At 44.2% G+C, this 144,179-nt stretch overlaps 2 protein-coding genes across 2 annotated transcripts in view; one reads left to right on the top strand and one right to left on the bottom strand.

Annotated features, from left to right (window-relative positions):
* Nucleotides 1-54,591, bottom strand: part of LOC135881502 (netrin-4-like) — a 71,323-nt gene extending 16,732 nt beyond the window's left edge. Inside the window, exons 1-8 of the mRNA XM_065408169.1 lie at nucleotides 54,525-54,591; nucleotides 43,921-44,462; nucleotides 28,887-29,150; nucleotides 15,233-15,359; nucleotides 12,866-13,054; nucleotides 3,467-3,680; nucleotides 1,865-1,998; nucleotides 162-230 (exon numbers count right to left, since the gene is read on the bottom strand). Coding sequence (XP_065264241.1) covers nucleotides 162-230; nucleotides 1,865-1,998; nucleotides 3,467-3,680; nucleotides 12,866-13,054; nucleotides 15,233-15,359; nucleotides 28,887-29,150; nucleotides 43,921-44,462; nucleotides 54,525-54,591 — 1,606 coding nt within the window. The remainder of the gene's footprint in view (nucleotides 1-161; nucleotides 231-1,864; nucleotides 1,999-3,466; nucleotides 3,681-12,865; nucleotides 13,055-15,232; nucleotides 15,360-28,886; nucleotides 29,151-43,920; nucleotides 44,463-54,524) is intronic.
* A 4,466-nt stretch (nucleotides 54,592-59,057) lies between these two features.
* UROC1 (urocanate hydratase 1) lies at nucleotides 59,058-129,923 on the top strand. Its single transcript, XM_065408136.1, has 20 exons — nucleotides 59,058-59,183; nucleotides 68,641-68,771; nucleotides 75,221-75,314; nucleotides 77,105-77,164; nucleotides 80,095-80,223; nucleotides 82,707-82,768; nucleotides 84,398-84,464; nucleotides 85,807-85,950; nucleotides 94,538-94,626; nucleotides 95,348-95,410; nucleotides 96,004-96,183; nucleotides 99,185-99,282; nucleotides 101,961-102,033; nucleotides 104,242-104,363; nucleotides 112,071-112,141; nucleotides 113,121-113,219; nucleotides 116,408-116,507; nucleotides 119,834-119,915; nucleotides 127,263-127,362; nucleotides 129,783-129,923. The coding sequence occupies exons 1-20, from the start codon at nucleotides 59,058-59,060 to the stop codon at nucleotides 129,921-129,923; spliced, it is 2,031 nt and encodes a 676-aa protein (XP_065264208.1).
* Nucleotides 129,924-144,179: the final 14,256 nt, after the last annotated feature.

The following is a 144,179-nucleotide window of genomic DNA, read 5'->3' as shown; positions in this document are numbered from 1 at the left end:
TTGGTAAGCTGGTGCCTGGAGCCGGCCCTGTGTCCTCTGATCAACTCTTCCCAGGACTGGGAGGTATCACTAGACAAAAAAGGAGGAAATCAATGATTTCACAGGTACCAGCTATGAAAATACTGGAATGATCATACCATGAAGGCACATCAGCCACTTACCATATGCATATTTCATCTGGCAGAAATCAGTGACACTTCCGAGCACTTTCTCTTTGCACACACACTTTTCTAGTACAGGAACCGGAGACCACAAGGGGTTGGAGAAGGGCCAGAACATGAAAGAGAAAAGAAAATCAAATGATGTTCATTCATATATACTCATACACATCTATGTCTAAAAGTTGCTCCAATTATCTGAATAAACATAGATGGTTAAAGAAGATTTCAGAGTGAGCTCAGTTATTTGCAAAGCTGGTTCTTGTTAAACAATACAAAAATGGTTCTGAAATCTGGTCTGCATTGTGAAGTAAAAAGCGGTCTGCATCGGGTCCATTACACAGTTAATAAACCGATGCTAACAAAAGATAAATCAGAATCAGATCCAGGTGTGAATAATATAATATAAATAATGCTCTTGTTAGATGTCAAAAGATAAGCAATATTAAGCTTTATCAGTACTTAGATGGAAGTCCTCTAAGGAAAATCCCTGGTGCTTCAGGACATGTTGGGGATTCAACAGGAGGCACATTTTCCTCTGAGTCAGTATAGAAACAGCGATGAACTAACTGGTGCTGTCTGTCATATGCTATGTAAAACTGAGGTCTTGACCACTTTTAGGCATTAAAGGTTCCACTATATTCTGTTGGACTAATTTCTCTCTTACTTTAGCTGAATACAATATACTTCTTTACTGCCTGTCCTGAATTGTTCCATAGTGAGACCATGTGCTGTTCTTAAAAGCACCTACATTCCATTCCAGAGGTGACTGCACTTCAGTAATGGGTCAAATGATCCTTCTACATACAGCATTTGTAGTTCTACAAAGCGATTGAAAGCTTTCAAAGGGTGCTATGTAAATCAATGAATGATACAAATGGGAAGCGCATTTTTCATAGAGATTTTAATTATGACTTTTTCATTTCTTGACCACAAAGCCAAAGTTGGATAGTTCAACCTGCACTGGAAAATACAGTGCAAAAACAACAATACCCAGCACAGTTCAGATCTCTCCTTGAACTCATCCTGGTGTGTCTTGACAAATAATCAGAACGGTGTGCAGAGAAGTCTCAGACCTATTCATGGGATGCTCACATTTGCCTCCACATTTGAATAACTTATGATGACACCATCATACTTTTACATCTGCAAATATGCAGGAGCAGTTTGGGTAGGATACAAGGGGAAATGGTGCAGGGAATAGTTCTACAAAGATGCAAAGGATCAGACTGGACAGCTACATGTGGGTCAGCTATATTGTGGCTGAAAGTTTCTGAAGTGTGCAGTAAGGCTGCACAGCCGTGGGACTCTGGAAAGCACAGGCTGATGCAACAGCCTCATTCTTCCCTTCCTTCACCCTCTCCTGAGCTGCTGTCCTGTGTATTGTCTTGTGTTAGGTTCTCCGTCCCAGAGAGTTTGCAGTCTATCTTAGCGATCTTTTTACTCTCTTCACTCAAGTGGTTAAAGAGGAGGGAAGACTTATATTTTATAGGCAGTCCTTTGTTTATGTTGTGATTTTTAATTTATGAGCGAGACACCCAGAACACTAGATGGACACCTACATTTTAGAAATGTGAAGAAACAAATCATAAATAAAATAAACATACGTATTTGGTCAAAAGCCATGCATATTTCTGGCATTCTATAAGAATTATTTATTTATTTAATAAACACCGAGTGATGGATTTTATAATGCTAAACCATACCTGGATGTCTCAAAGCAGAAAATCCCTGCTCATGATCATTCCATTTCCACTCATCGCTTTCATTGGCTGGCGTTTGTAGGAGGTCAGGGATTCGCCCACCCATGGGGATGTTGAAAAATGGCTCATTGTCATAACTAGGGAGGAGATAGACAGAGAAGAAAAATCTCATGTTAGGATTTCTGATGTTTAGCAGGGAGGAAGCTACTACCACATGCCAGCAGCATTCAGTGCCAGAAAGGAACATGGCCTCAAAAGTCATGATGAGCAAACTTAATCACACATCTAGTCTTGAATGCAAATAAGAGCAAAACCCTAGCTCACTGCTCTATAGATAGACCGCAGTATCTGGGCTTATACTTCAACATCACTGATTCACACTTCCTTCCTTTTTTTTTTTTGTATTTTTTTTTTTATTTTTTTTTTTACAGTTGCTGTGTATAATTTCTTTAAAATTACTGGGCCAAACCCTGCCCGTTGCTGAGCACCCAATGATGTTGTTAGGAATTGAGGGCACTCAGAGGATTTGGGCCCAGTGAAATAAATGGGAGCTGTAGGTACTGAGCACTTCACAGGATTTGGAACACCGTATTTGTGCTGGTGAAAGGTACCAGACTGACGGTCCTTGGGACTGAGTTCCTGCAGTTATCTGTAGAAAATGACCTGCACTGGTAGCATCTGTGTAGGCTTCCTCACACCACCAGTGATCTATGGATGGAAGAGTAGTTCAGACTCTGTGGGCCACTCAGGCTTGGCCTTTGCTCAGACTGTCACTAATTAGTCACGTGTGTGTGTGTGTTTTATGTGATGAGAACATTTGCACACTAGGAATTGGAGTGAGACTCTCCAACTTGTTTCACCTAGGCCACAGAGCACAGCAGCTCTTCAGATGCTTCCATTTACTTTTTCTAAAGCAAACAGTAGTTTCACAGACACCAGCAGGGTCATGGAGTTACCTATCATAACTAGAAAAGACCTTTGCTTCAGAACTGTCTTTAAAGAGTATTATGGATGTACTTGCATGCAGGCAGTCAAATGGCATCTGAATGACCCAGTGCTGCAATCCATTCAAATTCAGGTGGATGTAGACAACTGTCTTGTTCAGGGCCGGCTCCAGGCACCAGCATTCCAAGCAGGTGCTTGGGGCGGCAATCTGCAAGGGGCGGCAGTCCGTGTGTTTTTGCTGCCCCAAGCAGCGCGCCCAATTGCCACCGTGGACGGCGGGGGCAGTCTGTGTGCCATTAGGGCGGCACGCGCGTTTCCGCGGTGGCGGCAATTCGGCGGCAGCTTCTATGTTCAGCTGCCCGCGGCGGCAATTCGGCGGCTTCTGTCTTCCGGCTGAAGACAGAAGCTGCCGCCGAGGAAACTCGCGTGCCGCCCTAACGGCACAGGGACTGCCCCCGCCGTCCGCGGCGGCAATTCGGCGCGCTGCTTGGGGCGGCAAAAACAGTAGAGCCGGCCCTGGTCTTGTTTCCCCTAATACCTCCCCCCACTTCCTTGAATTTATGCCATCTGTGAAGGATTCCAAGTGTTAATCTGAGTTTCATATTAAAGGCCAAAAAGTGACTCAAAGGATTATCTCCCCATAAAAGGGGCCTTGTTTACCCATTGAAACAGTTTCCAGTGTGCGGGTCGCAGTCTCTGGCACAGTCACAAGGACGACAGCCATTTTCTCCAAGGCCCCAGTATCCCATAAGGCATCTGTCACAGTTCGGGCCTGCCACGCCTGGCTTGCAGTAACAGAACCCCGTCTTTGGGTGGCACCGCCAGCTTCTGCTGAAGGTTGCATTGGCCGATCCCATAGGCTGACAGGAGCAAGCTAACAAGACATAAGAAGTGATTGAGATGATACGCGAAGGGTCAGCAGTTTAGGTGATGTTTCTGCAAGGCTGATAACCTCCATGGGTCCCACTCATTCCCAACAGCCAGTCATTTTACATCAGCACTGAGAAGCATTGTATTCTCAGGCAGCCGGGGTTCAAAATGGAAATGTCATTTTTAAGTATTGGGGGGTGTTGTCTCATTGAGCATAGCAATGGATTCAAAATAAAACCCGAACTGCTAAATGCTCACCTGAGACCGATGCATGTGCTAGCACCATTTCCTGTGGGCCAAATCCTTGCCCCTACACCGATCTCAAATAAAGAGCGTTATGCAGCTGTGCAGTAGCTGGTGTTACTAGTGTGGATTCACTCTGCAAGGAGGAGGGAGGGGCTGGCACGTGAATTTGTAAAACACCCGACTGGGCTACCATGGACAGGGCCCCAAGGTGCATACGTCGCCAGAGTGGGCTTCCCATTATGCCCATCTGTGAGCTTGCCTTTTGGATGGTACGTGGCTGTAGGCTGTGGGTGGGAAGGATTTGCCCATTGTGTGTCTATATAATAAAATTATATAAATCAGTCACAGTCTTCCTGTGTAGGCACAAAGACCTCTCAGGTGCCTGCTGTGCTGCACACTTGCATCATAAGGGTCAGAAGCCAGGCTGTTTAGTGCTAAGGGCACTTTATTGCAGTGTGAGGGATATGTTTACAACCCTGGGCAGTGTAATAGTGCCCAAACATTTAGAGAGTGAGAGGGAGCATTTGCAAAGAGAGAGGGGATTTGCTAGTGTGATACACGAGGGGATGCTCAAAGCAATGAGATGAAAACAACAAGGAAATAATTTAGGCTGAAGATCAGGATAAACAGGCTCCCCAGGGTAGTGTTGGAATTCCTACTGCCAGGTATATTTAAAACTAAATTGGACAAAATGCTAGTAAAAGTACAACATGAACAAAAACGCTAGTAAAAGTACAACATGGGGGGCGGGGGGACGGATAGCTCAGTGGTTTGCGCATTGGCCTGCTAAATCCAGGGTTGTGAGTTCAATCCTTGAGGGGGTCACTTAGGGATCTGTCTGGGGATTGGTCCTGCTTTGAGCAGGGGGTTGGACTAGATGATCTTCTGAGGTCCCTTCCAACCCTGATATTCTCTGATTCTATGAAAAGTAAGTCCAGACAATCGGATAAGCCTTTTCCAGCTCTAGATTTGAGGAGTCCATGATTCTACTTTAGTGTGAGATGTAGGGCCAAAGGTTCTCTTCCCAATGTGAACTTGTAGTTTGCATGCACACATCAGTGGATATATTACAAGAGGGAGGGGGAGAGAGAGATCTCCAAACCCACTGGGTATATTTCAGCTATGACCATTATCTGCTGAGTGCAGCGAGAGAGGGGACAGAAGGGCCAGGTGCAGCTCCCTGATTCTGGTGCCATTTCAACACCAGCCCTGCCATACATCAGAGTAGTCTGGAGGCTGCTGTAAAGTAGAGCAGCTGCTCTATGGCCTCCAGGGGCTACTACGCCAGCTAAGACAATTTGGAGCTCAGTGATGTTCTGGCCATGCCGCTAACAAAGTCTCTATGCCAGAGGCATGGGGAGTGGGTAAGGCCAGAGCTGACTGTGCTGGCTCTACATTCGCTGGGACACCTCTCCATCAGGGGAATTCTCAACTGGGGAGATCCTGCAGACTGCCAGCCCCTTTGTGCTGTCAGGGCAGCTCTACCAGGCTGGATCACAAGAGAGGATCTGGCCCGCTGATGTCAGATGCTTGAATAGGTTTGGACAAATGAGCTGAATCTTCGCCCCAAACTCAGGTCCAGCTCATATTTTAGCTCCTTCTCATTTCTGAACATTGTGGCACCTCTTGATTTCTGCTGGCACCAAAGCCTGAAGTGCCAAGATGTCACAATTTCATCCTCCTGCAAGAAGGAAGAAACAAAAATCTTGGGGATAAGGCCTGTCCTAACAGGGATTTCCAGTCAGATGTTGGACACCCAAGATGTTTGGCTCAGGGGCCAGCTTTTGAAGTTTGCCCATCACTACTGCTGATCAAACAACTTTTCTTCCTGAGCTCACAGATAAGAGACCAAATGAACACACTGATTCCACACATCCCTGTCCAAGAAGGGAGCTCTATGAAGAAGGATAATAGCAGTGATGATGGATTTACTTTCATGTGCATCATCATGTTTGTTCTTTAGAAAGGAAAATCTCTTTTGGGAATACTAATACGTGAAAAAGCAGTGCCCAGCAGTTTGTGTAATGGGCATTTTCCTTGTGATCTTCCATTAGATATTATATTTTCACCCTGTCCTAGCTGTGTACTTCATGCCAACATTTTTAATAATATTGTTATACTGTGTTGCAGAAGGATCCTATTCAGTTGTTTTCAAGGGAACATTAGCACAATAGCCTAAAGACAGAAAATAAGCATACTATAATGAGCAATGTATTCCACACAATGAGCTTGTTGGCTGGTGGCACAATAGCATCAGGATCTGCTGCGGCTGCCACACAGGAGTCTTGAGCCTGGGAGCAATCTGAGGGTTGTTGTTCACCAGGATTTGAAAATCAGGTGTAACATCACAGTGCACATTTGCACCAACGTTTCAAAAGTCTCGTTTGATTTTTGGTGCTCAGCTTGAGAAACTGTGGCCCAGATTTTCAGAAGTGCCAAACGCCACTCCAAAAATGGAGGTATCTAATATTAGTTGACATTTTTGAAAATGTTGTCCTTGGTCTTTGGACATGGGAAATGGGTGCTTTCCTCATTAGAGATAGGTCTGAGACAAAAAGATCCAAACTTTGCCACAGTCCGGGTTTGTCTGAATCCTTGTTCTTGATTTCCCCTACTATATCATTAGGGTCCAGCCTTCCCAAAGTTCACTGGTGTTTGGATCAGGAGTTTTAGTTTGGATTTATCTCTATTCTTTACAGATTGTTCGGTCTCATCTCTTGTCTTTCCAGGTTTCCGTATCTGGAGCCAGGTCCTCAGCTGGTGTAAATCAGTGTAGCCCCAATGAAGCTATGCTAGCTTACTCTAGCTGAGGACAGGATGTCAGATATGTGAAGAATATGAATTTCACCATCCCAGCCAAAGGGAGTAGTGATTGATAGCAGAGGCCAAGGAGGGAGGTAGAGAAAAAAGTGCATGTATTTAGTTCAGGGACATAAGTAAGGAAAGTTGATGGTCCAAAAATGAAAAGCAGGCATTGCCTCCAGTTAGAAGCTTTGGCAGCTCTTGACGGGTCATAAAGCAAAACTGAACAAATAAATGCATGACACTTTCAGATGAGTTACACAAGTAGCTCACGAACACTTCCCTCAGTTTGCGTTTATTTAGAGTATCAAGTCAGGTGTGTGCATTGTCTGGCTTCCAGAGTATTATAACCAAACTCCCAATTCTGTAGCTAAGGTAACTCCCAAAATATGAATCTGTGTGTTGCATGCTGAAGGGCAGCTGTTGATGACCAGATTTTATCTGTCAAATAACAATAGATTTGATGATAAACCTCAGGATTAAAGAGTCATAAGTAAGTTCTTACAAGCTGAGTTTTTTGTATTTCCCAGTGTTTGTAAATAAAATGTCTTTCTCTGCTGATTTTTGCTCTTTTCCTTTTTGGTAAACCCTAGTTTTCTCTCCATCCACCTCTTTCTAATGAAACACAAACCAATGTGACAATGGATGCGTTACCTTCTTTTTGTCAAGGGATGTTAGGGACAGTGGATAGACAATTCTGGTACAGAGCTAGATAGTTTATTTGTAGGGCCCTACCAAATTCACAGCCATGAAAAACACATCACAGACCATGTAATCTGGTCTTTTCTGTGCTTTTACCCTATGCTATACAGATTTCACAAGGGAAACCGTTTCTCAAATTGGGGATCCTGACCCAAAAGGGAGTTGCAGGGGGGTTTCCAGGTTATTTTAGATGGGTCACGGTATTACCACCCTTATTTCTGCGCTGCCTTCACAGCTGGGTGGCTGGAGAGCGGCAGCTATTGGCCGGGTGCCCAGCTTTAAAGGCAGCGCCGTGCCAGCAGCAGTGCAGAAGTAAAGGGTGGCAATACCATACCAGGCCACCCTTACTTCTGCGCTGCTGTTGGCAGTGGCTCTGCCTCCAGAGCTGGGCTCCCGGCCAGCAGCCACCACTCTCCAGCTGCCCAGTTCTGAAGGCAGCGCCGCCGCTAGAAGCAGCGCAGAAGTAAGGGTAGCAGTACCACAACCCCCCTCCTCCTACAATAACCTTGTGACCCCCCACAAGGGTCAAAATCTCCCTACAATTACAACATTGTGAAATTTGAGATTTAAATAGCTGAAATCATGAACTTTCTGATTTTTAAAATCCTATGAAACTGACCAAAATGGACTGTGAACTTGGTAGGGCCCTATTTATTTGGGTTCTCCCCTTTACAGCAGCAAAATATTTACACTACAAAATATTACATGGTTGTGTCTTAGAGGTGGCTGTTGTTGGTCACTGAAGTATCACAAATGTCCACTTGGATTTTTATTGGCAGCTGCTGTTATAAGATTTTTGCCAGGATGCTGCTGACAACCAAGGAATGAAAACAGTCATAAAGCAGATAAATCTTTGTCTGCTCTCAGCACAGCTGTCTCCAGCTGTATCTTAATTAGATACAGATGTAAACTATAATATTAGTTGCAACAATGTGGTTCCAACCAACATGAATATAGCAGGCATGTAGTACTCCAATTAACCCACATGTAAGAGACTCTCATGGTATGTCGACAGTGCTATTAAAACCCCACGGTTGGCCCATGCCAGTGGACTTGGGGTCGCGGGGCTTGGGCTATAAGGGGATGCTTAATTGCAGCGTTAGATGCTTGGGCTAGAACCTGGGCTCTAGGACTCTGCAAGGTGGGAGGGTCCCAGGGCTTGAGCTGTAGCCTGAGCCGGAACATCTACACCACAGTTAAACAGCCCCTTAGCCTGAGCCCTGTGAGCCCGAGTCAGCTGGCACGGGCCAGCTGCGGGTTTCTGGTTGCCCCTTAGACATACCGACAGAGATAATTAACCTTTCGTTTCTGTCAAAACTACGGTGCAAAACACAGTTAACAGCAGAGTCAATCTTTTCCAAATTTAAAAACAAACCAAAGCTTTTGGAATCTGGAATATAATCCCCACCAAATTCGAACTATTTTTAAAGCAGGTCAAATTTGGGGCCAAAACCACTCAACAATGTCCCGTAAATCAAGGAAATTGGATACACTACAGTCTGTGTGGGTGCGGTCACCATCTGTGTGGCCGATTGAAATAGTGACTCTGACAAAGATGCGATTAATCCCAAATATTACAACTGGGAGGTTCACAGATCTGTCTAGAGGGGAAAGAAGGGAAGGGAAGGGGCAGCTTTGTTGATGGGTGTGTGTGCACATTTTCATTTTCAAGCTGATTGCTAGAGTAAAAATCCCATTTCCCTGAAGACTTTGGCCTGATGGTCCTACATACTTGCTTTTTTTTTTTTTTTTGGATAAGCAAAGGCTGAGTACAAAAGATGGTGTCAGTTCAGAAGTATCCTTTAAGCCTCCAAATAAGCCACAGGAAAGAGCCAAGGATACAGCAGCTTTTCTGACCACTGGTTGGGAAACGATTAGGCTTCACAAGGCTTCTGACTCAAAGCTCCCATACAAGCCTATATCCAAACCGTTTAATCCTGTGTTGTCACCCGCAGTAACAAGCAGGTGTGTGCTGTGCTCTGTGGTTCTTTTCATGTCCTTTTCTTTTTTTTTTAATCTAAGCGGTGTCAAAACAAGGCTCTGTGCATGACCTGGCTCCCATTCATCCCCAGCTGCTAGGAACGGCAGAAGCGAAGGGGTCAGAGACGGGCGATCTCTCCAGATGAAAAGAAACGGCAGAATCATATTTACGTGTTAAATCTCAGCTGGGTTTTTTTTTTTAAAGCAATTGTCTTTTCAGTCTCGTAAATGGAGAAGTCAGGGAAGGGGGATCTGGATAGCACCAGTGCAGCCAGTTGTTAAACAACCCCGTTTTCCCCCTAGCAGTGATTAAGAGAGAATGCTGCTGATTATTATGACTAATGCCTAAAGATTCCTTCTGGGCCTTAGCAGAGTCCTGCTAACTTTTTGGGAGCTGGAGGGGGCTGTCATAGCTTAACTTAGACTTTGCTCTGGATGGAAGAGCACTCTCTTAAAGCATGATTACTCAAAGGGCTTAACACAGCATTTCATTCAGCTTTTTCATCATCTTTTAGTTCCCAGCTCAGTGTCTACTGTTAATACATGGTGAGTTTTAATTCCCTGTATTTCTTCCCCCTTCCTCATCAATGTGAAGCCAAGAACCACGTTGCTCACACCAAAAGCATCTGTGCAGTCTGCCACGACCAATTTATTATGGCTCTCTTCAACATTTTCCAAAGAACATTTAGTTATTTAATGTTAAGTATCTGAGGGGTAGCCGTGTTAGTCTGGATCTGTAAAAGGCAACAAAGAGTCCTGTGGCACCTTATAGACTAACAGACGTATTGGAGCATCAGCTTTCGTGGGTGAATACCCACTTCGTCAGACGCGTGTCAACATTATTTAATGTTGTGACTCTGGTACTATTTGCAAGGTTTTCTCAGCCAAAATGAGTGGATGTGTAGGAGGTGGCATGCCCAATCCTTCACAAAGCTATTCACCCAGACCTGGTAGTTCTTCAGGTCGTGATTGGCACGCTGAGGTGTGACTAGGGTGACCAGATAGCAAGTGTGAAAAATCGGGATGGGGTGGGGGGTAATAGGTGCCTATGTAAGAAAAAGCTCCAAAAATTGGGACTGTCCTATAAAATCAGGACATCTGGTCGCCCTAGGTGTGACAGAAATGCACCTCCATGCGTTAAAGTTCACTATGGGATAAATCTTTAACCCTGTGCCAAGCTTCAGTAAATGCTCTTGCATCAGGGGGGATCCTGTGGGATGAATCTTTCCCCCGCACCAAACCTACTTTTGCTCCACCCGGCACAATGCTTCTCCTCCCCACAACTGCTGCATCGGTGGAGTATGGGGGCTCTATCTAGTGCTTTTACAGGTGCTGTCACTGGTAGAGCTAAACAGTGATAGCAGAACAGTGGGAGATTTCCTGCAAATTACCTGTGTAGATGCAGCATTTTATACATGCACCCACTGACCCACACCCCTCTCGGGGAAATTTCTGGGGCTCAGCTCTCAGCTTCAAAAAGCTGCCCATTTAGATAACCAACTGAATGTCTTTGCAGGAATTCTCCCCTTCATCTTTAAATAAGATAGAAAAGGGCATAGACTAATGCCCAGTGAAAATATGTCTCTCTGAACAGGCTCTGAAGACTGAATGTTTCTCCCTGCTCCACACAAATGCAACCGCAGTTCACAAATCAGCCATGAAAGCTAGGGGGGTTCTCTAGAGAGGAAAGTGCCTATCTGTTCCTTAGGTCAGGATCCAGCAAACAGTTAAGCACTGTGTGTGACTTTAAGTGCGTGAGTGGTCCCATTGACTTCAGTCCCAAGTGCCTAAAGTCATGCATATGTGCATAAGTGCTATACAGAATTGGAGTCTTAATGCAGAAGTTATACATGATGGGAACAGTTGCAGGGAGCCTTCTATTGGCATTAACCATCTTGCTGGGAAAAATGCTATTACTTATAATGCTGCCACCACAGGAGTAGTTCTGTTTGAACAGGGTATATTTCCGCTTGTTCGACTGCATCCTTCTGAAATGTTTTCCTGTTCGTTTTGCAGAGTATTGGCAAGATGTGCCGAGAAGGCGGTAGCCAGACCAGACAAAAGACGTGTAGGTAGGCTCAGGGTCCGATTTCACCCGGGCAGCCTGTTCTAGGGTTTCCTCACAGATCGGTTGTATTTTTAAATAATGTTTTCTCTTCTCTGCTACTCTTTAATGTTCCTGACTTCAATGATTATCTTATTACACACACTGCTGGTTACTGCACTGTTACCTTGCTGTCAAATACAAGAGCCTGTACATTGATTCCTTCAGGTGCCATAAGACTTGAAATCTAATCTACTGGAACAAGAATTTATTCTCATTACAAATCTTTGCATACGGCAAGTCCTCTCAGAGCAGAAACAAACTAGCAGAAAAATCCCTGGAAAGCTGGGCACCATCAAACACAATTGGGAACACCGCCAAGGAAGCCCTGCCTCCTCCCCTGATCAATGAGCTTTGTCGCAAGGTTCAAAAAATCAAAAAGAAAGAATTGGGAGGAGACAGAGCTGGCTCTAAGAGCCAATGAAAGGTGAATACAAAGGATCAGAAACATAGGGCATGTTGTGCACTGAAAGTTCAAGCGCTATCGCAAGCCAGCTGGTCCCAGCAAGAAGCGCACGTGTAACCCGAGTGTCTAGAGGAACCTTGATCAGGCCGGTCAAAGGGTCAGGAGAACTTCAGAAGCAATGGCTGACAATGGGAATGAACACAGGTGACAAAGGAGGCAGTTCTTCTGTGTTGATGACTGCGTGGACGGGGGTGGGGGAGGAATCATGATTGCATAGGGGAGAGAACAAGCTTCATCCAGAGGCAGAGAAAGGGAAGTATCCGGGCGGGGGGGGAGAGAGGAGGAGATGAACGAAATGATGGATTGTTACAAACAGAAACCTTCCTGGGGAATACTAGGTGGGATCAAAGGTGTGAGATGTGGGAGGGAGCTCAGCGGCTCAAACTCCCTACCCATCCCCCTGCAGCCAATATTATTCATATTTGTCTGTGGAGAGAATGCAAAATCAACCTGTGGCTCATTGGAGCCTCACAGCAGTTAGAACATACACACACGGACGCTGTTGGCCCCTTTTGGGTGAGATACAGATAAATCCAACTAAATAAAATGTGTGCCTCACTAGGATAGGAGCATTTTAAATGCAAACGCAACCAGAATAAACTTTCCCTAAAAATAAAATTGCTTCAGAGAATTTTTTTTTTTTAAATCTGACCATTCCACAATCCCACATAGAAATCAGACTTTGGTGGCAGGGTCAGGAGGAAAATGTCCTTGATCAGGAAACCAGAGCTTGGAAACAAGGGTCGGAGGAAAGGATAATGTATTTATGATGTATTTCCACAAGATACCTGTAGATACTTTTAATGGGCTGGATGGCTCAGCTCACTCTGTAATGTGTAGCCCTAAACAGCTTTCACCATTCATTTGTACTGTATTATATTGGACTTACGTTTGCAGACCTCTGGGGAAGACATAGGTTTTCCCCTATCTCTGTAAAATCCTGGTTTGCACCTTTGACATCGATGTCCCTCCGTGTTGTGTTTGCAGTTGTCACATACTCCACCGCTGTGTTTCCCAGATGCCAGCCAAACACTCAGGTTGAAGTGGCAGCTATCAGCATGGTTGTGACAGCGGCACTCTATTAGGGAGCAGGGAAATGCATTTCTCACTCACGTTTATAAAGCACGGAGCCTACAGTATCACTCATGTGACAGTTTCATTGCAATGAACTTAGGACCAAATTAATTTATGCCAAACATTTTTCTTTTGCCTGCCTTCCTGGGTTTGTATGGGGAGACTTTGGCAAACCAGTAAAGTGGGTTGAAAGAACCCTGGGTAACAGGTTTACATTAAAAACAGAAATGTCAAAGCAGAATGAGACTCCTAGTAAATCCTAAGAAAGACTGACAGTCAGGTGAAAAAGCCAGTTGTCACGAACTGTATACCTTATCTAAGTATCTAAATTAAATTACAGGTGGGCCTGGACCAAAACCCCAGATCTGAACACTGCCTAACTTTGGGAAAGCTAAGATCCAAATCTAGATCTAAACTATGTGGCTTGGACCATCTCTACTTTTAGTGTTGTCCTGTTTATTTCCACCTATAGAACTGAGCCCTTTGGCCATAACAGATTTATCACTACTACGGCTAGTTGAAAATTTCCTGTCAAAACTGGCTTGGGACAGAAAATTGTGTTTTCAACTACATTTTTTTTAAAGTGTCTGTTTTTGTCAAAAAACCAAATGCCTGAAAACAGAAATATTTTGGCCCAAACCCCAGAATTTAGATTCATATATGCTGCCGCAGTGCCTTATGAAACTTGTAGTTCAGTTGACTCATATCCCCATTCTCTATGGCTGGGTTCCTCAGCTGGACTTCATCTTCCATGATGCACCATAGCCATACGACTCCCAGGATACACCACTTCTCAACAAGAGGGAAAACCATGAGGCACCATGGAGAGGCAGTCCAACCAGGGAACCATCCTGTAGAAAAGAAAGGGAACATGAGACAACTGAACTACAACTCATACGAGGCACCGTGACAGCATTTTGGAATAAAAATATTTCAATATTTGGTTGAAACATTTTGTTTTTTGGCCAAAATATTTTAGTTTTTGGCTGAAAGATTTCAGATTTTGATTTTTTGCCATATTGTCAAAATTTTCTGCAGAACCTCCCCTGTGTTCTAACCAGCTCTAGCCACTCATAATTTTGCTTTAGCAATGCAAATATAATAACAAAAAGATAAAGACTTTTCAGGATTGTTTCAACATCCTGCAGTTCTAGCTTGAAGCATGCAATCTGATCCTACTAAAATTAGTATATGTTATAACAAACCTGTAGCCATCATTAGTAAACTTGAAAGTCCACTTTATTTTCCTAGATTGATCAACTACGACTCTGTCTGTTCTGCTCCAATTAGAATCTCCCACTTGGAAACCCTGTTGGCTTTTTTCCCATCCAGTTTAGACTGTAAACTGTTTGGAGCAGCAATGCTATACTTCGTGTTTTGTAAAGCACCGTGCACACCTTTAGTGCTGGATGAGAAAAAAAATAGAGATGGACAGATCTGATCCAGAGTTGGACTTCACTCCAAGGTTCTGGGGTGTTTGGATCCAGGGCTTTGGATGAGTCCACCATATAGAAATCAAACCTCCCTAAGTCTCGGAGTGCTCAGAACTGGGGTGTTGTTTCAGGACACTATATAAACAGGCGTCGCCTGTGAAATTTAGATCCAGATCCAAGTTTGGATTCTGATTCTCATCACACAAATGCCCAAGTTTGTTTGGATTGGGGAAGGGGGAGGGGGGGCTGGAGGTTGGTTGAAATAAATTTCTAGTTATTAATAAGTACATAATATAATTATATCTCATAATAAATATAGACTTGGAATCAACTCAAATCAAAACATTCCTGAAACCTTGTTCCCATGCACATGCCAAGGACAGAGATCACTGAACCTTACTTTTCCCCCCATTAAACTTATCTCCTTAAGCTTTCTTAGCCTACTACAGCTCTGTAGAGACTCATGCTTGGGAATGGTGAAATGAATGAGGGAATGTTTCTCTTTGAAGAGCAGAATTCTGCCTTGTATGTTCTATATTGCAATAGATCACATAGACCAGCTACATTAAAAAATACTTTGATTGAAAGGATTTCCTAGCAGTTACCTAGCAATTCATTCCCCATCTGCTGCAAGAGCACCATAAATCCAAACTGGGTGAATTGTCTATTATAGAGCCTTGCCTACTTGGACGGTGATTTATTGCCCTGACACCCTGAATCATTAAGCTCCCCCCCTGCCCCCCACTTACTTCTGCATTCATTTGGTGCCCCAGTTTTTCCATCTCCTGGCTTCCAAGGCTGGTCATTGTATAATGGTTCACACCTTTCACAGTGGTTCCCTGCTGTGTTGTGTCTGCACACACACTTCCCATGGACCTGTCAGGGGAAGGAGAATATGTTCAAGCAGCTGAAAAAATTAACAGGACAGAGCACAGCACAGCCTCTGAGTGAGGAGGATTTCTCCTGCACAGTTCCTTCTCACAGCTCCCCAGCACTCTCACAAAGCCTACAGCCGTCTAGAATTCCTACACATGCAGCTTTATTGCCTCATGAAGTCTCTAATAATGTGGGTTCATTCTCTGCCCTCCTGTAATTTTGGGGTCAGATTCTGAATGGGTGATGAGGTGTGCCAGGCATTTGATGCCCCCTGCTGGAATAATAATACCTGGCTCTTATATAGAGCTTTTCACCATAGATCTCAAAGTGCTTTACAAAGGTGGTCAGTCAGTATCCTTATCTTCATTTTACCCATGGGGAAACTAAGGCACATAGCAGGTTGGTGATTTGTCCAAGACCACCAGCAGAACCAAGAAAAGAACCCAGGTCCCCTTGATCCTAGTGTAGTGCTCTAGCTACTAGGTCATGCTGCTTGGGGTGTAGAAGGTAAGGTAAAAAAGAGTGGGATGCTTCCTCCAGGAGGGCAGTCCTGAGTGAAGCAGGGACGGGGAGGAAGGATCTCCCCTGTCTTAATCCAAAAGCATAGCCTGGTCAGAGGCCTAACTGACTGCTTATTTTGATTGAACCAGTGAATAGAGTCATAGAATATCAGGGTTGGAAGGGACCTCAGGAGGTCATCTAGTCCAACCCTCTGCTCAAAGCAGGACCAGTCCCCAGACAGATTTTTGCCCCAGATCCCTAAATGGCCCCCTCAAAGATTGAACTCACAATGCTGGGTTTAGTAGGCCAATGCTCAAACCACTGAGCTATTCCTCCCCCCATTGAAGCCCTGCTGCCTTGGCACACCCTGCCCACTTTTTGGGTGAAAAGAGCAGTGAGTTTAGTCCTCCAAGAGCTCCTAGAGAGGCCACCCAGGATCAGCTGCTAGTGGAGCCAACAATAATTGGTCCAGCAGCAGCTAGAAGGGCTGGAAGCAGGCAGAAGCCAATCAGAGCCCAGCGGGCAAGGTAAAAAGGGCTAGCTGCTTCCTCTAGGGGAGGCAATTCTGGGTGAAGCTGAGGTAGGTGTCGTCGTCGTCCACTGTCTTAATCCAAATGCCCAGCTTGGTCAGGGGCCTAACTTTGACTGCATCTTTTAGTGGAGCCAGGAAAATATTGTTTTGTTTTACAGGGTTGAATTTAAAGCCCTGAGTTGGATATCAGTTGAGTGCTGTAAAATTAAAGGGAGCTTGCTTTGCAAGTTGCTCTGTTAGTTCAAGTGAACCTGTGACAGATGGCAACAAAGCTCTCATTCCGGGTACCCAGTTGGCAAAGTCATTACTAGGCTAATGTGAATAGCAAAACTGTATATTCACTTTGGGAGGTGTGAGCGGAAGAGAAGAGCTTCCCTCAGAATAAGAGATGCTAGTGTAAGTGTTCCAAGTAACCTCACAGTACAGTATCAGATTGTGGCAAATGCATGGAGGAAAGGTTTTGCCCTCCACTATTTAACAGGACAGTAGTACAGTGGAATACCAGATAAGCAGGCAAAGAAGACAAGAAGCCCCTTGGCCCCCATTGCTGGTTGTTGTTTAATGCACAATGGCTGAGTGCATCCAAGAACTGTTAATACCTGAGCACACAGGACTCTACAAATCTAGTTTCTTGAGAACTTTTGTGACAGAAGAGGGCCTTTTTAAACAGGAGATCCAAGTTCTCTGCTTGCATGGTCTTGCAAAGGAAGGAAGATTATTACTTTTGGAAGAATGAATCTCCTTCAGGAAGTGCCTGATATTTGGCCTAGGAGGCAGGAGATGGAAAAGGTAAGTTCACATTCTGCTTTTCCACCTGTCAGGCTAGTGGCTATCCGTCACTGAGATGTACATCACGGGAAATGCTCTTAACAGCAGGGCAGGCACACTGGTGACTAAGCCCTATAGCCACATGGTCACAACCCTGGCCCAGTGCACGTGACACACAAAGTGAAGACTGAGATTTCATTTTTGACTGAAGCGTGAATCTAATTTTATCCTTTAATCTCACTGCTAATGTGAGTTATGATTTTCCATAGCCTTTCCCGAAAGTCAGATTTTATATTTGAACTCCTCCATCCCCCAACCTCATCGTTGTAGGTAATTTGAGATTATGAGAAAAATGTTAAAAATAACTGTTACCTTAGCATTCTCTCCTATCCCAACCCCAACTCCAGCTCCCTGCAGCAATTTGCTCCCTACTCCTCCAGTTTCTAATCCTCTCAGACCAGATATTTCATGCAGCTAGCAGAAGGGACAGGCTGCAGCTGATGCCACTGCTCCTGTACAGCCAGCTGGCAGATTGACCGCCTCACAGAGCGGTTGGCTGCCTCCTCACGGAAGACTGAACACAGACTTCAGGGTATGCATTTCTCTCTCAGAACTCAACACCAGTAATCCTCAGGGAGATGTGATATCGAGCACATTATGTGGTGTCTCTCCAGAACAGGATGCAAGACGGTCAACCATGTCAAACCCCTAAATCTGATTACAGAAGGGTCTATTATGATCATTTAGTTTGACCTCCTGCATGACAAAGGCCACAAAATTACATCCCGTGATTCCTGAACTGAGCCCAGTAACTTAGTTGAATCATAGCATATCTATTAGAAAGACACAGAGCTTGACTGAAAGCCCCCAAGTGACCACTAGAGACTCTTTCATACTTTACCTGCCCAATATCAAGTATCACCCTCACATATCATTGTCATGGGCAGTTGAGAAAGAGAGAGATTTACCCAATAGGTCTTTTCCCTCTTTAATTTCTCTGATTCTTTAATTCCTGAACCCTAACCATACATATCTGATGTTAACAGACATAAAATGATTAATAAAGAGCATGCAAACCACACTTGACGAGAGAATTCTAAGTGGCTGGAACCATTATGTAAAGCAGAATATGCATAGTATTTCCATTCAGTTCTACATCATACCTCACTCTTTTGATTTTTTCCCTCTCTCTGGTTGAGCTCTTTTATCTTTTTAGTAATTGTTGCTGTTTTTGCTGCTGCTGTTCCTTGGCTGCTGTCAGTGTATTTCATTATTTTGCTACTGAATGAAGGTTAAGTTTGGAAGCCGTCCAGAACTGAGCAACTGTTGCTGATTCGGAGAAAATGTTTGTCTTTGGGCTGTGTATTCACTTTGTAGTGTCGCCAGAACAGTTTTGGACATAGCAGTTTGCAACCATGTCAGCAGCAAGTCACTTACAGGCTTTTAGGAAGGGGACCATTTATGGGTAGTTGTCGTTGGTCTCATGAGAAACAGTGAAACACTCCTCTGCCCGTGTCTGCCTCAAACTAATCCCTGTTGTCCTTATGACCTCCCCAAATTGAGAGGTGCTTGCATGCTCTCTGGTTCCCCAAAGGGATTTTTGGCTATATCAGATGTCTGTGATTTCTGATATTAATATTTGATCCTTAGAGGGAAATTCATGAACCTGTTCAATCATTTTGTGTGGTCAAATGAAAAGACTATTTCAACTTTTTCAAGCATGCAAAGCCCTAGGGGACCGAATGGCAGAAGGGATTACTGATGGGTTGCAGTACTTTCCACATTTAGGTCACCAGTTCAAATCCTGACAAGGTTAGGAGTGACTGAGGGCTATTACCCATTCATGTCATGTGGTGTTGGTCTATGTGATCTGAGTAGGTGGGTCTAAGTTCATGTGTCTGTATTACCCCTCTCATCATGACTGTTACCCTTGTAGGCATTGTCTGAGGAGAATGAATGTCCATCTCATTCAAAGGAGCTTCTGTAAAACAGGATTGAGAGATCCTGGCAGGAGAAGGTGGGTTAGGCAGTGTGGCACCTGCTCTGTGGATAAACAGAGGGCTTCAGTCTCCTGGACGGCTAATGAATCAGCTTTCCCCAAGTTCACTAGAGAACAACAATGAAGAAAGTCAGTAATGTGGCAGTAATGAGTTAGGTGAATCCACAGGCTGGCCAGACCAAGTCACTTTCTGAACAGTGACAAAGGCATAATGTAGGGAATGCTGCTCATGATCTCACAAAGAGACAAAATTCATACATTACAACAAAGGGATGTCATAAAGTGAGCTGGGCCTTTGAGGGTTTCAAGTCCCCAATCTGGCCTTTGTCTGGTACTCAATCTCCTGTGACTGCAAGTCAGGCCTAGTGGGGGATATTTGAGAGCTGTCTGTCGCTCTGTTGCCCAATGCATCAAGCATCAACTTCTTGTCTGCACCTTCAATCTCATGCATGACTCCACCCAGCCAACATCTCAATCTGGTTTCATATTTTCTGTCTCAGTGCAGGCTTGACTTTTCTGTGTCTTTGGGCAGGGCTGCCCTCTTCTGTCTTGTATAGTGGTGAGCATATTGTCAGTGCCTACCAAATAGCATGCAAATAATAGCTGCTGTGCTGACATAAAGCCTGAGGAACATAGGACATTACAATTACAGTACTTCTGAGATGCAGTAGGTCACCTGGTTCCAATGATTACCCCATTGAATGGAGACTAGCTATTTCAAGTGAGGAAGAGGAAGGAGGCTCAGTATATTACTGGGTCAATGCATTAACCTGAACTTTTACCACAGTTCAAATCTACTCAGATCAAATGGTGAAAATGAGTTTGGTGGTCACATCCTAGATTCTTTTGGTCCACATCACAAAAGCACCAAACACTTTGGCATGAGTGGCCAGCTCTGCTGGGGAGAAACCCAGAACTGGCTTTCAGGAGAGAGGAGAAGTGGTGTCTGTAAGTCAGACCTAAAGTACATTAACAGAGAGCTTTGGATTCCCAGCATAGACATAACAGGTTAGCACCAGGGAGCCCTGCCATGGCTGTGTAATGGAGAAGCTTCAACACCATCTGTTCACACCAGTGGGCCAAATTCTCCTGTCACTTATACTAGTGTGTAAATCTGATGTAACTCCACCGACTAATGGAATTGGGATTTACAGTGGTCAATCCAATGTTTGTGGCTATAAATTCCTTCCTTTATCTCACTTTACAGTACTCAGTTAATATTAACGTCTGATAATGATAAACAGTAAAGTACATTCTGGGTGATATTGTTATTTTTAGTTGGCGTATGAGGCTCATGTAGCAGAGTGCAGGGAGCTCAGCAGCTGGTATACTTACATCGTTACTGTGGATATTCACCTGTACAAAAAAACTGCCATGACCCTGGGATTTGCTAGAGTATCAGTGGCTTGAATCGAGTCTAATTTTGGACAGCTTGTAACGAATGGAAACCAAATAAACACCCTCTGAGATTTGCTGTACTTGAATCTTTGGGAGAGATGTTGGCCTCAAATGGTCTTTGATAGTTTTAAACAGATCTGATTATTTATTCCCCCCCTCCCTAATCTTTAAAAAAGAAAAACAACCCCCTGAAGGCAATATAAGGAACATTAAACCATTTTACCAGCCCTAAGTGTATTTCCAAGTGCTTCCAATCAAAGGTTTCTACTGGCAGGATGAGTGTGGTTCTTCAGCAATTAAGTGATTAAAATAACAAAACAAAACAAAAAAAACCCACCAACCTACCAGTAATTAACCAGTTAAGCAATAAAATGAGACTACTTTTGAATGGTTTACATTTCATTCTTAACCATTACATTTAATAAAAGGCTGTGATTAAAAGTTAATAGAGTCTCAGATAGGGAGTTAGTTTGTAACCCCATCACACAAAATAGTTTAAAGTCAAAGAAGTGGAGTAGAAATGTTGCTTCCTACAAAAATTGTGTGTGTAACATAGAATGCTCTTTCAGGCCTTGATTCGGGAAAGCACTTAAACAGCCTTCCTGAATAGGTAAGTTTCCTGATTCAGAGCCTTCATCATTAGTAAAAGAGATTTTCAAGACAGTAATAAGATTAATTCCACACTACATGTGGCAGAGGGATGCGGGAAATATATTTTACTCGAATTTACAATCCTAGACTACATGCTCACTGTATGATAACATGGTCACCAAGGGCTTTATCATATTTGCTGCTATGCTGTACACCACAGCCACTCAAAACTTCACACTGACAGCATGGACAGAACTCAGATCCTCCTGCTTCAAAAGCACAATCCCTATTTCAGCTAATGGAGAATCTCCATTAGATGTTAGCAATACAGGATCAATGACCCCCAGGTTGAGTAGTTCTGATTCTAACTAGCAGAGGGCAGCTGATACATAAAGATGCAGTACATTACAGTATATTTTCAGGGTATAGTGAATAATAATAGTACGGGCACAGCAAGTTAGCCTCCTTTGTAAGAAGGAATGGGGCTAACAACCTAATTTCATTCAGAGCTCAACAGTAGAATGGGTGCGTTCCAAAAATTAGGGCTGTGTGAATCAATCTGGATAAAGAACTGACCTGAACCCTCACCCAAAATGCAAACCCAAACATTGGTGATTCTAAAATGTTTGGTTAACTACTTTATTCATTAAATTTTCATTTTTAAGTGCCCCCGCAATTGTAGCTGGACATTAAAGTGTCAAAATACCACTGGGCTGGCTTTTCTCATGGTATTCTCGCCCATCTGGGATTAGGAAGTAGCAGAAATCCTCTCAGGGTACCTGCTCTTTGAGACTTTGAGCTCAATTTTGGAGACCCAAGAAACTCAGACTTCAGAAATATTTTGCAGAAGAACTCAAACAATTGGGTCCTTATTTGAACTGAAATGAACCTCTGAAATCTGAGATTTGCTTACCATGACCCTTTTAGTGCTGCTGGATGTACTAGCAGGGAATAGTCCACAAGAAATTCATACCAGGACAAATGCACTTTCCAGACTGGGATGGTGTCCGTCCCAAAGTTGGAGAGTATTTGAATCTGGGGTTTAGGCTTTGCCCATAATAAAGACAAGACTGTTTAGAACATTCAGGCCTGAATCTCAAACAACTCCAAAGTTTAGTGATGCTGAGTTTTGGTTTGGGCCCTGTTTCTAGTGCCAGGCAACAACAGAGATTTAGCTTAACGTAGGAATGTTCCTCACCGTCTACATGAGCTAACAACAACAACAAAAACTTGAGCCAAGTCCAGAAGCCCTTACTCAGATTTTACTCAGTCATTACTTAGGCAATATACCCATTGATTTTAGTGGAAGTTTTGCCTAAGAAAGAAAGAAAAATTCTGGATTTGGCCTTTTAGATGGGTTTGAACATTCATCTCTAGCCTTAGTTTAGATAATTTTGGGGAACTTGACTGTCACTCAGGGTATGTCTACACTGCAATTAAACATCCACAGCTGGCTTGTGTCAGCTGACTTGGGCTCACGGGGCTATTTAACTGTGGTGTAGACACTTGGATTTGGGCCCTGCGAGCCCGAGTCAGCTGACACAGGCCAGCCATGGGTGTTTAACTGCAGTGTAAACATACCCTCAAAGCCAGAGTTTTGAAGTCGGTTCTCATCTGTGGCACATTGGGCACCATACTGCATGGAGCCCTCTGCTCCACCACAGCTGCTCCTGAGCAAATCCAAGTGAACCTATCTGTGATGCTAGCTATGGCAGCTTCTCTCTCAGACAATATCTGAAACTTAGCCATCTTTCTTCATCCAACGCTCCAGCAGGGAGTTCTGGAAAAACCTTGTATCTAACAGGGCTAGCAAAGATGCCAGGGATAGAATGTTCTTTACTTGTGGTCCATGAAACTTAAACAAACTACTTATTGTTACATAGACGGTGTTATCTCTTCCTGTTCTTTCGAATGGGGAGCGCCAGACCCTGGAGTCCTAACTCAGTCCTTATTCAGGCAAAACAGTAGAGCGACCCTAGAACTCATTCTGAGGTGGCCTACAATACATTAACATTCCTGATGATAGTCACCTAACTGAGGCTAATTTCCCCCCACAGCAAAAACTGCTTTTTGAATTGCCATCTTCAACAGAGAGCAGCTCCTGGCAGCACTGAGTCTTGGAGGTCACATAGTCTGGCACAACTTGGATCCATCAGAGACTGTGGAAACTTAGTTAGAGGATTATCAGTGGAACAGCACAAGGTATTTTGTTAGGAGATAATATTTGCAAAAGGGGGGTGACAGCCAAGTCACCAAGCAAAGTGCTGTAGAAAAACAAGTTTTACCTTATGTGACCCTTGTTTCAACTCCACCTTACCCCAAACAAGAAACTGCAGATAGGGCCAGATCCTTTTCCCATTTAAATCAATGGGAAAATTCCCTTTGGCTGCAATTGTGTAGGATCAGGCCCAGAAAAAAGTACAATTCTTCTCTGTAAACAAGGTAATAAAGAAGAGGAACTGATGTCTGAGGCAATTCATGTGAATTTCCTGGCAATGAGGGCACCAAAAACAAACAAAACGCCCCCAACACTTGTCGACAGCCAGTGGTTCTGCACTGAGTTTTATAAATCACTTTTTGGATACACAATGACCTTCCTTTGTCCCATATTTATTATTGTTTCATTTGCACTAAAAAAAGAATTGGGAAATATTTGGCAAATGGACTGGAAGCTTGTCTAGAAGCCATTCACTGTCTGTGCTCTCTGTCTGCGCTCTAAGCTCCTTTGTATGTTCTAGATGTACGCTAGGAAAAAGGTTGGGCTTAGCTACCAAATGTTAGCTAACTGCAACCTAAACTTGACCGCTGTTCCTTGTGCCCTACAGAGTCCTACAGCAAGGCCCTCAGTACATCACAACAGATATCCTTGCACCTCCCACAGAAACGGGGGGGGGAAGGGAGGAGGGAGGGGCTATTTTCCACTATGTCCAACAATTAAAAAAAACACAGAGAACATAAGAATGGCCGTACTGGGTCGGACCAAAGGTCCATCTAGCCCAGTATCCTGTCTTCTGGCAGTGGCCAATGCCAGGTGCCACAGAGGGAATGAACAGAACAGGTAACCATCAAGTGATCCATCCTCTGTCGCCCATTCCCAGCTTCTGGCAAATAGAAGCTAGGGACACCATCCCTGTCCATCTTGGCTAATAGCCATTGATGGACCTATCCTCCAAGAACTTATCTAGTTCTTTTTTGAACCCTGTTATAGTCTTGGCCTTCACAACATCCTCTGGCAAGGAGGAACACAGATGTGCCTAGTCAGGGCATTCATTCCTTTCCAAACTGATGCCCATGTCCTACACTTACAACAAAATGCTCCTCTGTAATTTTCATGGCATCGCCCAGCTTCAATAAGTATTTCTCCTTCACTGACATCCATGAAAGATCTATTCACATAGGGTAGGGTGACCAGATGTCCCGATTTTATAGGGACAGTCCCTATATTTAGGGCTTTGTCTTGTATAGGCGCATATTACTCCCCACCCTCTGTCCTGATTTTTCTCTCACACTGTCATGTCACCATAATGTAGGGAGAACCAAATGTTGTAGCCCATGCAGAACTGAGAGGAGAATTCTGCCCTTTGAGTGTAAACCTAAGGATACTAAAGATGATGCATAAATCATGTTTCATATCTTTGCAGCATCTCCCAAATGACTTGGGGGTAAGAGAGGACAAAGGGAAAACAAGAAAAAGGGTAATTGCTGCTGCAAGAAAACCCCAAATTTGAGATGTTTGCCCATAGATTTCTTGGCCATCACTTTTTCTCCTTTTTACTTTCTGCATTGAAATGGAAGAATGCCCAAAAGAGCTGGATCTAGGCTTTTCACCTAGTCTTGTGTCCCACCTATTTGACTAAGGAGGGAATTTACAGGAACTTTGTACAGAGAAATATGAGCGTAGTTATAGAGATGCTAAATTTAACCTAGGAAATATCAGCTGCTGCCAGACAAAAATACCAATGAAATAATCCATAAAAAGCAAAACCCAGCATTGAGAGGAAGAGTTTATTTAAAATGCTCGTATGCTTTGCATTTCCTAGAAGTACCATTTTATTAAATAATCAAAAGGTTTAAAAGGGCATAACAATCTTAAATCTCAAGATGCCCATTGATTTGTTTCTTAATATGTTCTATAAAACATCTTCTGCCACATGAAGGGCACTGCGCCTTCAGGGGAATTGATACAGGGATCCTGAAGCCCATCCTTAGTTCTTACTGAGTCCTTACCCAGGCAAAACACTCACCCTTGTCTCAGTGTAAGTACTAGGATACATACTCCTTGTTGTCTCCTGGGGTATGAATCACTCATGAAATCTATTTCATCAAAACTATTTCACCTTCTGCCCCGTGAAGTCATTTGATGGCACAAAACCCCTGTTCCATTGAGACTAATGGAAAAAAATAAGAGACATCCAGTCATAGTTTACAATGACTGTGCCAACAGCATGGACAATATTGTGTTTTCCCTTTTGATAGGCAGTGTTTATTCTTCTACCAGCTGTATTCATTTAATGTGTGTGTTACTCATCTATTCTATTTCACCACTTGTATATTTAAGTTTGCAATAGAGAATGTGTTCTTTAAACTGTTTTTTCTACAGTTATGTCTTAAATGGGTCCACATTTACAGGGGTGGATAACATCACCCAATGCTAGCATACATGAGTTGCTAGATTTATACCACGGCTGGTAGTGATTCAGAAAAAATCTTTTAAATATTGTGAAATTCATATGGTCTTTATTAATTGTACAATATCTAACTCTAAAAGTAGAAATCTTAAAAGACACCTAAGAATATCCATTCCAGAAAAAAAAAAAAAATAACACAGGCACCATATACCTATCTGGACATGACATTAGTTGTGGAACGGGTTTCTTTAGTCTAGAATGTCAGAGTGTATCACAAATAAAGCATTTATGGCTGCTTTTGTTTTCAGATCCCATTATAGAGACAAAAGCCTTATGAAAAACCACAGACCTGTTGACTTGTGTTGCTGCTCCTGGTTAAATGGCTTGAATTCTTGGCCTGGGATAGATCTTTTTTGATGTCCTTAGATAACACACTATATTTGGTTAACATAATTCTCCCATGACTGTTATTATGGTTACTCCATACAATATGTACAGCTGAATCAGTATTTAGACAGTAATGGAGGCATCATTGGTAGTGAAGTCTGAATAGCAGCATTCGAACACCCTGCCCAGGTTTAAGGCCTCGATTCAGGAACACATCCTGATTCAGGAACGCACTAAAGCACATACCGCAGTGTAAGTATGGGCTTTCCTAAGTCAAGGCCTAGAATTTTATTCCAAAGTGACTGCTGAAGATTACATTAATTATTAATCTCTTCACTGTTCAGCCAATTAACATTCTACTGAAAATGATGACACATGGTATCGTAACTGCTCTAGTTGGACTGGAGGTGCATCCACCTACCTGTACCTGGCATGTATAATAGCAGTGAAAAGGTTAGGAGTTTGAATCTGGCCTCCTCATAAAATGTAAAGGGCTACTGTGAACTAGTATAGTGTCAGTTAAAGGGCATGTGGAACCTTTGAAGGGAATTCAGGCTTAGCACCATTCATAGAATGTCAGGGTTGGAAGGGACTTCAGGAGGTCATCTAGTCCAACCCCCTACTCAAAGCAGGACCAATCTCCAGACAGATTTTTGCCCCAGATTCCCTAAATGGCCCCCTCAAGGATTGAGCTGACAACCCTGGGTTTAGTAGCTTAATGCTCAAACCACTGAGCTATCCCTCCCCCCTCAAGAGTGAACTTGTGGTATGTATGACAGATCCATTTTTATCCTAACTTGTTTTAAGCTGAGTGGAGGGGGAAAGAGAATTACCTTTACATTCTGAACCTTGCTCTACAAGAAGGTAAAGTAACAAGAAAAATCTTACCAGAAACTTGGTAAAATTGCACTCATTCTGTCTTTTTTTTTTCTCTCCAAGTTTAGTTATAAATCTTATCACAAGCTGATCCAAATGTGTTGCAAAGGAATAATTTCTAAGCTCTTTGCAAACCTGGCTTTTCTCTAGAGGTAGAGACAAGGCGGGGCTGGAGACCACCTGCATTTCTGTTTAGACTTCCACTTCCTCTCTAGTCCATTGTCCAGAAAACAGAAGGGCTGTCATGCCTGATTTTTCAGTCACTGAACACCCACAGATCCCATTGACTTCAGTGGGAGATTTAAATGCTCAGCACCTCTGATAATCAAGCCCAATAGTTTACACACGTGGGTGTGCAGAAGGAGAAGAAATCCCTCCAGATTGAAACTTGGGACACAGTGTCAGCACTAGAGCAAATTGTTGGTGCAAGTGCCTAAAAACAGCCAGGTAGATATTAAAATTAAAAAGTGATCTGAGTTTATTACAATCAAATATGTTCTAGGGCCACATTTTGAACCACCAGCCCCACAACTGTGCCTAGAAAACATACGTGCACATAAATAACTGCACTGGCAAAACCTTCGTTTTCTTTTTCTTTTCTTCTTTTTACCCTTTTTCTGTTCCCTTTTATAGAGAATATTCTCTATTAGAGTCACAAATGAGTAACAAACTATTTGTACATAAGACCATTATATATCAAGACAAAGATTAGATTGCATGGGTCAAGCTAAAACCTTTCAAAAACCCAATAGAACATTGACTAATCTGCTGCGATTCAAGAGAAGGAACAACAAGACCGATCATGCCTCTTTCTTCGAGCCCTGGTATCTAGAGTCAAACTCTGCCGTGCCTAATCAAGCAAAATTTTCATTGAAAATAATTGAAGTTTTCCACAATTATGAATTTGGTTGTAGGGCTCTATAATTAAACCACTCACAGAATCTTCTTCTCCCACCAATAATGCTTTGCATCTGACTGAACCAGCAAAACCCAGGAAGTTCAGAGTCAAAAGCTGAAATCATAACCATAACACAACTGCTTGGGCCTACCAAATTCAAGAGTCTCCAGTGATGGGGATCTCAGCTATAATTTGCACTCTAATACAGTGCAAAGGAAAAATGGAATTTCAAGCAATACTTTTAATGTCCTAGCTTGTGGTAAATGAGATTCTTTGCATTGTTTAAAGAGATTTCCTTATGTCATTTAAGATAGATAACTAGAACAGATTTTAAGTATCAGAGGGGTAGCCGTGTTAGTCTGGATCTGTTCTGAGCAACAGAGTCCTGTGGCACCTTTAAGACTAACAGATGTATTGGAGCATAAGCTTTCGTGGGTGAATACCCACTTCGTCAGATGCATGACGAAGTGGGTTTTCACCCACGAAAGCTTATGCTCCAATACATCTGTTAGTCTTAAAGGTGCCACAGGACTCTGTTGCTTAGAACAGATCTTGAAATCCCAAAATTTCACGGGCAATGTTTAGGTCCAAAGTTTTAGTTTATCTCCCTGCTGAGATACAAGAAGATGTATAATATCAGCCACTATATTTGGATCTGGATCCCAGTTCAGATTTTAAACATCTCCACGAAGTGTGGGTATGTTCAGATCCAAGATTTTGGTTCAGGCCTATCTCTAACACAGATCATTTTTGGAACAGCTGTTAGTGTTATATAGCCCCTTCCATACTAAGAAGCAGGTTTAGGTTTCATTGATGTGGATTATCAGTGGTACCCTATTTTAAACTGTTTTGGTGAAGGTGGACAGGGTCTTATGGAGAAGTCTCTGTTTGACTCAGGAAGCACAAACAAGTACAAATTGAAGTAAACTAGTGAATTTCAAGAACTCACCACGTTCTCTGTGTTCCCTGTTCCATTGGCAAGCTGGCATTCTTCTGCATGACCATTACAGAAGCAACTTCCCCGGACAATCAGATCATAGATAGCATAGTGGGCAAACCTCTGGGGTTTCTCCAGCAATCCCAAGCCTTGGCAGGGACACTCCTGCCTTTTTAATAAAAGGAGGCGCAGGTTGGTGAGTTTCAGGAGGTCTTGGGCCTCAGGACCATATGGGTCTTCGATCTTGTTGGTTGGAGTTAAGGCACGATAGATCACCTAGGAGGCAAACAGAAAACACATCCCTGAGGAGATGCAGCACCCCTGTATATGTGCAATCCAGACAAACGGGATGCTCAGGAAAGAATAATATTTGCCATTTGGGAGGCTCCTCACAGACTTAGTCATGGTTGACAGGTATGAGGCACCAGGTGGTGGCGGACTGTGACAACTCAGAGGAATACGGATGTTGTAAATACAATACTGTCCACTTTTCTACACCACTTTCCACCTGAGCATCTCAAAGCATTAAAAAAAAATACCTTCAGCCTCCCAATACCTCTGTGAGGTAGATAGTCTCACCATTCTAGAGTAGTATAAACTGAGGCACAGGGAGGTTAGGTGATCTGCTCAAAGCCACACAACTGGTCTGTGATAAAGCTGAAAATAGAAGCCAGGAATCATGAGTCAGTCCCCGAACTAACGACCAGAAAACACAGCCTGTCACACCACTGTTAAACACTAGGATAAGCAGATCGTTTTAAAGGCTGAGCCAAATTATTAATTAGGAGGGGTGAGAGAGAGAGAATCTGCAGTGTTCCAACAGTTCAGAACCAGGAATAAAGGCATCCTATAGCTGCTGGACATAAGAGGCAAGGTTATTGTTTGTTTGGAGTGTCCATGTTGCTGAGAGAGGCTATTCATGTTACAGATTACAGAATCCCAAAGGAGTAATAGTTTTTTTTTCTTGGTATCAATGCTCTGGTTTTGTGTTTAACAAAGGCTGCAGGAATATGTCCTATTTTAGCTTGGATTCCACTTTGACTCTTCCTCTCTTCAGGATCTTTTCTTTTTATTGTGAGGGTGGGTGGTGGAGATAGAGGGGTGACAGTGAACTAGAGAGCTGGTTGCATTAGTTCCCAGGCTTAGATTCCCTTTATAGATGTGCTGTCTCTGATTTGAGAGCTATTTTCTCCTCTGGCTGAGTTTCACCATCATAGCAGAGGTACTTGCCCTCGGGGTTCTTTGGCCCTGCTTTATGAGCAGTGACAGTCTCTGTCTGACTAACTCTATCCCTGGAGTGAAAGCCTTGTTTCCATAGGGATTCCCTCTCCCTCTTTCTCTCTCTCTGGATTTTCTTTTTTAGTGGACAGACAAGTTTAAATACTTGCTGTGTGTAAAATATTTCTTCCGTTCCTTTTTGTTTGCAGGGGCCAGAAAAGAGCTGGTGGTTTGTGCCTAATAGATAACTCTGTTGTGTGTCGATGGCACATGGGAGATAAACCCCCTTAAAATAACAGTCAGCTTCCTGTCTCAGTAGCAGACCTACACCTGACAGAGTTATGCCACAGTGCCAGCAGCACATTTCATGCCTTTCCACAGCGTTTTCTATTTTATAATTTTCCCTTTTTTTTTATTCTCTTCTTTTATTCTGCAGAGCCAGCCACAAAGTTGGAAATGACCCTGTCTGCTCAGACCAGAGATGTCCACATTCCCTTGTTCAATGGAGCTATGGGCAGATTGCCCAGCCTGTGCAACCCAGGTGCCTACATTCCCCTGATCAATGGAGCCATGATAAAATAGCCTAGTCCTTTCTGCCCAGATGTCCACATTCCCCTGATCAATGGAACCATAAGCAAATGACCCATTCAGTTTAGTCCATGGGCCCAACATTCCCCTGATCGATGGAGCCATAGGTCAATGACCAAATCTCTTTAGAACTGGATCCTACATTTGCTTATCAATGGAGTCATAGGCAAATGACCCAGTCTGATCGATCCAAAGATCAACATTTTTAGACTGATAGAGCCATGTGGGAATATATTGGTGTATTCACTCCTAGTTCTTAATTATACCATGTGCAGACATAATACTTGACACTTCTATAGAGCCTTCCAACATGAAGGGTCTCAAAGCAAGTTATAAATAACATATGAAGTCCTGAAACAACCCTCTGAGGGTCTCTCACACTGGCACAAGGGAGCCGAGGCCCAAAAAAGTTGATCAGTCTGTTTAATCTGTATTCTCGTCATCCCTGTACAAGCTCCATTCTTCATGCTTACCATCAAGCCACCAGGACACCCGAGAGACCACAAGTTTGAGGAAAAAAATATTTTAGTGGCATCTTGCACTGTGACATGTCAGCTGAGGAATACTGACTGGTGTGGGTTTAAGAGCTGGAAGATCTGGATTCTAGTCCCAGCTCTGCCACTGACCTCCTGTACAACCATGGGCAAATCATTTAATCTCTCTGTACCTCAGATTCCCTATCTGTAAAATAGGGAATCATAATACTGATCTACATCACAGGGTAGGTTGTGAAGTTTAATTCATTAATGTTTGTGCAAAGATTTGGGATTTTCAATAGAAAAGTGCTATAGAAGGATCAAAGCAGTATTTTTACTATTATTACATACACCTCTACCCAGATATAACGCGACCCGATATAACACGAATTCGGATATAATTCGGTAAAGCAGTGTTCTGGGGGAGCGGGGCTGCGCACGCCAGTGGATCAAAGCAAGTTCAATATAACTCAGTTTCACCTATAACGTGGTAAGATTTTTTTGGCTCCCGAGGACAGCGTTATATCGAGGTAGAGGTGTATCTTGAATCATATTTAAATCTGAGGGAAATAGAAGTGCATTGGCATATGCTAGCAATAAATTTGGCCCTGTGTAGTGTAATATTAGCAATCTTTTTATATATTAGTGTAAGCCACATTTTTCAGGTAGTGATTTGGGTATCCAGTTAATTGCCCATCCTCTCCAGATATTAATAGGTATCCTATGTAGCAGTGAGTTCTTTAGGCTGAAAGAACGGCTACAGGGTGCTAAGCTCTCACTACTGTTCTGCCTGCTGTCATGAAGGTGTTTTGCATTTCCTTTCTTAACCTGCCAGCTTGAAAAATACTTGAACTCCTTGTGGATTTATTGTTTTGCAAATATTTTCATTTCAGGCCTTGCATCTCTTCAGGGGAGTTGTTTTGACATTTCCAAATCCTTTTAGAGCTCCGAGTACCTACCCATCAGCAGAGATGTTAATAGCCTTGGAAGTCCCATGGCCTCCATTTATGGAACAGCAATATTCCGTTCCATTTGAGACATAAGAATTTGCTTACATGATTAATTCATGATGTACGTCTGCTTTTTAGGATAAGCTCAATGGTGAGATTGTTTATCCCAGTCTCTCCCAAAGAAAGATTTTTACAACATTAAAACCTAATTCCAGTGACATAACACAAGTGAACTCATGTATATGTTCTTCCCGGGCTCAGCAATCACTGGCTCCTTGCTAGCCTTCACTATTACAAGAATCACAGAAACTGAAGGCCCCTTCCACACTAGGAAAATTTGCACCGGAGTGCTAACGTAGACATGTTGCACTAATGCAAAGTGGAGTTTGAACTGGTGTGACTTACTCTGCAGTAAGTCAAAGAAGAGCAAGTCTTGCTTGATACTGGTGCAGTGTGTCATTAAGGGTTTGCACAGGTGTCTGGAGTGAGTCACCTGAATGCATGCCCCATTTTGCACTGGTGGAGCACACCTACATTAGTGTTTGATTCTGTTTAGCTACACCAGTGCAAATTTCTCTAGTGTACATAGAGCCTGAGTTTCAGATTCTTCAATCCATCACACTGCCCGGAGGAGAACCATGGTCCTTGAAACCCTGAAGATAAAATCTGCTAGAAACGAATGATTGTGTAGTGTAATTACTGTTTCTTTGTTGCCTATTATTATTATTTTTTTCCTGACCCTGCTTACATTTTATTATTGTTTTATCATTAGTTGATCAATTGTTTTTTATATACGTTATGATGAAGGCCAGTAGGCATAATATAAAATACTGGTATTTATCAGGTGGGATCTGACATCCCATCTGATATATGCTTCCAGGAATAATTTATTAATAAATACAACAGTCTACTAAAAATGTTTTTGCTAAAAAAAGAGATGATAAAATTGTATTTGTTTGTTTTCATTCCATCGGAAGGAACGCTGCCCTAGTTAGAAGTCAAATATATCCAATGATTGTATATATCGCTTGTGTGCTGTATATAGATTTTTTTGTGACTTAGGAAGACACAAGTCATTTCAATTAGTTACTCATTTCATAGGTATGAGGAACTACAAAAAAAGAGGCAAGGTGTTCTTGTGGCTAAAGAAAAGTCTGAGGAGATCTGGGTTTTATTCAAAGCCCTGACGTAGACATCCTGCATGGCCTTAGGCAAGTCACTTAGAGACTGCTCCTGTTTAAATCCATGGGAACTTTCCCAGTGACATCAATGACCTCAATCACTGCATGCCTCAGTTTATCCGCTGGTAAAATGGGGATAGGAACCCTTAGCTCCTTTACAGGAGGGTGAGGGGATTAATTCATTAATGTATGTAAAGTGATTTGAGATTCCCAGATGGAAGATTAAGTGAAAAATATTAATTTTAACTATTATCATTATTTTTTAAAAGGTGGCCATCTAAATAATGTCTGTGCTGGTGGTTTGAAAGATCACTAGATTAGAAGTGGATCTAAGGCTTAATAAACTTATTATGCCCTGGGCCATGGAAAGAGACAGTCTACACTGAAAGCTCTCAATCAATTTCTGATGCTCTGAGATCTGACCTTATCATTAGTTTACAGGGCTGGGTTGTGCATTCTGAATTGTACGAGGCAGATTCTTGTCATACAAAGAGACATTTGACTTTTACATTTTGTTTACCTTACGGAAAACTTGATTTGCTTATTAGCTTTCCCTGGGTCAGTTGCAAGTTTGGCATCCCGACAACATTCCTGGAAAAAGGTCAGGAGAATGTAATAAACAAGTAATGGTGTTGTTCCTATTATTCTGATGCCAACTCTTGATCGGGATGATTCAAAGATGGCTTCCCGTATATGACATTCATCAGAAGGATATTCTATTCTATTTAAATCCACCAACGTGGTATCTGAGCCTTTCTGCTACCACACTTTCTGCCCTACATTTTTGAGTACCTTTCCCCAACATTAGTGTGTAGGTTTAGTGAGAGTTGTCTGTGCATCTCTAAAGGACAGAGTCTTCTTCTCAATGGTCATTATAGATCCTACCCTGATAAATGCTGAGCTACTCCCATTTTCCATTGAATTTGATGGGAGTTGAGGGCTCTCAGCATCTCCTTAGAGGCTCTCAACATCTTATGGAAATAGATTGTAAGTCCTGAGTTACCCTTATGACCAGAAACTGAAATTGTAGCTGAAAGCTTAGTAAGGATTTTCGTGCTTAAGAGCAGATCTGCTATGGAGTGCCCATTCGTCACCTTAGTTCCCCCTCCCGCTCACACTTCTAATTTTCATCAGTCATTCAGCCATGATTCATAAAGATGGACATTATCCTTAGGGTGACCAGATGCCCTGATTTTATAGGGACAGGCCCGATATTTGGGGCTTTGTCTTATATAGGTGCTTATTACCCCCCCCCCACCCCATCCCGATTTTTTACACTTGCTGTCTGGTCACCCTAATTATCCTGGTCTGCCCTGACCATCCTAATAGCCAGGAAGTTAGCAGAATCCAGTTCAAAACTAATCAAGACAGCCATCTTTAGGGGATGTATTTTTCTGTTCACCAGCTGGCACAGCATCATAGTGGATGATATTTTATCTCCAGTCAAGAGGGTCATCTTCATTCCAGAGACAATGTCTCAGATTTTTGATTTCTTGCCATTCACTGAATCCATGTTTTGCTTCTCCACTCTTGAGGCAGATAATTTTGTTTTTTTAACATGATCTCCTAGCCTGCAGTAGTCAGAAAAGATGTGGACACAACAAAAGCTCCCCTCATAGCCTCAGGTCAAGGAATATGAGTCACGCGTGCAGGGCAGTTCCTATGCATGCTCTCCTACAAAAGAAGATCCTTGTGCAGAACAAAAAATGGATATTGCAAATCATCGCTAAGATATGCTGATCACGTTGCATGCAATTGGCTTAATGAGGACAATAATGTCCCTGCACTCAAAGCATGCCCGTCAGAAAGAAGCCATAATAAAAACTTCCATCAATCCAAAATGTTCTTCAGTAGTAGGTTGCTTGCAAGTTGATTTAGTTCTGAAGGGTGTAATAAGCATTTTCACCTCTCAAATTTTCCTAGCCTTTAACAGATGTTATATGATCAATCTAATGGAACTACAGTGCTAAATGCATTATGCCAGCCTGCAATGCAAGAGTGTTCTTTGTCCTGTTTCAGAACATCATTAGAAAAACACATCATTAGAAACACACAGAAATTCCAGTTTTCTTTTTAGCTATTTGAGCATCTCATTGATTTGCGGAACAGGTTTGCTCCAAATCCACTGCATTTCCATCCTTTCACTATGGACAGTAAAACTATGGAGCAATTAAAAAACAAAATATGGCAGTTTATTAAATAAAATCTATGCATTTAATTTTTGTTTTGCACCTATGATCCCGTTAAACCCAGCTACAAAGTGACATCTTGGGTTAGTTCTATGCTTTCCAGCGCAGTGAGGGGGGCTGATACCTCTTCAACTTACATTTGCTTTGGGCTATCTCAGTGATCAAATCTTCCATTCAACATCCAGCCTTATCATCAGTATGGCGGCTCCGTTTTGGATTCAGAATATCCAAAACATTTCTCCTAAATTCATCTCATACCTATGCAGGGCAATCCAAACAGTATGTCAGAGCAGCCGTCTGCTGCTGGTGGTTGCTGTTGCTGGTTGGTGGTAGAGTAATGCACAATCTTAGAGGAATTATTCATTGCTTAGAGGTCAGAAGGCAATGGGAAAGGACCCTGTGTGATGAAGGAAAAACTATTTCACTAGGAGGGTGGTGAAGAACTGGAATGGGTTACCTAGGGAGGTGGTGGAATCTCCATCCTTAGAGGTTTTTAAGCCCAGTTTGACAAAGTCCTGGCTGGGATGATTTAGTTGGGGTTGGTCCTGCTTTGAGCAGGGGGTTGGACTAGATGACCTCCTGAGGTCTCTTCCAGCCCTAATCTTCTATGATTCTATAAAAGTTAGAGACAGACAATACTGAAAGGTCAATCAACTCCCTTCCTTCTACCCCCGCCCAAACTTTTGTGGTTTAGATATAATAATATAATTTCATTATATAAAGCAATGTTGTGCCATCATCTAGAATACTATGTTCAGTTCCAGTCCCCCTTCTCAAAAAGAATGTAGTAGAAATAGACGAGGTCTAAAGTAGGGTTACCATATTTCAACAATCAAAAAAGAGGACACAGGGTGCCGCCCTAGCCCTGCCCCCTCCCACTTCCCGCCCCCCTCAGAATCCCCCTACCCCCTACCTGTCCCCCCCCACCCTAACTGCCCCCAGGACCCCACCCCCTATCTAAGTCTCCCTGCTCCCTGTCCCCTGACTGCTCCAACCGCTCTCTACACCCCCTTCTCCCGACAGCCCCCCCAGAACCCCCGACCAATCTAACCCCCCCATTCCCTGTCCCTTGCCTGCCCCAACCGCTCTCTACACCCCCTTCTCCCGACAGCCCCCCCCGAACCCCCGACCAATCTAACCCCCCCATTCCCTGTCCCTTGCCTGCCCCAACCGCTCTCTACACCCCCTTCTCCCGACAGCCCCCCCCAGAACCCCCGACCAATCTAACCCCCCCGTTCCCTGCCTGCCCCAACCGCTCTCTACACCCCCTTCTCCTGACAGCCCCCCCCAGAACCCCTGACCAATCTAACCCCCTGTTCACTGTCCCCTGCCTGCCCCAACCGCTCTCTACACCCCCTTCTCCTGACAGCCCCCCCCAGAACCCCCAATCGAACCCCGTTCCCTGTCCCTTGCCTGCCCCAACCGCTCTCTACACCCCCTTCTCCCAACAGCCCCCCCCAGAACCCCTGACCAATCTAACCCCCCCGTTCCCTGCCTGCCCCAACCGCTCTCTACACCCCCTTCTCCTGACAGCCCCCCCTAGAACCCCCGACCAATCTAACCCCCTGTTCACTGTCCCCTGCCTGCCCCAACCTCTCTCTACACCCCTTCTCCTGACAGCCCCCCCCAGAACCCCCAATCGAACCCCGTTCCCTGTCCCCTGCCTGCCCCAACCGCTCTCTACACCCCCTTCTCCCGACAGCCCCCCCCCGAACCCCCGACCAATCTAACCCCCCATTCCCTGTCCCTTGCCTGCCCCCCCCCCCACCGAGGGAGAGCTGTGGGCTCCACGTGCAGCCAAACAAATAAGGCGCTGCTCTGCGGGGGAGAAGGGAGCGGGGGAGGGGGAGGGACTCTGGCTGCTAGAGGCCCCAGTGGCTGCGAGTGGCTTTCAATCAGGCACAGCCGTCCAATCAGCCACATCGCACTCTGCATGAGGGGAAGGGGGAAATCCCGGACATTTCTACCTTATTAGAAATCCCCCCCGGACGGCCATTTAAAGCTAAAAAAGCTGGACATGTCCGGGGAAACCCGGACGGATGGTAACCCTATCTAAAGATAGGCAGTGAGAATGAATAGGGGTGATGTTTAGTCTCTGTGATCCATTTTGTCTTTGGCTCTTCTGCTGAGACTACCAGCAAGGTGTCAAGTGGTGTTGAATTAGCACTTGTCCCATGTTTTGCAGGATCATCCCAGTTTCTTCAAATCAGTCCCGCATCCTGCAGGGAAGGAATGCAGGATAATTGAAATGTCCCAAAACTTGCCCCAGGCCTATACAACATCATGATCTTGCAACACTTCATCAGGACCTGAGGCCATTTCCATAAGGCCATCACACTGCAACGCAACATGATGTTTCCTCTTGAGGCAACGAGTGTTTTCTGAAACCCAAACTGCAAACACCAGTGTGATGGTTTCTGTGATGTGGACGCCTGTCTGCTAGGAACTGGACTGAGAACAATGAAACTCATTTCACACTGGCTGCCAAACAGCAATCAAAAAGTAACAACGTCCAGTCGTGGTTAGATTGGATTTGATGACCTAGGCTGGATTCTGATGGGAAAGGCACCATTGTCCATCACCAACACTGCTTCTTCTCTACCTTTCCTATGCAAAACTTCTTGAAAGATTTCCGAAGAACCAATCTGCAGAACAGAGATCTAATGGAAATCTAAGCTGCCACTGTCTTGGGGATCATAGTAATACATAGAAAACCACAGAGCAGTTAATAAATTATCTTCTGCATGGAGTTAAAAACAAAAACCATGTAAATTATCCACCCGGCTAATAACTTCTCATATAAAGAGATTTTTTTTTCTCAATCGAGACTTAAAAAAAGAAGTGGCAGCTTCTCCAAGCTTTTCTATAACAGCGAGAGGATGAGAAATCGATTTGGTATCTGCTGCCCGGCATGTCAGGAAGTGCAGAAATAATGCTAGAAAAACAGTGTGTTTTTTCTGGCTAGTTTACAAGGTGCCAAACAAATATCCCTGACATGGCTCATTATAAACCTGGTCAGAACGGGTTGCCCCTGGCTCTCTGCAGTTCATAAAACAGGGAGGCAGGCCCCCAGACTGTCCCCTCTCTGCCCCAGTTGTTTCTTCCAGGTTCAAGTCACCCTCAGACACAGTCCCCATGTCTCTTTAAGCTTGTCCTCCAGAGAAGTGAAGCCTGGCAGTGTTATCCACTTGTTTATTCTGCCGGCGTTAACTGCTTCCTGCCAATATGCCTCTGCATTTTCTCTCCTCTACAGCTCAAGTTAAACTAAATGCTGAACAGACAGCCCTAGTCATAACATTTGGGCACTTGCCTTCAAGAGTGACTAATCCCTCGTCGAATTCTTTCCAGCTGGAAGTTGGAAGAATCCACGGATCACGCTCAGCTCGGTTTGCTATGCCTGCTGCAGATCTCCTGGACATTTCACTAGACCATTCGACTCTGTCCCTTGCACCTCAGCTATTAGGGGGCTTGATCTTGCAGAAAGATGAGCAATCCCATTTGTCATTGACTTCAATGCTTTGTTGAATCAGACCCTTAAATAGCTGCTGATACCTCATTGAAAATCTTGTAAATTATTAACATATCCACATATTGCAGGTAAAGAGAGGGCTCTTCCATCTTTTATTTAAGGGCATTTGCTTGAACATAGTTTCCCCTGCTTAAAGGGGCACCAAAATGCAAGTTCACCTAGGGTGCCATTTTCCCTAAGGCTGGCCCTGCTTAAGAGATCACCTGGGCCTGCTGCTTATCCCTCTGTGGAGCTCTTAACATTGTCAGTTCACTAATCGTTGTGATGCCACAAGTAGATTATGGTGGCAAGTGGGAGGAATAAGCAATGGGTCCAAATCTTGCAGCCCTGACCTCTCTGTCCCTAATCAGGAAAAACTATGATTGTAGTTTTGCCTGAGAAAGGACTGAGAAAATATTGTGCATGGCTATCCCTCTTCCCACCCCTCTGCAGCACTGTCCTCTTCTTTCTGGACTCTGAACAGGACCCTCTGTGGATCAGGGATCTGTATGTCCAGGTACGCTACGCGCACATAACCCTGTCCCCTGCACTGGTCCCTATAAAGGAGCACTGAGTTTTGAGAGGATTCCCCCATGTAATGCAGAGCCTCCTCTGGGGTAGCAGCTACCCAGGGAGTTTCTAGCAGTGTTGCTCCATTGCAGTTAGAGGGGGCAGAGACCCGGGGCCTCCATGGTGATGGCTCTGCCCCATATTTGAGCAAATTGGTGCTTGTGAAGCAGAGAGCTGCACCCCCTTACACCAGGTCTGAATTTGACCCTCACCGTGTTTTTTTTAATAGGAATACTTAAAGATCTGTTAGCTTAAAAGTGACATCTTTGCCAAACAGGCAGCACAGGGCACTTCCATACCCAAGGGGGTCACCGTGGTTTAGACAATGAAGAGTGTACAGGTCTTCCAAGCAAGGCACATTTCACACGTTGCCTAGGAACCAGTTACCTTATTCAGGCATACACAATTCCTCTCCCCCCCAGTGAATTCCAGTAATGGGCTTATTCTATCACACTTCATTGGTGTCATCTGTCACACAGACACGCACAGAATTTGATTTAAAACTCACTTATACTCTTCAGACCCAATATCGTAGGGTCTTATTTCTGATCATCAGCTCCTGAGGCTGTAAGTAGGACACTGTGATACAGACCCTGCATGTCAATGCCTTCCTTTTATACAAACATATTATTCTACAGAGAAGAACATTTGTTTTCATTTCCGGATGCTCTAGTTTATTAAAAATGTGCTCCTAATGTCCCACATCCTTGAATGCACATGCTGTCAGTATGCAGGTTCTAGAATTTCCATCCTTATCTCCACCAGATGGGATCTGAACTCCCAGGCTTCTGAGCAAACCAAAATCTGACTGCAATATTGAATTAATTTAACCTTTTGCCTTGGCCACATCTTCAGTTAAATTATCTGTCCCTAATGATAATATTAGTGCTGGTACCTACATACAATAGCGAGTGGTGCATTAGAAATGTAGACATATAGACAAGTAGTAAAAAGTTCAATCTACTGATGCATAATGCCACACAGAAGCATTACTGTAGACAGATGTTTTACTGTAGGTGAACAAATCTTCTAAAAAATGTTATTCCATAGAGTTATGCTGGGGGTTGGATGAAGCTGGTGGACGTAACAGCCATCCTTCATTCGGGATAAATGTAAGAAGCAACTAAGCTCCTTTTGGAGTATAATAGCTGAAGCCAAAAGGAGCCACTGCCCAAAACATACGCCATACGCAAGGCTGGTCAGGAGCAGAGCTATGTGGATGGAGGGGTTTCGCTGGGAGTTGAATGCAAACACAGATGGCAGAATATTGCTTTGGTGGAGGTGTGTGTATATATGTGAGCAGATGCAGCCAGAAACATCACAGACACAGAGAGAGAAGGCAGCAGAAAGTCAAGGATAGCTAGAGAAGAACTTGTAATGTGATCAAGAGAAAGGTAAAAGAGAGCTTTTGGGGTACAGTGCTGGCTGGAAAAAGAGGCTTGGAATAATGAGCAAGGAAATGGTCTCCTCTTGTTTGATTCTTACTGTGTTCAGGGAAACAGGACTTTGTGTGCATTCTTTGTAAATGAGCAGGATTGCATCAAAGAAATCCCTGACACCATTATCAATTTCTCCTCCTAACAGAAACAACCTGCAAGACCTTGAATATTGGCTACCAGCTCAGGTCAAAAGGGGTAACACTAGCATCTTAATCATCTGAACATTAATTGGTAACTTCAGTTGGGAACAAGTTAGATAATTTCTCAGAAGTTACCACCTTGTGCTATGAGTTCACCAGCTCTCACGCAAAGCTGGCTTCAGCAACTGGATGGGGGAACTCCAAAGAAAACAAAGGATGCTGCAGGAAATAGCATTGGGCATTTCTTAGGTGGCACTCTTCCTTCTGAGTCAGTATTGAATCAGTGTCCCAGGAGCACTGTGCAGATATAGGTGACATCTTTAGAATAAGATGTAAAAACTGAGGTTATGACCACAGTGGTTAAAAATCCCATGGCACTTTTTGTAAGAGCAGGACTGTTAGCTCAATGGTTCTGATCAACTTTCACTTTTGGTAACTACATTGCTCCTCCCTCTCTCCGTCCATCAGTTTCATTAGAATAAAAATCTGTTGTGTCATGGTCCTGGCTCAGAATGTCTAATGCATTTGTACCCCAGACATACCCACATTTCAGTGATGATGGTGAATTAAGTGGTCCTCATAAAGTCTGTCCAGAACTTCGGGATCCTTTGGGATTATGGGTGCCATATAAATGAAAGATTATTAATTTTATTGCTGCACATCAGTATTCCTCTTCTTGTTCTCCGGGAGGATGTTGTATCGTGTTGCTGTGCGCTGCTACACACCTGCTACATTTCATTGCAGAGGTGGCTGAACTTCATGGGTGAAGTGATCCTATCTGTTTTTAGTTCATTCATCAGTTTGTAGAACTATTTGGACTCTTCATGGTTGTAAGGTCTATGTAAGTATATTATTATTAATAATAATCTACATTTCCAGCATATCTATATTGGCTCGATGATAAATTGAACTTTTTTTGCTACACAAACTGACATTTGTCATTGCAGAGGCTTGTGTTGGATGAAGCTTTTACTGTCTGATTTTCTGCCCTCCACATCTCAGATTTAATTTAGCAGCAACACATGGTCTTAATGATATTCTCCAAGGTTAAATAAAAATGTAAGCACAAACCAAAGTGTTACAGAGACGGGGCTTTTGTTACAGAGGCAGGGGAAAGAAGTATGGTTTGTGATTAAGGCCTGTGATTCAGGACACCTGGATTCTACTCCTAACTTTACGAGAAGCCTCCTGTGCGACCATGGGCAAATCATTTCGCCTTTCCATGCCACAGTTTCTCCATCTGTAAAATGGCGATAATGCCATTTATGTGTGTTCTGAGGTGTGACGCATTAGATTTTGTAAAGTACTAAGAGCCTTGATCAGAAGGTGCTATAACAATGCAAAATGGTATTAGGTGTTTAGAGAGTATGTTGATGGGTGCAAAAGAAATAACGAAACAGAAAATGGAAAAGTGCAGTTGTCTTAAATGCAATGCCACTTTCCTTATTTCATCTTTTAAAAAAATCATATTCACTAATTAGCAGAGCTACAACTCAAACAACAGGACGGTCTAGGAGTCAGATCAGCTGCCACAAATTTCCAATACGTGCACCATCCATATGTATAGGTCTTATGCTGCCAATGCACAGGGGTGAATTTCACCCTTCACCCCTCTATGCCTCAGCTTCCCAGCCTGAAAATAAGGATAATAAATCCTTAACCCCTCAGCAGCTGTGACGTAATAAGCACCACTGGAATTCCTACAATTTCATTTTAAGCAAACCAGGGCATCTCCTCGCACATCCTTGCTTATTTTGCAGTGAAGTCCCAATGCCACACCTGGGACAGCATGATCACTTCTGTGACAACATATTGTGATGCCATAAATAGGACTGTGACCTCACTAAAGTATCTTACAGAAGATGTAGTAAGGCTCTCGGAGGCACTTATTCAAATATGAATATCTATGATTACAGCCAAGTGAACCCAGGAGCTGTCTAGCCATTCATGTATAACTGTTCTCTTTTTCTTCAGATTTGTTCACATAACATAAGAGAGGCAGTATAGTCCAATGGAGAAGGCATTGGACTTGGTTGGAGTCAAGAGACTTAGGTTCTAAGCTCGGCTATCTCATCAACCTGCTGCGTGATCTTAGGTAAGTCACTTCTCCTCTCTGTGCCTTAGTTCCCCACCTGTAAAATGTGAATAATGATACTTACCCCCCTTGCCACCTGAAGTGCTTTGAGATCTATGGACAAAACGTGCTATATATGAAGTAGCTATTTTATTAGTAAATAATTAATAACTCCTCCTTAAAGAGTCATTGTCAGTATAAACATACTGTATATTTCTTTAAAATCATCTCCTTTTCTATCTAATGGCACCTTAGAGGATTAACACAGAACGAGTTTTACAAATTTACTGTTCAATATTTATGCTAGTTTCCCATTTTCCCCCTAACTTCACTCAGCTTGGACAATGAAACTAGGTTGGTCAGTTTCACTTCCTGTTTTTAAACAGTTTCACTTTCTAATCCTCAGGCACTAGCAAAATATTGTATGTGGCAACACTGAAAGTGACTGTTTACATTAAAGATGATTTGACTGACCTAAAAAAACCCATGAAAGCATTGTATTCCCTTTCTTTTACTGAAACTTCCCCTTTGTTTTCCCCTCACCTCCTCTTTTAGTTTCTTAATGTAAAACCTAAATGTTGTGCCTACCCTAAATGTTGTGCCTACCTTTATTTACTGATTTGGACAGTGTCCCTTTCAACACGTAGTCCCTGATTTTTAGCCAGTTTTTAACTGACCCTCTAAATATGGTCCAAATGTCAGTTAGCACTTACCTCCCCTCTAGTGCAAGGCACTGCATCTGAATACCTGGAAGTGCACAGAGAGCCCTCTTCAATAAGATCATCTTGAAGCCCAAACGTTGCTGTACAGTTGACGGAAAAATATTTGTAGGGTCTCCACGTCTGGCCATTGTCCTGAGACCTCTCCAGTACCATAGCAGCTGGGCGCGGCGACTTGAACACTACTATGACGTGAGTCAGGTAGAACGCTGTTTCCAAGTCCAGCCTGATTTCTTCCCTGTGTACCCCTTGTGCAGACTGCCACCAGGAGCCAGGATTTAGGAAGAAATCATCTGTCATATCAGAGGGAAGGTGGGAGTTATCAGGCTGATTGGCATTGCATTTAGTGCAGCGGGGCTGCCCACAGCCTTGGGAGGCCCAATGAAGGAGGTGCTGGTTTGGGTAGAAGCAATAAAGTTCTGTGCTGTTCTGCCCACATGTGGTAAGAGAGACTGGAGTCCTGCCTGTTGCTAGATTCCCTACAGGAGGATTGCAGGAGTGGCCATCACAGCGGAAGGTTCGTAGCTTTAGTGGATCTGAAATACAGTAGTAAGAAACAAAACTAAACAGAATTTCTCATTATTTAAATACAGGGAAGGAGATACAATCTTCTGACAATCTAAACCATCATGGAGACATTTGTCCATCTACACCACTAAAGAATTGTCAGAACATTCAGCACCACAACTGAGGACAGATTTTTTTGAAAGAACTCAGCGTGGAGGGTGCTGGTCTCTTCAGAAAATGTGACCTAATTGTCACAGGGTTAGTTTCTGGGTGAATCTAACCTTATTTTCGGTGCCAAACTGGGAACTGAACTCTTCTGAAAACCTGGCCCCAGTTGTCAATGCTGAGCACTTGAAAATCCGGCCTTGATCTCTTCTGAAAATGTGACCCCTCTTGTCCAGTATTACACATCTATATATCTCTTTAATGATAGAACCCATGTGTTCTCTCGCATTTATTGTACCCTAGTGAAGCTATGCACCTACAGAACAGGTATAGTCCGTGTATTTTATATTATTTGTTTTGCAAACGTGCCTACAGGCTCCAATCAGGGATTGAAGCCCCATTGTGCTGGGTTTTGTACAAACATATAACAAAAAGATGGTTCCTGCCCCCAAAATGAAGGCCAGTATTTTCACATTTGGGTGCCTAAGGTTAGGTACCTATACCCATATTTCAGTTCCACCTAAGTGGCCTGATTTTCAGATGTGTTGAGCATTAACATCACCTGTGGGGTTTTAGCGGCTCTGAAGTATCAGTTCCCTCGTTTAAGTACCTAAATATAGTGTCAAGTGAGGAACTTCAGGCAACCAGGTTTGCAAATGCTGGGCAAAATGTTTAGAAACCAAGTTCTACTGATTATCTATTTATTTTTTTCTTTACAAAAGTTCTACTGTTTATATATTTCTTTAGAAACTAAGAAAATTAAAAGAAATCTAAAAAATCCTAATATTTACATTTGTTCATCTCTATAGTTCCTATATGGAAAGCATTAATACCTTGTGACGTTGAAGTTATAGGTCAGTCCCAAGACCTTATTATCAGTCTAAGGAGAATCACCTTTCTAATGACATACGACCCAGTCTTCATTTCTTAACAGTCCAGAAGGAGTTAAAGTCTGACCTTACAAGGCCATAAATCTAATCTGAGGGGAGGTCACAAGTCAAATCCTAGGACTCTGTACAAGTCCTACAGGAAATGACCCTTCCAGAGAAACTTGGAATGGCCTTAAATGCTTAGTAGTCTAGGAGAAGTTCAAAGATCAACTGTTAATTCAAGATTTAGCAAATTATGGGCCAAATCCTGAAATCCTTATTCAGTTTTTATTCTGTCCTTACTCAGGCAAAACACCCTTTAAAGTCATAGACTCATAGACTCATAGACTTTAAGGTCAGAAGGGACCATTATGGTCATCTAGTCTGACCTCCTGCATGATGCAGGCCACAAAAGCTGACCCACCCACTTTCCCTTAACTCAGCTGTTGAAGTCTCCAGATCGTGATTTAAAGACTTCAAGTCGCAGAGAATCCTCCAGCTTGCGACCCCTGCCCCATGCTGCGGAGGAAGGCGAAAAACCTCCAGGGCCTCTGCCAATCTACCCTGGAGGAAAATTCCTTCCCGACCCCAAATATGGCGATCAGTAGAACCCCGAGCATACAGGCAAGATTCTCCAGCCGGACCCTCATTTTACCAGCGATGACACGTTATTGCCTAATTGACTAAAATCATGTTATCCCATCAAACCATTCCCTCCATAAACTTATCTAGCCTAATCTTGAAGCCAGAGAGGTCTTTTGCCCCCACCGTTTCCCTCGGAAGGCTGTTCCAAAATTTCACCCCTCTGACGGTTAGAAACCTTCATCTGATTTCAAGCCTAAACTTCCCCACGGCCAGTTTATATCCATTTGTTCTCGTGTCCACATTGGTACTGAGCTGAAATAATTCCTCTCCCTCCCTGGTATTTATCCCTCTGATATATTTAAAGAGAGCAATCATATCTCCCCTCAGCCTTCTTTTGGTTAGGCTAAACAAACCGAGCTCCTCGAGTCTCCTTTCATACGAAAGGTTTTCCATTCCTCGGATCATCCTAGTGGCCCTTCTCTGTACCCGTTCCAGTTTGAGTTCATCCTTTTTAAACATAGGAGACCAGAACTGCACACAGTACTCCAAATGAGGTCTCACCAGCGCCTTGTATAACGGAAGCAGCACCTCCTTGTCCCTACTAGAAATACCTCGCCTAATGCATCCCAAGATCGCATTAGCTTTTTTCACAGCCACGTCACATTGCCGACTCATAGTCATCCTGCGGTCAACCAGGACTCCGAGGTCCTTCTCCTCCTCCGTCACTTCCAACCGATGCGTCCCCAGCTTATAACTAAAATTCTTGTTAGTCATCCCTAAATGCATCACCTTACACTTCTCACTATTAAATTTCAAGTTTGGCCTGGGAAAAGACGTGAGGATTTAGCCCTATAAAACTATGGAAATCATAAGCATTGAACCATAAAGTCCAATTTATGGGGGGGAAATGAGCCCAGCTCGTGTGGCTTTGCTCCTTGTTTCTCTTCTGTCCTTCATTTTGAGGTAGATGGTGGCATTTATGCTGCAGATCTCAGGAGTGAGTGGTGAGGATCTCCACTGGTCCAAGAGAAGCGCTGGACACAGATTGTGTCTCAGACACACAGGCAATCTCTTTAGGCAGGGCTGCTGGAACTATTTTTATAGTGGGGGTGCTGAGAGCCATTGAACCAAACTATAAATCCTGTATAGAATGGAAGCCACTTCAAGTCAGGGAGTGCTAGTTCCAGCACCTATGTCTTTGGGGCTGCCTTGTGAACATGTGCAATATGTTCCAATGCTCCCCACAAAGTGCTGTCCGTACTATGCAGACTAGTGCAAAGAGGGGGCAGGGTGAAGGCCCAGCTGTGCCCCAGCAACCTTCTCCTTGCAGGGTGGAGAAGCAGGAACAAGCAGTCCCTCAAGCCTGCTGAAGGTCTGATTGTTGGAGCCTTCTTGCACATGCCTCCAACACGGCATTGTTAAGCAAGGGCCTGTCATGATCTTGCCCTTTGCACCTTTGCCCCATATTTTGTCTCATATTTGTGTATCACAGGCTAAAAGGTAGGAGTCGGAGGGACCAAGCTATCAATCTGGCATCTTAAAGATGCAGTAAATTAACTGAAAAATTAAGAAAAATTTAAAAGATATGTGTATCAACAGAGCTCCACAGCCTGCTGATGATAATAGTTCTACAAACTAATACTGTAAGAGTATTGTAATGAAAACCAGAAATCAGGCACAAACCATAATCTCTTGGAGTCCAAAATTCAGATCTTTTCCCCAAGATTTTCCCTTAATATCATGCATTCTTCAAAATCCGTAGTACTTGTCAGCCTTTGAAGCTATTTCAAGACATTCGTTCACTGTTTACCCTGATGAGCACACTAACCTCGTTTAGTGTCTGAGCCAAGTGTATTGTGCAATATGGGCTCAATAGCCATTTTGTTCAGACCCCTTTTCTGATTGCATCTCATCTTTTGTGAACCGAAGTAGTAGTTCTGTGTGATGCTGAATGAGGCCAGTGGTCCAGCTAAGTAAAAGTTGGTACGTGCTGATAGGTAGAGCTGAGCAAATGATTGATTTTTCATTTGGTTCAATCCAAAATGGAAAATTCTCAGTTTTTCTTGCTGAAATGAAAGACTGAAAAAAATGTTTCCGGTCAAACAAAATGTTTCGTTTCCAGATTTTTAAAATCTTTTTTGGGAGGGCGGGGGCTAGTTAAATCTAGCTAAATTTCTAAACAAAAATCGTTTCACAACAAAAAGTCAAAAGGTTTTGTTTTGAAAATGTTGAAACAAATCATTTTGACTTTTCTAATTTTGTTTTCTTTTTTTCTCAGTCCAAACTGCATTTTTCAGCGAATAATCAATTCATCCAAAACATGTTGCCCAGCTCTCCTGATGGGTTTTCTACCAGAGCACAATATTCCAGACTAAAGGAAATGAACATTTTCCTGTTGAACACCCCAAATCAAGAGAGGCTTAAGGGGAAGACTTGTATTGATTTATCAATATCTCTGTATCTAGGGTTTCTACACGGTACTTCCCGTTGTAATCTTTCCTTTATGCCCTGCCCTCCACTTGCCTCTCTTTGCACAATAGAGAGAGTGATCATGGCCCATTTCATTTTAGTATCAATTTTCATTTTTAGATGTCATACCTGTTAAGGTTGGAGGTCCAGAAATCTGGAGGTTTTATGCAAATGATGTAACCTAATTTGCATACTTTATGAATTATTTTATTTACTTGAATGACAGCGAATGTCTGGATGATCAAAACTTAAGCATTAGAAGGCTGCAGCAAGGGATGAGTTTTAAGAACATTAGGACTACAATCCTGATTGGCTATGGTATCTCCCTGGGTTAGTGTCTAGATAACTCTGGTAGTGCCCTAAGGCTCTGGCCCTCTCTGCTCCTTGTCCCAAATTGGGTACAGTGCTGTGGTTGGGTTGCTAGCCCCTGATACTGGCTGCTGCTTGCCCTGTGTTGGGAGGATGATCTGGCTACTTCCTGCCATCAGCTGGAGATGCTTCAGCCAGGCTGCTAGCACCTGGCTGGGTGACTAGCTCTGCCTACTGCTACTTGGCTGGGGGTCTCTGGCTCAGGCTCTGCTTGTTACTCCCTGAATACAGCTCACAAGTCCCTGTGGCCAAGGATTACTGGCCAGAGCAGTGCCTGTGAATCAGACCTGCAGCCAGAGTAGAGCTGCTCTCTCAGTTCCCATGACTCACCCCTCGAACAGAGCCGGCAAGGACTCATCATTCAGGCAGCCGCAGCACTCAGCTGCACTGACTCATCCTCTGAGTAAGGCCCTACTTAATTAGCGATATTGCGGACATTGAGGATCCTGCAATATTAGGTTTCCACCACAATTTTTATTTTAATTAGCTTACTTTGCGCAGTCCACAATTTTGTATGCATTTTGAGGTTTGCAACACACACTTTCCCCCCCATTAGTACAGTAGAACCCCATTGGTGACTAGTGTCCTTGGTTGGCCAACAACTGCTCTGACTGACCTGCCACAGTTTTGATATATTTGCTCTCAAGTTATCAGCTTGTCACTTTGAATTGCATCTATGTATTGTACGGTTATGAGAGAATGCCAGAAGGTTCAGAAGCTTAATCTGAAAGTTTGTAGTTTATCTGAAGGTCTCTTTTTCTAGGAAAGAGTTTAGAGATCTCCTGAGTTCAGACACCTGGACAAGGTGTCTAGCGCTTCCTGGTTTCGGCCTTGTTGCTGCAGTCCTGAAGCCTTACAATTCCAACTGCTCTGCAGGGTGAGTTCCATTGAATAACACAGAGTTCCTTTTTTTAAAAAAAACCTCACTTCTGGCAGGTGAGGTAGAATTTTAAGGCTCTCAGACGGCAATGCTTTGAGGATATCTTTTCATGGCATTTTGGTATCTGAATTTCCTTATTTTACCTAGCCTAGCTTGTTAATGTCTGGTCTCTGTCTTGTGAGATTTCATTAATGAGCTCTGAGACCCTTGGGTGAAAGGCATTGTAGAAACGGAAAATATGGTTGTTCCTGTATTAAGTTGCTGTGTTTAAAATGGATCAGATATTATCATCTCAATGTGGTCAGTGCTGTACAAAGCAGAGCAGAAGACATTGTCTCTGGTTCCAAAGAGCTGACATTGGACTGGTCCTACCTACATCATGCTGAAAGCCTTCAGTTTGTATTGGCCATAACTGGAGTTAAGGGCTTTTAGCACTTCTCAGGATCAGGCCTTGAGTTAAAAATCCATTGAGACCTAATATATCATGGCTAGAGGAAGGTCAATCTATAAAGTTGTGTGGACATCTGTCTCTCTTTGGTGGATCATTGTGAAGAGCCTTCACAGAGTATAGGGCAGCAAAGATTTGAAGGAAGACACAAATCATTTGGTACCCAAGGAAAGGGAATGAGGGAATTCTAAGTATAAGAAACAGCATGGAAGAAATCATGGAGTCAAGAATGGGTGAAAGTAAAGACAAGAAAGTTTTGGACAGGAAACTGCTGCTTCTTTTAGTTCCTGTTGGTGGGCTATCAGTCTGCTACTGAATGTTCTAACTGTATTTAATGGCACATGAAAAGTGAGACAGAACGCAGTTGCCCTTCTGATCAGCAATGACATGGAAGTTTATCTGCTCTGCCTGCTAATGCAGCAACATCAATATACAGTTCCTGTCTGAACTGCTGTGTCATTAGGAAAAAGGAGAGCACAGACTGCAAATTAGCGGAGGGGTGGTTGAGGGAAGGAGGGAGAGGGAAAACGTTCTGCAGTCGATTAAGAGCTTTGCATTTAAAGAAATCAATCCGCAGGCGCTTGCTCAGCCTCCTGGTAACACATCACTCAATTGTTTCACGGCTGTGACCTGAAATGTGGAGTCAGAACGGCGAGGGCACTGCTGAAGAAGGGAAACAGCAGCCAGCAACTTCCCCCGAATGCCAGGAGGGGCTCACTGAATAATTTATAAGAGGCTAAACCATCAGAAGAGCGCACGGGTGCTGCCTATTACTCAGGCTGATTAACTCTGGCTCCTGTGCTGGACGGCTTGGCCCAATAAACGAGGCCATTTATTTATTTATTTATGTGTTGCTTCCCTAAATGCTGTGCAGTGAGGCAGCAGTTTTGTGGAGTGCGGCTAGCAAATAACAGTCTCTGTCTGATGATTAGTGAGCCATTCAATTGGAGATGGGTCACATGGCTGAAAGGACATGCTGGACAACCGTTCAGGCAGCGATGGCTAACTTCAAACCCCCATTAGGCATCAGAGCCTGACAAATGTTAACTGAAGCCATATTAAATATTAAAAAGTGCATTTTTCACCCTCTCGAGAGGCATAAACAGAAGAAATGGCACCAGGCCACTCATTTGGGGTCTGATCTAAAGCCCAATGCTGGGAATAAAAAGATGCCCATTGACTCCAGTGGGATTTGGATCAGGTCCTTTATTTCTTGTCAACATAGAGAACCATGAAGCAGTGTTTTAAAAGTCTTCAGTGTGTTGAAATCACAAAGTTCTGATCCATATTTTGGACACCCTAAAAATCTGGGGTTGTCCCAGCCTATCTCTAGTATTGGTGGAGTTTCACTACAACTGAGTTTACGATAAGCCAGTTTCACACTGGGGGTGTGTGCGTGCGGATTTCACTTGTTTTACTGTTTACCTGTCTTCTTAATAGCTGAAAAATTGTAAATTATGCGTTTTTAAAGCTAGCTGTGGTCAGGACACTGATGTCTCTAGGGTTCAGTCATGAGCTATAGAGCCCTTAGCTTCCCATTGGTAGCAACCAAAACATTTTAGCATTTGTTGGCTGGTCAATGGCCACTGTGAAATGAGTTTGATGGGTCTCAGTCCATTTACCAGTGGCTAGATATTCACATCACAAAAACCTCTCTCACAGCTGGCACTAACAGTCCCCCCTTTCTACCTGAGAGGCCAAAGATTGAATGAGCCGTGGTGACTAAACTGTCTCCACTCCTATGGGTAGTCCCACTCCACATGAGGGGTGTGGCACACCAGCAGGAGGTTAAAGCTCACATAGCATGTGACAGAGTATAAGGGTCTTAGACCCAATGTCCTGGTCAAATGCCAGCTTGACCAATTCCATTCTGCTTGTCTAAATCCCTCCTACAGTCTCAATTATACTGAACACCGCTGGCCTGATTTTCAGGGGTGCTGGGTACTCGCAGATCCCAAGGAAGCCAAGCCACTCTGCTAAGCTAGGCCACTAGTGCCCATTGGCAAAAGCAGAATAAGCAAAAATCTGTGCTACTTAGCATTACTTAGTGAAAGTCTGACAAGGAATTATCCAACGTCAATTTTGTTTCAAAAAGAACACACATCTGATTTTAAGCTTTGTGCTACAAATGGCCATTTTTGGCCAACCCACGCCCCCTTTTGGAGAGCTGCCATTAGGAACGCAGCCGTGAAGAACCACACACTCTCTGGAGGGAGGGCAGAATGCTGGCAGATCAGGACCTAAGAGCGTCAGCTGCTGTCAGCCTTTCAAACTGACCCCCAACTCAGGACACTTTTCAGAGCTCGGCAATGGTGTTGTGCAAAGGGAATAAGGCCCTGAGTTTAACTGAACTAAGGCAAGAGAGAGCATGAGTTTCAAATTTCAAAATCACTGACACCCTCAAGTTCACCCTCACTTTTTTGCCCTCCTATGTTACCTTTAATGATCTAAGGGGCCATGCACTGGCAGAGGCATCCCACATATATACCATCCTCCATCAGGGTGCTTCAGTTCTGGCCAGGAGGGACCAACTCCAAGGCTGGGAGGGAAGTTTATTGTACCGTATTTTGGCCAACTATCTGAATAACCAGCCTGTGAGTCTTTTAAAACGTCATGACTCTTCAGATAGATTGGCCAAGCTTCAACCTTCAGAGCAGCGCGAGACCTGTTTTGTCTTTAACCGCTAGGTCCTACACCCTTACGCTCTGTGTGTGTAAGTCAATACAGAAAAAAACAAACCATTTCAGACTTTCTGAGCAATCCGCTTCATGCTGCGGCTCATTAAAAATTCACTCCGGCTTTGCAAATCTTATGCAAGGCAAATTTCAGCTGCATTTACGATAGATTTTCCCCTAAATTCATTTTTAACTATATATTCCCCAAGTGGTACCAATAGCTCGACAAATGAAATTTCTGTACACATCCCCACATGTGTGCTGCTGGGATAGTCTCAAGCAGGGAAACTAGCTGTTGCCTCAGATGAGAGACTAGGGGGCTGGAGGTGTAAATACATGATGGGAGATACTCTGCACTTCCCTATAACCTTTCCCTATAATGCTGGGATAGCCAGACTCTGATCTGATTGAAGATAAACCTCTGTGTGATGTAGGAGAATATTTCTCTGGTTACTGTGATTTCAGTTCTTTTTACCTTAAAATGTTTTTGCAGTTATGGAAATCTAATGTCTAATCATATTGTAAAATATAGTCTAGTCAAGGAATAAATAACCTGAATTGAAGCAACCTTGTCTGCACCTGATTTTAATGGAGAGAGGCAGAAAGCAGAAAATGTAATTATCCTTCAAGACACTGTATGGAAAATGATGTTATCAGTGCAATACTCTGGACATGCAAGTGAAATTTAAACCAGCCTGTAGCCTTCTCTAAAGAGAGAAAGAGAGATCCTAAGTCAATTCCCTGATGAAAAAGACACATGAACCAACCCACTGGCGCATCTCCTGTTTTATCAATACTGTTTTAATATTTTTCTGATCTGATCACCATAATTCATCGTAGTTCATCCTGTTTTTTATTATCCTTTCAACCTTAAAGATGTATTAAACCATGGCAGGAAAAGCTGTTCTTCCACTCCAATGCCCAGCTTCCATGCCCTCAGGGGAGCCATTCTTTATCATAATCGAGATATTTTTAGAATCCTATGTAAATACCAGTGCAGTTTAATCAAATATGAAAAATGTCCAGCTGCTATGCATTGGTCCTAGTCCTACTGACTTTCAAACATTAACCATTTTAATTTAACCTTGCCCATCAAATCCTGATCAAAGTAAGAAGAAACTTGAGTGAATGGTCTATCCTTATACAATAGCAATAATATTTCCTAGATAGAATGGCTCTGTCTTTTAATTATTTTTGTAATAAAACTAACCGTAACATAGTTCAGATCTTTCAGCAGTGCCATCTAAAGAAACTGGCATCTGACTCTTGTCCTATCTAGTATCCCCAATCAAAATAAATTATTGGAATATCTCAATTCTTCCCCACCCATCCACCCAATTTTCTTTCTTTCTTTCAATAAACAAAGACAATATGTTATTTTCTTGTAATAAAATGAGCTGATAAATTGCACATCCTACTTTAATTCATAGGAAAGGAGAATGGGGTATATAGGAGGAAGGAAAAATATGTACATTGGTTAGCCCAGATTCCTTGAAGAAAGAAAGAAAGAACCTTACTAAGAGACTGTAAATATCTGCTTTCCCTCCTTCCATCCCCTTCTTTTTTTATTTTTTTTTTCAAGTTAGGTTTAACTGTCCCATGACTGACAATACTGACTGATTTTTGCTTACCTGCCTCACCATGACCAGAAACAATGTACTCCAAGAACACAATCAGCATGATGCCTTTATGCTGCATGTCTGTAAGGGGGGAAAATATCTGTCCTTAGTGGAGCAAAAAGAATGTCATAAATCTACAGGTTTGGTGTCTGCATGTTCTTTCTTTCTTTCTTCACCTTCCTCTCAGGGCAGGGATCCTGGCTGGTGTCTCATTCTTCTTGTTTTATTTTAAATCCAGACAGCTTTCCAGGTCTCAGATGGCTTCTGTGTGTGTGACCCACATTGCTTCCAAATAAATAAAGGAATGGGTAGATGTTACCCCTTTGCATCCAGAAAGTAGGTGAAATTCACATCTCTGACACAGCCCGGAGACAAACCATCACTGAGGAAGCAAAGCAAAGCTCAGGTCTCCGGTCAGATCTGATAATATGCAGTTATTTTACTTGCTATTTTAATCTTTCACTTTCATTTGCGGTCCTTGCTTCTTGGGTCCCCCGCCCCCCTTATCCCCTCCCTACGCCCCCTCCCTCTGCTGCTAATGGGGGTGCAATTAGGGGCCATGAACCATTAAAACCTTACTTTGTTATGAATTTTGTCCTAGACAGTGCGCTCTTCCCTTTTGCTCCCTGAGGCAGAGGGTCATAGAAAGAACCAAGTTTGCTTTTCTTTCTGAGAGATGATCGGACAATTACTCGTCTCTCTCTCACCCCCTTGCTGTCCCTGCTCTCACTTTTCCACCAAGGGGCTAGCTTCACAGACTGGTCGTCAAAGGGTAATAATGAAGTCAATGCACACAGAATCGATTGCCCCCTTTTACTGTTCTTTGCCTCCTGGGACTTGATTTGTTCCTGGAAATTATGACAGATTAGGTTCCTGGTGGGGAGGGGGTAGCATTTGGTTTAGGGGAGCTGGGGGTTCGGGAGGGGGTTGGAGGAACTATTTCTCCCTCCCATATGCCTTGCAGAAAAAAGGGGGGCGAGAGATCCTCCCTTTTGCTATCTGGACAGGGGGTTCGCCCCCTCGTTGTGCTATCTTCAAGTTTTCTCTCTGTCTCCCTTCAGCTGCTAGCACATCTCTCCGTCCTAACTGGCCAGCTCTGCCCTCTGGTCCTGTCTGGCTGCGAAGGGGATTATTATAACATGTGATCTTCTTCCTGTTCTTTATATGTTTTTAGCGGCGGTGGGGGGGGGGGGTGTCGTTTCCACACCCCTTCGGCTGGGCTTGTGGCTGATCCTTGCTCAGATGCATGTTTTATTTGTTTGCCAGCCGCATCTGCCTCCTCCAGGAGCCAGGCTGGGTGGGGGGAGAGGTTAGAGCAGGCTTGTCACTTTCAACTCAGGCGCGCCCCAACTTTGCTCCTGTGCCTTTAAATTAAATACCCAGCATGTGAGACTGGCGGGAGGGGGGAATCCTCCCACCAGCTGCTCGGCTCTCGCCTCTGCAGCGCCCTCTATCAGGCAGCCGGGCAAATGACAGCTGCCTGCTGCAGGTCACTAACCAGACAGAAACAGCGGGGAGCAAGTAGCATCCAAAGCAAGGAGGTCATCTAGTCCAACCCCCTGCTCAAAGCAGGACTAATCCCCAGACAGATTTTTGCCCCAGATCCCTAAAAGGCCCCCTCAAGGATTGAACTCACAACCCTGGGTTTAGCAGGCCAATGCTCAAACCACTGAGCTATCCTTCCCCCCCAAGTTTGCAAGTAGAGCCACACAAGCAGTGCCTGGCACCAGCTTTAGAGTTCATTTGTCTTCATGGGGGCTGGCACAGGTGTAAATTGTTCAGAGCATAGAACTCATTGCTTAAGGGCCCGATCCTGCAAACACAGCCCTGCCTGACTTTTTTTCAGGGGACTAGTGTGGGTCTGACTCTTGTCTTTCTTAAACCTACCTTGTGTCAGTGTCACTCCCTGGGCTTCTGGGGAGTTACTCTTGAGTTAAACTGCACTCCTGAGACAGAAGCAGGCCCAATGGGAATCTAAACATGAGAAAGGCAGCTCTCCTACCTGAGTGTTTGCAGGATCAGATCCTAAAACCAGAAATAAAGAATGTGTGTTACACTGGGAAACCTAGGGAAGGGGGGGGGGGAGATTATTTGTATATTTTTGGGTTTTTTCCCCCCTTCTTTTAAAACTGCTAGAATGATGCATAATAATTATGCAAAATACTCCAGTCACCTATTATAAACCATGCAAATACTGTCCTAGGGTTCAAACTGACAGGGTTTAGTGGGAGCAGAGGATGTGCAACACCTTACGGATCAAGCTCCATATAACATTAATGGAAAGCCTTTGTTCATAATGTGTTGTTGTTATCAGTGTTTAACATAAGAACATAAGAATGGCCCTACTAGGTCAGACCAAAGGTCCATCTAGCCCAGTATCCTGTCTTCCAACAGTGGCCAGTGCCAGGTGCCCCAGAGGGAATGAACAGAACAGGTAATCATCAAGTGATCCATCGCCTGTCGTTCATTCCCAGCTTCTGGCAAACAGGCTAGGGACACCATCCCTGCCCATCCTGGCTAATATCCATTGCTGGACCTATCCTCCATGAATTTATCCAGTTCTTTTTTTAACCCTGTTATGGTCTTGGCCTTCACAACATCCTCTGGCAAGGAGGCACACAGGTTGACTGTGTGTTGTGTATAGAAATACTTCCTTTTATTTGTTTTAAACCTGCTGCCTATTAATTTCATTTGGTGACCCCTAGTTCTTGTGTTATGAGAAGTAGTAAACAACACTTACTTATCTACGTTCTCTACACCAGTCATGATTTTATAGACCTCAATCATATCTTCCCTTAGCCTTCTCTTTTCCAAGCTGAAAAGTCCCAGTCTTATTAATCTCTCCTCATACAGAAGCCGTTCCATACCACTAATCATTTTTGTTTCCCTTTTCTGAACCTTTTCCAGTTCCAATATATCTTTTTTGAGATGGGGCGACCACATCTGCACACAGTATTCAAGATGTGGGCATACCATGGATTTATATAGAGGCAATATGATATTTTCTGTCCTATTTTCTATCCCTTTCTTAACTATTCCCAGTATTCTGTTCGCTTTTTGACTGCCGCTGCACATTGAGTGGATGTTTTCAGAGAACTATCCACAATGATTCCAAGATCTTTCTTGAGTGGTAACAGCTAATTTAGACCCCATCATTTTATATGTATAGTTGGGATTATGCTTTCCAATGTGCATTACTTTGCATTTATCAACATTAAATTTCATCTGCCATTTTGTTTATTGCTGCACTTATGGAAAAGTCCAATAGAATTTAATAGCAAAAAATAATAACCTTTCTATACATTTTTCAACCCTTCTGTCAAATTTAATAGACAATAATATCCCTGTTGTAGGATTCCATAGGATTGTTCAAGGAAACCTATAAGAGAAGGCATCATTCTCTTTTAAATGCTATAGGTTTTCAGAGCAATTTCTATAGAACATTATTTAATTTCTTAAGAACCCTACTGATTTCACCCTTTTACACCTCATAGGACAATGGACCTTAAGTCTGAGATGTTCCCATTTCACACCTGTTCATTATATTAATATTTTCTCTCTCTCACTCTTTTCTTTCCAGATTATGGGCTCAATCCTGGAGTCCTTACTCAGGCAATTCTCCCAGTGGATGTCAGCAGAGACGTAGGCTGTGGCTTTGTGAATGCAACGAGGGCCAAAAAACTGCTGCACAATTTAAACAAAGGCTCAAAGGTGAGATTAAAGTTCATGTTTCGTGTTCAGAGGAAAGTCACAGGAAGCATATTTGTTTGTTTGTGATGTTTGAATGGGAAGATCCTTAACAGCTCTGGTTGTTGTTGATCATGGTGTATAAAAGCCAGGTAGAAGAGAAACTTTATTTTCTCCCTGCTGTTATTATGTAGCACAGCAAAATCAGTAGCAATATTGAATAGACTGATATATTTTCAGTTTAAAGCTGTTAACGTTCAGGAACATATAATAACAGGAACCTATTTGGGGTGGCATCTTTACTGCTATTATGGGTAACAGCTGTTAACAGAAAGGGGAACTGGTCAGGAGTGAGGTACAGTACTATCCAGAGGTGTGAAAGAGAAAGCTCCCAATATTCAGTTATGAGATTATAGATGGGTAAAGGCACAAATCATAGAATCGCTACTCGGGCAAATCTCCTTTTGAAGTCCATCAGCCTTACTTTGCATTGAAGGCAATGTGACTTTGTGGTGTGCAAAGAATGTAGGATTGGGCCAAACGTACCCCAAAGTGTTAGCAGAGCAGCTGCAAAAAAATAAAAATAAAAATCCAGAGAATAAACAGCAAAATGGTAAATGATTCATTATTAGGGGGAGGAGGGAAGAACCAATGGGATTTCACAGTGTGAGGAGGTGTGTCGCCTGTGGTGTCTGTCCTCAGAACTTGGGAGGCATGTTTGCAAAAGCCACAGGACAGGCTGTTCTCTCTGAGGTGATTTCATAGCTGTTGCACATCCCAGGTGCTCACACTTCTCCCTTTCCACGTCTCATTCCCCTTGAAACAGCCTTTTCTTCATCTCCTATTTCCCCAGCAGACATGTCTAGCCTGGAGGAAATTTGTGGGGGACTTCCACTACATCCCCTGCCGGAAAACAGAGGGCAAAAGAAAGGAGTGCCTCACGCGCCTGTGAGAATCCCCAACCTCACCGCTCAGGAAGAAAAGGTAACACGGGGTTTGCAAGACCAAGCCTTCCTTCCCACCAGATACTAGCCACCAAAGCAGCAGGGCTTCTGCCTCAAATGCTCCACAGGGTTTGGGGGCCAAAGTACAAGGCCACTAAATAAGTTTCATTGTTGCTTAATATCACTGAGCTGTCAGCTAACAGACAAGGCCATGGGGACTCGTCTGCTTTCCACCTCATTGCTTCTCCCCAAAGAAAAGCTTGAGACACGTCGGTGGGGCAGTGTGGGAGCAGCTTGCACAGCAGTTTTTGGTGCTTTCTGGGGATAAACAGGGGACTTTTGGCTCTGTAGCTGTCAATCCAGCACTTTTCACTGGACATTTTATGAGTATCCCCTTTTAAAAAAAAAATCCCTAGTGCAGGGGTGGGCAAACTACGGCCTACGGGCCGGATCCGGCCCCTCAGGGCTTTGGATCTGGCCCGCAGGCTTGCCCCCCGTGGCGCCGCGGGCCCCACGCTGCTCTCGGGCGGGGGGGCCAGAGGGCTCTGTTCGTTGCCCTTGCCTTCAGGCACCCTCCCCCCCCCCAGCTCCCATTGGCAGGGAACGGGGAACTGTGGCCAATGGGAGCTTCGGGGGAGGTACCTGGAGACAAGGCAACGGCAGCGCACGCGGAGCCCTCCACCCCACCTCCCCCCTCCCTCACCCCCCAGGTGCCACAGCGCTTCCTGGAGCAGCGCGGGGCCAGGGCCAGGGCAAGCATGCAGGGAACCTGCCCTGGCCCTGGTGCGCGCCGCTGCCACCCCGCAGCCCGAACCCCTCCTGCCCCCTGCCCCCCAACTCCCTGCCCTAAGCCCCCTGCCTGCACCTCGCACCCCTCCTGAACCCCAACTCCCTGCCCTGAGCCCCCTCCCGCACTCCTGTGCACCCCAACCCCCTGCCCCGAGTCCCCTGCCACACACTGCACCCCTCCTGCACCCCAACCCCCTTCCCTGAGCCCCCTCATACACCCTGGACCCCTCCTCTGCCCCCAATCCCTTGCCCTGAGCCCCTTCCTGCACACCGCACCCCCTCTCACACCCCACACTCCCTCCACACCCCAACCCCCTGCCCCGGCCCTGCATACAATTTCCCCACCCAGATGTGGCCCTCGGCCCAAAAAGTTTGCCCGCCCCTGCCCTACTGTATGTGTACAAGGCTTAGCCCACAAAATTGATCAATGCAAAGTATGGAAGATCAACACCTGTTTACAAACCATCCACATACATTCCTTTTTGGTTTTGCATTTTAAGATGTTACAGGGGGAAATATATTTAAAAGCCTAATCAGAAACGTCATGGTATTCTCTGCCGAGGCACAGACTTCAAGGGTTTGAGTTAATGATTTCTTCCTGGTTGTGCAATTCTCTTTTTTTTGTTTGACTAAGTAATTTGCACTGTTAAGTAATCGTTAGGCTCAATCCTTATTAGAGATTTAAAATTTTTTTTACAGTAGAGAGGTTACATTAAAACAAAAGTCAATAGGAGTTTTGCTTGTTCAAGGGCAGCAAGTGGGTTCCTTAATAGTCTGAAAGACCATGTTTCATCAGATAATAATAGCAATAATAATATAACATTGTACGTTCCCTCTTCCCCCCGCCCCCTGCTATGCTAGACACACAGGGACACATTCACAACTGGTGAAAGTAGGCACAAATTCATAGACTTTTTTGGTGTTACACCTGCTTAGGTGAGTGGTGAATTGACACTTGAGGTCAGATTCTTTCTGTCCGTTTCCACAAGCAAGGAGGAACCAAAATAGTTAAAAACCAGCTGGGGTGGAGGTGCATACCTGGGGAGATCCAGCTCTCCGATCTCTCCCCAAGTCCTTGGGACTCTATGGAAACCCAACTTCTAAGGATTGAGACATCAGGGGCATTTGGAACAAGAAGGGAACAACCATGAGAGATCCAATTAGGAATGAATGCTATTTTGAGCAACATTTGTTGCTGAGGAATGTTCTCCTTGGCTATTACAGCACAGCCATGGGATGGAGGTGGGGGAATTAATGACTGCGTGGCTCTCGAAGGAGCCCTGCTGCCAGGAGGACGGGAGATCAGTGGAGCTGCGGTGCAGAGGCATACGGTCTCCATAGATGTTCCGAGATCTCTATGGACCTACAGATATTCACCTTTTAGCAGGCCAAACCCCCTCTCTTTATCATGGAGAGATCCTCACCCCTTTTCTCCTATGGGGCAGGTACTCTGTGAATGGAAACTAGTACAATTTCCTGCCCGCCATAACCTCACAAGGAGGAAAGTATGGATCATGGACTCCACATTATTTCCTCAGGTCAAGTATTTTCTGGGAACAAACCCAGTGGAATTGGTTTAGTCCCAATCTGGTTTCCAGCATCCTACCCTATTCTCTCCCCTCCTTATCAATAACAGTTAATAAAAGATCAGGCTGGTTGTGAATTTTTGATTGGCCTGTTAAAGATTTAAAAGCTTCCTTTCTGATTTATTTGGCTTTTAATCCTCCACCTTTAAACTCCTAACAGGTTGAGAGTCTCAGCTGGTATTTATTTGATACCCAAAAGCCCAAATGCCTTCCATGCTTAAAAATATAGTCTTTCTACAAGGTGGTTTCAAAACCTTGAGACAGGATTTCAGCTTTTACCAGTGGTGTGTAATGCTGGGACTATCTGGAGATTTTTCTTTATATGCAATGATACATTTATTTTCTAATTAAAATAGCTAATGAGCAATGGAAGAAAGTAGTCCAGCGTCTCAGCTGGTATGGAGTCAGTGAAGCTATGGTGACTTATACTTGCTGAGGATGTTTGTATCCCTTCAGTCAAAGTTTTTCTGTATTTGCAATAATAATTCTAAGCCATTGCAATGTTTTGTTTTCTTGTGCCTCTGTTTCTGGTAATAATATAAAGCCTTTAAGTGAGATTTAGAAAAATCCATATGCCTTGGGGCTTGCTGACGAGATATACAATTCTCCCTACCATACAATCTTTAATCTCCTTGGATAAACCAAACCATTTCTGAGGACCTATTTTGTTTATAAGTTTCCTGAGCTCACTTGCTTCCACTTTCATGCCCTAGCGCTTGAAACAGCCATATCCTCTGTCTTTCCCTCCCCGTCTCAGAAAGCTCAAGCCTTCTGTTCTTCCGCTTCCATCTGTCAAGCTAAACATTCTGCAAACAGGAAGCTTTGACTGGAGTATCTTTGCTAGTAGTTATAATGTAATAGGCATGGGTCAAGAATTTCAAAAAGAGGAGCCTAAAGTGGCCCCTTTTGTGAAATTGCTGAGCCCCCAGCAGCTCCCTTTGACCTCGGTGGAGAAGCGGGAGGACATTTGACCTCAGTGGGAGCTTCTGGTTGATTAGCATTTCTGAAAATCAGGCCACTGAGTTAGAAATCAACATATGGAAGGAGAAGTCTAACTCTAGGCTTCTGCTTTTGAAAATCTTAGCCATAAAGAACACAGGTGGACTTTCAGAGCCTGTGTGGAGTTTACAACAATGGCCATTCAGAAAGATCCACTTTTACTTCTAAACTGAGGTCATCTGTATTGGATGCTATTGCGAGAGAATAACACGTGAAACCCACAATCTCATTTTTACAATCACTTTTCAGAGAATAATCCCACTATAAATGCCTTATAAACACCAAAGAAGATAAATGGGAGGAAAGAAAAGTTAATCTCATTGTTAAAGAATAGAACAAGGAACCAAGAAATCAATGTGACTTTGAGTGTCACTTCTCTAGGCTTCAGTTTCCCATCAGTAAAATGGGAACAGTAATAGTGACCTATCTCCCAATATGGTTGTAAGGCTTCATCTTCATGTTTGAAAAATGCTTTGAGATCCTCCAATGGAAAGTGCTGATAGTGTTATTATGAGGATAAACTGAGGCTAGTCATGTAAATCCACACCCAGATACTGGCTTTTAGAAGGGAGGAAAGAAAAGCCATTAAAAAGGTTCTTATATTCCTGGTTTCTCAAGACAGTCCCATAACAAAGAGGTTGACAGTTGATCAATTGCAGCGGGATCTATTGAAAGCTATCTGGCTCCTGTTGAAGTTAGTGCAAGGATTCACTTTTATTTAAATGACAGCAGGGCATGCTCTGCTTAGAACACAATGGGGCGTGTGAATTCTATTGAGCAAGAAAAATGAACTGCTAGTGGAGTGCTTCAAAATGAGAGTAAAATATTAGTCATGATCCACCACGCATGTCTAAGGAGGAAACTTTGGGTCAAGTTCTTATATTGTACTTAGGTGACCGGATTGAAATACTCTCAACAAATTATTAATTCAGGGTGGGGTTTTCAAAAAAAGTCTAAGTGATTTAGGAGCATAAGTCCTATTGACTTTCATATACATTGTTAGTGAGGTTAAAGCCTGATTTTCACAGGCGTTGAGCACTTGCAGCGTGAAATGAAGTCAATAGGAGCCATAAGTACCAAGCCTCTCTGAAAAGGAGGCTCTTCATCTCTTTCTCTGCTTGCAGAATAATCACAGGGAAATTCTGATTTCCAGAAATGCATTTATTATAGATGAAATTCACTCCCATTCAAAGGTCCAGGCCAAGGCTCCATATTTTGATGACTTAGTGGGATTTAAGTATGTAGAGGCCAGGAACATACAAAATTCAAGATGTGCTGCTTAGTTGTGATTGGTCACATAAGCCACATGGTATTGCTTATCTTCTCTGGACACACATACTCAGGGCCGGCTCTAACTTTTTTGCCACCCCAGGCAAAAAAAAAAGAGCGCCGCCCCGCCGTAACACCCCCCCCTCCAGCGCCGCGCCACCGAAACTCCAGCCCTGCCCCAGTGCTGCGCCGGGCCGCTGAAACCCCCGCACCTCCCCCAGCACCGCCGAACCCCCCCCCCGAGCGCTGGGCTGTGCCGGGCCACCGAAACCCCTGCCCCCCCCCCGAGCGCCGCGCCGCCGAAACCCCCGGCCGCCCCCTGAGAGCCGGGCTGGCCCGGCCCCGCCCCCGAGCGCTGGGCTGGGCCGGGCCGGGCCGCCGAAACCCCCCCCCTCGTGCGCCGCGCCGCCCAAACCCCCGAGCGCCGGGCTGTGCCGCCCAAACCCCCTCCAAGCGCCGCGCCATGCCGTGCCACCCAAACCCCGAGCGCCGCGCCATGCCAACCTCCGCCCCCCCCAGCACCACGCCGCCAAAGCCCCCGCCCCCCCCCAGTGCCGCGCCGCTGAAACAAAAACAAACAAACAAAAAACCTCGAGCGCCGCCTCACCGAACCAAAAAAAACCAAAAAAACCTGAGCGCCCCCCCGCCACCCCAAGCTTGGCTGCCCCTTCCAAGGTGCCGCCCCAAGCACGTGCTTGGTCAGCTGGTGCCTGGAGCCGGCCCTGCACGTACTAGCGCTTTTGGTATAGATACTTTCATCTGAGAATTCACTTTGGTTTCTGCAAATATAAACGCATGCAACTTTGGAATTCATTTGCATGAATGTTTGTATTACAAAACGCAATCACTTGGATGCTCTTGGAAAGGGAACACAAATAAGGCATATGCTCAGCCAAAAAAATCCAGGCAGATATTCACAAAAATGTTTTCACACCATTTGCCAAGCTCTAGTATTTACTTACATGTTAAACTGTTTGAATTTATCAAACTGTATTTGTAGATTAGGTAAAAATATCTCTAGCAATCCCATTATACTACAAATAATGCAGGATATTTATTGAATAACTCTAGCCAGGTTAGAAAAATAACATTTTCATTCCTCCAGCACTTGATAGTCAACATAGAACACAGCCATAATTCCAAATGTTGCAATATTTTCCCTTTTCCTGTTACACATTTCCCCCCGCCACACACATAGAATTTTATCCCAGATAATTGTATTTTATTTTTAAGAGTGTGTGTGTGGCATAATTTATCCTCTCATTTGAAATTCTCCAGAGTTAAATCATTGTAGTTATGGCTGACTGCAGCTGATATGTCAACTAACAAAAACACTCAACCTTACCATATATTAGTTATAGCTGGGATTTTTGTGTTCGCTAGTAACATGCTCTTGAAAAACAACTGCTTATCTAGCTGCTGGAGGGGTAGTTGAATTTGAAAAAATAATTTGCATTTTCTACATCCAGTGAATGGATTTTTTTTCTTCTTTTCGTACTGTCGATAAAATGGCAAATTCCAGCCTCTGGATTTTATTGGCCACATTCTCAGCTGGTATAAATGGTCATAGCTCTGTTGACCTCAAAGAGGATCTGACCCTATGTGCTCAAATGCAAGCATACCTATGCCAAGAACATTTTCTTACAGTCATCATCTTGTCTCTTCTGGCAGCCCTTATGGATGCTAGTTCTCATTGAAGCCAGAGGGTGTTTTGTGTGTGGAAGGCTTGCAGGCTCAAGTGGTGAGTTAGCTGGAGAACTCTAAGCCATAAAGACCAAACCATGGCCCGTTGAAGTCAATTAGAGATTTGCCACTGGGCCAAGGCTTGGGTTTTGTATGGCTTTTAAGGGCTTTTGCCAAAGTGTCTTGTTTTCCCAGAACAAGGATTATGCTGAGAATAATCAGGTTGAGTCCGTGAGTTTTCACTGTCCTCTGTTCTAAGCGCCATTATTCCCATACTGCACTACTCCAGTTCACATTCTCGATAAATTATCTGCATCCATGACTCCCTCATGCAACCACTAGAGGGTGCCGCAAGCGCAGGGTATATGTGCTGTATTCCCCCCTTCTCCAAAACAAGAGTCTCCGGCATGGTGAGATGATGTGATCTCATCAGATCTTAAAGCAAACTATATCTCCACTCCCTACAAATCACCCAAATGAAGTTAAATATGGGTTGAGACTATCTTCACCGGAAAGCAGCTTGGATAGTGCTGCCATTTATAATGCAAGTGGGAAATCTTTTTCATGACCTTTGTGTGCAATTAGCCTTTTAAAGATTGTAAAATCTTTGGCCTCGTTATGGCTCTAATAGACCAGAATGTGGAATACATATTGGCTACATGATTTAACAAAACGTCACATAAAGATAATAGCTTATGTGTATCACCTTTCATCTCAGAGGATACCAATGTGCTTTGCAAACTGTGGGCAACATCTCTGCAGGCAGAGGGAATACAGTGCCTGAGCACAGCCTGCAGAGTTTGATTCCATGTGCAGGAATCAGTTTAATATGAAAATACACCCACCACTGGAGAAAACTGTAGCAAATGCATAATAATACATAGCAACTCACTCTGCAATAGCTTGGGATGGACAGTGAGGAGAATACTTATCCAACTGGAACTTAGGCAGGAAGACTCTTAGGCAAGCAGCATGTAATGTGAATTTGCCCTGTTACGGAACGTGCCGTGAGATCTTCAATGCCCACCAGAGGCCAGGACCTCATTGTTGTCATTTCTGAACAATAGCTCCCTTGGCAGCACAGCGCCCCCTAGCACAACAGTGGAGAATTGGTTCAGTACTGACTTAGGCTAGGTCTACACTACAGCGGGGGGTCGACCTAAGATACGCAACTTCAGCTATGTGAATAGCGTATCTGAAGTTGCGTATTTTAGGTCGACTTACCTGGCTGTGAGGACGGCGGCAAGTCAACCGCTGCCGCGCCGCCGTCGACTCCGCTGCCGCCTCTTGCCGCGGTGGATTTCCGGAGTCGACGGCAGAGCGATCAGGGATCGATTTTATCGCGTCTTCACTAGACGCGATAAGTTGATCCCCAATAGATGGATTGCTACCCGCCGATCCGGCGGGTAGTGAAGACGTGCCCTTACGAGAACGAACACTACTTTCGTCCACAGCCACTTCGTGCAATTGCTGCTGTTTCGGGCTAGCTGTGCTGAACAACTGTAAAATAAAATAACTCCACAAAAATATAGCTTGAAATAACCTTAGCAATTCATAGTTTGATTTTCTCACTGATGCAACAGTAATAAATATCTGATAAGTATCAAGAAGAGTATGTGTGATTTGCCTAAAATGCCACCCAGCTGTGACTATTTTGGCGTTTAATATTTCACATAAAATATACAAAATTTTGTATGATTTCTCTCACTCACCTACAATGTTGGCCAAAATGGCTTTATTCATTCCAACAATTAATTTTCCAGTAATTTCGAAATTCTGTATGTTTTACACATTTTATATGTTTTCCTTTACTGAAAAATAGTCTTATTTTTTCACATTTTTGTTCAAAAACTGGTCCATTTTTAATTGAAATTGGTCCTGGTTTTGCCTAAATAACATGCAGACCTTAGTGAGGTTTTCTGTGAAAATTAGTCAATTTTCCAGTTTGTAAGGAATGTGAAAAACCTTGAATTTACATTTCATTATGAGGATTTCACAAACATCTAGTGGTTACTTTTAATGGGAGAGATCCTTCAAGAATCCACTATCAAGTGTAGGTATCCTGCTATGAGTATACTCTGAGTGAAATTTATCTTTATGCAGAGAGCCAGAACAAGACCTATGCATCACTTAAATCCCATTAAAGTCCTATTTTGAGCAAACCTTCTGCACATGGGCAAATTTTGCACATAACAAATTGAAACTGCCTCATGTCTACCGGTTTTTTACTCCCTCTGTGGGATTGTTCCTAAAAATTCCACCATCATAACTTGACCTACAGAAGCAAAGAACAAAGATAAATAAAATGTGAACATTTTCTTCTGTAAAGGGTTAGAAATGATGGGCAAACATCTTTAGAAAAACTAGGCACACAAGTATTTATGGCTAATCTTTACTTGATTTACATACCATACTTGCATTATAATTAATGGGAATTACATATGCACATTGAGAAGATAAAAAAGACCAGAAATTGCACCAGACTGCGAATGGAATACTGCCCATCATGGTGTTATGGTTATTTATTGAACATCTGTGCATAGCATCATATGCATGAAACTTTACCAAAAGTCTGAAGACATGGTTGCTGCCTTTGAGTTGAGCTGAAGCTTGTTCTACTCTCTATTGTTGGGTTTGCTTAATAAACAGAGGCTCAGATTGTCTAGCCCAATCTAGCCCCTTTGTGCCACTCCAGAGGTGCAAAGGGGCCATAAACTAGCTGTAGCCCCACAGTTAAGGCTTTCCCTGGCCTCAGGGAGCCCTCAACTCGTTTAGAGACAGCAGAGCTGTTTCCTATACCACTGCCTTCCTGGCCGAGTGTAGTGGGATGCCGGGGACAGGAAAAGAGTGGCCAGAACCCTACTGCCTGGTTATCTTCAGATGGCTCCTTTGCTGTCCTCCCCTCCCTCTACTGCTGTGGTTGGTGGAGACTGGGCATAGCAGAGAATCTGAGCCAGAGTATTTTTCCGTTTGTGCAAGGATTAGGATGAAGAAATATCATCGGAAATGCTCCGCTTTCATACTTCTTGGGCTGTTATTCTTTTAAGGGCAGTAACCTTGAATACTCTTACAATCTGGGCAGGTTTCCCATCATATCTCATAAAGCTCATGTTGTTATGATAACCACCCACCTCGTCACCTTCATTTTACCCATGCCCTTTTCTTTGACAGCTGGCTTTGCAAAATGCCTTGCGTTATTTCCCACCCGAAGTCCATAAAGAGCTGGTGCTGGAATTTGCAGAAGAGCTCAAGCTGTATGGCCACATATACATGTACAGATTCTGTCCAGCAATTGAGATGAGGTAAGGTTGGGAGGGCACTTTTCAGAATTGCAATCAGTCGCCACTGACATGCTTGTTGTACTCTGGATATGAAATTCACTTCTGTGCATAGAGCTATGCCCCAGTGAGGCCTCACTTAAGCCCATCTAGAAACAGTGTCAAGACATAGTAATGAAATGAATCAATCAAACGAATACATATTGTGTCTTGTATGTAATTAGAAAACAGTAGCTTTGTTTATATTGAGCCTCAGCCATAGGTTTGGAATGCTGCCCCATAAGCTGCATAAAAGAGGTTCTTCATACTCCGGGCTCTATATTGCTCTCTAGCCACATGAAATTCCCCTTGGCATTAGTGAACGGCCCACTGTCCAACAAGGGAAATATTGGGCACCCTTGTGGGTGGCCACTAGCTAGACCCTCCCCTCTCTATCGCTCATTATACTGTGCTCCTTATTTAAAAGCTGGTCTACTCTGGAGCCATTTACTTCACGCTCTTACATCATCAGTTCAAGCTCCTGGAATGCTTGTAGAACACTTGGGGTGAAAAATTCATCCCTGTGCAGAGAGACTGCACAAGGCCTATGCACCACTGAACTCTGACAAATACCCACATTCAGAGGTCCTTGTAGTGTTTCACAAACATCCGAAGTACAGTCCCAATTGTACGGACTCGGAGTAAGTCTTATATGCACTGCAGCTTGTGCTGAAGCTGAATGCTGTTGGCTGGCAAAACTCCTCAGTTATTATGTATGGACTGTAGATTTCAATCCATAGACTGTTGGAATGTTGAAGCCAACAATTGGTGAATCAGTGGGAGAGGTCAAATGCCCTGAGTGGCTTTGGATCCACCTATTTGAGAGACTGGCTCTCTCCTCATGCCACATAGGGGAGGCTTCAGAGCTGGATCCCCCTTGATTTAAAAGAGAGGTAGAGCATTCTCTACCAGGGGCCCTCAGCTTTGGAACCTGCTGCCTGACCCTCATCTGAAATATACTAGGCCTGTTGACATTTGAAGAGTGCTGTAAGGGGCAATACATTTACTCAAACTTTTGGAGAGGGGCAAAGGTTTGTGGAGCAGAGCAGTTTTGTTGAAGGGTCAGCTGTTGTTTCTAGTCTGATTAATTGTTCTAATTTGTGTCAAACAAGGGCATGTTTAATATCTTAACAGAAATCTAAATAAATAAAACAAGTAACTATAAAGCATTCAGATTTGTGCAAACAACTGTGTCTCCAAGCTCTCAGCATGAGACTGGGGCCAAATCCTGCAGACCTAAACTAAGACAAACTGCATGCTAAAGACATTGGGAGTTTAGTCTGAATAGGACTGCAGGATTGGACTCTAGGTAGCACAAAGCACTGAACACTAAAAAGTTGGGGACGAACTTGCCCTGACTGGGATTGGATTAGATGGCCCACCGGATCATTTCCATCTCTAATGTCAATAATTCTTTGATTGCATCAGATACTTTTTATAGCTTGTTTATTTTTCATTTTCCATTTTTATAACAGTTTATTTGAATCTCTAAAATAGAAAGTCTTTTCTTTTCCACCTGGTACACTTTGTTTTCATTTGTTTATTTGTGTTTCGTATGGAATGTGGGTCAGCGTGCTTCTGTTTCATTAATATCCTTGTTCACATAGCAACATTCTTTGTGTTAGCAGATATCTAAGAATAGGGATTGTATGGTTGCTTATGGAACCAGTCCCCTGCACTGAGGCAGGACTAAATATTATCTAGACCATTCCTGACCGGTGTTTGTGTAAACTGGTCTTAAAAACCTCTAATAACAGAGATTCCACAACCTCCCTAAGTAATTTGTTCCAGTGCTTAACTACCATGACAGTTAGGAAGTTTTTCCTAATGTCTAACCTAAATCTCCCTTGCTGCAATTTAAGCCCATTGCTTCTTGTCCTGTCCTCAGTGGATAAGGAGAACAATTTATCACTCTCCTATTTATAACAACCATTTACGTATTTCATGTCCCCCCTCCGTCTTCTCTTTTCCAGACTAAACAACCCTCCCCCCCCCTTTTTTTTTCCTTCAAATTTTCCTCGTAGGTCACGTTTTCTAGACCTTTAATCATTTTTGTTGCTCTCTTCTGGACTTTCTCCAATTTATTCACATCTTTCCTGAAGTGTGGTGCCCAGACCTGGACACGACACTCTAGTTGAGGCCTTATTAGTGCTGAGCAGAGTGGAAGAATTACTTCTTGTGTCTTGCTTGCAACATTCCTGCTAATACATCCCAGAATGATGTTCGCTTTTTCTGAAAACAGTGTTACATTGTTGACTCATATTTAGTTTGTGATCCACTATAACCCTGGATCCTTTTCTGCAGTACTCCTTCCTAGGCAGTCACTTTCCATTTGGTATTTATGCAGCTGATGGTTCCTTCCTACGTGGAGTACTTTGCATTTGTCCTCATTGAATTTCATCCTATTTACTTCAAACCATTTCTCCAGTTTGTCCAGATCATTTTGAATTCTATTCCTGTCCTCCAAAGTATTTACAATCCCTCCCAGCTTGGTAATGTTGCAGGCTTTATAAGTGTACTCTCTATGCCATTGTCCAAAACATTGTTGAAGATATTGAATAGAACCAGACCCAGGACAGATCCCTAAGGGACCCCACTTGATATGCCCTTCCAGCTTGACTGTGAACCATTGGTAACTACTCTCTGAGTGTGGTTTTCCAACCAGTTGTGCGACCACCTTATAGTAGGTTCATCTAGGCTATATTTCCCTAGGTTACTTACAGTATCAAAAATCTTACTAAAGACAAGATATATCACATCTACTGCTTACCCACAAAGCTTGTTACCCTGTCAAAGAAGCATATTAGATTGGTTTAATATGATTTGTTCCTGACAAATCTATGTTGACTGTTACTTATCACCTTATTATCCTCTAGGTGCTTACAAATTGATTGTTTGATTATTTGCTCCATTCTCTTTTTGGGCACTGAAGTTAAGATGACTGGTCTATAAAGCCCTGGTTTGTACTTATTCCCATTTTTATAGGTAGGTACTATATTTGCCCTTTTCCAGTCCTCTGGGATCTCTCCCATCCTCCATGAGTTCTCAAAGATAATGGTGAATGGCTCAGAGATCTCTTCAGCCAGTTCCTTAAATATTCTAGCATGGATTTTGTCAGACATCTAACTTGTTTAAGTAACTCTTAACTTGTTGTTTCCCTATTTTAGACACAGATCCTATCCCATTTACATTGCTAAACTTTTTGGTGAAAACTGAAACAAAGAAGGCATTTAACACTTTGGCCATTGCTGCGTTTTCTGTTAATGTCTTTCCCTCCTCATTGAGTAATGGGACTACCTTGTCCTTAGTCTTCCTCTTGCTTCTAATGTCTTGGTAAAATGTTTTCTTGTTACGCTTTATGTCCCTAACTAGTTTAATCTCGTTTTGTCCCTTGGCCTATTTTTCTTCCTACATGCTTGTATTGTTCTTATATTCACTCTTCAGTATTGACCTAGTTTCCACTTTTTGTATGACTCTTTTGAGTTTCAGATCATTGAAGATCTCCTGGTTAAGTCAGCGTGGTCTCTTACCATACTTCCTATCTTTCCTACGTATTGGAATAGTTTGCTCTTGTCCCTTTAATAATGTCTCTTTAAAAAACTGCTAAATCTCCTGAACTCCTTTTTCCTTTAGACTTGCTTCCCATGGGATCTTACCTACCAATTCTCCAAGTTTGCTAAAGTCTGCCTTCCTAAAGTCCATTGTCTTTATTCTGCTGTTTTCCCTCCTACCATTCCTTAGAACAGGGGTGGGCAAACTTTTTGGGCTGAGGGCCACACCTGGGTGGGGAAATTGTATGCAGGGCCAGGGCAGGGGGATGGGGTGTGGGAGGGAGTGCAGGGTATGGGAGGGGGTGCGGTATGCAGGAAGGGGCTCAGGGCAAGGGATTGGGGCAGAGGAGGGGTGCAGAGTGCCTGAGGGGGCTCAGGGAAGGGGGCTGGGGTGAAGGAGGAGTGCAGGAGGGGACTCAGGGCAGGGGATTGGGGTGCAGGAGGGGTGCAAGGTGCAGGCATGGGCTTAGGGCAGGGAGTTGGGGGGCAGGGTGCAGGAGGGGTTCGGGCTCTGGGGTGGCAGCGGCGCACACCGGGGCCAGGGCAGGCTCCCTGCATGCTTGCCCTGTCCCCAGCCCCACGGTGCTTCAGGAAACGCTGCGGCCCCTGGGGGGGGGGGGAGGAGCGGAGGGCTCCGCGTGCGCTGCCCTTGCCGCGCCTCCAGGTACCTCCCCCGAAGCTCCCATTGGCTGCGGTTCCCCATTCCCGGCCAATGGGAGCTGCGGGGGGCAGTGCCTGGAGGCAAGGGCAATGAACAGAGCCCTCTGCCCCCTGCCCTCTGTCCCCCCCGCTCGAGAGTGGTGCAGGGCCCGCAGCACCATGGGGGGCAAGCCCGCAGGCCGGATCCAAAGCCCTGAGGGGCCGGATCCAGCCCGCGGGCTGTAGTTTGCCCACCCCTGCCTTAGAATCACAAACTCTATCATTTCATGATCACTTTCAACCAAGCTGCCTTCTGCCTAACCTGTTCCTTGTTATTTGTCAGAATTCAACTGGAACAGCTCTCCCCTGGTCCCTTTCTCCATCTTCTGCAGTGAAAAGTTGTCTCCAATGCGTTCCAAGAACTTGTTAAATAATCTGTGCCCTGCTGAATTATTTCCCCAACAGATGTCTGGGTAACTAACCACATCTATGATATCACATCTAGCTCAACCTCAGTGCAAAGTGTATTCAACTTTGATATATGTATCCAGTAATCTTATGTTGTAATCAATTATTTTAAAGTTACCCAGTACTTGCTATGTTATTCCCACAAACAAATGAAACCCCATGCATTTTTTAAAAATGACTTTCCTTCTAGTTTGGCTGTGACTACAAGACATTTTCCTCTTTATCCTGCAGAGTACAGGTAAACGAAAGGAAATACACCCAAGGGGTGAGAGTAGCTGCTAAATCTATACAATACACATTTTCAGTCTTGGGTCAGAAGTTGGTCAGCCAATGTCTGATGAATGTAACTGGCAGGTTTCATCCGAACCTTTCCAGATTAAACGTCTTTCTGTATGAAGTGAAAGTCCAGCCATCAAGGGTCTTTGTGCAAATAGAAGAAAGACGGTTTAGACACGTAAAACATGTCACATTATCTTTCCTGCCGGAATGACCTTCCAGTGGCCATTACAACTTTTCTGCCTGTGGAATAGGAGGAAGCAAAATAGTGAAACCTTTTTATAATGGTTACACTTTCTAATATTATCAATATTATTTGATTTGGGCTAACCCCTAGAGGCCCCAGACCCATTGTGCTGTGCCCTGTACAAGCATATAAGGCTTGGTCTACACTTACCCCCCAATTCGAACTAAGGTACGCAACTTCAGCTACGTGAATAACGTAGCTGAAGTTCGAAGTACCTTAGTTCGAACTTACCTCGGTCCACACGCGGCAGGCAGGCTCCCCCGTCGACGCCGCGGTTCCCCCGTCGACGCCGCGGTACTCCTCTCGTCTAGCTGGAGTACCGCAGTCGACGGCGATCGCTTCCTGGTTCGACTTATCGCGTCCAGACAAGACGCGATAAGTCGAACCCAGAACTTCGATTCCCAGCCGCCGAACTAGCGGCTGGGTGTAGACATACCCTACGAAAAAACAGTCCTTGCCCTGGAGAGCTTACACTATAAGGATAAGATTAGATGTCTTAGAACAAATTGGTGGGGAGGAGAGCATAGGGTAGCAATTAGACAATTACAGTAGTTAGCCTTGAAGAGTGAACTTGCTCTGAAAAGTGGCTCTGTAGAAATACCAGTGTGGGATTCTATGTACATTATGCCTCAGTGATTTCTGGATCAAAAGAAAATGTGGGGTGTTTTTTTTCCGTAACTGCCAGCCTTGCAAACTCAACCTAAGAACGGAGAATCAAGCTGGAGTCTTTTCTTCTCAAGCATGAGCAGAAATAATAGAGGTGGTGCAGGCCAAACTGTGCCCTCAGTGAAACCTGTGAAGCCCCATTGTCTTGTGCGGAGTTGCACAGATATAACTAAGTGGCCCTGTAATTGGTAGAGCAAACAATTCAGGTGATGGGGCACCAGAAATATCCAGCTGTGTTTGTCTTGGTTCTGCAGGGCTATCAGGAGTAATAAGAACTTGCTTATGTCAGTAAAGTTAGATCCCATTTGTGATTAACTGATTCAACAATTAATGGTAGAAAAGTGCTGAATAAAACTATTTGCAAATATTCTTGGATTAGCTCTGATCAATCTCAAATATGTTAACTCAATTTACAGAAGTCTTTTCAGGCTTGGGCTGTGTTTTGTTTTATTTTTTCTTTCCTTATTAATCAATATCTGAAACTCCGGGAAGTTTGGTGGCAGTTAAATATTTCATTGGGTTTTTTTCCTTCTCTTTCCATGTGCTTAAGCAAAATCCTCCCTAATGTCTGCATGTGTTTGTTGCAGAGCTTACCCCATAGAGGAATATCCTTGCAAAACCAAATCAGCTGCTGCAATAATGCACATGATCATGAATAATCTGGATCCCTCAGTGGCCCAGGTAATGTACCATGGAAATAAAGGGATGGAAATTATTCACAGAACAGGAGCAAATCTACAAGTAATTCCCTCCATATATGCTCACATATAAATGGAGTATTTTAGGACCTGGGAAAGGTTTATGCACCACTTATTCCCATTTAAACCCTCAATATAAGGATTAAATGGGATTGTAGTGCTGCATAGGTCTTGTGCTGGTCCTCCACACAAGGGTGAATTTCCTCCATAACATCTGTACAGCTGGCTTCTATGTGGGTTAGTTAAACAGGCCATTTTCAGTATCTGCAGGAGAGTGTATGTACAGTGTGGCATGCCAAAATGATACTTTCTGTGGGACTGATCCTCCAAGGTTCCTGAGCATCTCCTGGAGGGACTGCGGGCCAGCCAAAAGACGCACCATGTTTCTCAGGATTGGGATCTGTGTAGGGTTTAGACCTGCAGTCCCATATGCTGTAATCCTAATGACAGTGGGAATTATGCATGCAAGAGGCATGCAGGGTTTTTAGATGGTAAAGCTATTATTTTTGTAAAGATCTTATCACCAACCACAATGTGCCTCAGAGTTTTCAACTCCTGTTGGATCACTCTGAGGTGGAGCTGGTGACTACTGGAGTTCCTTTAACTATTTGACCTTTTTTATTAATTAGGCTCTGGTGTTCTGGGAGTCTGGAGTACTGGCGTCTGGAGACCCAGGATGTTCAGTTTGGCTGGGGGGAGGAGGAGGGATTTTGGTTGTTCAAATTAATAGGCCTCTGTATATGTCAGTAAATATGGTAAAAGTATTGTCTCCTCCATCAAAGAAGCCCATAGTGGAAGCCAATGAGTCAAGAAAGCACAGCAAGATGACCTCATGGAGGTTATAGCTCCCCTCTTGGGGGCTGGGGGGCTGTGGAACTTGAAGGGTGATGCCTCCTTACCCCATGGATACTGGGGATCTGCAGGCAAGAGACACCCCTCCCCCGCCATGCCAAACAATGTGGGCAGGAGCCATGTACATAGATGGCACCCTTTGGGTGGCAGGGCTGGCTCTCATTCCACCTAACAGTACAGTTCCTCCAGCAGCCATACTGCTATTGGATGGGTGCCCCTGCCGCTGCCACGCCCACTTCCACGTAAAGCAATAATGTTTTTGCTTTCACTTGTCTTCCTTTCCTTGTTCTTTTCGATTCATTGCTACACACACTTGTTGTGCCTTGTCTATTTAGACTGGAAGCTCCTTGGGGAAGGGACCATCTCTCACTATATATTTACGGAGCAACTAGCACAGTGGGGCCAGACTCTGATTGGGGCCACCGGGCACAACAAATTAATCAGGGCCCAATCCTGCTCCCATTGAAGTCATTGACTTTAATGCGAGTAGGGTTAAGTACTCAATATGTTATGTCCTCAATATATATCGAAAAGTAGATGTTAACCCTTTCTGCATCTTTGAAAGTGCAGCATGCATCTCAGAAGCAAGATCGCTCATACTGTCTTTAAGGGAGCTTTTGCCTGCCTAGTTAAAAGAACAGCAACCAATGATTAACTTTTGCAATTTGGCATATGGGTCCCCACATTTTGGCAATAATTAATAACCCTTATTCTAAGGGGGAGATTACAATCCACTGATTTGCTTAAATTGTCACTTTTACTATGATACTTTCTGATTTCAAAAGTCTAGAGAATGTTGATGCAAAAAATATAACAAGTTGAATTTAATATTAAATTAATCTCTGGGATTGTTAGAGGGATCACTCAGAAACGTTGCAGGAAAGCACTAGTTTTAATATAACGAAAATGTGCCTTTTTTAGTTTCCCCAGGAGCTTGTAACTTACGGAGGAAATGGACAAGTCTTCAGCAATTGGGCTCAGGTATGACATTGATACATTGCAACTAGAGTTCTTGTGAAAAAGTAGATCAGATTCATATTTCACCCATCGGAACTCCATTCTGCTTAGGCAGAGTTTGTGACAAATTCTTGGCAGTCATTGTCTCGTAATATTCCAAAACATCCTGTCTGGGTAGATGAATGCTGAGTTATGAACTGTAAAGATGTACAGAGCTTTATTTAGTGAGGAGAGCACATGCTGCCAAATAGGAATGTTCTGACGATAATTGTGTATTTTAAGATCATTTCTTTTCTTTCTATTGTAGATTTGCATGCGCGTCTGGTTTGTTCACATAATTTTAGAGGCAAACTGCATCCTAATATGTAATAAGATATATTTATTTGTTTCTACTAATTTCACACTAGTTCGCACAACATGCAACTTATTAATAATGACTTAAAAAGCACAATCTTGAGTCTGTTTCCAACAATGTCAAAGAACAGCTGAAGACATTTCATAAGTACTAGCTGACCATTTCTTTGTCCAGTTTAGCTTCAATTTTGGTAACACTGAATTATATCTCCTTTGATAAAGAGGCGGGGTCGAGGCTTGAGTCTAAATTCTGGGGCTGGAATGTTTAATGGATCCTAAAGTCCAAATCTTAGTCCTGCTTTCCCAACTAGATGAGAAGATTTCAGAAGTGTCAGGTATTGTTTCACTCATAGAACAAGCCTCTGCATACTATATGTTGTCCCCGTTCTTCTCAGTAATGGCATGCAGTACAGTGTAGTTGTCTAACACAAACACTTTGCAAACACTGAAATTTGCACATGAAAAAACATTTCAAGGAAATCACTGACATCAATAGCATAGGTACTCAGTTACGTCTTATACAAGGGCAATGTAGTCATTCAGAACCAGATTGGGTCCAGTCAACAAGGGTGAAGTGGAAGAACATTTAATGAGCAGCTCTCATGCCCCTGTGGACAGCAGGGCACAAATGCAGTTGCTGTGAGCACAGAAACTGCTCCTTCCATGAATCCTCTTAGGCACAAGACACTCCAAAGGGGGCAGAGAAGTGAAAGGAGGAGATGGGGCTATCGTCCTTCCTTGCTGCTGGTAGAGCTGGACAGGTGTGCAGGCAGGAAGGGATGTAGCATCAGGCATGCGCCTCCACCCACAGACTGGAAGATCTAGGAGGAATTCTGGCTCTGAATTCCTCCCAGAGCTCACCTGAGGATGGTGCACATTATTCTAAGGCTTCCTGTACCTCTCACAAACAAAAATACCTTAAAGACAGAAATGCATTGGTTCAGATATATCCCTGCTGAAGCTTCTCTGATTTTGGTCCCTTTTTTTTGTTTTTCAAAAAATACATTAACTTACAGGTAAGGGAACATGAATGGTCTTGTGGTTATGGCACAGGTCTGGGAGATGAGAAACCTGGGTTTTATTCCCAGTTCTGTAACAAACTCCATGTGTGACCTTGGGCAAGTCACTTGTGCCTCGATTTGCGAATTGATAAAATGTGGATTGTAGTCCTTACCCCCACCAAAGGGGCTTTTTGAGGTTAAATTCATTATAAATTACTTGAGGCCCTGTTCCCGTTTTAGTGTGAACAGCACCTCTAGCTAAATTAGATGCATGCATGTGTTCTCAGAGGCTGGTGTGCCTCAGGGCAGATGTGAGGTGAAATGCAAGCAACACAAAATTTGGTAACACTCTGTCCTTTCTCTAGTTCCAGCAGTCCTGTCCAACTTAGATAGAGATGTGAACTGCAGGAGTTTCACTGCAGAACAAACAATGCTTTTTTGTTCCTGGTTACTTAGAGTAGCAATCGGATGAATGATTGGGTTGTAATGGAGACACTTTGTTCTCTGTGTTCATGTCATGAAATCAGAATGCTGCTTTTTTTTTTTCTTTTCGCCATTGCAAAATTTATCCTGAAAATGCTGGTATCATCCGCACAGCCCCTTTCTTTCTTCCAAGTAGATTACTAAAGAAAAATCCATTTCTGGTACCAAATTTCCCTCACTTTAGCCCCACCAGCCTCAACACTTAAAATTGTGACCTGGGCTATTCTTTTCAGCCAAGAAGGCCAGGATGGGTCTTGCTTTAGACAGTCATTGCTGCTTGCTAATCAGCCAGAAGGATGGCGGTTGTACATGAAATATAACAAGATGTGACTGTTTTGTGCGTTTTCAGTCCATAACCACATCTTGAAAATTCACTTGAAATAATATGAACTTTCTGTTGGAAAATAATGGATTTGAGTTAACTCTGCAGCCAGTTTATAGACTAAGGGACAAATTCTGCTCTCTAGTGTAATTCCAGAGTAATTTTGCAGATGATGTTGGGAATTTTTTTTACTTCTGAATGTATCAAGGACTGTATTTTCTTTTATCAACATAATGAAAAGAGGTGTTTTTTGTTTAGAATGAAAACTTCTTTCTCCTTCTAGTGCCAATTGTAATCCATATTTATTTCAAAGGCAAGAAGCCATAGGAGACCTTGAAATCTTGAGATCAATGAGGTTTGTGTGTGTTTTCGTAGCTGTTATTTTAAAGAGAAATTTTTAGCATTTGGCCTTGGGAAGATTTTCAGAAAAGTGCCAGAACCAAATGGCTCACTTCAGGTTAAAATTAGGACAATTCCAAAAATGATGCATTAAGTGCTAGCAAGTCATTTCTGAGTTTTGTACTGGAGAAAAATACTAATTTTTTTGCTGTTCTTTCTGGAGCTCATTCAGATTGTTCTCACTAGTCATTTATGTGTTTGCTGTTGAGCAATGTCCTTCTAATAGACCTTATTAAAAGCAAGAATTAGCAAAAGCTCTGGTTGATTTTTTTATATATAAATACACTATGTTATCCACACAGATATTCTTATACTAGAAACTTAAGAGCCCTATGAAGACAGATCATTGCAAGATGGAAACAGACTCACTAGTTTTCCTTTGCTTTAATTTTCAGTTCTGGTTGGTGATGCACTATTTGTCTGAGATGACCGAAGAGCAAACTTTAGTGATGTACAGTGGACATCCTTTGGGCCTCTTCCCCAGCCCTCGGTATGCACCTCGATTAATCATCACCAATGGCATGGTGGGTATTATCATCTCATTCTGTTCTCCTCATCTTAGGCTGTTTTTAAATGTATTCCTTATTAGACTATCATTGCATGAATATAAGAAAATGCATAAGGCCAAATTCTGCCCTCATTTATTCCAGTGCAACCCTCTCTAGGTCAGTGAGGTTGCACTGGTATAATTAAGGGCAGAATTCTGCCCTCATCAGATGGCCATGTTTTTCTGTCAGAGTCAGCCTAGGGCAGATTTGAACGAATGACCTAGAGGTGAAAGTTTCTGTGTTCCATTGTCAGTCTTCTAAGCCATTCAGTGCCCATCTCTTCATCTGTTATTCATGTGGACGGGTAGTTGCCTTCTGTAAGATTTGAAAGCAGGTAAGCTGCATGACAGATGAGTCACTTTTCCCATAATATTAGAACATATGGAGCCAAAGCCCACTTGCCTTACCCTTGGGATTAGTCCCATTGATGTTCATTGATTTACTACTGGCATGAGGAAGACTAGCAGAATTTGGCCTATGCCCTGGTCTACACTACGGGGTTAGGTCGAATTTAGCCGTGTTAGGTTGATTTAAAAATGAATGCATCCACACAACCAACCCCGTTCCGTCGAACTAAAGGGCTCTTAAAATCGACTTCTGTACTCTTCCCCGACAAGGGGAGTAGCGCTAAAATCGACCTTGCTGGGTCGAATTTGGGGGAGTGTGAACGCAAATTGACGGTATTGGCCTCCGGGAGCTATCCCAGAGTGCTCCATTGTGACCGCTCTGGACAGCACTTTGAACTCCAATGCACTAGCCAGGTACACAGGAAAAGCCCCGGGAACTTTTGAATTTCATTTCCTGTTTGGTCAGCGTGGCGAACTCAGCAGCACTGGTGACCATGCAGTCCCCCCCGGAATCGTAGACTGTAGAATGTTTCTACGCTCCCCCTATCATCTCCATCCCTGAGGTTATCGCAGATTAGAAGGCAAAAAAAACGCACTCGCGATGACATGTTTTCCCAGCTCATGCAGTCTTCCCGCACTGATAGGGCACAGCTTAATGCATGGAGGCATTCAGTGGCAGAGGCCAGGAAAGAATTAAGTGAGTGTGAAGAGTGGAGGCAGGACGCGATGCTGAGGCTAATGGGGGAGCAAACGGACATGATGAAGCGTCTGTTGGGCGAGCAAATGGACATGATGAAGCGTCTGTTGGAGCTGCAGGAAAGCCAACAAGAGCACAGACCCCTGCTGCATCCACTGTATAACCGCCTACCCTTCTCCCCATGTTCCAGAATCCATAGCCTCCTCACCCAGATGCCCAAGAACGTGGGGGGGAGGCTTCGGGCACCTAGCCACTCCACTCCAGAGGATGGCCCAAGCAACAGAAGGCTGTCATTCAAACAGTTTGATTTTTAGTGTGGCTACAATAAGCAATGTGGCCTTGTCCTTCCCTCCTCGCCGACCCCACCGGGGCTACCTTGTCCGTTATCTCATTTTTTTTTTAAGTAATAAAGAAAGAATGCATGGTTTCAAAACAATAGTTACTTTATTTTGAAGGTGGGAGGGTGGTTGGCTTACAGGGAATTAAAATCAACAAAGGGGGCGGGTTTGCATCAAGGAGAAACACCCACAACTGTCACACCGAAGCCTGGCCAGTCATGAAACTGGTTTTCAAAGCCTCTCTGATGTGCAGTGCTCCTTGCTGTGCACTTCTAATCCCCCTGGTGTCTGGCTGCTCAAAATTGGACACCAGGCAATTTGCCTCAACCTCCCACCTCGCCATAAACGTCTCCCCCTTACTCTCACAGATATTATGGCGCACAGAGCAAGCAGCAATAACAATGGGAATGTTGGTTGCACTGAGGTCTGACCAAAAGCACCAGCGAGCTTTTAAACGTCCAAAGGCACATTCTACCACCATTCTGCACTTGCTCAGCCTATAGCTGAACTGCTCCTTACTACTGTCCAGGTTTCATGAGCCATGGGAGCAAGGGGTAGGCTGGGGTAGGTGTGACTGCGCGGTGCTGCCAGCTGGGAGAGCAGCCTGAGGCAGAAGCCTCCAGCTCGCAATAGCAGCAGTGATGGTGAGCTGAGCGGGCTCCATGCTCGCTTGCCGTGCTATGGCATCTGCATGGGTAACGCAGGAAAAAAGGCGCAAAATGATTGTCTGCCGTTGCTTTCACGGAGGGAGGGGCGACTGGCGACATGTACCCAAAACCACCCGCGACAATGTTTTTGCCCCATCAGGCACTGAGAGCTTAACCCAGAATTCCAATGGACAGCGGAGACTGTGGGAAGTGTGGGATAGCTACCCACAGTGCACCGCTCTGTAAGTCGATGCCTGCCACAGTAGTGAGGATGCACACCACCGACTTAATGTGGACGTACGCAATCAACTGTATAAAATTGATTTCAAAAAATCGACTTCTATAAAATCAATCTAATTTCGTAGTGTAGACATACCCCTATGGAATAGAACCATTGCTATGTTCCAAAGCTTTATTTTTTTCTTTTTAGGTTATTCCCAACTATTCCTCCAGAGATGAATATGAGAAAATGTTTGCAATGGGAGTTACAATGTAAGATATGCTTTATTATTACGCCTGTTTCAAAGGTTTGCAGTCTTATATTAACTAAACCTGAGTCAGGTACCAGTTACCTTTTGATTAAAATTTCTAATGTAGAGGGACTTTAACTGTGTTCCATAACTAAGGTAAGATCCTGATTCAGCACAGCACTTAAACACATGCTTAATTTTAAGCACAAGTGATCCCATCTGTGCTCAGCAAACAATTTAAGCACATTGGGACTTAAAGTTAAACACATGTATAAGGACTCAGCTGAATCAAGGTCTAAAGCCTCGGTCATGACCAAGACATGATATTTTTGATATTTTGGAAATAAATAATTTGATTACATTTTATTTTTTCATTGCTCATCCAGTTTATGGAGCAGGGGGATTGTTCACTCAATTATACAAGACTTTGCATGTCATGGTGAGAATTAACAGTTATAGTGCTGTGAAAGTCATGGGGAAGTAGGTGCACATAAATAAGGAGCAGAGATGAAGAGGGTTAATATAGAGGATGAACATGGAGGCTAGCATTCTCAAGGGAACCTATGAGAGTTAGAAGCAACAGAGGGTCCTGTGGCACCTTTAAGACTAACAGAAGTATTGGGAGCATAAGCTTTCGTGGGTAAGAACCTCACTTCTTCTCTTGCATCTGAAGAAGTGAGGTTCTTACCCACGAAAGCTTATGCTCCCAATACTTCTGTTAGTCTTAAAGGTGCCACAGGACCCTCTGTTGCTTTTTACAGATTCAGACTAACACGGCTACCCCTCTGATACTATGAGAGTTAGGAATCTCTGGTAAAATTTTCAAAAGCACCTGAGTGATTTAAGTGCTAAGTTGCACTGAAAGTCAAGTCACATCTACACTGCAAAACCAAAACAACTCTCTGCAGTGAATCTCAAAGCCCAAGTCAACTGACTTAGGATTGCAGGGCTTGTGCTGCAAGGCTAAACATAGCCATGTAGACGTTCCTGCTCAGATTAGAGCACAGGCTCTGAGACCCTCTCCCCTCACCTGGTTTCAGAGAGTGGGCTCCAGCCCAAGTGGGAATGTCTACACTGCTCTTTTTTAGCTCCACAACACAAGCCCAGCAGCCCAAGTCAATTGACCTGGGCTCTGAGGCTCACTGCAGTGAGGTTTTATTTTGCAGTGTAGATGTATCCTGAATCACTTAGGTGCTTTTGAAAATTTTATCCTCAGTTTTCATTGACTTTCAATGGGGATCCAGCATCTACATCACTTCATCCCCATTGGGAGTCCCAGCCAGAGTGCTTAGCCCACATAAAGCCATGTTTCCAGTTTACTTGTTTGTGCTGCAGCTGTGCACTCCCAACGCTCCTTCTGTGCCCATATTTGACCTTATTACAATAAATAACCAGCTTTGGGCTTTTGAGGTGACACTGCCATTGAAGTTCAGCACATGGAAGAATGGCGAGATATTGACAAGGTTTCCTCTTTTTGATGGTGGTGGACAATCACTTACTCATAATGCAGACAGGATTCAGTTACATTGTAAACTTGATAATACCAGGTTTTCTAACAACAGATAACATAGCCACAGAAAATGCTGTTTTAATTTTAACCTTATTCTGAATTGAATAAAATGGACATCATTGTGCTCACTTCAATTGATAGGTATGGACAGATGACAGCAGGGAGCTATTGCTACATTGGACCACAGGGAATTGTCCATGGAACTGTGGTAAGAGATTTGGGGAGGGTCTATACGTTGTCTGCGAGAGTTGTCTGCCGGTGGGTGCTGAGTTGACTGTTGTTATCAGGATGCTCCTGACTACTAAAGGAAATTAGTTTTGCCACCTCATTAAGAGAACTGTAGCTCCTCCCCAAACTCTGCAAATCAGAGATGGAATCATGATCCAGATCCATAATTTGAGAGTGTCTGGATCCAAGGTTTTAATTTAGGCCCATCTCTAGTTACAACAGGTGAACTGGCTGAACTTGTATTGTCCTAGTACCTGCTCCATTGAATGTAACATGTTCTTGGTCCCTCATTTTATTTAGTACTGAAATACTGTATTTTGTGTCTGCCAGATTCTTCTTGCATAGTGTCTCAAAATCCTGTCTAAAGACTTGTGTGCACAGATTCTGTAACCCATGAGTATATCCACAGAGTCCTTTGGATTGAAAGGGACCTTTAATTAATATGTATTCGATTCCCTGGCCTCATGACGGGATTGATTCTGGCACCCGTAAACCATCCACAAGACTTGGATGTCTCTTAAATATGTTCAGGCTCAGGAATGATGAGTCTACAACCTTGCTCGGCAGCTTGTTCTATTCTTTAACCTTTCAGATAGTTTCTACCGATATTGAATATAAATTATCCCTTAAATCAGTTCCATTGTGTTTCAAGCATTACATTCTTGCAAAAGGCTGGGAAGAGCACTTGACCCTCCTAAAAACACCAGTACCTTAGAGCAGGGGTGGCCAACCTGAGCCTGAGAAGGAGCCAGAATTTACCAATGTACATTGCCAAAGAGCCACAGTAATACATCAGCAGCCCCCCATCAGCTCCCCTGCCCCGCTCCCAGCGCCTCCCACCCACCAGCAGTCCCACCAATCAGCATCTCCCCCTCCCTCCCCGCACCTCCTGATCAGCTGTTTCGTGGCATGCAGGAGGTTCGGGGGGGGAGGGAAGGAGTGAGGGCATGGCAGGATCAGGGGAGGGGGCAGGAAGGGGTGGAGTGGGGGCAGGGCCTGTGGCAGAGCCAGGGGTTGAGCAGTGAGCACCCCACGGCACATTGGAAAGTTGGCGCCTGTAGCTCCAGCCCCGGAGTCGGTGCCTATACAAGGAGCCGCATATTAACTTCTGAAGGTCTGCATGTGACTCTGGAACCACAGGTTGGCCACCCCTGCCTTAGAGTATCTTAACCAATTCTACTTGTAAACAAATGTAGGCTTGACCCAATATCTAATCAATGCAAAAGTACAATAGAGATACAAACGTGTTAAATATCTTTAAATTTTAGGGATTTTAGGGAAAGGGGTTATGAATAATTGCTTTGTTGTGTACTGTGTGTTAGCTAACAGTGCTGAATGCAGGTCGTCGCTACTTGGGTGTGGAGGACCTGGCTGGGAGGGTGTTTGTCACCTCTGGTCTTGGAGGGATGAGTGGTGCTCAAGCTAAAGCTGCAGTCATTGCTGGATGTGTGGGGATCATTGCTGAGGTAAGACCAACACCTCTTTGTTTTCATTCTGTAGTCCCTTTGCAGGGTTCCTTTATACACTGTCTCAGATCCCTCTACTCTCTGGAGGCTTGTTCCTCATTCCTTTCAGTTTGCCTTCCTGTAGTAAACTCCATTCTGGTAGCATCTATGCCTGCTCAGTTATAAAATTCCCTACCCTACCACTGTGTAACGGGCAAGAATTGTGTGAAACATGCAATTTATGTGATCCTCATTTAAAAAAAATATTCTCCCCCCAACAGCTGTGTACCCTTTCCAATGCTTATTATAAGCTCCACTCCCTTCCCTAAAGTCCCCCATCCTCTATAGTTTGTTTTCAGTTCATTGGATTTGATTATAAGCTCCTCAGAGTACGGACCTTGCCTTTTGCAAAGTGCCAGGTACATGCCTAGTGCTATTTAAGTAATAAACAATCATTCTCTAAGTGAGCCAGTTTTGAATGTTGGGGTTAAATTTGGCCCTAGTATAAATAGGCCTAACACCAATGAACTTGAATGGGAATTGTGCCCTTTTATGCCAGGACTCAATTTGGCCCAAGGTATTAAAAGAGGGGTGAGTATAATAGGGTTAATGCATCTGGCAGCCTCATCAAGGGAGCCTAATGGTAGACGCTCCCCAAATGTATGGACCCTCCCCAAATCTCTTACCACAGTTCTGTGGACTATTCCCTGGGGTCCAATGCAGCAGTAGTTCCCTGCTGTCATCTGTCCCCTACCTATCACTTGCAGTGAACACAAAGATGTCCCTTTTATTCAACTCAGAATAAGGCTAAAATGAAATTAGCATTTTCTGTAGCTTTGTTATCCGTTATTAGAAAGCCTGGTGTTATCAAGTTCAAATCTTAAATGAATTCTGTCTGCATTAAGAGTAAGAGATTAACCACCAGCAGCAAAAAGAGGATCCCCTGTCAATATCTCAGCATTGTTCCATGTGCTGAACTTCACATGGGAGTTTCACATCAACAGCTTGGAATGTTCTAGTTATTTTAGTGGGATTTTCAAAAGTGCTCAGCGTTGGCCTAACTCTGCTCCCATTGAGGTCAATGGGAGTTTAAGTCACTGGGTGTTTTACCATTGACTTCAATGGGAGGAGATTTAAATCAATACCAAGTGCTTTTGAAAATCCCACCCTTAAGCAACAAGGCCCATCACAAGGCATTTATTGATCAGCTAAAGACCACTGGGGCAGCACATGTCTCAAGTATTTATCCCAGCAAGTCCTGATCTCATTATAGTGGCCAGATATGAAAGGTCAATACAATTTCTCTTTCAAATGTTCCGTTTTGGTACACAAAGCTTTGGGCTGCTTCATTCTGTGCTTCGGATTTTGAACACCCCGATCCTGCACTGAAGTCCATTGTCTCAGTCCCCGGGTGCACCTTCCCAAACGCTGTATGGAGTGGGCAGCCAGGGGCTGGTCTCCCCCCGCCCCCCACTGCTCCCAGCATAACTTAGAGCAGCCTCAGTGCTGTTCTAAATTATACCAATTTGTAAAGGACTCCTAGAGGCAAGTACTTTGTCTGGGGAATTGCCAGAGTGCCATATCCTCTTTCACCACAGCACACCACTGATGTGCAGCCTCAGCTGGAGGGAGGCGGAATTTATCATTTGGCCCAGTGGGAGCATTGCCTGTGCAAAGACTGCCAGAGTGGCTTATCTATTTGATCCCCTAGAGGAAAGTTGTCTAACAGCTGCCTCTCAGTTTTTTAAAAAATGAGGGCAAGTAGCAACACAGTCTCTTCTCTTACTCCCACCTAGAGTAAGATCAATTTTTAATGATATTTTGCCAATATTAGCTACCTTTTATCTGTAAGTTAAAGACCACTAATGCATTAGCAATCCGCACACTGGATGTTATGAGCCCATCAGGTTTATAAAATGATGGATAAGCAACACATCTAAAAGCCAAACACTTGAATTCTAATGTTGATAAATGTAAGTATCCATAAGACTGAAATAAAATCCACCCTATTTGAAATATAAATAAAGAAAAACATTAAAGTCTCTTAGTGCCTGCATTTTTTGGTGGTTTTTATGTTCTGATGCTCCTTATAATGATTCTGTTCTTCTAAAGTTTTCTTTGGTTTCTAACCAGAGTTGATCAGAATAATTTTCTATACTCCAAAATGTAATAAACAGAGATCAGGCATAGACTAGGAATAATGGGGCTGTTATATATAATTATTTATAAAATCATTTTATTTATAATGATTATATAATCATTTATTCTTTTGCTAAAGAATATAAATACAGTTCTGCTCCAGCTTAAAGATCAATTTACTTCCCTTTTAATTTTTTAAAGAACTTTTCAACTCTATAGAACCGCATCCTGGCCTCCTTACTCAGATGGAAATATCACATTTCACACTTTATACTAAAGTTACATTTATAAACTATTTCAGATGAGTTAATAAATGATGAATCAAGGTTATAAATATGTCACAGACATGAATAGTATAGATAGCTATAAGCACATCTGTAGAAGGTTATGGGTTCGAGTTTCATTCAGTCTGACACTGAAAGGGCACCTTTGGGGGGAGGGATAGCTCAGTGGTTTGAGCATTGGCCTGCTAAACCCAGGGTTGTGAGTTCAATCCTTGAGGGGGCCACTTGGGGATCTGGGGCAAAATCAGTACTTGGTCCTGCTAGTGAAGGCAGGGGGCTGGACTCTATGACCTTTCAAGGTCCCTTCCAGTTCTAGGAGATGGGATATCTCCATTAATTATTAGTTCACCCAGCTGCAAAATGGGTTTCTGATTCATTGGATATGATGCTGGCTACATCACTCCTTTTTGTACCATTGGCTATGAAACTGGTGTGCCTTAACTGTGCCAGCCCAATGAGGCATTGGCTCGGGGGGGAGGGTGGATGGGTGGTTTTTGACATCAGTAGAAGGAGTTATACATGTTTAGAGGCAAGAAACTTATTGAGCTGTGGCAGGGTTTCTCAACCTGTGGGTCAGAACCCATAATTGGGTCACCAGAATGTTTCAAAGGGTCGTGTGGCAGTTCCTGCAGCTCCTGTGCTGTGGGGCTGGCTGGGCTGGGCTCTCAGCTCTGGGCATTGCAACCTCCGGGGTGGCAGTGCTGCTCGGGTTTGGCCCCACCCGCTGACTGGACCAAATTTGGGTGAGTGGAGTTGTGACCTGGCTCATGGGGTTGCAGCGCCACTCACTCAGATTTGGCCTATCTGGACTCTTGTCATCATGACGGCTGGGCCAAACTTGAGTGGCACTGGGATCCCAGAGGTTGCATTGCCTGGAGTAGGGAGGCGAGCCCAGCCAGCCCCACAGCACAGGAGCTGCAGGAGCTGCCACTGTGGGATGAGTGCCGGGTAGGGTTGCCAGGGAATGCCCGGTCAAAAAGGGACCCTGGTAGCTCCGGTCAGCACAGCTGACTGGGCCGTTAAAAGTCCAGTTGGTGGCACAGCGGGGCTAAGGCAGGCTCCCTACCTGCCAGAGCTCTGCACGGCTCTGGGAAGCAGCGGCATGTCCCCTCTCTGGTACCTATGTGTAGGAGCAGCCAGGGGGCTCCGTGCGCTGCCCCCGCCCCAAGCACCATCCCCGCAGCTCCCATTGGCCAGGAACTGTGGCCAATGGGAGCTGCGGTGGCGGCGCCTGTGGACAGGGCAGCGCGCAGAGCTGCCTGGCCGCGCCTCCACATAGGAGCCAGAGGGGTGGCATGCTGCTGCTTCCAGGAGCTACTTGAGGTAAGTGCTGCTGGGAGCCTGCATCCTGATGCCCTCCTGCGCCCCAACCCCCTGCCCCAGCCCTGACTCCCCTCCCGCCCTCCAAACCCCTCGGCCCCAGCCCAGAGCCCACTCCTGCACCCCAAATCACTCATCCCCGGCCCCACACCAGAGCCAGCACCCCCAGCCGGAGCCTTCACCCCAACTCCCTGTCCCAGCCCGGAGCCCCCTACCACACTCCAAACCCCTCTGCTCCACCCCCCAGCCCGGAGCCCCTTCCTGCCCCCTGAACTCCTCAACTCTGGCCCCACCCCGGAGCCCGCGCCCCCAGCCAGAGCCCTCATCCCCTCCCAAACCCCTGAACCAGCCTGGTGAAAATGAGCGACTGAGTGAGGGTGGGGAGAGTGAGGGAGAGGGGTGGAGTGAGTGATGGGAGGGGCCTCGTAGGAGGGGCAGGGGGCGGAGCAAGTGTGTTCAGTTTTTTGTGAGTAGAAAGTTGGCAACCCTAGTGCCAGGCAGGACCCCACACCGCTGGAAGGCAGGACCCGACAAAAACCACCCCAGGGTGTCCACCCCCAGACTATTTACTGGGTTGCAACAGGCCATAAACATTTACAACTGGGTCCTGAGCCCAAAAAGGTTGGGAACCACTGACCTATGGGACTCTAGGACAATTGACTAACTACTTATTAAACCATTCATTAGTCATTTACTAACTCATCATACATATATGCTTAATATAAAGTGTGCCTGAGACACTGTTGATATTGATGAGACTTTTGCTTAAGTGAAGACTACAGATCAGGGCCAGGGCTTACCAATACAGAACATTTAAAAAAGCGTTTTTTAAAAAGTTGATTGTTCACAATAGTGATAACATCAGACTGGGGTTAAGTGCTATATAATGCCCTCCCATTGGTAAGACCACAGTAGGATAGAACCTGTGCCCCAGACTTGAGCAGCAAGATTTTAAGTCATCCTCTGATGGGAACGAGTTTGGGCCAACTCAAAGGGGGAAGGGAACATAGCCAGTGTCATGACCCACAGGCCTCAAACCCAGGTCCACAGTGTGAGCCATGCATCAATCCTCCACTTGGCAGCCTGCTGACAACTGCTGGACCCATGAAGCCCAACCCCAGTTTGAGGTTCCGCCCCTGACGTCCTATTGGTGGAGTCCCAAAGCAGCTGATTGGCCTGCTGGCTCTACTTAAGCTAGCAACAGGAACAGGAAGCTGTCTGAACAACTGGGATCCACCCTGCTCTGGACTGTGTACCTTGTGGCTCCTGCTTCCGCTCCCTTGGCTCATGACCTCTGACTCATGGTTCTGATCTCCAGTTTGTCTCCTGCCTCTGACCCCGTCGTTTCCTGACCTGGCCTGACTCTGGTTACCAACTCTTGGTACTGATCTCCAGTTTGTCTCCTGCTTCTGATCTCCTGGTATCCTGACTAAGTCGACTCTTGACTCCTGACTGTGGACTTTGGCTCTGACCACTAGATCTGGCTGCCCATGACCTAGCCTTGACAGCCAGTAAAACCAGTGGATCAGCTGGGAAGTCCATATAGAACTATGCAGAGCCTGACCTATCATTTCAGTGGGCATTCTCTTCTGCACCAATCACTGGGTCACCTGTAGCATAGCTTCCTTTGCAGTCTTGCGGCCACTGGCTCTAGTTCTATGCCTGCACCCTACCCAACTCTCTGAGAGGTGTTGCGGGGAATTACTGCTGGTTCTGTCTCATTTTTTAAGGTCGGATTCCCTGACAGCTATTCATATGCTAGCAAAATTGTTGCAAACCCTGCATAGGTATGTTGGAATAAAAACAAAAGCTGTTATATATATATATATATTTCATAGCTTCACTTTGGGGCATAAACTACCTGCTGGGGCCTCTTTAACCTATTATGCAGAGGTATAGGGTTAGAGAAGAGAATCCCTAGTGTAACTCCACTAGTCCCACTGGAGGTACACTAAATATGATGTGAGCCCATGTGGTTGATGGCATTTTAAAAACTGTTGACTTGCTGATCAAAGAGCATAAAAGATTTTCTAGAATCTGATGAAAAGGAAGTTAATTTCTTTGGGTGTGTTGATGGGGTCTATGAAATGAGATCCAAGCCCCTATCAAGATAGGTCAGAAATACAGTATATAGGATACTATAACACAGGGGATTTAGATAGTCCAATCAGTGCTGCACTCAGACTTTTAGAATTGTAGTATCAGAACCCATGTATTTGTCATGTACCATTCTGCATTCTTTTCTCCATCACTGTTGTTTTGCCTGGTACTAAAACAGCATACTGTAGTAGGCTTGGCCAAGGTTCGGCCCTCAGCGGGGCTGTGGGGTATCCCACCGCCTCGCTCTGGTCCGCCGTCTGTCCTGGTCCAGCGGTAGTGTGGGACAGCAAACACACTGTTAGGGGCTCAGGCCCTTAGGCAGGGGCTGAGCCAATAGGTCAGAAAAACCCCCAGGCCCTCAAGCAGGGGCTGAGCCAATAGTTTGGGAACCCAGGCCTCTAAGCAGGGGCTGAGTCAATGGGTTGTAGCAGCCCAGACCCTAGGTCAGGGCGAGGCAGCAATCAAATAGTCAGTCAGGAACCCAGGCCCTTAAGCAGGGGCTGAGTCAATGTTTGTAGCAGCCCAGGCCCTAGGTCAGGGCGGGGCAGCAATCAAATAGTTGGGAATCCAGGCCCTTAAGCAGGGGCTGAGCCAAGGAGCAAGAGGTCCCAGCCTCTCTAGGCCAGGAGAAAGGGGGAGTCTGCCACCCAAGTCTGCCACCCAAGACAGCGGCGGAAACTCGCTGCTGTCAGTGGGGATCCTGGCTGCAACACACTGACATAGGCTCTGGCAGTGCTGCAGCCAGACTGGGGTCAGCTGCCCCCGGGCTACTTCCATGCTCCCCCTCGTATGGTACCTGGGCCGTCCTAGTGTCCTCGGTGCTCTCCACCAGCATCGGTTCCTCCGGGTAGGTAGCGAAGGGTATGCTCGGCTCCTCCTCGGGATAGCAGGAAAGGGGCAGGCTCGGCTCCTCCTTGGGGTAACTGGAAAGGGGCAGGCTCGGCTCCTCCTCGGGGTAACTGGAAAGGGGCAGGCTCGGCTCCTCCTCGGGGTAACTGGAAAGGGGCAGGCTTGGCCAGTCCTCCTCAGGGTACCGGGCGAGGGGTAGGCTCGGCTGGCCTGCTGCTGTCTCCCAAGCGGGAGCTCGGCCACAGACGTCTGCTCTCTCCGCCGGCTTGTTCTCCACTGAACTCTGCAGGCGGGCTTTTATATTTCCGGGTCGGCGCCGTGACCTCTGAGGGGCGGGCGCCGGACCCGGTGGCTCCGCCCACATTGGTGTTAGGGGAGGTTCGGCCCTCAGCGGGGCTGTGGGGTATCCCACCACCTCGCTACACATACAAAGAGAAGCAGTTTCCTCTATGTAACTGACTTCTTAGTGTGCTGTTCCACTGGTGTTGCCCCAAACCAGGGTTTTTTAATAATAAGCCTAATCAGTGGCATGGGAATTGATGGAATGTTTCACACACTGAAATAACTGGGCAAGAGGAGGCTTTCCATCAGCTTCGATGGGCATTATATATTTGGGGCTTGATCTAACTTTTTTTGTTTACATATAAATGGCTTGGTGGCTGAAAATGATGGAAAGAAAATGCTGAGGGTGGGCTGTGGGAATGCATGGCAGTTTAAATGTTTTATTATAAAATTGTGTGTGTGTGAGTGTGTGTGTACATGCACACCAGCCTGCCTGCTTTAATCGGTTGCTGTGGTGCAGCAGAAAATTGGCTTGCATGAGTTTTGCAGCCTGTATTGTGTCTGTAACTCATCATAACTCATATAAGAAGCTTCAGTGATGCATGTGTTTATCTATTAATCTTTAAATATGGAGTCACTGCCAAAGCCTCCATAGTATGTCTGTCGATTTGTGTATGTCTCTGTCTTGCACACACAGACACAGAAACACACCAAAACTAATGGTGGTGCAGGGTTCAAATTTGGGATTCATTTTATGTGGACCCTCAAAGTTCAGAACGACAAGGGCATTGGATACTTGGATTCCGTTTTGACCCATTTTTTTAATAGAAGTGACAGTTGGCTGGAAAAAGGAAAATATTTTTTGCTCATTTTGTTTCCTTTTTAGTTGAGATTTTTGAAAATTTTCCAAACAGCTCAAGAGAAGACCAAATCCAGTGATGGTTTTGGTTCAGCAAAACCTCCCTTAGTCAGGGCTGGAGCTGGTGAAAAAATTGCCACCGCTATGTTTTCAACAGAAAATGGCTTTTTGATTAAACAGACGTTTTAAATGGCAAATTGCAAGTTTCGCAGAAAATATTTGGGTTTTCATTGAAAATCTGAAAATGGAAACATTTTTCAGTTAGAACATGAACAATTCCAAGAGAAATAAAAAAATTGTTATTGTTTTTGTGGGGAAAATATTATTTCCTAACCAGCTCTCATTAGGAGTTTGTTTTTCTAAAACCAGGTTGGTTTGGATCTGGCTCAGTGCTTAATTTGTGCTGGGGCCTCTGGGCTTACCATGTCGTTTATGAAGTAAAAAAATTGCTTGAGCCCGGGCACCTCTTTCATTACTAATTAAGCAGTAATCTGGCTCCCATTTGGGAGGTGGTTGGAGAAAAGATTCAGCTCTTGTTCCATTCCTGGGCTGAAACAACAGAAATCAGAACTGACGGGATATTAGAAGCTAGAAATAAAAAACAACTATTAGATCACCCAGCCCATCACCTTGAAGCCAAAGCAGAAGTGTTGTGTTATTGTTATGTACATTTGTTAGTGTTTCATCCAGGATCGTTTTAAAGTTAAAGATGGAATGGAGAAGTTCTCCGGTAGGTGAGATGACAGTCCTGAAACAATTATGCAATTTGTCTCAGGTTGATGAAGCTGCACTTTTGAAACGTTACAGGCAAGGTTGGCTGATGGAAATCACTGATAGCCTGGACCACTGCATTGCTCAGCTCAGGTATGGCTCATGAAGTGCTGTGTTTGAACCTATGTGCTAAATCCTGCTCAAGGGCTGAAGTAACCGCAGCAGCCCTTGCAATCCCCCACATGGGTGTGCGGGGGAAGGATTATAGGATATCTCTCCTCATATCACCTCTGCTATTAAATGAGGTAAATAAGAAGAGAATCAGGCCCATCTTTTAGAAATTCAACTCATGAATTCCCTGTCTTGTTATTACTCCATAGCTCCCTTACAGAATCTGGTGTGAAAAGGATGAGCTAGGTGAAAGTATAAAATCTCCATATTGGGATGTGGATTTAAAGAATATTGTTGAGGTTTTTAAGTGAAAGGAACGGTATTTGGCTTGTCCGGCACCTTAACCTGTTCAGTATTAACAGCACACTCTGAGCTCTGTTTGCTCTGAAACTCTTTCAGGCAGAAAGTCTGTCTAAATAAGAACACTGGCTCTTCAGTGCATTGTCCAGTTCCTGGTAAAGTGTAATCTTGTATTGCTTATGCACCTAGAACTCCCAGTCTACTCACGGAATCCCGCTGCAGCATAAGGATCCTCTTGTAGGTTTAGGCTGATAATGTTCATAACCTGTCTTCTGTTGGAACCCACATATATTTTTCTCTGCTGTTTTGAGAGACTGCTTTGATTGTTTATGTGCAGTTTGTAAACTGCAACTATCCAGATGATGAATTTTCTTCATCCATTTCCATTTTTACTCTATTATAGAGATGCAAGAGAGAATAAAATTACCCTCAGTTTGGGCTACCATGGGAATGTGGTAGATCTTTGGTAAGTACCAGATGGTGGATGGCACTTTTCCTTGTTAGTTAGCCTGGAACAATGTCCAAACTTGTAGATAAAGGGAATTGTCCTTCAAACCAACCATTGAAGCTGCATCTTGACTCTTGGAGGTAAATCTGGTGTCCAAATTCCAAATTGGGGAATTACATTTTGCCGACCAAAGTACCCCTTTTAGGCACAAATGGATAACTTTGGCTTTGGAAAGAAAGAACAAAGGTAACAAAACACAGAGCTGTGTCTTAAGATAATTTGTTGGTAATCAGAAACTAGAGAATGGTGTCTTAATGAAAGACAGTCCCTTGGTAATCAGAATATTGGGAATAGAAAATTTGCTGCTTTTGTGGCGTGATCCAAAGCCCATTGAAATCCATGACAAGCATTATTTATTCTTATATCAGGCATCCACAAACAGATGTTGCCAATCCAGGATATCCTTGTAATATTCTAAAAAAATCTTTAGGGATATTCCTGAGAACTCCTAATTGGCACTGTTGATGCTCACAAGGAATATAACTATGAGGTGATGTTTGTAATGGCAGCCACCAGACAAGCAGTCTATATATTATCTTTCCTATCCATAGGGAGAGGTTTGTCTATGAACTTGATACAACAGGAGAACAGCTAGTTGATCTTGGATCTGACCAAACCTCCTGTCACAATCCGTTCAGTGGAGGATACTACCCCGTGCAGCTCAGCTTTGAGGAGGCAAACCAGCTCATGTCTACCAATCCAGGGAGGTTCCGTACCCTTGTGCAAGAAAGGTAAACAATTACCTGATTCATAGATTCCAAGGCTAGAAGGGGCCACTGTGATCATCTTGTCTGACCTCCTGCATAACAGAGGCCATAGAACTTCCCCAAAATAATTCCTAGAGCAGATCTGTTAGAAAAACAGAAAATCCAACCTTGATTATGCAGGTTTGGTCGCTAAACGTTTCTAGGCTCAGTGTTTATTCTGCTTCTCCAGTGACCAGATTCTGGTCTTCCCCATAATAAGGTTCATAGAATCAGTGGGTCAGATTCTGCTCTCAGTTCTCTCAGTGTAAATCTGGAGTAATGCCATTGAAGTTACACTGGTTTAACTCTTAGGGCTGGTCTACACTGGGGGGGGTTCGATCTAAGATACGCAACTTCAGCTACGCAAATAGCGTAGCTGAAGTTGAAGTAACTTAGATCGAATTACCTGGGGTCCGCACGGCGCGGGATCGACGGCCGCGGCTTCCCCGTCGACTGCGCTACCGCCACTCGCTCTGGTGGAGTTCCGGAGTCGACGGTGAGCGTGTTCGGGGATCGATATATCGCATCTTAACAAGACGCGAAATATCGATCCCGGATAAATCGATTGCTACCCGCCGATACGACGGGTAATGAAGATGTACCCTTAGCTCCTGTGGCGTGACTGCTTTCACACAGGTGTAACTGACATAGAATCGACCCCACAGATTCTAGAGAGGGAAACGGCCTATCAGATTGTATAGTCCCTCTACCTGCCATTGCAGGGTCATTCCCTGTTGTATATGAACTAAGGTCTGAAAATATCTTCTTGGATCTATCAGAGGGGTAGCCGTTGTTAGTCTGGATCTGTAAAAAGCGACAGAGTCCTGTGGCACCTTATAGACTAACAGACGTATTGGAGCATAAGCTTTCGTGTGTGAATACTCACTTCATCAGATGCGTGTAGTGGAAATTTCCAGAGGCAGGTATAAATATGCAGGCAAGAATCAGTTTAGAGATAAGGATCTAATAGATCTTCTTGGATCTATTTCAATGATGTATTGGGCTTTGTAGCCTATGTAAGGTATCTAGCATATGAGTTAGTTGTTATTAAACATTGAGAGCAGAAAATAAACAACACCCTTATTCTGTATCATTTCCAGGCTTGCTAGTAGCTTCACTGATTGGTTAGGAGCAGGGAACAGTGCTACTGTTCTTCACTAAAACCCAGCAGGTGCTTGCAGTTACATAGGTTCTTTGGCTCGAAGTGGTATCACTCTTCACTCCTGTTGTTCTCCTTCCTCTTGGAAACACTCCTGCTGAAGAGGTTTTTCCCATCAGAGGTTAGAATTTGTGTTTGTCATCTGGTTGGCTTTGGTCCAGGGGCCAAAAATGATGATTTCAGTCTCCCAGGTCTTCATTTTAGATGCTGTTCTGAGGGCGATGCTGTGTGTAACAGCAAAGCTAATTTCCAGCGGGACCTTTTCGTAAGAAGCAGAATAACTTAGGGACCCTGATCTCATTGCTTATGCATTGGTGTAATTCTGTTGATTTCTGATTTACACTATTGCAAGTGAGATTAGAATCGGGAGCTGTGAAAACAAGCAGTGAAAAAGGTACTCTCGAGAATAGGCCTAGGGCCTGATTCTCTTCTTAATTAGCAATTTAATTCCATTGTCTTCACTCATGATATATACCAGTGAAAGCAAGAGGAAAATTAGGCCTCTGTATTGGCCAAGGGATGGACTAAATAATCTACTGGGGTCTTTTTAATCTCTGTTTTTTGTGATTCTGTTGTAGTCCAAGAAACAGGTGGAAACTGCAGCCAGTTCAAAATAGCCCAGACCTTGTGCATGCTTTGAAGGGAAAAAGAAAAGGAGCAGAGAATTGCAAAGATCTCCAAGGAAGGGGTCAGAGAGGGCTGAAGCAGTTTCATTAACTTCCTGATTTTTGATCTGAAACCAAGTTAGCAAATGACTTTGCTGGAAGAGGACTTTATTTTTGAGACCATTACAAATGTAAGAGCCCCCGCTGTATTGATTTTGAGCCTTTGCCAGTTGCCGGGGTTTTTCAGTCCATAACCACCAGCACTAGGAATTAAGGAATGAGGTTACAAAGATTAGTAGTGGCAGCTCTCTTGCTGCCTGAAATTTTTTAGATCTCTGTTCCAGAAATAGGGAAGAGACAGTGATGGGAGTTGCTCACATTATATAATGGTCTGAAGTTACTTGGCCTTTAGTTGGTTTACCTTATCACTGGAAACTGCCAGCTCTGTGCTAGGAGGCAGTCTCTAGCAGTATCACCTTCTGCAATTTTTCCTGTTAGATCTCAAGAGCTGTGTTGGCTTATTATTTGGATGGGAGACCTTTGGGAAGTACTGTTGTTAATTTAGGAGGTGGCACTCTTCACCCTGGCTCTTAACCTGTGTCACAGGTTGTTGTTAGCAGGTATGGTGCTGAGACAGGAGGTCTCTTCTGGATAACCCATAAAACCAAGCGCCTGATCACTTGTGGTCATTAAAGATCCACTGGCAGTTTTCATAAGAGTATGGGTGATAACCGGGCTGTGTCAGCCAAATTCCTATTCAGGTACAATAACCACATTCTGCTTCTCTGAATTCATCTCTGTAGTTTCAGCTAGTTAAGATACTATTCTTCACTTCCTCTCCTGAGCTGTTGGGCAGTATTGCTGTGTGCTGTTAAACAGCTGTTGTGTTCCAACCCAGAGGTGGCTGCATTTCTGAGCTGGATGAGATGACTCCTGTGTGTTACTTATCCTACCTCACAGTGGTGTTGTGAGGTTCACTTAATATTTGTAAAGCATTTGGAGAGCTTGGGAAAACGGGTGCTAGAGAAGTGGAAAGTATTTTTATTTGGTGTCTGGTGGGCTTAGAACATGAGTTGATCTTGAGTCTTTCAAAGTCATCTATCTCACTCTCCCCACCTTTTCACAACCCAGGCCATATTAGCAATGCTAGGGCGTTCCTGACATTAACCTTTTATATAAGTGAATGAATCTCAGAGCTAACTTTCTGCCTTTTTATTTTCAGTCTGAGGAGACAAGTGGCTGCTATAAACAGGCTGTCTGATAAGGGCATGTTTTTTTGGGACTATGGCAATGCTTTTCTCTTGGAAGCTCAGAGAGCCGGTGAGTAGATGCTGGCTTTCCTAGATGTAACCAGGGCACTTCTCTCCTTTCCGGCAGGTAAAATATAGTTCATTCCCTTTGTTAGAACAGGTCTTCCAAATAGATTGTATCAGTAGGAGTCAGTCCTACCTGGACGTTAAATTGGTGCCATTCTTTTTCTCATGAAGGCTAGTGGTGTTGGGCTTTATTCTGTAGTGTTTGTTTCTGATTTTCAGAGGTGCTGAGCCCCCACAGCTCCAAGTGAAGTCAGTGGGAGAAACGGGTGCTCGGCACCACGGAAAAGCTGGCCCTTTGTTTTTAAAGTAACAGCGCGGACTTTTTTGAGGGGGTCATTGAGAAGCAAAGTCTCAGTCTTTCCTCAAAGGAGAAAAATAAAATACACATTTTTAAAGTGTCCTCTAATTTCACATCCACAACTTTGCACCCAATGCTGGGCACAGATGATGGACTCCAGCGGCCAAGCTTTCGAAAGACAAGCCTCCATTCTGTTGGCACAACTTGCGCCAGCAATTGAACTGTGGGTACCAATCTGGGTACTCGTACCTCCATTCTACACAAGGTAACAGCATCCCAGTCTGCAATTTTCAAAATAAGGCCCTAATCCTGCAGCTGCCTCTGTGTGAGTGGATTCCTATGCAGAGCCCCACTGGTGCAGGGATCTGCCTATGTGGAGGCATTTGCAGGATCAGGGCCTAGGATTATAATTCCCCTCTCCGTCCCATCCCTCACAATGCTTATTTTTTATTTAATGTCCCTCTCCATCCTGGACAGGAGCGGGTGGCAAATGTTACAGTTCCAGATGGCCCCGTTGCCCTTAAACTCAAGCCCACCAGAGATTTACAAGGGAATCTTCTAAAGCCTTCTTAGCATTGCAAACAGACCCTTGCGGTTTGTCAGGATGCAGATCAGACAAACTGAAAGTACAAAGAAAATGTAGCAGACATCTGCCTTTGTTAGGGGTAGAATATATTGCTCCAGATCCTTAACTGGTGTAAATCAGTCTAGCTCCATTGAAGTCAGTGGAGCTATGCCGGATTACACCCGCTGAGCATCTGGCCCAATATATTTCCTTCACCAAACCTGATCTTCAAACTAGGTTGTGTGAATGGTAGGGCATCAACATTTAAAAAGCACTAGTGATTTTCATTGTTAATCATTTTGTAACAGAAAATGTCTCAGGAGGCAGCCTCAGGAATTCTATTTTTAGTCCATTGCCTCTTAACTATCAAAATGAAAAAGCTGCTAGGACATCTCCATGCAGAATGGTTGTTTAAAATATATGAACAAGGAACATGTTTAGACCACTTAAAATGTTTGGGGAGGGGACTCCCCCTTCTACTGTGACCCCTGCACAATGTACAGTAGCTGTAAAAGTCCCTTGGCCAGCCAAGGAAAAATTTCTCTGGTTCAGGCACTGTACTGACCAGCCATATGCTGATCTATGAGGTCCCCCTGCTTTAAGAGGCAGGGCTAAGGGTGGGACAAACATTCTAAGCTGCTCTGTGTTACAGAGCTAGTGGTAGGCACATAGCTAGCCTACCTTTGCATCTCCCATCCTGAGATACAAGCCTGGCTGGGGCAGGTTCTGCCCCCGGAGCAGCCTAGAATTGGAAGGGCACAAAAGTGCCTTCACTCCTTCCCCTGGGGCTGTGAGTTTTGTGGTGCAGCACAAAATCTCACCCCAAGGGCTTCGGGTCACTTTTTAAGCCTGCCCTGTTGGTGATGGAGGATTTGGCAAGGGTATTTGCTTTTCTTTTACAAGCTGACATTTTAAAACTAGAAAATAAAAAATAAGCAATTAAAAAAAAATAAGGAAAAGAAAGCACTAGGGTCAGCTTTGAGGATGTCTTGGGAGGTGGCTTCCACAAAATACAGGACCCGGTGAATATCATTAATTTGTTTGGTTGCATTCAGCTGCTGTTGCCACTCATTTATTCCCAGTTTTCTTTCTTCTAACAAAAACATTTAAAACAAATAGAAGAAATGGTGAGAGATTTTAAGAGAATTTCTCTTGGAGCCTGAAATGTTAAGTCCCAGGAGAGCATAGTGTTTCTAAGGCGGGGAGAAGCCAAGGTGGGCCAGCTGTGTCAGTTTGCTTCTCTGCTCTGGTTTAATTTAGAGCAACCTGTATTGCTTCCCTTGAGGGAAATCCCTTAGAAAGGAGGAAGGGGGAAGAAATCACCGACGTCTACCTATAGATTTCTCCTGCCTTTTTCAATTTAGGGAGGGGGTTGCTCATCCCCACGGTATGAGCTGTGTGACTTTCCGCAATCATCGGTGTATACAGGAGGCCCTGGCCTTCCATACAGAAGCCTTTGTCTGAAAGTTGATTCTGGGACCCTGTTCCCTCTACCCATCAAGCTCTCTGGCAGAGCAGCTCCAATGGAGGACTGCCCTGGCCACAGCTGCCTCCATCATTCCCTTAAAAGAAGATCCTCTGCTGCCCACCACCCTCCCCAGGTCCACCCAGTCCCCACCCTTCCTTTCACACAGCACCCCTGAGTGGGATCTAGGAGAAGGAAGGTGCCATCAAGCAGAGGTCTGACCCCCTTTTTCGGTGTGGCAGGGGAAGACCTGTGCAGGCAGGGATGCAGTCATGCATGAACTCAAGGGTACAATCTGGCCCGTTTGTAGCTGTTCTTCTCATCAACTAATCTGCATTTAAAATCCTTTTGCAGGTGCTGATGTCGAGAAAAGAGGAGCCAATAAAATTGAATTCCGATACCCTTCCTATGTTCAGCACATTATGGGGTATGTTGGAAGGAATAGATAAATTGGGGCAATGAGCTGTTTCCATTTACTGTAGAAGTAGAATCCTAAACTGGACTGCTTTTTAGGAGAATATCCAAAAAATATGTTAACTTGGAGACCCCACTTACAGGGCCAAATCCTACCCAGGCCCATCGAAGAGTAAAATGGTGGTGATGGGGAGGGGCCTTCAGCAATGAATTATCTAAGACATCCCATCATGTCTTGGTTCTATGTCACTTGCACTAGTATTACTGTTGTGTGGGCCACGTGCTCATTTGCACTGGAGCAGTGCCCAGCGTGGCTAGGAAGAATGTGTGTATGTTGGAGCAATGTAAAACAACTGGAACACGGCCAAGAGTCTGACCTATGGGCTCTGTTGACTTCACTGTGGTGACTCCGGATATACATCGGTGTGATATCAGAATCAAGCCTATGGGGACAACTCGTATGCACTAAGGCAAGCAGGACTTGGCCCTTAACAGCTCAGTAATTCTGGAAGACATTTATATATATGTAGAAAGCAGAGTTGGCATTGTAGTGGTGCCCTGATGGTTTATGGCTGTATACATAGATTTGCCACCTCTCACTACCCTGGGGCGAGACTGATTCCTTTTGGATTAGTGGCACAATTAGGGTGGCCACTCATGCATTCCTGGAATATTAGAAATACCAGTACTTCCAGGAACGGCATGAGCCTGCCCCTGCTGCTGTCACCCTTTCCCCACTGGCATGACCTTGGTCACACATCCAAATCTGGCCCTTTCTGCTCAGGCTGGCCCCTCGTCTGGTATTATACTGGACAGTCCTGCTTTTCTAGGGTTTGTCCCCTATCCAGTACTCCGACAAAACTGGATGTGGTTTTGTCCAGTACCAGATGGGGGACGCCATTTTTAAAAGTGCGCTGCTCCGCCCCCACTGGCGTGACCTCAGATGCGCAGTGCATGTGAGGTGCACGCTGCATGGAGGTTGCCATTTTTAAGGGCATGTCACTCCACCACTAGCGATATGACCTTGGATGCATGTTGCATGCGAGGTCACACCACACAGGGGGAGCCATTTTTAAGAGCACACCACACACGGGGCAGGTCACCCCGGCGGGGTCTAAGCAGCACACTCTTCAAAAGGGCATCCCTATCTGGTAAACAGGGCCGGCTCTAGGCACCAGCAAAACAAGCTGGTGCTTGGGGCGGCACATTTTTAGGGGCGGCATGGCCGGCGCCAGAATGCCGCCCCTAAAAATGTGCCGCGGCCGCCCTAGCTCACCTCCGCTGCTGCTGCCTGGGAGGGAGGGGGAGATCCCGAGTGGCTGCGGGGCGCGAAACAGCGGTTTCGCGCGCCGCTGCTCCCCCTCCCTCCCAGACTTGAGAGCCTGGGGGGAGGAGGCAGGGCTGGGGATTTGGGGAAGGGGCGGAGTTGAGGCGGGGCTGGGGGTGGGGTAATTAAAAAACGGGGGGGGGGGGCGGCCAAAATTGTTTTTGCTTTGGGCGGCAAAAATCCTAGAGCCGGCCCTGCTGGTAAAACCACATCCAGTTTTGTCTGAGTATGGATAGGGAACAAACCCTAGAAAAGCAGGTTTAATACCGGCCGAGAGGCCAGCCTAAGCACAATGGGAGCAGAAAGGGTCAGATTCTCTGGCCTGCTAAGTGCAATGTAAGGTAGAATGCTACCAAATCAGACTTCTCCACTCTCTTCCATGGATGGGTACATTTACACCCACTTTGCATTCACTTTCCATAGCTGTAAATGATGAGACAAGGGTGCAAGAGAGAGGCCGAATCACTCTGTAAATGATTACAGGTTCATCTGTGGACATTAAAACGAGGACCTGGGTGCTCCTCTCACACTGGAGTAAATCAGGTACCCTGGTGTAAGGAAGGAGAGAGCCAGGCCTCCAAGATCTTGTTTTATGAAAGGAGCTCTGGTCAACTGGGGAACACCCTTGTTTGATTAACTGCCTTGAGTTTTCTATCAAAGGCTGTGAGCACTAAAGTGTGGTTGTGATTTTCCCCCACACCAGCTGATGTCTTGGTGAGACAGCATTGTTTAAATTCTGGAATAATGGTCCCAAGTGCTTTCTGTTTAGATTAGTTTGTTTGAAATATTTAGAATTCTTCCATCTTCAGTTAATGAAAGAAAAGCATTGCTAACTGCCAGGGTAAATCAGACAGGAATTTCAACTATCTCTTAATGAAACATGTTCTCTTCCAGAGACATTTTTTCCCTGGGATTTGGACCATTCCGCTGGGTTTGTACTTCAGGTGACCCACAGGATCTGGCTACCACTGACTTAATCGCCACATCAGTGCTCGAAGAGGCTATACATCAGGGAGGTAGGATGTCAATTCTTTTTCTGTCATAAAAGGTGCATGTTTTGTGAAGAATCGGGTGCAATCAAAGGAGTTTACTGTGTCTTTCAGGCGAGACCTGAAAAACCAAGCTCTTGTCTGCTCCACATAGGTATTAAAGTCAGCAAGGAGTGCAGCCAATATTTATGACTTACAAGCACTATTTAGGGGGTTTATGGAGCCCAGGGCTGCTATTAGATGCCTAAACTGCAGCTGTGACTAAGAGCACTATTTCCCAGCTGCCTATGGTATGGATTTTGCTGCATCTATCCATGCCTTTGTCAGCTTGAGACTCCGCTAATAATAATACACCTCTACCTCGATATAACGCTGTCCTTGGGAGCCAAAAAATCTTACCGCATTATAGGTGAAACCGCGTTATATCGAACTTGCTTTGATCCACCTGAGTGCGCAGCCCCACCCCCCTGGAGCACTGCTTTACCGCGTTATATCCGAATTCGTGTTATATCGGGTCGCGTTATATCGGGGTAGAGGTGTAGTAGTAATACCTAGTTCTTATTTAGAGTTTTTGATCAGTAGAGCTCAAAATGCTTCACCAAGGAGGTCAATAGTATCCCCATTTTACAGATGGGGAAACTGAGGCACAGTGTGTTGATGTGGCTTGCCAATGGTCACCCAGCAGGCCAGTGGCAGAGCCAGAAATAAGATGCAGGTCTCCTGAGTCTAGTGCTCTAGCCAGTAGCCCAGTAATGCACTCAACCTGGGGCTAGGCCTTGAGAACTGGAGGCTAAAGCTTGGGTAGAATGAAGTAGCCTGCTTATGTCAAGAGTATATGACACCAGTGCTCTAGGAGCTGCACTGGCTGTCTGTAGAATTCAGGAGGATGGTCTTAAAACCAGAAATAGCTTGAGAACAGTCTGCTTAAAAGACCACCTCTCACCCAGCATATGTGATGATGCAGTTAAAGTCATCAAAGGTGCTCAAGCTGAAGGCAGTTCCCTCAATTTAACTGAGGCCTGGTCTACACTACGACTTTAATTCGGATTTAGCTGCTTTAATTCGAATTAACGCTTGACCCGTCCACACAACAAAGCCATTTAATTCGAATTAAAGAGCCCTTTAATTCGATTTCTGTACTCCTCCTCGACGAGAGGAGTAGCGTCAAAATCGGTATTGTTAATCCGAATTAAGGTTAGTGTGGCCGCAATTCGATGTTATTGGCAATTAGATGTTATTGGCTACCCACAATGCAACGCTCTGGAAATCGATGCTACTACGGTAGCTTGGACGCACACCACCGAATTAATGGTGCCTAGTGTGGCCGAATACATTCGAATTTATAAAATCGGTTTCCTAAATTCGAATTATATAAATTCGGATTAATCCTGTAGTGTAGACATACCCTGAGAGGGAGCTGCTGGCAGGGCACTCTCTATGAGGGCCCTTTGACTCTAGAATTCACTTCCCTCCTTGGTCTGCCTATCCCCAGATATGTTAATCTTCTGGGCATGCAGGAGTGGCTTTGAGGCATTTGTGAATGGGACTGCAGTGAGGTAGGGGAGTGCTACTGCTTTGTGCTGAAGGGTTAGTTCCTTGCATGGAACATGAATGATATTGTGTGATGTCATTTGTGTCATGGCACCCACAGCTTTAGGCGATGGGCACCTTTGGGGTTTTATGAACTGAAATAGAGGCCAGGGATGCTGATGTACCTCTTTACCCCCAGGTGGTTCCACCAGGTTGTGTGTGAGGCCCACAGGTGGGACAGTGTTAGGGAGCCCTGTACATCTGCTAGCTATACCATACCTGTTATTAGGATAAATGCACACAACATTGTTGTCTAAAGCTGTCCACCTGGCACCTTTCGTGAGCATTAAATGCATTAAAGAAAATGATCAAGGTAAGTCCTCACTGGGATGTGTTTATTGCAGAAAAACAAAAAATGCATTTAAACCAGTAGTTTAATTTCTGTCTGGGCCTCAAGCTGATCTCCAGTTTTGTGGGTGCAACTTTGTGGTGAGAATTCAATTTGGCCTCAATTATCTGCACCTGCCCTTCCACCCATTTGGAATCCTGACTACCTGATCTGTGGTTGCAGTTTTGGTGGCAAATAATTTTTTCCCATCGTTTTCCCATGCAGGCCTGTACAATTGGCAGCTATTTTTGAAAATATTGGGCCTGATTCTACTCTCACTTTTATACAAAGTCTGTCTATCTATCCATGGTACTTATCTGGTCCCCCTGCACTGTAGTATCTGAGCACCTCACAATCTATGAATGTGTTTACCCCTACAACACCCCAGACATGGGGCAGTACTATTGATACCTTTTTACAGATGAGGAATTGAAGTACAGAAAGACTAAGTGACTTGTCCAAGGTAAGTCTGTGGCAGAGCAGGGACTTGAACCCACGTGTCAGGCTAGTAACCTAATCTCTGATGAATAAGGCTACTATTTTTTCATGGAGGTCGTGGAAATCACAGAATCCGTGACTTCCAGTGACCTCCGTGACTTCAGCCCGCGGCCAGGGCCGCCCAGAGGATTCAGGGGGCCTGGGGTCTTCGGCGGCAGGGGGTCCCCGCCGCCGAATTGCCGCTGAAGACCCGGCACTTCGGCGGCGGGTCCCGGAGTGGAAGGACCCCCCGCTGTGGGTCTTCAGGGCACTTCGGCGGTAGGTCCCAAGGCGGAAGGACCCCCCGCCGCCGAACTGCTGCCGAAGACCCGGAGTGGGAGAAGCTCTGGGGGCCCGGGCCCTGCAAGAGTTTTCCAGGGCCCCCGGAGCGAGTGAAGGACCCCACTCCAGGGACCCTGAAAAACTCTCGTGGGGGCCCCTGTGGGGCCCGGAGCCTGGGGCAAATTGCCCCACTTCCCCCCCCCCCCCCGGCAGCCCTGCCCGCGGCGGCCGGGAGCTGCAGGGTTCCCCCGCCATGGGTTGGGGTAACCCGGAGCTCTGAGCTGCTGTGGGCGGCGGGGGGACCCCAGAGCTCCGAGCCGCTGCAGGTGGCAGGGGGACCCCGGAGCACCAGGCGGTGGGGGGACCCCGGAGCTGAGCTTCCTATTTTGTCATGGATACTTTTAGTAAAAGTCACGGACATGTCATGGGCTTCCGTGAATTCTGCTTTATTGCCCATGACCTGTCCCGTGACTTTTACTAAGAATATCCATGACAAAATCTTAGCCTTACTGATGAATCATGCCTCTGTCCTGATTCGCACTAAGCAGAGAGCAGAATCATCCCCTTACGTTTCATCCAGCTTTTGAATACCTTGCTCCTCTATTTCCAGACTACCCCCCCCCAGTGCTTCCACACTACCCCGCCCCAGTGACTTGAGCTCCTAACCCTAAAAACTGCCTACCCCATTCTCTTGACCCCAGATCAAGTATTATATTTTCAGCTTTGCTTTTCTCCAGAACATACTGTTGTTATTAAAAGCTGCCAAGGCCAGCCTCCTGGCACTACGCTGTTAAGACAGTCTGTAAGAGGAAGGATCATAGAATCATAGAATATCAGGGTTGGAAGGGACCTCAGGAGGTCATCTAGTCCAACCCCCTGCTCAAAGCAGGACCAATCCCCAGACAGATTTTTGCCCCAGATCCCTAAATGGCCCCCTCAAGGATTGAACTTGCAACCCTGGGTTTAGCAGGCCAATGCTCAAACCACTGAAAATCAAGGCCATTTTTAAGGGCATCAGAATCTAAGGTTTCATTTCTTTTTTTCCTCTTTTAATGTTTTTGCTTTTTGCATGAACACCACCATTGGGATGTAATCAGAAAAATGTGAATCAGGAGACCTCTGACTCCTTCCAGAATCGTTAGACTCTTGTGGAGATAAAAAGTAGCATTTCTGGGAAATGATGTGCCAACCTTCTATAGTTTATATTTCACACATGCTTAAGCATGGTGTAATAGGCCTTGCTAGAGGAACTAAACTGTTATCTTCCCATAACATACACCCAGCACTATGGCCTTATCCACCCTTCACAGGTCTGAGTTACTGAATAAGGGCCTAATCCTCCAAGGTGCTGAATGCCCTCAGTTCTCATTGACTTCAGCGGGAGTGGAGGGCACTCGGCACCATCTTAGTGTGGGATGTTTTTCAATACCGTGTTATGTGTGAATTACATCCATCAAAATAGTTAAGTCAGATTTTCAAAAGTGGTCCATACCCAGGAGCTCCCATTATATACAATGAGTGCTGCTGGGCACTGAGTGTTTTTTAAAAATCTGGCCCATCATGCTTGTCAAAATGGAGTGAGATCTGGTGCTGTACAGACGTGCCAAAACCTGTGGGGGAAAAAACGCAGAAATTGGGCTTGTTTTTGGCTTAATCGGCTTGTGGGTTGCTTGTTGGCTAGTTTTTGGCTTGTAGCTTGTTGCTTCTTTTTTTTTTATCAGCTCCCGGCAATCAGGGGCAAGGGGCAAGCAGGGGCAAGGGGGGAAGAGAGTCAGGTGTGCACAGCAGGCCCACTACAGTCCCAGCCTGCACGCCGGGGGGATCTAGTCACATAGAGTGTTGGGGTTCTTAGGGATTGGCTTGTTTTGAAATGGGATTAGCTTGATTTTTGTCTTATTGTGAAAATTGGGGTGCTTATTTATCGCATGAAAGTTGGCAACTGTGATGCTGTATTGTGTACTAGGGCAGCATAAATACACAACAACTTATCAGGCATGTGATTCATTCTCCAGTCATTTTTTCCATCCCAGAATGAGCCGACACATGACATTTGAATGTTTCACACTGTGTATATACAAAATTAATTGAATATTGTGTAAGTATATGCATATGAGTGGTGTGTGTGTGTATATATGTGTATATATACACACACACACACACTCACACTAATGCATGGAAAGGATATGGGAAAGCACCTCTTACAGGGAGTAAAGGTATTGGAATGCTATTTGTATTTTTACATTGATATAAAAATGGTATTTTAAAACCCAGCAGATGGAAGCAGACTTGGGGGCAACTCTGTTATTGGATTTTCTGTTGTGCTTGGCAAAGCAATGGACAGAGGAATTCAGAGAGAAATTAAAACTGAACTTGAATGGAAAATGCACCTAATAAACACAGCGTTTCATGGATTCCAGTTTGACCTCCCGTGTTCTCAACTATTCTATTTGCTGTTCAGCCATTGTAAATATATACATGGCCTAAACCAAAATCCTGCATCTGGCCATCCCCTAACATCAGTCATATTCAAAAACTAAACCCAGATTTGAATTTTACAGAATGCAAAGGGTTGAACCAAAAGATGGGAGTCCAACATCCTGAATTTTGGGGAATTTCAAATTCAGATCAGGACTTTCAGTCTGGACTCATCTCCAATTTTAACCATTCTTCCCTTTTTGAGGAGATTTTTGCTGTTTAAAATCTGTGAACCCACAACACAGGAGGAGAATGGTTTAAAATCCTCTAGGGACTTTGCGTATTACTGCGTATTATTGTGTATATTTCCATGCTTGACCTGTAAAACACTTGTGACACATGCTGGGAAACTTGACTTCTTTGGATCAAGGCTCAAATGGCAGTGAGATAGTAATAACTAATTTAAATGAGGAATTTGCTCACCACCGTAGTCATAGTTTGACAGGGTTGGACAGCAAAAAATAAATTCAAACAAACAAGAGGACAGGGAATCAACTTCCTTGCTGATGAGGATTATTTTTGTAAGATCAGAATGTGCTTTAAAGCCTAAATAAAGACCAATATCTGTGAAATACCAGAAGCAACACAGTAGCCTGTCTGATTTAGGAACATATTCCTGAGAGAGATGGTCGGCAACAGTTTAACAAATGAGAGATGCATGGAGTTAGTCCAAGGTTGAGCCCCAGCGGCTCAAGAAGGAGCGTCAATACTTTCAACTCCAGGAGGTCAGATTTAATGAAAGGACACTATCCCCCACCCCCACAGAATGAACAGGAAATTCAACACTGGACACACCAACATTTAGAAAAGAGAGCCTGATAATGTGTTGGATTCTGTAGAAGGGTCAGATTTATTTAGCTGTCATATGTCCCAATAACCTTAGTTGAATGACAGCAGTTTTCTCAACTAGCTCCTCTTAAGGAAAAGTCCTGTAGAATTCAACAGAGAATGAGATCCTTTCTATAGGTTTATGTGAAGCCCTGGACTGAATAGAAAATTATACTCTATGGGATATTGTTTTAAAACTATTGAAAGGATCTCATTCTCTATTAAATTCTGTAGAATAATTTTTATAAACCCTTGTAAAACTTTAATAGTACCCTAAGGTTGTCATATCTACAGGATGTTTCCGTAACGGTTTTAAAGTTCAATGCAAGTCTTCTAGGAAAGGATGGTGCAAGCAGATGTTTCAGCCTTTATTCCTTGTGATGATAAGAGCTGACATATTAATCCCTGCTGCATAATTTAGAGGCGCTCATAGCCAACCCATAAAGCACTGACACTTCCTTACAGAATCATTAAAACAATCTTGCTTCTATCTCACTGCTAGTGCAGGCCTGCAGTAATGTATCTTTCCTATGCAGAAATGAACATATTTTACATTTCTCTTTCGCAATATATTAAACCTGATCTTCAATATCTGGCTCTTTCCTCAGTTTCTAGTTTGGCTGTGCATATTTGCCTGAATGTGCGCCTTGTGGAAAGACAGTAGTCTCAATACTCCTCACTTATCCCCATGAAGCCCCCTCTGGGGTCAGTTTCAGACCTCAGGAAAGTCTCTGGGCCAAATTCAGTGCTGATGGATATATTGGTATAAGTTACATGCCCATTGTAAGTTGGTGAGGAAATGGGTGTGAGCTGTATAGTGTAACATGTACTGATTTGGCATTCAGTGGGTGTGCAAATTCTTGTACTGTACTCACCACGGGGCAGAAGGAAAGGTATAATAGCAAAAACACCTAAAAGGAAGGTGCAAAATAAAGCAGCCCCTACTTTATTTTACACCTTTCCTCTCTTGTTAGTCGCTTATCTGCTATAGTTACCTTCAGTCTCATCAACATGATTTGTATTACAACCCCTCTCCCCCCATGCCAGACTGATGTATGCTACACTTCTTTGCCACTTACACTCATTTTCTGACCAACTTACACTCCACATGTAACTCACCCTTTCATTTCTGTTGCTGCTCAGTTGGGCCCAGTGACTTAAATGGAGTTACATAGATGAAAATGAGAGAATTTGCCCCAGTGGTTAAAACCATTGTACCAGATATGTTTTCAGATGCACATAAGCAACTCCCTTTGAGGTTCCATTGCTGGAAGTTCAAATTGCTAGAAGGAAATACTTTTTCACCCAGTGTGGAATTAGACTTTGGAACTAATTGCCACTGGGTATTGCTCAGGCCAATAATTTAGCAAGATTCAAAGAGAGATTGGACATTTATAGGCACAACAAGAATATTCAGAGTTATTGTAGTTAATGTGAACAAAAGTGTTGGAAACCCTCATGTGTCTGGGTTTAAACCAATACATTATAGATTTGGAAGAGCACTTCAGATTATCTGGAACATCTCATCCTACACCTTCCTACTGCAGGATTTCTTGTATCTTCTTCTAAAGTAACTGGAGCTGGCCACTAGATGGGCTGCTGGTCTGATCCAGTATGGCCATTCCTATATTCCTCTGTTGCACCTATGTTGAGAGTAGGATTTGACCCCTGGAGCTGTTTTATGAATTACGTAGTATTTAGAGCATGTTGCATTTATTTTTCTAAACCTTTTGGTTTCTTGGTTTCTCTTGCAGTCAGTGCATCTGTGAAGCAGCAATACCATGACAATATCCACTGGATTCGGGAAGCCGGGAAGCACAGCTTGGTAAATGCAAAGCCTCTTTCACACACGGCCAGACCAAAAAGCAGAAAAGGGGCCCCAGTGAAAACTCTGGCTCCAAACACTGTTCTTTCCACCCAGGGGTGTTTGAAATCTGATCCTAGCTCCAGATCCAAATGTTGTGAATGGCCCCATCTTCATAATGAACCAAACCAACACCTCACCCTCTCAACTTTGAGATGTTCAAAAACTGGGTCTAGAGCCAACTTTTGTGTCTTGAGTCCATCTCTATTTTTCAACAAGGCAACTTAGGCTCACAATACACTTTATTCATAACTAGCTTCCCCTGAGCTCCACTCCTGAAATCTGACCTTGAAGGAGCTGTCCTGTCCTGGGTTCTCCCCTTCAGGACTGCTGTTCTAGTCCTGTAACCCCTTTTTCAGGAGAAGGGGGGAAAGGGCTATTTCCTCCTATGGCATTGCATATTAGATGGAGTCTCTTTTTTTAAAGCACAGTTAAGCACCATAGCCAGTTAACCGCAGGCACTTCAGGATTCAAGCATGTGTCCTCCTCCCCCCAAAAGCTGGAAGCCAGACTAAAGACCACAAAGTAAGGGATGGATGGGGGCATAGCTCTATGTGAGACAGATGTTTGATGTTCTTTGTCTCCATATTTCTCTTCCCTTCCAGCCCACCGCCACCACCACCGGTTCCAATCTCTGCTTCTCAGCTGTTGATAAGGGGATTGTTGATAGGGGATTGTGGGCCTGACAATGAGGTTGATTTAAAAAGTGGGATTTACTGAACTGTAGCAGCTAATTAGAAAAATAAATCTCATTGTGTGAGTGTAGATAAAACTCAGTTCAATGGGGGGGGGGGCGTTAATTTCTTATTTCTGGAAGCTGATTGTTTACAAATTAATACTCCATACTTTCTCCAGTGGAGGGGGCCGAGTCTACCGCTGGGGCCTGGAGATAAGCCAGTTGCAGAGGGAACCTTATCACTCTGGCATTTTCATTTTCCAGGTAGTTGGCTCCCAAGCTAGAATCTTGTACTCTGATCAGAAGGGTCGTGTGTCTATTGCGGTGGCTATTAATCGAGCCATTGCTGAAAAAAGGATTAAGGTATGGCTTTTCCCACTCAATGCAGCATGATAATTGTGTTTAGTATCTGAGATCAGGGTGGGATGGGAGAAGTAGAACGGTTCAACCAATGGTAATAAAAAAGTATATTAGAAAATGTCGAATCAAATTCTCTTCCCTGTTACACCGGAACATATTCAATGAGAGGAGAGTCTGACCTAGAGAATGTCTTCATAGATACCACATTTAATCCCCAGGTAAAAAATCTGCCTGGTGTTGTGTATGGGCATCATACAGTCGGCATTCACTCACACTTCATATGCTAGTGAAAAATTAAGAGAAACCAACATAGCCTCTGATACTGCCACCTTTGTGCATGCTGGGTTGTACCTTACTGCAGGAGTAAGATACTAGTCAGTGTGAGTAATGGAGGCAGAATCTACCCTGTTGAAATTTAGTACGTGGACAGGAATTTGTACATATTGGGATTTTCTAAGGTCTCTGTGGGCTTAGTATATGATTGTACAGTGATGTAGCACTGTGGGACCTAGATCTAGGCAGTGCTGTAGATACTACACATTTATTATTGCAAAGAATCTGGGGCTCATGGTTGGGCTCAGTTGGTACATGCATAATAAAGGCTTTTATACTACAGCAAAACTATGTGGTATACAAGCCTCTGGTTAACAAAATTGAATTCTTGCTTTTATGCTCATGAAAGGTGTTTAAATGATGCATGCTGTGGTGGCATTTTGCTCCCTGTATTTTAGTATGATGGGGCCTGGCATGCATGTTTTTCTGTGCAACAGAATAACATAATCAGCATGTGTGTTTGTTTTAGAGAGGGTTCTGAGCCTCAAGGGTCTGATCGCCAACCCCCCAAATCAGACAGCCGTTCAGATCCAGAGATTCAAACCCATCTTTTATATTTTTTGTTGCTCAAAAAATCTAAGGGCCCAATTCTCCTCTCAGACAGGTTTTACAACAGTGTAACTTCATTGGAGTTGCTCCGGATTCGCACTTGTGTAAGTGCTCTTGGAGTCAGGCCCGAAGATGTTAAATCACGCATCTCTGTCTTTCCAGTGTCAGAGCTGAATTATCATCATTTTTAAAGAAGCAAATTCATGTAACGCTTACAATGAATATCAATGGAGCAATGTCTGCTTTTTGTTACTCAGATAATGTTTATTAACATATTTCAAACACTGTTGATCTTCTCAGGATTCAAAATGAACATCATTGCAAGCTAGTCTTAAAAACTAAACCTGGCCAGACAAACCAAGCCCTCGGAGCTATGAATGAAAAGGGCAGGCTTCCATGCCCTTCAGGATTTTGTTCTGTATCTTTTTCATCTTTTCAGAATCTCCATTCCCCTTCTCAGCCATTCTCATGAGCTGGACATAGAGGTGCCCTTGAAGTTACTTCATAATTTGCTGGCAGCACAGAGCAGAGTGAGCAAACGGACTCCAGATTGGGCCAAGTCCATGGAGTTACTGTGGTGTAAAACTGGCATAAGAGAGAGGAGAATCAGGCCCTATCAGCTGGGCTAGATATCTGCCAGCCAAGAAAGATTTATCTGAGCTGTAGGAAGCTGTTAAGTGTCCGGGCCCCCTTATTTGTAGTTTATTATTTATTAGCACTGATTGGAAATTTTCTGGTGGAACAGTTTCCACTGGAAAATGCCCATTTGACAACATTGAAACGTTCCGGGGGAACGTGTCTATTTCGACAAAATTCCGATGGACACCAGGCAGGTTTCCAGCAGAATCCTGTCCGGTTTCCTGCCAGCCTGCCCAAGCTTCCAGGCTCCCCGCTCCTCATCAGCCCAGGCTCCCAGGGCCTCCATGCTACTGGCTCCCAGGCAGCTTGTCCCGCAGAGCCAGGGTGCCCATGGTTTCAAGTTCTCTGAGCTGCTGGGCTCCCCATCTGGTGGGCTGCCAGGGCTGTGAGCAGCTCAGGGAGCCTCAGAATTGTTTCCAAAAGGTCAGAATGAAATGTCATTTTGACTTTTTTCTAAATGAAATTTTGGAATTCTTGTTCCAAGAGAAATTTCTAAATTTCATTTCTTGTTCCACTTCTCAACAGCTGTAATTGTTTTGGAATTTCCTGTGGAATGGGAATTCCAGTTTCTACCCAGCTCTGTTATTTATATTCCAGTAGCACATAGGAACCCCCGATGTGGACCCAGACCCCATTGTGCTAGGTGCTGTACAAACACCCCCAAAGAGCTCACAATCTATAGTGATGTTTAAGTTACACATATATGTTGCGATTTGTGGTTAAGAATCAATGAAAACAATAGAAGACAAGCTAAGGGCCTGATCTCACAAAGCTTTGATCACACAGGCAGTACCACTGCAGTCAATAGTATTATATGAATAAAGAATACTCTGTGAGTAAGGTTCACAGGACTGGTCTCTCATTTTGCATAGCATAGAATCATAGAATCATAGAATATCAGGGTTGGAAGGGACCTCAGGAGGTCATCTAGTCCAATCCCCTGCTCAAAGCAGGACCAATTCCCAACTAAATCATCCCAGCCAGGGCTTTGTCAAGCCGGGCCTTAAAAACCTCCAAGGAAGGAGATTCCACCACCTCGATTTACTCTTTCATAAAAACAAACAGTTTCCTTAAATGCTGTAGAGTTACAAATACAGTTGTACTAAATGACAAAGTTCGACTTAAATTATCAAATTAAATGTGGAACTTTAAAAAAATATCTGTGTAATCTCTCATAGCCTCAGATATTATACTTAATTTCACATTTTCAAAAATGTTGCAAATTCATGAAGAAATATGACTTTGCCCTGTTTTTGCATGAGGATTAGCCAATACCACAGTCTTTAAAATTTCAGATAAAAGTCAATTCATATCAATTACTTGCAACATTTTGCATTTTTTTTTTTTTTTTAGTGTGAAAATATAATTTTCATACAGAGCTCTCAAAAAAGGCTCTTTATCTCTGGGTTGAAATGATGGTGATTTTCTCCACCAGATTTCACACACAAAAAGTCAGCATTTCTTTACCAGTTATAATAAAAATTGGTGGCAGAGGGAGAAAGAAATTAAGAGGATTAGGGTGGGGAGTAACGAGTTCTTTTTAGATGAGATTTGAAACGAGATGGTAAGTCAATAAGACAGAGAGTGAAATCTGCAAAAAAAACAGTCTGTGAATGACAGAGTTGACAGTCTATGTAGGATTCCACTTCTTTGTCCTTGGTTTTTTGTAGGCACCGGTTGTCCTGAGTCGAGATCACCATGATGTGAGTGGCACCGACAGTCCTTACAGAGAGACCTCAAACATTTATGATGGATCAGCCTTTTGTGCAGGTCAGCAGAGCAGCTGAGATGCGTCTGTCTAGGCAAACAAAAGAAATGGCTTAAAACAAGAAATTAATTTTTATAGAACATTTTAAATGGATTTTGTTTAACCCTTTCATCCCAATTAATTGGATTTCCTATTATCTTGACATAGAGGCTTTATGGGATATAATTATGATACAGAAATTAGCATGGAACTAGTTAAAGTAGAAGGGCCCTTGGTAACACCAATGTAAACCTAGACTAATGCTACAAAAGTCACTGACATTATTCTAGATTTACACTGCTGTAATCAGAGCATAGAATCTGCCCCAGCTGATGGAACTCCATGGAGGGTTCCTTTGATTTACCCACATAGGTTTGATACAGGAGTGGGTGGGTGAGATTCTGTGGCCTGCGTTGTGCAGGAGGTCAGACTAGATGATCATAATGGTCCCTTCTGACCTCTATGATTCTATGAACGTTATACCTGATTTTGATCTTGCACCTGTGTAAATCAAAGGAACCCTCCATGGAGTTACAGCAGTATTAACCTGGTACAATATAAGCAAGATGAGAATCAGGCCCTGTGTGTTAAAAAAAAATGCTTTGTACAGAATTGATACTGACACAGCCCTGTTCATTTTACTCTGTGCATTAACAAGAAAATACAGTTCAGATTCTATGAGACAGCCCTTGTCATCAGGGAACATGGGCTGATGGCTGATGCACAGCAGTGAGCGTCAGGAGTTCTGGATTCGGTTCCAAGCTTTGCCACCAAGCTGCAGAATGACTTTGGCTAAGTCATTCAGGTTCCCTTTTCAAAAGGGGCCTTTAATTTTGGGAGCCCTAGAACCTGATTTTCAGAGTGCTGAGCACCTGGGGAAAATGCAGGTGCTCAGCACTTCTGAAAAACAAGCCCGAAGTATTTCAGATTGGGCACCCAAAAATGGAGGCACTCAAATCAGTGCACACTTTGAAAAATGTTGGGGTAAATCTCTCTCTGCCTCAATTTTCCAACCATAAAATGGGAATAATAATAATAATAATTTGTGTACCCGAGGGGCGTTGCAAGGTGTCATGAATTGCTGATGGTGAAGTGCTTTGAGGTCCTTGGATGCAAGGTGCTACAGAGCTATAAGGACAAAGTATTATTACCAGGTTCCCAGAGTTGCAAAATTTGACTAACTTGTAGGATAGCTGAGGATTCCAGTTTGAAATGGAGGCTCATTTTTTAAGAGTGAAATTTGTTTATCACTGTTTAATAAAACTGTTTTCTTGAATTATATGGACCCCCTTGAAAGATCTCCTCCAAAGCCCATTGGAATCAATGGGAGTCTTTCTATAGTTTTCAGTGGTCTGTAGATCAGTCCCTAGCTCTCCAAGCTCCTAAGGACGAGCTCTCAGAGAGAGTGGGGGAACATTTTAGGTCTCTTCTTTTCTCTTCCCCCCCCCCACCCCCAACACTGCAATATATGGTAGTTTATCTGAACTGACCCATTTGAAGTCCTCTCATTACTGAACATTGGGATTTTCTGTAACTTTGGCCCACCTGTTTTAGTTTTGCATTAAGCGCTGCAGTCTGACAATCAGGGTCACCTCAGCCCAGGCAGATGCTGTTGAGGAAAGTGTCTTTTAGTGCTGTCGTTCGCTCAATTAGTGACCTTTTCCAAAGCAGAGGGCTTGCAAATTATTGCAGCATTAATCTGCTTGCCATGCTTCCCTCCTAACCTTGACTCTGCTCAGCCGTTTGCCTGAGAAGGGAATGGAAGTTTTTACATGTTGAGTGTACACTCTTATCCCTCTTGTCCTCAATGCCATCTGACAAAGTAATTATTATGTTAACTGGGTTATTAAAGTGACATTATGCCAGACAAGATGATGCCATAATGAAAGCTTTTTGACAGGGTTTTAACATGGATCAGTAGCTGCATTAGCTAGTTCTTACACTGAATATGCAGTACATACAACATTGCAAATGTGGTTCTAGGGATGTGTTTGTTTGTTTCTTTGGGTTGATTTTGAACTCATAAAATCAAAGCACTTGCTCTGTTGTTCCTGAATCAAAAATCGTAGGGTCTTGTTTTCACTGGGGTCTAGCCCATCATCTTCTGGTGTGTGCAATTTCTTCCACACGTGCACACTTCTGTGTGTACTTCGATGTACTACAATTTACATGCAAAGCTGAAATTTTAGAATTGGATATGCAAGTGTTAGTGCCCCCTATTGCATGGGCTAATGTGTAAACTGTGTTTATGTGCACTTCAGAGGAAGCCATGCGCTGAAAATCAGGTCTCTAATTTATTTTTCTGTCTTTTTAAGTTGTGATTTTTAAAGAAATAAATATTCTAGGTAACTTCTAAGCATTCAGGTTAAATTCACTCTTGTACAGAGGTTCAGGGCAAAACCTTCACACTTAAGTCCCATGGAAAATCTCAACATAAGGCTTACTTGATGCACAGGCCTTTTTGCTTGTTCCCTGCGCATAACAGAGAGCTGTGATCTGGTGGTCTGAGCACGGGTTTGGTAATCGGGAACTCCTGATTTCTACTCCTTGGCTCTTCCACTTTGTGTCTAGGTTTTCAAAAGCATCAACTAATTTTGGATGCCTGTGCTGAAGGGTGCCCAGTGTAAGACCCCATAATTGAGGCGTCCAGAATTATTGGACTTTTTTTTTTTAAATTGGGGCTTTAACTTCTGTGCCTCGGTTTCTCTGTTTGTGAATGGAAATGACAATACCCACCCAACTCTGACTTAGAACTGAGGGTTATAATTAAATAATGTTCCTATCATGAAAAGTGCCATGTCTCTACAAAGTCTTATCTATTCCAGTGAAGTTTTAGGACTGGGAACTTGCATCGGCCTAGCTATGTCCCTGAGGGGTGTGAAAAATCCACACCCCTAAGCAACATAGTTAAGCAGACCTAATTTCCAGTGTAGACAGCGCTAGGTCAACAGAAGAATTATACTGTCAACCTAGCTACCGCTTCTTGGGGAGGTGGATTACCTATGCCGACAGGAAAACCCCTCCCGTTGGCTGCGCTGCTGTAGTGATTGAAGTGTAGACATACCTTTATTTACTTATTTTCTAGTTTTCTACAATTCCTCTTACACAGGCCTCTCACTTTAGATCTCCATTTTAGCAGTGTATGAAGAGTACTACAATCCTGAGAGAGCAGAGCATTTTGTGATACTGGCATGTGTTTCCTCCTGTGTGGAAAGAAAGAGGATGGAAAAAATAGTCTCTTCCCTTTGCCCTCCCCAAGTGGGAGAAAAAGCAGTGAAGTAACAACAAGCATTACATGAAATAAATGAAGCATTCTGGTGCTACAATAACTCATTTCCTTTCTTCCTAGATATGGCGGTACAGAATTTTGTAGGAGATGCAGTTAGAGGAGCCACTTGGGTTGCGTTACACAATGGTGGTGGAGTTGGCTGGTAAGGAGAACTTGATCTTGTTTGAAGGGAAGAGCAGTTTCATCCAGTTGGGGTGTGTGTGTGTGTGAGAGAGAGAGAGAGAGAGAAAGAGTCAGCATATGCTACTGTGGCAGTGAAAGGCCATGTTCATGGGAACAATGGAGGTTTGGGGAGGGGAGGCTCAAAGGGTACGTTATAGGTTGAAGTGTGGTGTCGTATGACGCTTTTTAAATTAATGTCCATATGTCAAGAAAAAGTGTTTTAGACATTGGCCATAGCACTATTTGGGAAACTTAATTTGCTAAACAAGGACAGACTGGCTTAGTCTTTTTGAACAGACCCCACTTCCAACGTTGTCTTCACACATGAAGAACCAGAGTGTTAGTGGATGGATTGTGTTTAGGTTTCCCCTTAAGCTGCATTTAAATCTGTGACCTTAGGACCCCAATATAACATGCCCATGTGCTAAAGTGCAACAAAGGGTTATTGATACAAAACAGCTCAGGTGCCAGCAAACTTTTTTCCATCCTTCTTCATTCAGTTCTTCACTCCTCTTCCCTTGCTCATGCCTGGCAGGATAAAAGGCAGCAGCAATGCAAGGACTGGTTTAAACAACAGCCCTCTTGTTGCATTACACACTGAACCTGCAGGGATTTTTAAAGTGAGAAGCAGAACAAGATGATTGCCATATAGAGAGATGGGGATGTATATTTTCAAGAGAATTCTCAGAGGTCACATTCTGATCTTGGTTATGCCAGTGTAAATCCACAGTAACTCCACTAACAACTTACTCTGGACTGACACTGATCTCAGATCAGAATATAGCCGCTGTCTAAGATGTCTTTCATCATGTAATCTAAGCACCATGGATAGAAATGCCTAGATAGGTGGAAGCATGGCTAATAAAATATTAAGAGGGTGCTTTTTTGCTTTGTTTTGTATGATTGTTCAAAGTGCTCACGAATGGTTCAGATTACTCACTTCTAGCAGATTTACATTAATAAAAAAAGAGAAGTTGGAAGAACAAACTAATGATTATCAATCTTCCTGTTTCAGGGCATAGGATGATCACCATTTACAATCTGGAAAAAGGTCCTTCCTCCTACCTGGGCACACATGAGTGTGTTGTTAGAGCTTCATGCCTTCTCATGTTAAACAATGCCAGAAAAAAATATACTAAACTAAATCATGGCTCTTCAACCTAGGCCTGGATCCAGCAAAGCACTTTAACATGTGAGAAATCCCACTGACTCCAGTGGGACTACTCAAGCGCTTAAAGTTAAGCACATGCTTAAGTGGTTTGCTGGATGGGACTCTACGTACTGTGATGATGGGTGCTCTGTAAATGTTGTGGTAGAGAGACAGATTGTTCTGGTATGATATAGCAATTTGTTACAGCTTTTCTATTATTGTTAAGGGGCTGTATTCTGTTTTCAGTTACATCAATGTAAATCTGGAGTCACTCCATCAACTGCAATGTCAGGTTCGCACTGGTGTAGCTTCAAGCAGAATTTAAGCCTTGGCTGTTTGTTTAGGCATCCTTTGGCTCATTTATTAGAAGCAGAAAATTTAATTTTAACAGTGTTTAAAAATAGTTTCCCTCAAAATATAGCAAAAAATTGTCCTCTTTCCATGAATCTCCATGTTCGTGGCATGAGCTTCCAGCAAACACAGCTAGAGGGAGATATTTAGGGCCAACTGGGCCCATCTGCAAACGACGTACTGCAAAACTTTTACACTTGAGTATTCTGGGTGTACAGTTGTTACATAAATCTGCTGGGTTTATTACTGATTATTAATAAAACAAATAAAATTACATCATCATCCACACCGTTAAGTTTGGCTTGCCTTTTACCCACCCAAGCAGTCCCATAGTATTGCTTGGGTGAGTCAGGTGAGGCTCTGTAGGGCGTTAAATGTGATATTTTCTGATTGACCCTCTAATACACAAGTTTAAGGTGGTTGCCTGTAGTATAGGGATGTCTGATCAAGGCTTTCAAATCTGTGCAAGAAAAATGATAATACTGCAATACTGCCACTTATTTTTCCCAAGCTCTGTAGGATGATGTCTGGCATTTCACTAAATGTCCCTTTTTCCCCTAGGCCACTGCAGTAGGCTGCTAGCTTAGATGAAATCTCAGCCAAGCACATGACTTTAAGGGCAGGAAAGTCTATTGCCATAGGGAATGCTGATCACCAAGACCGCAAGTCTAACATATGCCAGCAAGTTTGGAAACTACAGCTAAAAATGTAGCGTGAGGGGCATGAAGTTACTGAGGCTTCGGCTGGTTGCATTGTCTCTAGGATATTGTCCAGTGGAACAGCATATTGCTGAAAGGGGCACAGTTTTTGCTGTTAAATGCTGTAAAGGACCCACTCTCCTTCCAGTATGTTACAGAACAGCTGTACAGAGAACCAGAATTAAAGAGCTTGCAACAGATGTTATCCACAGAGGCACTGACTATTATGTGGCCTTGTTAATTGGAGCTAAAACAATCTCCCATCCTGGTTGGTCAGATCATTCTGTCTGCATTATTCTAACTCTAGTGATTTCAATGGAGTTATTACTGACTTACGCCTGGGTGAGATCAGAATCGGGGCCATAGTCTTGAGAGAGTCAGACTCACAGGGTGAAATGCTGGCCCTGTTGAAATCAATTAGAGTTTTGCCATTGACTTCAGTGGAGCCAGGATTTCATCGGTTAATTATAACGGAGGATATGTCTCTAAATCCCCTAAACTGCTCTGATAATCTCAACCAGAGGCTGTAGAGATGGAAAACAACTAGATCCTGAGTGAATAATTCATAATGAGTCATTTCTGTGCAGAATTTAGCCTTTTTTGTCAGCTGCTGGAAAATCTGCCAAAAGATCACTATGTCCATGAATGTATTTGTTATTTAAATTTATTTGATTAATATCTTTAGGAATTGTTTATTCTATGCATTGAGTGTGACTGTTCAAAATTCAAATGATAGAAAAGACTATCTAGTCCAGTAGTTCCCAATTTTTTTTCTGCAAATGACCCCTTTGGCATCTGACTAAAGGCATTGGACCCCTTTCATTTTTTATACGTCAGTTTCATGTTGTTATAGGGCCTTTACACTTCATTTTTATCTGTATTTCTGTTTCTCCTAAATTGGGGGTATTACTTTCCTGTCTTGTATAAGTGACGCGAGTCTTGACATCTGTGACAAAAAAAGTACTTCTAAACCCTCACAGGGAGGATGTAGTCCTGAAGGGTACTATTGGAATGCCCCTTCCAGCCTGGGAATACCTCCACCAGTGTGACCTCTGACGCTGTTTGGAGGACACCATTTTGAGAACAAAATGGCATCCTCCTTGCAGCAAAAGTGCCAGAACACTGTTTAGGCCCTGGCTCAAGGTACAGACCCCTGTATAACCCATGGTGGACCCCACTTTGGGAATCTAGTCCTACTTTTGCTTGAAGAGCACATGGGCCAGATTGGGATCTCAATTACACTAATGTAAATCTGGAGTAACTCCACTGGCTTAAGTGGATTTACACCAGTGAGTAGAATCTGTGTCAGAATGTAATACAAAGGGGGTGCTTGCAAAATGAATCAGAAAATTAGCAAATGGAAGTTTACGGGAATCCAAAGACTCGTGGAAAGGCAGGTACTGGTAACCCAACCTACCAATTGCCATGGATGATTTGGGGTTGGGTATTTGGTGCAGTACCTGATTGGCTCATTCTTGCTCACTTTAGTCATGGGGGTAGACTTGGCCCTGTGTGATGAAAGAGTTTGGTTTCCACAAAGAATGTTGGAGTTGAAAATTGGGCCTGTCCTTGCTCAAGCCTTAATAAGCCACTATGCTGAGACTCGGATGTCGTAACAATGTCATGTTATTAGATGCTGCAGTCTGGAGAGCTTTCTAAAAGCCTTGGCGCTGCAGTGGTTCTGTTCTGTTTAACTGGATACCACCCAGTCTAGTTGGAGCTGCATCCTCCTTGCATTTGCTTTTTGGGAGAAAGGGAGGGATAATGTGGAAGTTTTTCTTTAAAAAAGACACAGTCCCCAGCCATTACAAATATATTTGATTTCCTTGCCCTACGGAGCCAGATGCTCTTTGGTCCTCCGTTTTCATCCAGCAATGTTGCACTTCAGCAACTGAGAACCTGTGTTGCATTGTAAAGACCACTGGGGACGTGAGAAGTCAGCTGGCTCTGCAATATAGACATCTCCTTGTGCATGGTGAAAATTAGCCATCTCATCTCCTTGATCTCAGTCGATGTAGGCTTTTCATCTGTGTGATTTATTTTTCCTCTTTCATTTCCCTGATAACTGATAAAGGAGTGTATGTATATACATATGTTAGAAAGAAATCAACTTGACATTGGACTGTAGCTGTTTAGAGAATTCAGAAATGAGGATCACAATTTATTTGGCAGCCAGCCTCCTCAGTAGATGTTTTGTTTTCACCAGAATTGTTGACAAATCTGATGCTTCTTCCTTATGCAGCTTGAGAAATGTCTTTCCTCCATTTTGATTCACTAAGTTATAACCTTGTAACACAAACAGAAACACAGGATTTGTATTTATTTAGCTGGAGCTGCATCACATGCACTGTTGATGTGGGTACAGAATAACTCAGGCTTGGCCATAATTATAGCAACTGAATGTCATTGATTTCTCTAGGCCTGTTCATTTGCACAAGAATATATATTAGCATGAGGGCTATGTAACCTGTAGTGACAAAAAAAGCAGAGGTAATTTAAGCATTGAACTACACAGTTGACAGTGTGACATCTTGATTGTGAGAGGGGCCTGGTTTTCTTTGATCACCTTACAAGGAGGCATCTGGAAATTATAGGAGGTAGCTTAGGTCAAAATGCCACATGTTTCTTTAATTACTTGAAAATATTACCCAATGCTAATGAAGGCAGAGTACTCTCCTTTAAAAGTGAGAGGTTTTGTTGGAAAAGCCATCCTAACAAACATGACTTGTTTGGGGTTTAATTTATGGGTGTCTTTTTAGATGGTAGGCCAGATTCTAGCTTGCTATTCTGCATGTACATTGGTGTAATTCCATTGAAATGAGTGGAGTTGCTCTGGATTTACTTGAGTATTAGTAAGATCAGGAATCTAGCCCTTTACCTCCAGGCTTCAAAGAATCATCTTTGAGATGTTGGGCTCAGAGTAGATCTTTTGTCACTAAAAAGAACATCTCTGCAAGTGTTTTGCCAAAGAGAATATTTTACAAAACAAAACAAAACTAGAGATCTAATTTTCTTACTGTCCTATATTAGTAGTGGGCTGATCTGAAAACCAGGTCCTGATCTCATTTACATTGGAGTAACTGCATTGAAATTAACAGGAGTTACTCTATGTTTACATGGGTGTAATTGAGAGCAGAATTCTGGCTAAATTATCAGTCACACTCAGTGAACCAAAGACAAAATGGGTGAGGTAATGTATTTTATTGGACCAACTTCTGTTGGTGAGAGAGAAGCTTTCAAGCTTACACAGTGGGCTTCTTCAGGGCTGGAAACATACTCAGAGTGTCACAGTTAAATGCAAGGTGGAACAGATTGTTTAGCATAAGTAGTTAACACACATTTCAAGGGACCATTCAAGATGAAATGGCCTGTTAACACCCCTCCAGTCATAGGGAGGAAAAGAACAGAGGGGAAAGAGGGAGGGTGAAGGAAGTAGCTGTGGGGTTATAGATAAGGCTACATTTTAGTCATGGGTATTTTTAGTAAAAGCCATGGACAGGTCACGGGAGTAAACAAAAATTCACGGCCCGTGAGCTCTCCATGACTTGTACTATATACCCCTGACTAAATCTCGGGGAGGGGGCAGCCCGGGGGTTTTGAAGATGCTTGTGGGGATGCTGCGAGGGCTCGGGGGGAGCGGTCTGGGGGCACCGCGGGTGCTCTGGGGGGTATTGGCAGGGCTGGCAGGCTCCCTACCTGGCTCCTTGTGGCTCCCTAGAAGGGGTGACATATCTCTCCCTTAGCTCCGTGTGCTGCCCCTGCCCCAAGCACTCACTCCGCAGCTCCCATGGCTGGGAACTGTGACCAATGGGAGCTGTGGGGATGGTGCCTGCAGGCGGAGGCAGCGCACAGAGCTAGGAGCTGAGCAGGGCCAGCTCCAGGCACCAGCGCAGCAAGCAGGTGCTGGGGCAGCCAAGGGGAAGGGGCGGCACGTCCGGCTGTTCGGCGGCAATTCGGCGGCGGGTCCCTTGGTCCCTCTCGGAGGGAAGGACTTGCCGCCAAAGTGCCACCGAAGAAGAAAGCGGTGCAGTGGAGCTGCCGCCGATCGCGATCGTGGCTTCCCCCCCCGCCGCTTGGGGCGGCAAAAACCCTTGAGCCGGCCCTGGAGCTGAGGGAGGGACATGTCGCCGCTTCTGGGGAGTCCCCCAAGGTAAGCGCTGCCCAGAGCCCTCATCCCCTCCCACGCCCCAGCCCTCAGCCCTGAGCCCCTTCCCACATGCACCCAAACTCCTGCTGCTGAGACTGCCCCAGCAGCGGCTGGTGCCGCTGGCCCAGGAGTTGCCCGAGCTGCTCAGGTGGCCAGCCACACCGGCCACTGCAGAAGTCACCGAGGTCCTGGAAAGTCCCAGAATCTGTGACTTTCGTGACCTCTGTGACAAACTCGCTGCCTTAGTTATAGATTGTTGTAATAGGCCATAAATCCAGTGCCTTTATTCAGTCCTTTCCTCCATATGACTGGAGAGGTGTTCACCGGTCACTTCACCTTGAATGGACCCTTGAAATATATTTTAACGCCTTATGCTAAACAAACTGTTCCAACTTTTATTTAGCTGTGACACTCTGATTATGGGAGAATTAATAGGTTGGTCTGTCCATCTAGATACCAATAGGACCCCCATCACCATACTATCTGAATGCTAGACCTGAATGTAGCAAACGTGCAAGGCTTAACCTTTAAGAAGCCCTGTGACTTTAGCTCTTTAATCATCAGGAATGCTGGCATTTCTGTATTTGTTTTTGTTTGTTTGTTTGTTTGTTTGTTTTAATAAAGCAAGTGCTATGTGGAACATACTGTTCTCAGGAGACTTACAGCAGGCTTAGCTTCTGGCACTGCCACTTGGGTCAGAAATGGGTTTGCTGGCTGGTAGTGTGGGAAAGTACAGAATGGGCTTCCTACCCTTTTCTACACTAGGACTTTGGTTCCTTGTACTGCTAGCTTTCCATCTTTTAAGTACAAAGACTCACTGACTGCATCCTGTATCCAATTTCAGCAATATTATCCAGGCCTAATTTAGATTTTCTCTTTCCCCCAGTGCATCTGACTGGAGGGATACCTCATAGGATTGGTTTGTATAATTTAAAAAAAAAAAAGATTTATTTTAAAAATGTAAATACTTGTATTTTAAAGGGGCGAAGTGATAAATGGAGGATTTGGCCTTGTTCTGGATGGATCAGCAGAGGCTGAGGAACAAGCTAAGATAATGCTCAGCTGGGATGTTTCCAATGGAGTAAGCAAAATCTGCCTTCTGTTTTGACTTGAAATATTGCTTTTCTTCTTCAAATCACAAAAAATGCTTGGTATCCCAGGAATATGCGAGCTGTACCATGAAATAGGCAGAGTAACTAACTCTGCTAACTATTCTCTGATATGTACTATTTATGGCCCTGATCCATACCCCATTGAAGTCAGCGGGAGTCTTTCTATCAACTTTAGTCAACTTCAATGGGCTTTGGGGTCAGACCCTAAAAAAGAGACCCAATAAATGTAGGGCTTTTGGGACCTTATCCTGGGAGGTCAAGAGCACCCTCAACCCCCACTGAATTCCCAATGCATAAAAGGCCTGTTTATCTCCAATTTATATCAATGAGAGTTTTTCCAGTATTGTCAGTGGGAAAAGGAGCAACCCCAAGATACCTTTACATTAGGCACCTGTGGCCACTTTTATTCTTGGATACGTGCCACATGTCCCTCAGTCTAGAGTTTAGTACTAAGTGCTAGTTATATGCAAACTCAAATCAGTTTATTTATTTGAACTGCAATGGACCATGAGCTTGGGCTGAGTTTCCTTGGCCTAAGGGAGAGTGTAACACATACTAACACAGAGTGATTGTCCTCCTTTAGTGCCGAGACCAATATGGGTTTATGACTCGACTCCCATGCCTGTGCTACTAGAGGTGGTAATTTAGATCCAGCAGGAGCAGCTCATGCTTTTTAGATCCACAGGTCCTGGGTTCAATTTCTGTAGACAACTCCCCACAGTGGCATAATTACATACAGCAAAATTATAAAGGACAAAATGTGTTGCGTTTTAGGAAGACTTTGCCTATTCATAATTACTTGATGTGTCTCAGACCAAATGAGGCTATTGCTTGCCAATTCTGGTGTGGTCTGTTTTTGTTTTATTTCTCAAAAGAATTTGGTGAAAATGGTTTCCTTCCTTGCATTAGATCTGAAAATGGGTTCTCTCCAGAGAATGTGGTACAAAAAACAGTAGGAGGAACTATCCACATGCACTCCCTGTACCAGATCTGATAGAATAGATAAATCATTGAGGAAGAAGGAAGAAGATTAAATTAATCTCTAGACTTGAGTAATGGAGGCCGCTGCTTAACAAGCATAATTTATCAGAGACAGCCTATAAAACAACAGTCTGGTAGAAGATTTACTTGCAGTGTGATTTATTGCATGCAATAGCACAACTTCTCAGCGCGCTGTTTAAAAAAGACAATCTTAGAATATTGTCTATATTCCTACATCCAAAAATGGAAAGAAATTGGACAGTACGCTAGAAAATATACTGCCAGGAATAATCCTATATATGCAGGGGACATTGACGAGTAGTTCTTTTATTTTTATAATCCTCAAAATGTATTAGTTCTAAATTGATCACATGTTTAAGTACTTTGCTGAACTGGGACCTTAAGAATTTGCCTATTTTAACAACTTTGAGTCTGACCAAATGCTTCAAACACTGATTTGTAATGCATAATAAAATAATATTTCTAGGGCCATTGCACATAGGATTGTGCCTGTGTAAAGACTGAGTAAGGAGCTGAGGATTTGGTCGGTGATGCTTGTGTTAAATGACATAATGGATACATGATATAATAAATTAATAATTGAGAGTAGTTATATAGCACCAATATACTCATGATGAGGCTAAACCAGCAAGTTCAGATCTATGTCTGACCTTCTCCAAAGTTCAAGGAGGTTTGGCTCTGTCATTCTTCTTCAGACCTATTTTACAAATAAATATGAATCTGAATCTTAGCATTTCTTTTAAAGTTCTAGGAGGGGTTTTATCTGGTGCTGTGGTTTGGGCATAACTTTGCCATAGACATTCTGAGCCTTCCAGTTCTAGAGACTATGGGCTGAATTCTCTGCTGGTGTAAATGGCTACCACTCCATTTACTTCAGTGGAGCTTAGCCCATATACTCTACCAGAGAGTTTGGCCCCTTGGTTTCAAATCTTACCAGCGGTTCAATTTGAAAATATGTGCAGTGATCTCAACATCCTTCCATGTAACTATTTGTCCCATGATAAAATCAGTGATTGTTTAAAACAGACCTAGGTCTGAAACAGCAGCTAGTTTTGCAGATCTGGATTGAGATGCATTAATTTTTCCTTGTGAGGGACTTTTGCAAAGCATCTTTTTACAATGTGCCTTGCTCTAGCCAGGGCTATCAGCCCCTAATTTTTAACTGGACTAAAATGCATCAAGACCATCCAAAAACTTTTTTAAAAAATGCTTAGGGTGAAAGAGAGCAAATGATTTCTTACATTGGTAAAGAAACTGGGAATTAGCATGAGTTTGATAGATTTGTTATCATTAAATTGTGTGCGTGTGTATGGGGAGAGGTGAGATGTGGGGAGATACAGTTGCATTTTTACATCCATTTACTTTCACCTCATTTGTGATCTGACAGGTAGCTAGACGCTGTTGGTCGGGCAACAGTAATGCCTATGAAACAATCTGCCAAGCGATGGAGGAGACTGGTAAATTAAAGGTGACTCTCCCACACAAGGTGGTAGACGAAAGCATTTTGGAGCAAGCCCTGCATCGTTAATTGCATTCTGAATTCATTATGCTCCTTTCAGACACATTTTGAAGTTGCTTTCTTGTTACCCAACGTCACTCTCTGGTAAGATAATAAATGCTTTGCAAGTGTCTCTCCTATGTGAACAGTTCTTTTCCTTCATCATTAGCAGGGTAATGCTGAGGCTCCCTACATTTAGGGTCTGATCTAAACTCCACTGAAATCATTGAGAGTTTTTCCATTGACTTAATTGAGTCTACTCCTGCAGTAAGATACTATTCAGTGTGAATAAGGATATTGGAATCAGGGGCTAACTAATTAAGCTACATAAAAAAAAAATCCATTCCTGTCTGACTGTTCAGAAATCTGAGAGGTTCCTTGGTCTAGTGCAGGGATACTCAGACCTCTGTGGTTCAGTAGCCAAATTAGTGATCAACATTACCCTAAAGAGCCACAGTAGTGTGAATTCATTGTTTCATTTGCTATTTTTATATGTATATATTATTGTCACAGCAAAATGACTGACCAAGTGTTAGGTTTCAGAGTGGTAGCCATGTTAGTCTGTATCAGCAAAAACAACGAGGAGTACTTGTGGCACCTTAGCGACTAACAAATTTATTTGGGCATAAGCTTTCGTGGGCTAGAACCCACTTCAATAGATGCATGGAGTGGAAAATGCAGGAGCAGGTATAAATACATGAGTGCATATGTAATTTATACCTGCTCCTGTATTTTCCACTCCATGCATCTGATGAAGTGGGTTCTAGCCCACAAAAGCTTATGCCCAAATACATTTGTTAGTCTCTAAGGTGCCACAAGGACTCCTCGTTGTTTTTGCTGACCAAGTGTTGTTGTTTTATCAATTACAATTGGTTAATAACATAGTAAAAGCATCCTGATTGGTTAATAACTTAGATTGGCTAATAATTAAGAGACACACAGAGTTTTAATATTGTGCTGCAAAGAGCCGCAGGAGACACATTAAAGAGTCACTTGTGTCTCAGGAGCCTCAGTCTGAGTGTCACTGGCAGGGCCGGCTCCAGGCACCAGCTGAGCAAGCAGGTGCTTGGGGCGGCCAAGGGGAAGGGGAGGCACGTCCGGCTCTTCAGCGGCAATTCGGCAGAGGGTCCCTGTCCCTCTCGGAGGGAAGGACCTGCTGCTGAATTGCTGCCGAAGAAGAAAGCGGTGTGGTGGAGCTGCCGCCGATCGCGATCGCGGCTTTTTATTATTTTTTTTTATTTTTTTTTCCTGCCGCTTGGGGTGGCAAAAACCCTGGAGCCGGCCCTGGTCACTGGGCGAGTGGGTTGAGTATGGAGTTAGGGATCAAGAGTTCTCAGTTCTACCTGGTTCTGCCACTTTCTCACTCCACTGCCTTAGGCAAATCACTTCACATCTTTGTGAGGTAAATTCTGCCGTTATAAGCATGTTCATCTCCCATTGGCTTTGGCTGGACGGTGCCTGTTTATGGCAAGGCTGGATATGGTATTCTGTGCCTCAGTTTCTCCACATGTAAAGTGGGGATAACATCACTCACCTCCTAGGACATTTGAGAATGAATGAATGTTTTCACAATGCTTTGGAAAGGAAGCACACTATCTACATACTCTATATGATTGTCCAGGAGCTGCAAGGCAGGGGGAAGACATACACCTTGCAGAAACATGGATACTGCCCTTCTTTGACTCAGTTAGGAAAAAAGAATCTGACTAACCTTGCTTTTGTCCTGGCATAAAATATCTGCAGCCATTAATTGCTTAACTTTTATATTTAAATTGTGTCCTCCAGATGTAACCTGATATGTAGCTTCTTTTCTCCATGTTGAAGTCATATTGTCAGCCTTTGTCACTCCTGTTGCTACTCTGTACCCAAATCCTTACACCTTAGTTTGCAAGTGTCATCGCCTGCAATCTGACTGTACCAAACACATGGTATGTCATTCCAAAGCAATTCCTGTCTGTTTCCTTCAGTCTCGCAGACTGAAAATTCAAAGGCAAGAAGGACTTTGTACTGAGAGTAAATTGATTTATCCATAATTGCAGCTGGCATTTCTGATCCTTGTGTAGATGGCAGCCATTCTGCTAAAAGCATAAGAGATATTTTGTGAAACTGTGTCCTGGCAATAGCTTTTGGTAAGAGATTAAACCTATTACTATCTTGCTTTTAATATGGTTTAACCACAAAGACCTGATTAAAGTCGTATCAGGATCAAGACCAATATGTTTAACTGTTAAGGCCAAGATTTTAAATAATAGTTTCTGAATCCACAGTGTTTTTAGCGCCGGTCAACTTTTTTTTGGGGGGGGGGGTGAGGGGAAGATTGTGACAAATTTTCTAATTCAATGAAAAAATGGGGAAAATATGCATATCCCCTCCCTCCCCCCATTTTTAGACGAGCTCTAATACACACACACTTCACATGCACAGGTGAACTGCTCAGAGTGTAGTATTGTATCAGTATATGGTATTTTCCAATTATTTTTACTGTTAGATATTACCAGCCCCAGCCAATTGAACAGTTATTAGGATTTTAGCTGCTGGCGATATTATTGATTAAGCTGCTCACAGGACATTGAAACCCTTAGCTTTTGTCAAAGTCCCCATTTGAGAACATTTCGGAATGGACACCAGTTTCTTCAATGACTGTTTATATTCCCTTCTATTTCCTAATGTATTAACAATGGTTTCATGATTGATGGCTCTCAGCTCCGTTAGCATTCTAACGCTCTCAGTCTGAATGTGGACAAGGGGTTTCAACATCTCATTTAGCAGTTGCAAAGTTAGACCATTGCTTATCTGGCAGGTAATACCCATGAAGACCACTGGCAAAGTGTGTGTCTCGTCCTCCTCTAGTGCTGCTCCACTAGAAGATGACAACCTTCTACTGGAATCAGTACATTAGCTCAAATGGCATTAAAGGTTCCAACACTGCTGATGACCCATGTGGGTGTCAATGTGTTGCCACATGATGGAATTTCTGAGGCAGGGATAGAATCCAATTCTCCAGGGCAGAGTTCAACTGCCTTAACTGTCAGACAAAGAACATAAGAACGGTCATACTGGGTCAAACCAATGGTCCATCTAGCCCAGTATCCTGGCTTCCAACAGTGGCCAGTGCCAGATGTTTCAGAGGGAATGAACAGAATAGGGAAATTGAGTGATCTATCCCCTGTCGTCCAGGCCCATCTTCTGGAAGTCAGAGGTTTAGGGACACCCAGAGCATGGGGTTGCATCCCTGACCATCTTGGCTAATAGCCATTGATGGACCTATTTTCCATGAAGTTTCCTTTCTCTTTCCTATCCTTTCTGTTCCTGCAATCCCCTGCCTCATCCACTAGACACCTTCCATCTTCTGTAACAAATGAAGCAGGCATCCTGCAGAAAACAGCCTTTTTCACTACACAACCCTGAGTCATCCCCAGTGCAGGTCCGATCCTGTGCACTGAACGAGGCAGGGGGCCTGTGGAAAAAATACTATGTAATAATATAATTCAAGACTGTATCATAATGCATGAGTAGAAGGGGGCAAATCAAATTGAACAGATAACCTTAATTCTGGCATTTCCTAACTTTTGAATATTTGATCTTGCGCCCTTGGCATTCTTTTAACATAGCTTTTTGTACATCAGTATATGTATTAGTAAAGTGATGCATACTGAATTTTCTGTCCTTGGCTTGATAGCTGGAATATTGCACCAGAAACAATGGCCCATATAACTACCTCACAAACCCACACACAAGATGGTCTCCCTTTGCCAGCTGTGTTTCTTCTGTGCTGTTGGAATGCAGTTTAAGTTCAGCTTATCTGTGAGTAGTCCCAACTAGTTCCACAGCCAAAAACTAGGACTTGCTGATCTCCATATTATAAATAAAAAAAGACTTGTGAAATTACTATAAGACTTGGGTGTGAAAACATGTTTGTGGCAAATATTCTTAAGCTGACTTTGGGTATTAAAATCACATGTGCTGAAGCCAAGCTATTCTGTTTTCCTGTGTATAGACAAGCAATTTTATATTTGCTATGAAACGAAGGAATTTTTAGTGCATCTACTTGCACCAGGGTTTGCCTGGAAAAATGGTCACCTGAGATTTGCACAAAAGACAGAACAGGGAGTCTCTTTAATTGAACAGAAAGCAATGCCAGAAGCAGTGACTGGAAAAGAACAAGGGTGGTAAGCACTAAATCATTTCAATAAAGTTAACATCAAGGTCAGGAAAATGTGTAAAACAGCTTCGTGAGCTGTTGTGTGGGCCAAATTCAATGCCGGTCCAAAGAGGTGCAATTCCATTGAGTTTGACCCATCCATTGGAAGGACTGTGCTCTTTCATAACAGCTCTCTCTATTATCTCAGCAAATGAAGCCACTTATTAGATTGATAGAGACCTTTTGGTCTGGTCTATACTTGAAGTTCTATCAGCATAGATACATCGGTCAGGGGTGTGAACAATAAACACACATACCCCAACCAACATCCTCATGATGACATAACCCACAGCATGGATGCAGCTATGTTGATTAAAGAGGGCTTATGTCAATGTAGCTAACGTCGCAGGGAAGTAGTGTTCCTAGGCCAATAGAATAACTCCTTCTATTAGCATAGGCTGCGTCTACACTAGAAGGAGATGCCAGCATAGCTATGCCAGTATAGTCTTTGTAGTGTAGACATGGCCTTAGAAACTCTGAATCCTAAACTCTAGTCTCTTTTGTGTCTCTCAAGACAGACTTGGATTTTTAGAGCATTATCTCTATGGGCTTCTGCTCCAGCTACAGTGAACACTATTGCTGTATGAGGTTCAAAATGGAACAAAAAATTAAGACCATATTAAAAATTGTTTGAAAATCATCCAGTAGTTTTCTTTCATATAACCAACGTTAATCTGCAGCAAAACCTAACCTCCTAGACAGGATGGGCTTCCTTTCACACAGTAATTCTGTACAAAGCCAAATGTAGATTCCCTTTCCTCTCCTCTCCCATGCCCACCAAAAAACATGCTGACAAAGGATTTGATGTAGCCTGATGTAATTGGAAGAAGCTTTGTTCCTTGCATCCTAATCCTAGCCATTAAGGTTATGTAATAAAAGACGGTTACTCACCGTTGTAACTGTTGTTCTTCGAGATGTGTTGCTCATATCCATTCCAGTCAGGTGTGCGCGCGCCGCGTGCACGATCGTCGGAAAACTTTTACCCTAGCAACACCCGGTGGGTCGGCTGTGGAGCCCCCTGGAGTGGCGCCCTCATGGCGCCGGATATATACCGCAGCCGACCCAGCGCCCCCTCAGTTCCTTCTTGCCGGCTACTCCGACAGTGGGGAAGGGGGGCGGGTTTGGAATGGATATGAGCAACACATCTCGAAGAACAACAGTTACAACGGTGAGTAACCGTCTTTTCTTCTTCGAGTGCTTGCTCATATCCATTCCAGTCAGGTGACTCCCAAGCCCCACCTAGGTGGCGGGGTCGGAGTGAGACATCGCTGTGTGCAGAACCGCTGACCCGAAAGCAGCATCGTCTCTGGATTGTTGCACCAGCGCATAGTGCGCCGCGAACGTGTGCACCGAAGACCACACTGCAGCTCTACAAATGTCCTGGATCGGGACTTGAGCCAGGAAGGCAGTCGAGGAGGCCTGGGCCCTCGTGGAGTGAGCGGTGAGGCATGGCGTCGGGACACCGGCCAGGTCGTAGCAAGCACGAATGCAGGACGTGATCCAAGAGGACAGGCACTGTGAAGAGACCGGTGAGCCTTTCATCCGGTCGGCCACCGCAACGAAGAGTTGCGTCGTCTTCCTAAACGGCTTTGTATGGTCAATGTAGAAAGCCAGGGCCCTGCGTACGTCCAAAGAATGCAAACGCTGGTCTTGACGAGTAGCGTGTGGCTTTGGATGGAAGACCGGGAGAAAGATGTCCTGGTTTACGTGGAAAGGTGAAACCACCTTCGGAAGAAAGGCAGGGTGGGGGCGAAGCTGCACCTTGTCCTTGTGGAACACCGTGTATGGGGGCTCGGACGTCAGCGCTCTGAGTTCAGAAACACGCCGTGCTGAGGTAATGGCTACGAGGAAGGCCGTCTTCCAGGATAAGTACAGGAGCGAACAGGTCGCTAATGGTTCAAACGGGGGCCCTGTGAGCCTGGAGAGAACGAGGTTGAGGTCCCACGTTGGAACCGGCTGGCGTATTTGTGGGTACAGCCGGTCCAAGCCCTTGAGGAATCTAACGACCATCGGGTTAGAGAAGACCGATGACGGGAGTTCTCCTGGGTGGAATGCCGAAATGGCGGCGAGGTGAACCCTGATTGAAGATATCGCCAAGCCCTGCTGTCTTAGGGACAGGAGATAGTCCAGTATGAGAGGGATAGGTGCCTGCAAGGGGGACGTAGCTCGTTGCTGACACCAACAGGAGAACCGCTTCCACTTGGCTAAGTAAGTGGACCGTGTAGAGGGCTTCCTACTTCCCAGCAGGATCTGCTGGACGGACTGCGAACATTGTTGCTCCGTCTGATTCAGCCATGGAGCATCCACGCTGTGAGGTGGAGCGATTGTAGGTCGGGGTGACACAGACGGCCGTGGTCCTGGGAGATGAGATCCGGACTCAAGGGGAGCGTGATCGGCGCTTGAACCGACAGCTCCAGCAGTGTGGTGTACCAGTGCTGCCTCGGCCAAGCGGGAGCCACTAGAATTACTCGTGCCTGGTCGGTGCAGATCTTGAGCAGCACCCTGTGGACAAGCGGAAATGGGGGAAAGGCGTAGAACAGGTGGCCCTTCCACGTTAGAAGGAAAGCGTCCGACAGAGAGCCTGGAGCTCGGCCGTAAAGGGAGCAGAATGCGTGGCACTTCCTGTTGGCCCGGGATGCGAATAGGTCGACCTGGGGAAATCCCCACCTCCGGAAGACGGAATAGATGATATCCGGGCGAATCGACCACTCGTGCGTCTGGAAGGACCTGCTGAGACGGTCCGCCAGCGTATTCTGGACTCCAGGCAGGAATGATGCGGTGAGATGGATCGAGTGGGCGATGCAGAAGTCCCACAGGCGAACGGCCTCTTGGCATAGGAGCGATGAGTGGGCTCCGCCTTGCTTGTTGATGTAAAACATGGCCGTGGTGTTGTCGGTGAGGACCAGCACGCAACGGCCCTGTAGGAAGTTGAGGAATGCCTGGCAGGCTAGGCGCACCGCCATCAGTTCCCGGACGTTGATGTGTAGGGCTAGTTCGGATACGGACCACAGGCCCTGGGTATGACGCTCCCCGAGGTGAGCGCCCCATCCTAGAGATGAAGCGTCCGTGACTAGGTGGAGGGAGGGTTGTGGGGCGTGAAAAGGCACTCCTGCACAGACCACTGCGCAATCCAACCACCAGGTGAGGGAGGTCAAGACCGAGGGCGGGACCGTGACCAGCATGTTCAGGTCGTCCCGGTGAGGACGGTACACCGATGACACCCAAGCCTGTAGTGGGCGAAGCCGTAGTCTGGCGTGGCTGGTTACGTAGGTGCACGAGGCCATGTGACCCAACAGGGTAAGGCATGTCCTTATGATGGTGAACGGAGATGCCCGCAGTCCGTGAATGACGCGTGCGATGGACTGAAAGCAGCCTTCTGGCAGAATGGCTCGTGCACTTCTGGAGTCCAGGATCGCTCCAATGAACTCTATTCTCTGTGTTGGCACCAGAGTGGACTTCTCTCTGTTGAGTAGAATGCCCAGCTCGTGGAAAGTCTGTGTCACCATGTGGACGTGAGCTTGAACTTGGTCTCTGGTGCGGCCGCGCACCAGCCAGTCGTCCAAATACGGGAACAGCTGTACCCCTTGTCGGCGAAGGTATGCCGCGACGACTGTCAGACACTTTGTGAACACTCTGGGAGCCGAGGATAAGCCGAAGGGAAGGACTGCGAATTGGTAGTGCACCTTGTTTACTACAAATCGCAGGAAGCGCCTGTGAGGCGGACAAATTGCTATATGGAAATAAGCGTCCTTCATGTCGAGGGCGGCGAACCAGGCTCCAGTGCCCACGCCGGCGCAGGCCATAGACCCTGGGATGAGCGAGGCCCAGCTCCAGGAGCACCACAACTATCTAAATGAACAACTATCTACAGAAATGAGCTAGAAGCTAGGGAGTGTGGAGACCAGCTATGCTGTGCTCCACAGTTCCAACGACCGTCAGGGGCGGTAAGAAGGAACTGAGGGGGCGCCGGGTCGGCTGCGGTATATATCCGGCGCCATGAGGGCGCCACTCCAGGGGGCTCCACAGCCGACCCACCGGGTGTTGCTAGGGTAAAAGTTTTCCGACCATCGTGCACGCGGCGCGCGCACACCTGACTGGAATGGATATGAGCAAGCACTCGAAGAAGAATGTTTTGTTCTAATTATCAGTGACTTTGACCGAAAGGTTGGATTTATATATCTATATATATAAATGAGTTTATTTTTATGGGCTGCCATTAATTCCTCAATCTAGATGTGACTTTTGTATTTCCTATGATTGATCTGCCTGCAATGTTGAGTTCAGATTCAACTCAGTTCCTTTTCAGCCATGATGGACCTTTGTTGGGACTAGCATGTTCTTCAAACAAAGATTTATCATACCATTCTCTGTGGGTTTCCTGTGATTGGAAGTGTTCTTTTTTGGGAGTTATATGTACTGTTTAAGACCATATCGTACTTTCCCTTTCTGCTTTGAGGCTAATGCACAATAAACCAGGTGAATGCCAACTCTCTGCACCCTATTAGTGTCTCAGGTGCCATTGTAAAGTACAGCATGCTCTCATTCAACATGATAATTTTTTTCCTGATCACATACCGTACTATTTACAGATGTATATTCATAGAATAATAGAAGATTAGGGTTGGAAGAGACCCCAGGAGGTCATCCGTCCAACCCCCTGCTCAAAGCAGGACCAACCCCAACTAAATCATCCCAGCCAGGGCTTTGTCAACCCGGGCCTTAAAAACCTCTAAGGATGGAGATTCCACCACCTCCCTAGGTAACCCATTCCAGTGCTTCACCACCCTCCTAGTGAAATAGTGTTTCCTAATATCCAACCTAGACCTCCCCCACTGCAACTTGAGACCATTGCTCCTTGTTCTGTCATCTGCCATCACTGAGAACAGCCTAATTCCATCCTCTTTGGAACCCCCCTTCAGGTATAGTTGAAGGCTGCTATCAAATCCCCCTTCACTCTTCTCTTCTGCAGACTAAATAAGCGCATTTCCCTCAGCCTCTCCTCATAAGTCATGTGCCCCAGCCCTAATCATTTTTGTTGTCCTCAGCTGGACTCTCTCCAATTTGTTCACATCCTTTCTGTAGTGGGGGCCCCAAAACTGGATGCAATACTCCAGGTGTGGCCTCACTAGTGCTGAATGGAGGGGAATAATCACTTCCCTCAATCTCTGGCAATGCTCCACTATGCCATTAGCCTTCTTGGCAACAAGGGCACACTGTTGACTCATACCCAGCTTCTCGTCCACTGTAATCCCCAGGTCCTTTTCTGCAGAACTGCCGCTTAGCCAGTCGGTCCCCAGCCTGTAGCAATGCATGGGATTCTTCCATCCTAAGTGCAGGACTCTGCACTTGTCCTTGTTTGAACCTCATAAGATTTCTTTTGGCCCAATCCTCCAATTTGTTTAGGTCACTCTGGACCCTATCCCTACCATCTAGCGTATCTACCTCTCCCCCCAGCTTAGTGTCATCTTGCTGATGGTGCAATCTATCCCCTCATCCAGATCATTAATGAAGATGTTGAACAAAACTGGCCCCAGGACCGACCCCTTTGATACCGGCTGCCAACTAGACATCGAGCCGTTGATCAGTACCCGTTGAATCTGATGATCTAGCCAGCTTTCTATCCACCTTACAGTCCATTCATCCAATCCATATTTCGTAAACTTGCTGGCAAGAATATGGTGGGAGACCATATCAAAAGCTTTGCTAAAGTCAAGGTGTATCACAACCACCACTTTCCCCATATCCACAGAGCCAGTTATCTCATCATAGAAGTCAATCAGGTTGGTCAGGCATGACTTGCCCTTGGTGAATCCATGTTGACTGTTCCTGATCACCTTCCTCTCCTCCAAATGCTTCAAAATGGATTCCTTGAGGACCTGCTCCGTGATTTTTCCAGGGACAGAGGTGAGGCTGACTAGTCTGTAGTTATACAATATACAGCTGTAAATACACACGTTAACCAAATGTCCTGGGAAGTGCAAATTGTGGTAGGTCAAAATTGCTACATATTACAGAAGAACAATTGCCAATTTACATATCCACAACTTAAGTAGGTACCAGCCAAAGTTGCTGATCTGTGCTTTGACCTATATACATAATTATTTCCAAAGTACTCCAATTGATTTAAACAAGAGTTGAATTGGGCCCAATGATAGCTGCTTCTTACAAAATCATTACTACCTTTTGATTTCAAAGCTATTTTTCTCAGTTTAATGGCATTGGGCGACTGTTTTGTCATGAATAAATGCCCAGCAAATACATCAGTTCTTTGTACTGAAGGAATTTTTAAGATATAAATTTAACCTAATCCTCACGTGAAATTCCACTGAGGGAAAAGGCTGCCTTATACTAAGGAAATCTTTATTATGAGTATGTTAGATTCATTTTCATTATTTCGTACCAGTTATGTTCTGGTAGTGTGCTCAGTATAGTATAACAGACAAAAAGAGACATGGTCCCAAACTCAAGGTTTTTATGATCTGGTCCTGATTCTGCAAACTCTCCCATGCTTATTCCTACCAGAGTCAATGGGAGCACGCATACATCTGGGAGCGTTTGCAGGACCAGGCCAAATGTCGACAAACAACAGAAGCCAAACATAATCTCCATACAAGATTTATTGGTTGAGGATCAGACCTTCTTGCAATCAGTTTTAGTTAGGCTTGTCTATTTACTAATTAGCATGAGCAATGCAAGATGGCTGATGGAATAGTAATGAAAGGACTTAAAGGAACCCATGAGTAATTCATCATATTTAATAATGCCCCTTGCCCTTTTTACTAATTGTGATATATTTTGTACATGTATAGCTCTTTCAGCTGAGGATCTCAAGGCATTTTACAAATGTGAACTAATTAAACCTCATGATACCCTTGCCAGGGAGGTAAAGGAAACAGGTTTCCCATTACCCACCACTGGGATGAAGCAGTAGCTGATTAAGAGCATGCTGAAACCATATGCAAGTCTAGGACAAAGGTGTTTTTTTTTTTTCTGAGCTCATCTGAACCTCTTGCCTTGTCTTGCAGAGAAGCCAGAATTCTGAGGGTGTGATTGCTCAACCCCCTTCCATGGGGAGATTGATGTCATGTCTGGGATGATGACTTCACTGTTGGAGAAACCTGTGAGGGGGAGGAGAAGCTATGAGGGGGAGAGTGCGCTTATTCAAACACATATGTAGTCATAATAAAAGACACCCATTCAATGACTGACAGAGTAAATGAATTTCTGTAGCAATGTCCTTTATGAAACTTGCCCCATTGTGAAAGTCCTTCCTTAACTATAAACAGTGTCTTCACGTCCTTCTCCTGGCATGGGAAAAACAAAGCTGCATGTTCTGAAAAAGCTTATGCGTTATGGCTACAGGACTTAAATTCACAACTTGAGGGAGAATAATTAATCTGGGGCTTCAGTTTTTATATCTATCACTGTAGCTGAATTGGTGTTTCGTTTAGATTGGTGAGCTTTGTGGTTCCATAGAGCTTTCACAGCATCTCTCTGGTGTGTTGTACACATGAGGGATTTTTGGTTTGGGTTTCTTCCTTAGCAATGACAGAGGCCTAGAATTTTGCTAACAATCTACCATGTTGTCATTTCTCACTCTCCAAACACAGATACTCCCAACATGTTGAGAAGAATTCCCCAGGCCTCATGCTATCCAAGATGCATTACCTAAGCTAAGAAAAATGGTAATAAGAATTACCACCAGAAGGCAACCAAAACAATTAGATTGCCAGGGCTTGCAGTGATGGGGCGCTGCAAAGGTGCCCCACCACAGGGAAAGTATGAGTAACTCAGAGATAATTCCTCCAGGAACTGGGGGCAATGGCCGGCTTGCCTCTGGGGTTTCTAGTACTGCGTCACCACAACCTATAGGTCTTGTGTATCAGGAGGACTGATATTGTGGCTTCTCTTTTGCACAAGCATGTTATGGAAGGGGGTCTCCTTGTGTCTCTACACTAAGGCCTGGTCCCCACTAAGCCCCCACTTCGGACTAAGGTACGCAAATTCAGCTACGAATTCGAAGTACCTTAGTCCGAACTTACCGCGGGTCCAGACGCGGCAGGCAGGCTCCCCCATCGATGCCGCGTACTCCTCTCGCCGAGCTGGAGTACCGGCGTCGACGGCGAGCACTTCCGGGATCGATCCAGGATCGATTTATCGCGTCTAAACCAGACGCGATAAATCGATCCCAGAACATCGATTGCCTGCCGCCGGACCCTCCGGTAAGTGTAGACGTACTCTCATACACTGCATAAGACTAGCCTGAGTTGAAACCTACGTGCCCTTATTACTATTACACACCCATATTAATACACTACAGAAGGCATTCGCAAATAATAGGAGCTTGTTAATACCTGAATATTTGTTGGTACTATTATCAGTGAATAAGGGATCCACATAAAGAAACAAGCCTTGGTGCTCAAGATTAAATGCAAAATTATACTGTGAAGAGAAATTAAAGTAATTTTTAAAATAAATGCAAAATGGAACTGTTGGGCTAGTGCTATAGCACCATCTACTGGCTCTTTTTCAGAATACCATTAACATCTAAATTGTAAAAACAAGGAGGAGTCCTTGTGGCACCTTAGAGACTAACACATTTAAATAAATTTGTTAGTCTCTAAGGTGCCACAAGGACTCCTCGTTGTTTTTGCTGATACAGACTAACACGGCTACGACTCTGAAATCTAAATTGTAGTTAATTTGCCCTTTTTGCCTGAAATATGACATAGTTTCCTTTTATACGGAGGTAGCAGGAAGGGAGACAGGAGAGGGCTAAATTCCATTTTCAGTTATGGTCTATGGGCTGGAGCATACATTTTAGACTACATATTACCCTCAAGTCACAGCAGCTCTGTCTCTGATATCAAGGAGAGGTTTTTGCACAAAGATCAAGGATCGCAATCTGACTTCAGCATCTCTCAGTGGGAGAATTTGCTCTCCTTTAGGATCCTATTTGTTTCTCCTCCTTCCTCAACCTTCTTTCTGTTGTTTTCCCTCTTTCTTCTCTTTGTGTCTTTGCTCTGCTTTTCCCACCACCCATGGGGTTCATACTGACCAGTTCCCCATAAACAGATCAGCAATGAAAGTTTATGATGACATGTTCATTGTCAAAATTAGGCTTTTTAGAACGACATCCTTCTGCTTTGAACCGAGGACTGGAGTGGTCACATCTCTCAGGCCTGGTCTACACATAGTTTTTGTACTGATTTAACTATTTTGATTAGAGTGTGTGTAATAAATTACTAACTAGTTAAAGCTGTACAACCCAGAGTGGGAACATAGTTATAATATATAGAGAGATGCCTTATACTGGTTGATAGCTTATTCCCATAAGCATAAGGAGCATAAGCTAATACCAGAATAATCACCTTTGATATACGTATAATGTTTTCAAACGGATATATAGTTAAAAGCAACACAAAAATTGTGTTAAGTATTGTTTCTGGCTGTTTACAGAGTTAGGCAGACAACACAGCATTAGTTACACTAGGTTCCCATTTGGATTGGCAGGATCATTTCACAATCATGAGAGCTAGAAGAAACATATTTTTCAGAGTTGCTAGTGCTCATGATTTTATTGTGAGCCTTGTGATATTTTCTGTGTTTTAACCTCATGAACTACAGGTTTCTTGTGAATTTTTGCCCTTGTTCCAAAGGGTTGCCATCTTCCATCAGTTTCAACAGGACTGAAGCATCAGGCAAGATAGCCAATGTTTTCCTACAGACTTTGCACGATGAAGTGTGGCCATTGTTTTCAATGGAACGGAAGTTAAGATACTGTAGGAAATTGTGAAAAGGAGCAGGAGGGAGCCTGGGAGGGGGAGATGGGAATGTGGGGGTTCAGAAGGGAGAGAGGAGGATGTGCTGGGGATGGAGGGGGCAGCAGGAGGTTAGCAGAGGGGGAATTGGGGAATATGAAGAAGTAGCAGGGTCAGAGAGGGTCTGCGGGCAGGAGGAAGATTGAGGCATGTGCTGGGGAATGTGGAGGAAAGGTGGCAAACAAAGGGGGGATTGGGGAGCTTGGGGTGTGGGAGGAGACAGGAGAATGTGGGTGCAGAAGGGGAGCTGAGCGGAGCAAGGGA

The sequence above is a fragment of the Emys orbicularis genome, chromosome 7, assembly GCF_028017835.1.
Source record: "Emys orbicularis isolate rEmyOrb1 chromosome 7, rEmyOrb1.hap1, whole genome shotgun sequence".
Classification (NCBI taxonomy): domain Eukaryota; kingdom Metazoa; phylum Chordata; order Testudines; family Emydidae; genus Emys; species Emys orbicularis.
The sequence above is the reverse complement of the archived record's forward strand: the minus strand, read 5'-3'. Positions and strand labels throughout refer to the sequence as shown.

Coding starts and splice junctions, on each gene's coding strand:
- UROC1 (XM_065408136.1), top strand. CDS start 59,058: ATGTCTAGCCTGGAGGAAATTTGTGGGGGACTTCCACTACATCCCCTG. Junction 82,769..84,397: donor TTTGCAATGGGAGTTACAAT/GTAAGATATGCT, acceptor TTCAATTGATAG/GTATGGACAGATGACAGCAG. Junction 119,916..127,262: donor AATGGTGGTGGAGTTGGCTG/GTAAGGAGAACT, acceptor TGTATTTTAAAG/GGGCGAAGTGATAAATGGAG.